Source organism: Zootoca vivipara, chromosome 11 (assembly GCF_963506605.1).
Source record: "Zootoca vivipara chromosome 11, rZooViv1.1, whole genome shotgun sequence".
Taxonomy (NCBI): domain Eukaryota; kingdom Metazoa; phylum Chordata; class Lepidosauria; order Squamata; family Lacertidae; genus Zootoca; species Zootoca vivipara.
Window position 1 is genome coordinate 64,042,679 of NC_083286.1, and position 104,507 is coordinate 64,147,185.

The window sequence follows — 104,507 nt, forward strand, 5'->3', positions numbered from 1 at the left end:
TCCACCTCCATCGTTCTGACCAGACACTGAGGTCCAGTGCCGAGGGTCTTCTGGCGGTTCCCTCGCTACGAGAAACCAAGTTACAGGGAACCAGGCAGAGGGCCTTCTCGGTAGTGGCACCCTCCCTGTGGAATTAGCCTTAGTGATTTTTTTTATATACTGTATAGAAAAAGGTGCCCGTACTCACCATGAAGTTGTTACAGTAAGTGTCACACTTTTAACATTTGAAAAAAGGTGCCGGTATTGTGTACCCATGAGCCCCTTCCCCCCCCCCAAGCAAGTCAAGATCCACTCTGTCCCCCGTGTTCCTAGATGGCGTCCCCAGTTTGCAAAGGGGGCAGGAGCGGGGGGGGGGCGCTCTCCCCACCGCAAGAGTTCGTGGAGCTGCAACTCCCAGCCCCCCAGGCGCCCACTCCGAGGGACCTTCGCCCTCCCATAAAATATTGGAGGGGGCCAGCCCCACCCCTCCCCGCAGTTGATGGGCATTGCCAGTCACAGGGGCTCTGGAGAGGCGGGGCTCACCTGCTCCCCCCCCCCGCCCAGCCTGCAGTTCCAGGAGCAAAGAGCAAAGCCAAGCGCTCGCAACGGACGAGGCGCCCGCCAGCCCCGCTCGGGAACGGCACTGGGGGTCACCCTCCTCCCGCCTCGCCCTGAGCTGCCCCCTGAGCTGCCCCCTGCGACGCCGCCCCTCGCCAGGCCCCGAGGAGGCGGAGGAGGAGGAGGAGCCTCCGAGTCCGCCCTCGTCGCCGGGCCGGGATGTGACGTCAGGAGGGCGGAAGCGGCGGGGCGGAGGAGGCCCGGCTGGGCGGCCGAGGGAGCGGAGGGATCGGAAGCGGGTCTTCCTCGGGGCTCCCTGCGCGGCCGGAGCGCGGCGATGACTCTGGCCGTCTTCTTCGGCTGCGCCTTCATCGCCTTCGGGCCGGCGCTGGCGCTCTTCCTGCTGACGGTGGTGGCCGAGCCGCTGCGCATCATCATCCTCATCGCAGGGTCAGCGACCGGGGGGGGGGAGAGGGAGAGGGGGAGGGGGACCGGGAAGCCACCCCCCTGCCCACCCCCCACCCTCCACCGGAGAGCCGCTCGCCCCCGCAGACCAACCGCGCCCCCTCCCCGCGAGGGCCCGGCTTCTCTCCGGGGTGCGGTGGGTGCGGCTTGGCCCAGGTGGCATCACTGCGGGGTGAAATCGCTCTCCCCGGGTGCCCGGCAGTTGTGCCGCTTCGGGTGCTGGAGCAGCTAGGTCGGCCTCTGGCTGCCGGATCCTCAAGCGCCGGTGGGCTTGGGGGGCAGTGCCCTGGCCTGGGCCCTGGGGCTCCTGGGCTGGCCTGGGGGGTACCTGGCTGGGGGGGCGCCGGTGACCTTGGCCCTCCTCTCCTCCGGCTGCAGGGCCTTCTTCTGGCTGGCCTCGCTGCTCTTCTCCTCGCTCGTCTGGTTCATTGCGGCCAAGGCCAGCGATCCATCCAACGAGGCGCTCCAGAGGGGCCTCCTCATCTTTGGCGTCATCTTCTCCGTGCTGCTGCAGGAGGCCTTCCGCTTTCTCTACTACAAGCTGCTCAGGTAGGGGCGCTGGGGAGGCCAGGATAAGTCCCTTTAAAGCCAAGCCCTGCGCTGCCAAGGGGACCCTCCTGGCAACCCAGCAGCAGCAGCGGTGGAAGCTGCAGGTGGCAAGCGAGGCCACCCGGGAGTCACCACCCAACCAGCCTGCTGCCAGTCCTGGGCAAAATGATGCTGCCCATGACCCATTACGCCAGTTGATACCACAGATTGTCCAGGCGCCCATATTTGACCCCCAGGAAAGAAGGCCTGGCAGCACTGAGAGAAGCCCCTGCCTGAATGCTTGGACTGCTGTGGCTACTGCCGGTCAGGGCAGGCAGTGCAGGGCTGGGTGGGTGGGTGGAGGGGTGTGGCGGGGCACCAGGCAGCTCCCCCTGTTCCCATCCGTGGTAGGTTGAGCAGCCACAGACAAGGTGGCCTGATTAGGGGGTCAACCTGGAGGGAGGCCGGGGTGGGGGGCACAGGGCTCTCCCTGGCCTCTTCATACTTCCTGGGACCTACAGCAAAATGATATATGTCAGTGATCTGAAGGAAACAAAGCCATGAGAAAATACAGATTAAACTGGTATATGAAGAGGCTTGGACCCAGGTGGCGCTTTGGACCCAGGTGGCACTGTGGGTTAAACCACTGAGCCTAGGGCTTGCTGATCAGAAGGTTGGCGGTTCGAATCCCTGTGACGGGGTGAGCTCCCGTTGCTTGGTCCCAGCTCCTGCCAACCTAGCAGTTCGAAAGCACGTCAAAATGCAAGTAGATAAATAGGAACCGCTACAGCGGGAAGGTAAACGGCGTTTCCATGTGCTGCTCTGGTTTGCCAGAAGCGGCTTTGTCATGAGTCACATGACCTGGAAGCTATACGCCGGCTCCCTCGGCCAATAATGCGAGATGAGCGCGCAACCCCAGAGTCGGTCACGACTGGACCTAATGGTCAGGGGTCCCTTTACCTTTACCTTATGAAGAGGCTTATCAGAGCAGATTCTTAGGCTGATTGAAGATTGGGCCTCCCTGTATCTTCCCTGAGCCTGTGCTTGTGCAGCAGAATGTCTTCCCTTCCCCTGGCATTTTGGACTGATGCTCAGGGATTCGCACTCAGGCCTGAGGGTCACGATCCCACAGCCTCCAGCTGGGCAAAAGCATGGGAAGCAGAGCAGAGAGGCAGCAAGCAGAGGGAACAAGACTGTTCTTTGCTCTGCTCTTAAACTGCACCTTGGACCCTCGGATCTCTTGGGTCTCCAACACATCTCATCCTGCGGAATAATCTTACCTTCCAAGGTTGCACGTTGCTGTCAGCACAATGATCCTTCCTGTTTCTAGCACTAACTTGTTTCACTTGCCCCACCCCCATGAGGACTTTGGGGTGGAGGAGACTCCCGGGCAAAGTGAGATCCCTGGGGCAGAGAGGGTGTGGATTGCTTCACAGTCCACCACAGGGGCTTGGCAGACACAGCAATGGCTGCTGTGGGGGCAGAGGAGATACTGGTCAGCCTGTAGCAAGGGGGCTTTCCTGGGCCTTTGGTCCCATTGAGGCCAATGGGCCTGGCTGGCTGGAGTGGGAGTGCTGGGCCAAAGGGCCGCCTGTCCTGTCTGCAAGACACGCCCCCCCATCCACCTCTGGAGCACAGAGATTCCCCTCAAAGGCTGATCCTGATGAGTTGTTTGCAACCACCGGGAGCTCATGGGGAGAGACTGTGGGCTGCCCCACGGCTGTGGTGGCCAACAGGGTATCTTAGGCAGGCAGAGGGGGGCTTGCCTTGTGTGGACTCGAGTTGAACCATCAGCTTGGCTGGGGTATACTTTATTCTCCTGAAAAAAAATTGAAAATAGAGGCAGAAGAAAGGAAGGTTGTCGCCTCACATTGCACCAAGACTGCAGGCTCTAGTTGTGAAATTGTGATTCCTGCATTGCTGAGGGTGCGGCTAGATGTCCCTTGGGGGTCCCTTCCAACTCTACAATTCTCTGGTTCTAAGATAGGCCAAAGTGCTTAAGATGAGATATGCTGAAGATTTCCAGTACAAAACTCAGGATTCATTCTCTCCCCTCACCAGGAAGGCGATTGAGGGGCTGTTGGCCCTGAGTGAAGATGGCTGCTCTCCCATCTCCATCCAGCAGATGGCGTACGGTGCGTTTCTAGAGGGTGGGGAGAGAAATGGGCAAAGACCCTTTGGTCAAGACCAGGGGCCAGCAACCTTTTTCAGCCATGGGCCTGTCCACCGTCTCTCAGACCATGCGGTGGGCTGGACTATTTTTTGGGGGGGTGGGGGACTAATTCCTATGCCCCACAAATAACCCAGACATGCATTTTAAATAAAAGGACACATTCTACTCATGTAAAAACATGCTGATTCCTGGACAGTCCACGGGCCGGATTGAGAAGGCGATTGGGCCGCATCCGGCCCTCGGGCCTTAGGTTGCCTCCCTCTGGTCAAGACACGGGCGCTCTCAGCCCAGGCTCCCTTGGGGATTGGGAGGGAGGGAGAAAGGAGGACCAGAAGCGGGTGGTGGGGTCCCCATACAAACGTTTTTTCAGAGGGGCCTGAATGTTAGAGCCATGGGAGGGGCTGCTTTAGCATTCCCACCCCTCTGGTCCAGACAAGCTGGGCAGCCTCTCTTCTGGGGCTGAGCCATCTCCCTTCTGGGTCTGCAGAGGTGCTTGTGAGGGAGAAGAGCAGTGCCCCCCCCCCTTGTCCAGGAAGGGGTGGAGAACATGGGGGAGGCTCTGGGAGCATTCCTGGCGAAATGTCTGAGTCAGCCTGGAGGGGGTGGGAGGGATCCATGGTCTGACTCTGCGCACAATGGCTTCTTCATGGCTTTGCATCCCCGCAGTGGCCGGCCTGGGCTTTGGGCTCATGAGTGGGGCCTTCTCCATGATCAACCTGCTGGCGGACGCTCTGGGGCCAGGCACGGTGGGGATCCACGGGGACTCCCAGCTCTACTTCCTGACGTCAGGTAAGCGTCTCTCAAGGCTCCCCCTGACCCCTCTGCTCTGGCCTGCCTCCTCCCTGCCTAACAGACACTCTCTCCCGCCATAGCCTTCATGACGCTGGTCCTGGTCCTTCTGCACACCTTCTGGGGGATCATCTTCTTCCACGGTTGTGAGACCAAGCAGTGGTGGGAAGTGGGGGCTGTGGTGCTCACCCACCTGATCGTCTCTGGCCTGGTGAGTAGCTGGAGGGCAGAGAGGGGCTCACTTCTCATGTGGCTGCTTCGGAAAACAGGATGTATTTATTTATTTATTTGCTATAAAGCTGTAGCATAAAACAAACAGTATATTGCGTAATGAACAAATCAGGTGTAACATTTATTCCTTTGTGATAAAGGAAGGATAAAAGGGAAGGATAAAAGAATAAATGGAATATAAAAATGATGGCATCAATGAAGTCATGCTACCAAAAACAAATCCTGGGTGATAAATCCTGGCTGTCATTGGGGGGGGGGGCTTGGGGTCGAGTGGTGCACTGCACCTGCTCTGTGCTGAGCTCCCTGCCGCCCACCCCCTTCCCCTGCCGGTGACTGGCAGTGATGTGGGGCTGGGAAGGGGAGAGGGAAAGCCCTGCCACCCCCTCCGGCCGCCCCACAGGCTGCTATGGGGTGTCTCTTCCACACTCTCCATTCCAGCTCCCTTAAGAAGGAAAAGCAGAGAAAATGCATGAACCTAAATCATAAAGGAATAAGTGAAATAATACTGACTTCCGTCCTCCAAATTCCCAACTGTTCTTTACTTGCTAGTATTTGGTATTTTAATAGTTTTTTATATTTTAAAATGAATCTCCAGAGAAATTGAGAATTTGCTGTTATTTAGCTACATTTAATTGCCAGCATAAAACAGACGGCATCTGCCTCTCAAATACTTGTCCCAGGTAAAAAGAAGAGAAGTCCCCAAAGTGTTTGCAGTCTTTATGCAAAAGTTAGGAGAACTTCTGGTATAAAATTAGTATTACCAAACAGGAGAAGCAAGTTTGACAGGGGGAGGGAGACGTGTGATGGAGAAGCTGCTCCATGGAGGGATTCAGTCCATGTCCACAGAAATGGAAATGCTTCGGGGGGGGGGGGGAATGGAAACGGCATGAAAGGATGGGGAAGACCATACTAGTCTCCTCATGTTCAGAGTTAGCGGCACACCAAGGTCAAAGGAGCAGGCAGAGAAGTCTGGTGGGTGGGAGAGTGGGGAAGCCAGCTGAGGAGAAGCAGCTCTCCAAAAGCTCCCTGAGGAACAGATCATTTAAAGTCCCTGAAAGCAGGACAAACAGAGCCATTTTTACCTTGTACCCAAATGCTTCTCATGCGGGGGCCAGTTGAAAATCGCCTTGGAGGGAGTTGCGTCAAGGGGGCACCACCACCACCGAGAAGGCCCTGCTTCTTGCTGCTGGGCTGCCACCGCAAGTCAGCCCCCCCCCCCCCGCAGGAGCTCTTGTCCCAAGCGCTGGGGTCCCAAGTCGCTCCGAGCTCTGGGTGCAACCAGCCAGGCCCAGTTTCCCACTGGCAGCCAGTGTATCGTCTTAGGGATCGGGGTGGATGGTGAGACACCTCCCCCCATGATGTTCCTCTAGGATCTGGGCTGCCGCAGGCGCAGCTCCCTTCCCATGCTGAGCCAGAGAGGTGCCTCTTGCCACTGTTCTGCTATGGTGCCGAGTCCTGGAACGCCCTCACGCTCCTTAAGGCCCAATGTTTATGGCGTAGGCCAAGATCCCAGACGGCCTTCCCTCTTCTTCCTCCTTCATTTGGGGCTGTTCAGCTTCCTCATCAGAGCTGAGGGCCGTAACCCTTGGACAGGCCGGGAACAGAAACCAGTTCAGGAAGCAGCAGCCAGCTCCCAGGTGCACTTTGGGGGGAGAAAGGGCTGGCCCCAGACTTGGACCGCCCTCCCCCCAGCTGAGGGGCTCCGTGTTCTGTTCTTCCGCCCTTCCCTGCCTCTCCTGCCCTGTCTTCCCAAGACCCAACATAGGTGCTCCTGGGCACCTTCTGCCCTCACCTGCGCAGAGAGAGCTTTGAGGTGGTTTCCTGAACCTGGCATTTTAGTCATGGGGAGCTCAGGCGTCATGGGCCAAGCACTGGCTGTATTGGGGTGTGGGTGTGTGTGACATGCCCACTTTGACCTGGGCCAGCACACTTGAATGGAGTCTCTGGGTTACCATGAAAGGGGGGCTTTGATGGTCCTCCGAGGGTGCCCCCCCCAACACACTGCTGGCAGCCAAAGAGTGAGGCAGGTTTGAGATACTCTTCCATTCAGTTGTCAGACCAGCAGAAATCTGAACGGGTGGGAGCAAGTTTTGGGCCCAGTCTTGTTCAACATCTTTATCAATGACTTGGATGATGGGCTTGAGGGCATCCTGAGCAAGTTTGCAGATGACACCAAATTGGGAGGGGTGGCTAACACCCCAGAGGACAGGATCACACTTCAGAATGACCTTAACAGATTAGACAACTGGGCCAAAGCAAACAAGATGAATTTTAACAAGGAGAAATGTAAAGTACTACACTTGGGCAAAAAAAATGAAAGGCACAAATACAGGATGGGAGACACCTGGCTTGAGAGCAGTACATGTGAAAAGGATCTAGGAGTCTTGGTAGACCACAAACTTGTGGTAGACCACAAACTTGACATGAGTCAGCAGTGTGATGCAGCAGCTAAAAAAGCCAATGCAATTCTGGGCTGCATCAATAGGAGTATAGCATCTAGATCAAGGGAAGTAATAGTACCACTGTATTCTGCTCTGGTCAGACCTCACCTGGAGTACTGTGTCCAGTTCTGGGCACCACAGTTCAAGAAGGATACTGATAAGCTGGAACGTGTCCAGAAGAGGGCAACCAAAATGGTCAAAGGCCTGGAAACGATGCCTTATGAGGAACGGCTTAGGGAGCTGGGTATGTTTAGCCTGGAGAAGAGAAGGTTAAGGGGTGATATGATAACCATGTTCAAATATATAAAAGGATGTCATATAGAGGAGGGAGAAAGGTTGTTTTCTGCTGCTCCAGAGAAGCGGACACGGAGCAATGGATTCAAACTTCAAGAAAGAAGATTCCACCTAAACATTAGGAAGAACTTCATGACAGTAAGAGCTGTTCGGCAGTGGAATTTGCTGCCAAGGAGTGTGGTGGAGTCTCCTTCTTTGGAGGTCTTTAAGCAGAGGCTTGACAGCCATCTGTCAGGAATGCTTTGATGGTGTTTCCTGCTTGGCAGGGGGTTGGACTGGATGGCCCTTGTGGTCTCTTCCAACTCTATGATTCTATGATTCTAAGTTATCAAGGACATGCTAAAAATCCTAAAAAGACAAGAAACGCAGCAGCACATTTGAGAGCTGTATCCTACAAAGGAGAGAATGGGAAAGTTTCATTCAGAATTAAACTCAATTTCTGCCCTTCTTTACCTTACATTTAGCATAAGGTGGTCTAAAGCAGGCACCCCCAAACTTCGGCACTCCAGATGTTTTGGACTACAATTCCCATCTTCCCCGACCACTGGTCCTGTTAGCTAGGGATCATGAGAGTTGTAGGCCAAAACATCTGGAGGGCCGCAGTTTGGGGGTGCCTGGTCTAAAGTGATTCAAAATCCTAAGTTATAGAGTTGTTGCTGAAAGGGGACCCCAAAGGCCATCTAGCCCAGAAGTCAGCAAACTTTTTCAGCAAGAGGCCGGTCCACTGTCCTTCAGACCTTGTGGGGGGCTGGGCTATATTTTGGGGAAAAAAATATGAACGAATTCCTATGCCCCACAAATAACCCAAAGATGCATTTTAAATAAAAGGACACATTCTACTCATGTAAAAATATGTTGATTCCCGGACCGTCTGCGGGCCGGATTGAGAAGGCGATTGGGCTGCATCCGGCCCCCAAACCTTAGTTTGGGGACCCCTGATCTAGCCCATGGTTAAAGCATGGTTAAAGAATCCCTCACAGATAACCACCCAATCTCTATTGAAAACCTTCCAAGGAAGGAGAGTCCACCCCCCCCCCCCGGGAGCCTTTCGACTACTTCTGTTGATGCAGCTTAGAATAGCATTAGTCCTTTTTGCTGCTGCATCACACGGTGGACTCATGTTAAAACCCCTGGATCCTTTTCCCATGCTCTGCTGGCAAGCCAGGTGTCCCTCATCTTATATTTGTGCACTTGGTTCTTCCCGTCTAATTGCAAAACCTGACAGTTGTCCCTATGGAAATGCCTTTTGTTAGTTAGTTCTTCCTCCAGATTCTGCCTCCTGCAGCATTAGCTTCCCCTCCCGGTTTGTCTACTGCAATGTGATGCTGTCTCCCTTCCTGCAGACGTTCTGGAACCCGATCTACCTGGGGAGCCTCCTCCCTGCCTACCTGCTCATGGCAGGTGCTGCTGTCTGGGCCTTCCTCGTCTCTGGCGGCTCCAAAGAGAACCTGCGCCACTTCCTCCTGTGTAAGTATGGCCAGAGGTCACCCAGCAGCTGCATGTGGTACGAGTCTACCGCTCTTAACCACTACACCACACTGCTTCTCGGCTAGATGAGGCCTACAGTGTGTGCGCACCTCCCGGAGGCTTTTGGCTCCCCCTGGAATTGGCCCCTCCATCCCTCTTTGCCTCTGACCCCCTCTTGTCTGTTTCCACAGGCCTGCGGAGTGGGACAGCGCCGCCACCCGGATCCTGAGGCCCCGCTGGGCTCCCCCGCCCTGTCCTTTGGAGCCATTTGCTGGGGCAAGGAGGACGCAGCTGCTGTGCCTTTGGGAGTGCTTCTGGGCCCGAGTCGGGGGCCGCTGGACTTGCCCCTAGAAGCCCCTCTTGGGGCGAGTTGCCGTAGAAGGTCTGGGCCTGTCCTCCAGCCACAAGGGGCGCTGCAGCAGAGCTCCTGGACCCTGTGAATCTGCAGCAAGAGCCCCTTCCCTCCAGAGAGTGGTTCCTGGCTCTGGCCAGCTGGCTTTGTTTAAATAGGGGTGGGCTTTGGGGGTGCTGGGGCGAATGACAGATGCCGGCATAGGGTGTCCGGGGGGGGGGGGCGCTGAGCATCTGTCTCTCTGGGGTGGGGGTTCAGAGGGAGAGCCAGCTGTGTGGTCTACTTAGAGGAGAGAGGGGATCAGGGTGGGGGTTACTGGGGAAGGGGGAGTGCCCCACCTGGCCTATTTCTTTTATGGGGGGGGCACATCTCTGCACATTTGTACTAATAAAAAGGCTAGATGAGGCCCACAGTGTGTGCGCACCTGTCTGCGAGCAGCGGTGGGGTTGATGGTGCTACGTTGAGGGAGGGGGGCTTCAGAGGTGGGGCTGCATCCTCTGAGAGCTGGGAGATGGCAGAGAGAAATAGGGCTGGGTTGGCTGCTGGTTGCTTCAGGGGCCCCTCCTGTTTGGATTGTGTTGGGGGGGGGCGGCAATATCTCCTTTGGTGTCCTTCCAGTTTGATGAGAAATGGTTGAGGGGGCTGGTTTTGTTGAGCCTGGAAAAGAGGAGACTGTGAGGAGATATGAGAGCCATCCTCAAATATCTCAAGGACTGTCACATGGAAGAGGGAACAAGCTTGTCTTCTCTTGCTCTGGAGGGTAAGCTTCCAACCAATGGCTTCAAGTTACAAGAAAGGAGATTCCAACTAAACCTTAGGAACAACTTTCTGGTGTCAAGAGATGTTTGGCAGTGGAACGGTCTCCCTCTGGAGCAGTGTTTTCCAACCTTTGGCCTCCAGCTGTTTTGGACTACAATTCCCATCATCCATGGCCACTGGTCTTGCTAACTAGGGATGATGGGAGTTGTAGTCCAAAAGCAGCTCAAGACCCAAGGTTGGGAAACACTGCTCTGGAGGATGTGGATTTGCCTTCTTTGGAGGTTTTTCAGCACAGCTTGGATGGCAGCTGCCATTGATGCTTTAGTTGAAATTCCTTCATTGCAGAGGGTTGGGCTAGATGCCTCTCAGGGTCCCTTCCAACTCTACAATTCTATTAAATGAATAAATACGTTCGGGTAATTGGACCCCAAGCCAGGGTTTTCAACACAAGTACTAATTGGGCCCCAAAATACCTCCTGTTTTGTTGTATATTCTGGGACAGTTTTTCAATGTGAAGAGCACCCAAATAGAAAGAGCCAGCTTCTTTGATAAATTACACAGGTAAAGCCACATGAACCACCTCCTCCAACCGTCCCCAAACTTTTTCTTTATGGAAAAAGTTACTATAGCTCCAAATAACTGCCATGAAGATTCATCCTGAGAGCATTAAGCTTGAGCTCTTTCACTGCCTCTCACTTTGCTTATCCTGCTTCTGACATCATTGTTTGTTTGCGTTTTATACCCCCTTCATTGATACCCTAAGGATATACCTACATTCAACCTCAGCCAAATCCACAAAAACCCCCCTGGCCAGTAAACCTCTGCAATTAGCTTCCCATCAGCCTGACACGCCAACATGTTGGCCATAAAGAGAACAGAAATAAATATAAGAAAAGAGGGGCATTGCTGGTTAAGGGGTCTTCACCTGGTCCATCTCTGTCCTGCTGATCGTTGTCCATTCTTGGGGATTGAGAAGTCTGGCCTTTAAATCCATGCCCAGAAGAGGATTGTGGCGCCTTCACATCAAGCCAGTGTGAAGAGAGCAATCCTGGCAGTACCAGGCTGAGTCCAGTGCCAGGAGGGCCCTTGCCAGCCCCTGCCAGCTGGCGTGATGGGAGGCCAATCCTGCTTGGCTGACTCCTTCCTTGTTTCTCCTTCCCATGTCAAGTGGTGAGGAGGACAAAACAGTAACCTAAGTGAAGCCTGGTTGCTGGATCAGGCCAAGGGCCATAGAGTTCTGCATCCTGTTCTCACGGTGGCCAACCAGATGCCCATTATGGGAACCCTGCAAGCAGAACAGGCAGAAAGCAACCTTTTGCAGGCAAAGCCAAAAAGTCCTGCTTGCAGCTGCCACCACTTTGCAGCCACCACTTTGCCACCACACCAGGAACCCCAGCCAAGAGAGCTTGACAGGTGGCAAGGACACCTCACCTGTCAATCAGGTGACAGCATGAGGTCATGTGATTCACAGTCGGCCAGCTTCACCCACCTGCCAGCTTTAGTAAAGGCTGGTCTGTGGAGCCAAAAATGTGCCCTGGCCCTGATTTACAGAAACGGCCTGTTGGGCCCCTCCCCCCTTCCTGTGGCTCAGCCTCAGGGCCATGCCAGTAGGCAGCTGCCCCTAGGCTACAGGGACCTCTCTTGCCACAGGCCCTCCCTCCCTCCCCCCTGCTAAAAAGGTGCCCACCACCACTGCCATTGGGCCTGGCATTGCAGCAGAGTCCAGAAAGCACTGGGTCTTGTGAGTCCCACACTTTCTCCACAGACAGCGGCTCTCCAAGGTTCAGGCCAGGACTCTTTCCCAACTCTTGAAATGCTGGGGATTCACCTGGAGTACTACTACCTGCAAAGCAGGTGCTCTACAGCCCTTCCCATCTCCCACCTCAGCTGGTTTTTTGGCCATGGCAATTCAGTCACCAAACTTGTCTATGTGCTCTTGGGCTTCTGATTTCTCTTGAACGACTGACATGGCAGCGCCACTGGCAAAGTGGTCTTGATCCATTCACGCATTGCATCCTGACATTTCCCTCTCCTGTACAATCCTAGAATTGTGGAGTTGGAAGGGACCCAAAGAGTCACCTAGTCCAACCCCCCTGCAATCCGCAGTTTCCAGGAAGGCCTCCTTGCTTGGATGTGGACAACATGGTTTAGGTGTGCTATGCTGCCTAGGGCCTTTTTGCCCATCTCTGCCTTGTGTCGTGGGGCATCACCTTCACACCTGGATCCAGTGCCACACTTCATTTCCGCTGTGCCTGGCCGAAGGACACCCCACAGCCAAGTGGGCATCAGAAGCAGCAGGGCTAGAGCCTTTGGGGGCAGAAGCAGGCCACGCTGGCTCTGAGGCCTGCCTTCCCCTCTCCCCATCCTCAGGGCCCTTTGGGGTCTCCCTGAAGCCCTGCTCTTTCGGATAGGGTGGGGAGGGGACTCCCTGGGAAGAGGGTGGTCTGTCCCTCACTGGAGGCTGGATGGCCATCTATCAGGGATGCTTTAGCTTTGATTCCTTCCAACCCAACACATCTGTGACTCTTTTAAAAAGTGGGCAGAGATGGGAGCATGTGCTTCAAACCTTTTTGTAATGCAAAAAAGAAGACACAATAAAGGCCTGTTTCCATTGTGGGTTCTTGTAAAAAGGGGGTGGGGTGCGAGAAGGTCTCAGTTCACAACAAATGCTCTGCGTGTGGCCTTTGCGACCCAACAGCTGCCGCAGTGAAGTCCACACCCAGCCAGGCTTCCATCCCATCCATGCAGTCCAGAGTGCTGCTGGTGGGCAAGGAAACCACAGGAAGGGAATAGAAATAGGAAACAAAATAAACCACGCCACATACAAAGAGGAAGAGGAAGAGACAAAAGGAAAATGCGGAAATGCTACGTTTCTCTTCCATCTCCTCCCTGTATGTATTTCTCCTGGTTGTAACATTGCCAGCATAACCCGGTAAAAACGTTTTCAGGATGAAAAAAGAAAGCAGCAGAATCTTGAGCGCATGCCTCCTCCTGGTGCCTGTCTCTGCGCTGCTCATCTCCCAGGCTGGGCATCCCTTCATCAGCCAAGATGCCCACCTGGCACTGCTTTGCAATGGCTCAGAGCAGCCGGCCCAAGTTGTCTCCCTAGCAAGGTGGGAATGGAGAGATGGGCTTCATCTGGTGCTCAGTCTCAGACTTACTTCCATTCAGAACCAACCAGAACAAAGACAGTTGTTGACATATTCAGGATGGACAGCAGGAAGGGCTCCTTCTCCAAGGCTAGACATCGCTCCCACTAGACGCAGTGTCAGCAAGCCACCTGGGAGCCTTGAAAGGCGGACTGGACCAAGGCAGGGAGGAGGAGGAGGAGGAGGAGGCCCTCTGTGGCCACAGGGCATGCTGGCTGTAGAAGGAGAGGCACCTGGACTCTTGAGAGCAGCCGCAGGGAGGGTCTCCCATCCCAGGGAAGTCCTGCACAAGGCACTTGGGTAGCCACAGGGGACAACAGGAGGCTGGGCTCAAGAGGCCTTGGGCCTGACCCAGCAGAGCAGAGCCCCCTCCAGTGGGCCAGATCCAGCCGCTGCTGCCCAGGACTGGGGGTAAAGGGAGAGAGAGCTTGCCACTGCTTCACCCAGGAGCCCTTGGCCCTTGCCGAGGTCCCTGTGCTGGTCTCCGAGGCTCCTTCCTGCACACTTCTGCTCAGTCAAGGGGGCAAGGGCCAGGGCCAAGGCTGTGGGGACACCGTGGGGATGGGTGCCTGCGTGTCTCTTCCTTGTGGGGTGGGGGCAGGGAGGTGTTCAGACGGGGCAGAGGGAGTCGAAGCTGCTGGGGCTTCCTTCTAGGCTGCATTCTCCTCCGTAGTGGCTGCTGTGTAGATGATGCTGGACTTGGTGGGCTGACAATCCCGTCTGCGGGGGGGTGGGGAGTGGGAGGCAAGTCAAGACACAAGAGAGGCACATTTAGGACAGCCTTCTTCCCCCTCTCCCCAGCAGCAGTCTCCACTGGACTCCTTTGTGCCTCAGACAGGTCAGAGACAGGGGCAGGAAAGGGAGCAGCTCTTGGGGCCCTTCCTGAGAAGCGGGAGAGGGGAGAGAGGCCAAGAAGGAGCACCGGGGAGGCACATGGGCTCCCTCCTCAGCCACGTGAGCTCTCATGGCACCCCTCCCAGAAAGGGGGCCTAGGCAGAAGCCCCAGATCCAGGAGCTGCCCTGAAGGAGCCTCTGCTGGGCTTTGTGCCTTCAGCTCCAGGGGCTTGCAATGCCCCCTCCCCTCTTACCTGCGCTTCTGGGCCTGCTGCTTCCGGACATAGAGGAAGAAGGCGAGAGCAGTGATGCCAAAGAGAGCTGCAAACACGGCGGCCAACACGTCCCCTGTGGAAAGAGAGCAACCTGTTGGTTCTGTCCTGGGGAAGGTGGCCGAGGGGAGGCCTTGAGTGGTGTGGGGGGAGTGAGGGAGGTCCTGCCCTGTCTGGCTGGAGAAACTGGGCTGGTGGGGGGGGGAACCCCCTTGATGCACCTTCCAGGCTTGCAAGGAGGGCAGCTGTGACCCGCACATAAAGGGTGGCAGTGTGAACCACAAAGCCTGCAGGGAAACTGGTGGAGGGGAGCTCTTGCCCCAGCGAGAAGGCAGTGAGGTCACAAGCTATAGTGCCCAGGTGGAGCAAGGGGTGGGGCACATACCTGTCTGAAGGGAGGAGCCCACCTGCTGGTCAGCACCTGGAAGCAAAGCAGAAAAATGGGAGTCAGAAGCTAGGGAGGGGCAGCTGGGGGGGGCTCCTCTTTCCAGCTACTAACCAGTGATCAATGCCTCAGGTTGCGGGGGGTGTGTGTTGAAGATGGAAGAGGGGAGGCACAAGCCCCTAGTTCTGCTCTTACCTGCACTTGTCGCTGGAGTCTGACCTAAAACACACAAGACAGTGAATTGTAGGAGGAGCTGCTGTTGTTTTCTTTTACAGTGATACCTCGGTTTACAACCACAATTGGTTCCAGAAGTCTGTTCATAAACTGAAGCGTTCATAAACCGAAGCGAACTTTCCCATTGAAAGTAATGGAAAGTGGATTAATCCGTTCCAGACAATAAAAAACACCCCCTAAAGCAGCAATTTAACACAAATTTTACTGTCTACCAAGACCATTGAAACATAAAATGAAGGCAATAATCAATGTGCTGTACTATAAAATAATTAAGACAAAATGAAAATGTGATTTTTTTCTTACCGGGAGCCGAGCGAAAGAAAACACTCGGTGGTGGGCAGCGAGAGAGTCAGTGAGTGCACCTGCTTGCTGCACACGGAGGCGTACCGCCGTGCAAGCGTCACCAAACCCCTCCAAGGGCACGCCTGACCTCTCCAAAGTGTGCAGGAAGGACGACTAAGAGGTCGCCTCTTGCTCGCCACATGTGCCGCTGCCCCTTGTCCCATGGCCCTCCCAGGCCGCCGGCTCACTTCCCTTCCCGGCCCAAGGTGAGCCAGCCAGAGAGGGCCCTCCATGCCAGCGCGCCAGAAGCAGGAGGCGAAGAAGAAGAAAGGCACCGTCGGCGGTCGCGTGGAAGTGGCGGTGCTGCTGCGGGAGCACATGGCAGCCGGAGCAGCCACGGACTCCCTGGGCCAGCCGCCTCCCACCGCCACCACCCTGCCGAGGATGTTCAGCTGTGTGGGCTGCTTCTGGGTCCTCCTGCCTCGTGGCCGCCTGCAGCTTCAGCTTCCTCTCGCCGGCTTGGATCGTGAAGGAGCGTGACGGCGGTGTGCAGCGTTTAGTGGCGGCCATGGCTGCCACCCTGGAAGGCAGCGAAGGCGGCGGCGGCGGCGGAGAGGTCAACAGCCATGCTGCGTCCCAGTCGCAGTCCCTGGACCGCAGCCGTGGCAGAAGGAGGTGGCGGCGGGCCGAGCCGAGGAGGCAGCCTGAGGCGGGCCGGCTTTCTCGGCTATCGCGAGAGGCGGCTAAGGGAGGGGAAAGCGGAGCCGAGCGGTGCAGGCCTACGACCCGGCCACGCTGTGCAGCCTGGTGTGGACGGCCAACTTCGTGGCCTACCGGTGCCGGACATGCAGCATCTGAGCCTGTGCGCTGAGTGCTTCCACCAAGGCGAGCATGCCGGCCACGAATAAAACATGTTCCGCAGCCAGGCTGGCGGAGCCTGCGACTGCGGGGACGGCAACGTCATGCGGGAGGCCGGGTGAGTGCGCCGGGGGGGGGGGACTGGCTGGGTTGGGGGGGTGAGAGGAGACATTTGTCTAGGGTGGAGGGAGGGGGAGCGCGAAGGCATCGGAGCGCTTCCGTGGCTGCGGCCCAGTCGCGGACACTCCGATGCCTCCGCGGGGGCCTCGGAAACCTCAGAAACCTCGGGTTACTTACTTCCGGGTTAAGATTGTTCGTAAACCGAAAGTTCGTAACCTGAGGTGTTCGTAAACCGAGGTCCCACTGTATATTTATTAGGTGCTTTGCTCACAAGTGTCTCAAAGAAGCTTACAGGAGAGTCTAGACCAGTGATGGGCAACCTTTTGAGCTCGGTGTGTCAAAATTCGCCAAAAAAACCGAGCATAGCTTGGGTGGTGTGTCACTTCCGAGAAAAAAACCATAATTTCGCGATATTTATAGTTTAAATAACAAAAATGTATAATTGTTTCCCCTTTTAAAAAAGGAAAAAGGGGAGGGGGAAATTATTAAAGTTTTTTGTAATTTTTTAAAAAATATATATATATTGAAAGGGGAAAAAATAAGGCAAAACCCAGAGGTCTTTTCCAGTGGGACTCTGGGCTCAGGCCTTCCTCCAACGGGACTGCCGCTGGGGAGGTGGGCTTGGGTTGGGCCTGTGCCTCCTTGTGGCCCTCTTCAGCCCACCTCTCCCCTCACTCGGCTATGCTTGCGCGGTGGCGGGGCAACAGGGAAGGGGTTTCAGCTTACTTGGGTGTCTCTTCTCTCTTCCCAGGATGGCGGCGAGGTGGCGGCGGTGGCAGCAGCAAGGTTGGGGTTGAGGTTGGGGTTCTTCTCCCTCCTCCAAGGGCCCCCTTCTCTCCCTTGAGGCGGGGGCGACAGGGACGGCAACGGAGCGAGCGAACTCCTGTTCTCCTTTGCCTTGTTTATCCTTCCTTTCTTTCTGCTTCATGCGGCGGCGGCGGCAGCAATGGGGCCGGGGCTTCCTTTTTCCGCCTCGAGGTCGTCCGTCAGGTTTGCGGGGTGGGGGTGGGGTCCGGCAGCTCCCCGGTTGCTGCAGTGGTGGCCCCCAGTGTCTGGGTGGTGGCAGCGGTTTCGGTGGCTCAGAAGCCCGTCCTGCAGCTCCTGCAGCGCTGGTCACTTTCAGGAGCTTCGCGGCTCCGTGCCGACCGCCATCTTGCCTTGCCGCAAGTCCACAAGGCCCCCAGAGATGCATCGCCTGCAGCATTCCGCTGCCGGCCAGAAGTGAGGTCTTGGCATGCGGCCGCGTGTCACCAAAATGGCTATGCGTGTCAGTGCTGACACGCGTGTCATAGGTTCACCACCACTGGTCTAGACACTAAAAGCAACAAGAACAAGCCTGCAGAGCAGTATAAACCCCAAAAGCACCAGGGAAAGGCGTCACCTGCCACACGAAAAGGCGTAACAGCACTTAAAACCCTCAAGATTAATTGCCAAATACCCAGGTAAAAAGGGAAGGAGGAGCCTGGTGCCAAAAAAATAGGTAGAGCTTGATTGATTGATTGATGGGTGGATGGGGGGAAGAGAGAAGATGTGAATTCCTCCCCTCCCAATTTTCACATGTGCCCACCAAGGCAGTGGCGTAGTAATGGGGGGGGCGTGCCGCCCCGGGCGGCAGGCTGGGTGGGGGGCAGCAGGCTGGATGGGGGTGACCACCTCCGACGGCCACCGCTGCCGCTGTGAGCACCCCTTGCCACCCACATGCAGGCGAGCCCAGGGTGCGCTGCGAAAAGAGCTCCAGCGGCTTCCGAGCCCGGCTCCTCCACAGCGTATCCTCCCTGCCGGAGGAGCCGCCCTCCGCCAGCAGTGCAGCCCTTGCCCGCCTCCACAATGGCCCTGAAGAAAGCCAGACGGTGGGTGAGCAGGACCGGCCCCTGCGGAGCCAGTACATATTGGCTGTGAGGAGAACCACCTTGAGCGCGGTAAGGACAGGCAGAGGGAGGCCAGAGGAGGAGGGGGAGGCCTGCTGGACACTGCCCGCAGCTGCCTGCTGTGTTGCTGCGTCGCCACGTCCTATCCCTCCTGTGTGCGCATGCGCGTGACGGACACCCTTCCCCCTTGGAGGGTGCCTTCGTGTTCTCCACTCCTGGGTGGCCAGCCAGCCAGCTATGCTGCTGCACCAAGGAAGATTTCACAGCAGCAACCACACAAAAGCCACAGCAACTGTGTAGCCACAGAGGGAGCTTCACAAGGACCCCACTCCCCCCAAAAACTCTGGGGGGTGCTGAGGCAGTGGCAGAACCTTTGAGGGCTTCATTCATTTCTTCTTTGGCAGGAAGAGGAATGATTTGACTGTTCCCCAAAGAATAGGAGCAAGGGAAAGAAGGGAGGCAGCAGGTTAGGGAGCAGGGGAGGGGGGTTATGTAACACACCACCCAGCCCCACATCAGGCCCACAGCCTATAGGGTGCAGCTCAGCCCAGATTTTAGCTCCCTGGGCACCACAGCCAAAGGAGAGCCCAGACAAGCACCAGGGAGGCAGCGGCAGTGGCCAACCCAGCATGAAGAGCAGGGTTTTGGGGAGGGAGCAGAGGAGGAAAGGAGCCTGGGGGGAGAGGAGGGGCAGCATAGCCACCAGCCAGAGAGCCATACCTTCTCCAGAGGCTGGTTCAGAGTCTCTCCCTGAGGCACCATCTGGGGTGAGGGGCTGCCCTCCGCCTGCAAGGAGACCAAGAAGCATCAGACCTGCCCCTCCAGGGGAAGCTCCTGGGGCTGCCCCTCCTCACCCACAGCTGCTTCTGCCCGAAGAGGCAGCCCAAGGGGAAGTGCCTGCTGAGCCTACCAACTGGAGTATCGAGGCTGGGGGGGGGCAGGGGTATGTCTCCCCCTCTAGCCTCCGCCCCAGAGGAAGCCCGAAAGCAGAGCTGCCAGCCAGACCTCCCCGCCAGCCCCCCTCGCTTTGGGGGCAGCCCAAGGCCTTACCTGCTGCAGATCCTGCACTGTTGCCCCCGCCTTCCTCTGCAGGACCATAAGGATCTGGGACCCTTGTCGATGCCCCCTCACCTGAAGGATCGAGCACAAGGATCTGGTCAGTGTTTGATTTGCGCTTTTGGTCCTTGTGTTCACTCAAAGCAGCAGGCAAAGACTGAGCCCCGTAGCGAGACCCCTTGGGGCCAGGGGAGGGCCATGGCCCAGTGGTGGAGCTGCTGCCTTGCAGGCAGAAGCTCCTGGGTTCAATCTCTAATGGTGGCATTTACAGAAAGGGCTGGGAGAGTCATTCCTGAAACCTGGAGAGCCACTGCTGCTCTCTGAGCATGATGTTCCAGGGGTCTGATTCTGTTCAAGGCAGTTCCCTGTGACCCTCTGCTTCCTATGTCCCTGGGGCAACCACCTCATCCCAGGAAATTGGCAGCCCTGTGGCCCAACTTCACAGCCTCCGAGAGGAGTGCAAGGGAGTTGCCACAGCTGCACCTCCAGGGAGTGTGGCTGGATTTGTCATTTGGTGGGAAAAGTAAGGGGAGGATACTGCTCTCCCTGAGCAGGACTTGCAACAACGCCCATCCCATGACTTTGGTTTCCCCATAACTGCCTGAATCATATATATATATATATATATATATATATATATATATATATATATGTAAAAATGGTGAAAGTGTGGGCTCCACTTTTCTCCGTAACCGCTTGACCAATCGTCCTGAAATTTGGACACAATGATCCATGCCACTCACCAAGTGTTTGCAGGGGGGTAAACCCTCAAATATCACACCTGCGCAGGTGGAAACCTGCTTTTTCCCCAAGTAAAACAGCGCCCTCAAGTGGAATTCCTCCCACAGTACACCCCCTCCCTTCCTGTGAAATCTACACCACACCCACAAACCAAATAATGACATCATCAACCAAGCAACTGAAACCACCAAGGCGGCCATTACCAGACCCCTAGGCCCTGCCAGGCTGCTAGGCCCCCACTAGGCCCGGGGGGGGAGAAGGTGAGCGCCCGGATCGCAGGTCGCAGCATGGCCTTTGTTTTATGTAGGCCCCTGCTAGGCCCGGGGGGAGGGGATAACCCACAGCAACGCACTTGGGGGCACGGCAAAGGGTTTTTACTTTAAAATTTAGCGGCCGTTGTGTCACATACGAGGCTCTGGCGGCCATTTTAAGTAAGGGCACTCATGCCCCTTTTAATCTATGCTTTATACTACTGTATGACTGATTGCAAGCCTCTGCGTCTTTAAAAAACAACAACCATGCACTTTCTCTCCCCAGTTTAAGTCCTCGGATATTTGCAGTGGCCAACCCCCCCCCCCCATTTACAATCTCCTACCTTCCCCTTGCCACTTTCTGGGTTTTTAATGGAACCAAACAGCTCGGGTGCTTCAGAACTCGCCTTCTGTTGCTACGGGGCGGTAGGTCTTCGCTATTTGATTCCCCCCCCCCCCAGGTCGGGATTATTAAAGTAGTTCTCTAGGTTCTCTGGGTCACCTACTCCAAAATTAGAAAATCCAAATAACAAAACAAACAAACACACACACACACACAACCAAAACACACAACAACGCCCAAATCATACAATACCCACCAAAATAAATGACAACCCCAAAAATAAAAGTAAACAATAATAACTTCTGCTTCTCATGTTCTTATTTCAAAAATTTAAAATTTAAATATATAAAAATGTTCACGATGCGTGCGCAGGGGCCAATGTATGGCGATACAGGGGGGAGGGGACAACACTCCCCGGGGAAAACAGAGAGAAGGGTGTCCTACCAAAACACAGGGATGAGCCAGGGGGTTGGAGGGAGGAGGGGTGGGATACATCATGGATCGGGCAGGGTGGGGGGGAATCACAGGGATGACCCACAGCAACGCGTGGCCGGGCGAGGTAGTAGATGCATAGAATTGTAGAGTTGGATGGGACCATGAGGGTCATCTAGTCTAACCCTCTGCAAGGCAGGAATCAAAGAACCTGCAACCTTGGTTTTACTAGCGCCAGGCTCTAACCAACTGAGCTAACCATCAGCCAACCATCCAGGTTGCCTGAAACTGCCCCCCATAGGTACCAAGTGTCATGCATATCAACGGTTGTCTTTGGGAAGGGGCTGTCGTTCTGCACAGCTGTCCTGGGATTGACGGCTTTGCTCAGCTTCATCAAAGGCTTCTTACCCAAGCTTGGTGCTGCTGTCTAATATTAAGAGCCCTTTCACCTGTTCAGTAGCAGTAAGGTCCTCCCTGGCACCAAAGATTCAGGCTCCGTCTGGTATCTCCCCAGCAAAGCCACAGATGCCCTCAAGTGACGTCCATGCCAGGTGGAGACGGTGGAGCCCGAAACCCTCCTGTGGCTGCTGAGCCTGGCAAACAATCCTATCTCTTCCTTCAAAGGGCTCCACCTGCCTCCCCGCCCAGGCCAGGGCTAGCCACCAGGTGAGGCACACCTTGCCTTGGGAGGGGAAACCTTCCTGTGACGCAGCAGCCCATTCAGGGAGACCAGGAAGGAGGGCAAGTGGCAGCCCTGGGAGGGAGGCCAGATCAACAGCCTTGACTGATAACAAGATTGTCCCACAGCCCAAGGAATCAGGGTCAGACTGCTTGTGTTTTTGTGGGTGGGACGGAGGAGACTAGGAAGTAGCCAGGAACCAAGGGAGGGAGAAGAGAGGAGAAGAAAGGGCTGTGTCAGTCTGTCCCAGAGTCATGGACCTCAGTACACAAGAGACAAGGCTGCTCAAGATCACGTTTAATGGAGGGACTGATCCTCTGATCCAGAACAAGGCCAAGACAGAAATCAGTGGGCGAGTGGAGCTGCTCTAGACTCTGAGAATCACAGAACGTTAGAGTTGGAAGGAACCCCAAGGGTCAATTAGTCCAACCCCCTGCAAAACAGCTGCTCCCAGTACAGGGAAGACAAAGTACCAAAACAAGGAGGAGAAGGAAAGGGGTCAGGGCAGGGGGCTACTAGAAACAAAGACTAAAGGCTCATCCGTGAAAGCCTGTGAGAGAGATATAAATACTGGTGAGCGTCAGGGGATGAAACATCCAAAGAGAGAAGTGGCTGGACTCTGCGGTGGCGGAGGAGGTGTCTCTGGGAAGGCTCTCCACCTGCTCTGATCCCTGGCCCTCCTTAAGAGGGGATGGAGAACCAGTGGCAGTGGCGGGGGCGGGGCTGGTGCCCGTTCTGGGGGTGGGGGCGCCTCCCGGAGGGGTGTGACATGCGTTCCAGGGGTGGGGCATGCGTTTTGGGGGTGGGCCGGCCGGCCGCGATGGCGCCCCTTGGAGCCCGCCACTCAGGGTGGCCCGCCCCCACCGCCCCTATGCCCCTGACCAGTGGCCATCCAGATGTTGCTGGACTCCAGCCCATGAATCATGAGTTGCGCCCCAAAACCATCTAGGGAGCCACAGGCTGCCTTGTTGCTGCTCTACAGGGTTGGAGGTGTGACCTTCCTGAGGCAGAACTCTCAGCTAAGCCCAGTGACTGGCTCCCTTACCAGGCGGTTGAGCCCTTTCTGGGCTGTGGAGCATCGGGAAGCTGGCCAGGACACGCCGGCCCTGCAGACTCTGAGGCAAGCGGAAGTTGTCCTGGATCAGCTCGTCCTCATCTGCATGAAGGGTGTCCTCCAGCACGGAGATCTGAAATGAGAAGGCACAGGTCATCAAGATGGGCCAACGGACAGAAAACAACACTCCCAAGGATCCAAAGACAGAACTACTGTAGAGGGAATGCAGAGCCCCCGAGGAGTCCAGCAAATCACAGAATCATAGAATTGTAGGGCTGGAAGCACTCCCCAGGGTCATCTAGTCCAACTTCCTGCAATGCAGGAATCACAGCTGGATCACCAGACCACACACTGTGATGGAGAAGCAAGGCAATATGCAGGGAACCGTCTCCCTACAAGACAACCCCTCTGGATGTTCCTCCACCCACCCAGACAGACCTGATCTGGGGACAGTCGAATTGTCTGGTTAAAGATCGTCCAGTTCACCGTCTGGTAACAAGGTGGAGTGGTCAGTGAGCCATTGTAGCGGAAGTAGCGACTGAGGTCGTCAGGAAGGAGTTTGGCTACATCAAAGGCAGGAATCCAGGTTTCTTCTCCTGAGAAAGGAAAGGACGGGAGGGTGGTCCATAGCGAAGGGACCCAGAACATCTGCTTTGTTAGACGGCCTCAGAAAATTCCAGTAATGACTGTGTGAGAGAGAAAACTCTCTGGCCATTTTCTATACACAATGCACAATCTTACACACCTCACTGGCCTTTCTTCTAAATCGACAAGCCCTAAACATTGTGGCCTCTCCTCCTAGGGGAGTTGCTCCAGCCCCAAAATATCTCAGGTCCCAAAACATCACGAGGTGCACCCCCCCCCAAAAAAGTGCAAATGCAAAGCTGTGTTGCAGAACCCCTGCCCAAAGGGGCTGGAGCCCAGGGAGAGGCAGCCCAGACTCCCCATAGCCCAGCACCCACTCTGCACCCACAGAGTTTTGCAGGAATCTTGATTTCCCTAGACAAGGCAAAGCAAAAGGAGCCCAGCAAGAGCTGACCAGCTGGATGGGCATCTTCTGCCTGTGGGCTCCTTGCAGCACCCCTTGCTCTTACCTTCCTCATGGACTTCATTCAGATGTTCAAGGATGTGCTGATATGGCTTGTTTTCCTCCGACCCAACCTGGAATGGCAGTGGAAAGGGCTCATGAGAGCTCTGAGTGGGGGTGTTTGCACCTCTCATGAGCTGGTGCTGGTGGGTGTCTCCAAAGCAGCTCCCTCCCACTGCCTCAAAGCACAGGAGGAGCTGCTCAGCCCCCTCACACTGCTTCATTTGCCCTCTCTTCCTACCACCGTCACCTGCAGAAATGCAGCCAGCACAGCCAGGCCTCCAGGCTCGACTTGTGCCTCCTGGATGGTGTCAAAGCGGGAGCTGTAATAAACCACGTGAATCTGGAAGCAGAAAGAGAGAACAGCCATGAGTTCCTCAAAAGTCCCATCTGGACCTTCAAAAGCAGCTCAAGAAGTCAGGCAGCCAAAACGGTAGAGTACTCCAAGTGCTTCACATCGTACAGTATGTTTGTAGAATGGCATTTTGATATTGGTAGCTTATTTTCCTCTGTTCCTCCAGGGATGGCCATCCCACCTTCAGTAATTCCTCCTGAGGTGCAGAGGCATCCAGCTGGCAGCTATGGGGCAAAGAATGCTGCACTCAATGGACCATTAGCTGAATTCAGCAAGTTTTCAGCTGGAAAGTCTATGCAAAATAATCTATAATTTCAAAAGGTGAAATTACTGGCTGCTATTTAAAAAAATTAAATACCTGTGCTTACCTGATATTAATATTTTGTACTGTCATCATGGTCATTATTATATGACATCATACAATATTTTTTTACTATTCTATTGTGATACTGCCCTCGTTGTTATGGATTAGACTGGACTGGTGAGCTTCCCGTTGAGGCATTTTTTCTAAGGGGGGGACTGTAAATGTCATAAATCCAGCTTGCTGCCCCACCACCAAGCTCTTCCCTGCTGCTGCTGCAATCTTTGGGCCCCCAGATGAGCCAAGGGCCAGCCAAGATCAGCATCCCCTTCTGTCAGGTCTGTGGATCTGGAGGATTGGGGATTCGGGGGGGGGCAGGGAGGGACCCCTGAAAGGGTTTGGTTTTGCCAGCAGGGCTGTCAGAGTTTTTCTTTATTCGAACTACTCATAAGCTACCTTTCTACATGTGACTCTCTCAAGGCAGGCGATCCTGCCAAGCAAGAGGCCAGAACCAGGTGGGAGCCAGGCAAGGGGCAGTGGGACTTACCTCTCCAGCATAGCGATGCCCATCCACTGTGTGCTCGGAGCCAGGCTTCAGGTCAGACCCCCAGTGCAAGTGCAGCTGGGCAGCCTGGTATGGCTGTGGGAATCCCCCGCCGGTGACGGTCAAATTCCTGGGCATTTCGAGGACCACTGGGGGGGGGTAAAGGGGAGAGACACTCAAGATGAGAGGCTGCTGCTTCCCTCTCCTTTGCATGCTGGAGACAGAGCTTCCCTCCTTGGCATTCTTTGCAGTCAAGGGCACCTCTCAGGCAAAACTCACAAGGCGCCTGAAGGCAAGTTGTAGGGAACTGCAGGAGGGCAGAGGGCTCTGGGGCTCAGCTCCTGCTTCTGGGTTGGTGAAGGGGAGAGCAGGATGCTGGAATGGATGGGTCCTATTTGGCCTAATCTGGCAGGCCTCTTCTTATGTTCTTAAGTGCCTACAGGGAACCTAATCCCCATCATCTTCTCCCTGTGTCCACCAGCTGTCCCAAAGGGAAGCCCAGAAACAAGCAGGACCTGAGTGCAAGTTCAGCCCTCTCTCCCCATCTGCAACCCCAGCAATTGACATTCAGAGGCACCGACTCCTCTGGCAGCGCAGGCACAGCACAGCCCTCATGTCTAGTAGACATCAGGAGGTTTCTCCTCCATGAATCCCACCCCCCTTGGGTGGGTGGCCATTATTCTGGGTAAGGGAAATGGGTGGGGGGCACACACTGAGTTCAGTCAGCTTTTCTCTGCAGGCCGCTGCTTGCACTGCACAGGGAAGTCAGTCAACTGAAGCCCAGCTGAAGGGAGGAGAAGATCAAGAGCAGGCATCCCCAAACTCGGCCTTCCAGATGTTTTGGGACTACAATTCCCATCATCCCTGACCACTGGTCCTGTTAGCTAGGGATCATGGGAGTTGTAGTCCCAAAACATCTGGAGGGCTGAGTTTGGGGATGCCTGATCAAGAGGCTTCTCAGAATAGAAATAAGTGAAGGAGGGCCTGAGGGCAAAGGCACAGCTTCAGCAAAGGCATTGCTCCAGCAATGGAAGGAAATTCGACTACTGGCAAAGAGCAAGACGGAGCAAGATCTGTCCAGGCCAAGTGCAAGAAGATGTGTGCCCTTTTCATTTGCCTGAAAAATCATGGCTCATCCTTCCTTCCTTCCTTCCTTCCTTCCTTCCTTCCTTCCTTCCTTCCTTCCTTCCTTCCTTCCTTCCTTCCTTCCTTCTTTCTTTCTTTCTTTCCTATGGAGCCCTGCTCAGTCTGCAGCCCACAGGAGTTTCCAGGTTCGCCTCTATTTCCTGCCCATGCAATCGCTTTGCAAGGGCACCTGTTTATTCACTCAGCTTTGCTCAACTTTCTATTCTTTTCCACTTCTGTCACCAACAATGTTTGCAATCTGCCTCATATTTGCATCAGTCAAACCTGTTGAAGGCAAAAACTTTGCATTCCTCCATCCAAACCAAACTGACCCAAAGTAGACTTTTTCAGACTTTGCTGGACTCTAATCCACTCAAGAAATAGGCAGAGAGGAAACCTGCTTTGCTGCACAGCAAATTGTGAAAGGAGATTGTGAGGATAAAGATGGCATAACTCAGCAGTAGAGCCACAGTGGTACCTCGAGTTACAAACGCCTCAGGTTACAAATGCTTCAGGTTAGAAACTCTGCTAACCTGGAAGTGTTACCTCGAGTTGAGAACTTTGCCCCAGGATGAGAACGGAAATCGTGTGCCGGCAGGCAGCTCAGCAGCAGCAAGAGGCCCCACTGGCGAAAGCACGCCTCTAGTTAAGAACAGTTTCAGGTTAAGAACGGACCTCTGGAACGAATAAAGTTCATAACTAGAGATACCACTGTACTGTGGATCTGCCCCCTCCCGCCCCCCGTTATAACTCAGAGAGTCTCCCCTCAGAAGGAGCCTCTGTCTCCAGTGACTTCATGTGGCAGTGACCCTGGTCCCATCCCTAGAGATGGCTGAGAGCAAATGCCAGGGAGAGTGGGTAGGGTTTTCTGAGCAAGATGGGCCAAGATCATTGCAACCTAGCACTGGAAAACTTGTCCAATTTGTCCAGGGATCAAATTGCCTTGGCTGCCACATCTGCTGGGGAGAGTCCCAGCTCCTTATCAGTTTGTTCCCCACCCCCCACCCCCTGCCAGGAAAGGAGATGCCCACATCTTCCCAAACACAAGAGTAGCCAACAAGCAGGGAGCTCAGCTGGCAGCAGGTGCTTGTCCTTAGCAGATCCCACCCAGAAGGGCAGGGATCCACTGGCTTCAAGGAGCCAGAGTGAAAAGGTTTGGCAAAGAAAAGAGGCTGCTCTTCCCTGCCCCTCCCCCAACAACCAGCACAATAGGCTTGAAGGGACTTTGCTTTGGAAGAAGCAAAGATCTTCAACATCAACTTTGTTGGACTGCTCATGTTGTTCGGATGCCTGATGATCGTCTTCCAAAGCAACTACTCTATTCCGAACTTAAAAATGGAAAGCGTAATGCTGGTGGTCAACAAAAGTGGACTCTCTCAAGGCAAATCTAAACAAAAAAGTGGTATAAACACAGACAATTGGGAAACACTGGAATGTGAGTGCTCCAATTGGAGAATAGCCTTTACCAAAGATGCTGTGGACTTTGAAGATGCTCAAACTCAGGACAAAAGGGAGAAACATGCTAAGAGGAAGGCATGTTTGGCAAACCCTCACCATGATCAACTCCTGCCTGGAAATCTATGTCCCCACTGTGGAAGAGGTGTGGATCCAGAATTGGCCTCCACAGTCACTTACGGATACACTATTAAGACTGTCAGGGCCGTCCTAAGCACATCCAGCGTCGTGGCACAAAGATCCCTCTGGCGCCCCCTCCCTTTCCCAGAATTTAGAACTCAGGGCCCAGCCCCAGGAGCCACTGCCCACATAAGACACCGCCGATGTGGTGGCTGTGGTGCGGCTGGCCAGATGGCCGGAACCCCCCACTCGCTTGCGAGGCTCCGGGGCGCTTTCTCCTCCTCCACTGCCTGACAACAGCTCGCTGCCGGCACTCTCGCTGCTGCCCAGTGGCCCGAGGAGCAGGAGGTGGTTGCCATGCCACCCGCCTGGGCCCTGGGGAGTGGTGGTGATGGGGTGGCAGGCACTGGTGACACAGAGGAGGCCCCTCGGGAGCTGCTCCCGCCACCGCTGCTCCCTCAGAAGACAGCGGCTTGGCAGCTGGCGGCTGAGGGGATTCCCACGGCCAAGGGAGAGGCGGCCGTGGTGGAGCTGCCATAGGGCTTAGTGGCTCGTTGCACCCCGCCAAACATCTGGTGGCGTGCAGGGAAGGGGGAAGGCAAAGCCGTACAGCTTCGTCACTTGCTGGGGCGCCCCTGGGAGGCCGGCGCCCTGGCGCAACAGGCTCTAAGCCCTATGGGAAACACGCCTCTGAAGATTGTGTTCATGGAAGACAATCTTACTCAGTTAGGAGTGATCACCCAAAAAGAGAGGAAGACAGGGGTATGTGACACTCCCTGACTCTCTCTTAATAATTGAACCAATGGCCATGACAATGGAGAGGAGGAGGCCAGGGTGCCCATCCATCACCCAGCTTCTTCTGTTTGCCATTTGTTGGGTCCCTCACACTGCCCCGTGAATAGAGTCAGGCTAACTTAGGTGTGATGGGCCTTCCCTGCTTGGCTGTAGGACTGGCAGAACCCTTGCTTCACATAGAAGAGGAAGAGGAGGAGGTCTGCAGCTCAGCCCCCACCATCTCCAGTGTGTACGATCTCAGGCTCCAAGGGCTGGCCAAGAGCTCCCTCTGGCCAAGATCCTTTGCCTTGGCTCTGGACCTCCTCTCATATGAGGCATCAGAGGGAGGGGGCAGGCAGATCAAATGTATACAGGAGTTCCCCAGATTCAACTCTATTGATGCCTCCCAAATATTCTGTGGCTTTTTAAAGAGCTGGACTCCAGTTCTAGTCAACAAGTGCCAGGGGGAGGATGCAGAACAGGGTTCCCAGCAATGCCAGAAGATGTCTTCTGCTATGGGGAACTGGGGCACTGCCTCCCCCCAGCCCACACCTCGAGCCTAGTTTTCCTTACCAATCCCCCCAACCATAACAACTGACTTTCTGCTCTCTCTCATGTCTTTCTTGGGGTCTGCACTGCCGTGCCCAGACTCCATTCCAAGTGTGTCTCTGTGTGTGTATATAATAGAGCAAAGCAAGCCCCATCACCTGCCTGGGCTAAGATCAGGGGATGATCCCTATGCGAGGTGGAAGACGTGGTGCGAGGGCCCTCGAAAGGGCCTTTCCGGTGGTGGCTCCTTGTGTGCAACTCTCTCCCTACTGAGGTGGATCTGGCCTCATCTCTTTACAGGCATCCCCAAACTCCATCCCTCCAGATGTTTTGGACTACAATTCCCATCATCCCTGACCACTGGTCCTGTTAGCTAGGGATCATGGGAGTTGTAGGCCAAAACATCTGGAGGGCCGCAGTTTGGGGATGCCTGCTTTATAACTTCAGGAAGCTGGTCAAGGTGCATCTTTTGGGGAGGGAAATTGGGCAACAATGGGCAGGAGTTTCAGGATCACTGCTGCTCCTGGCAAGAATTGTGAACCAGTGACTTGTTGCTGTGTGTCTTAAAATGTTTTGTGTGGCCTTATTTAGTTGCTTCATTGTAAATGACACTATGGTCTGTGCAAGAGGGTCTAAAGGCTGCCTAAATACAGGAGTGAGACACCAGTCCCACTGAGCTCAATGGCACTTCCTCCTGCCATGTAAAGGATTGCAGCTCCGTGGTCTTCACGAGGGTGGTGGAGGAGGAGGAGACCAGACTAGCAGTCGGCTCTGCCTCTGCCCACTGGAACCTTCAGCTCCACCCCCCAATGTTGCCCTTCCTGGCACCCCACCAGGACCCACAGACAGGGTTTCTGCCTGGGTTCCAGCAGATGCCCCCTCGTGATCTGACAAAACAGACTTACTCCACGCCCCCTCCACCAGCTTGCAGAAACACTTTCACTCACTCTTCCTGAGGCATTTCTCTCTCCCCCCTCCCCCCCCCGCTTGCTGCACATGCTCAGTCCTGCTTTCTCTCACAATGCCCCTTGAGTCGTCAAAAGGCCCTTTGTGTGGTTGCTGCATCCACCATAATCATTTTGCCTCTCTTTATTTTCCGTGACCTTTTTGGGTGTGGAAAAGCAGCCACCGCCCCCTGACTAGCTTTACACCTGCAGCCGATTTCCTTCACTGAGCTTCCTTTACACTTTCATATTATAAAAGAAGAGAAATGATTCATAAAGGAACACAAGCAAACAACAGAGAACCTGCACAAGCGACGCTGACAAAACCCCCACATATATTAAGTAAAATAGAAACATCATCACCCCAAACCACCCCATCCCCCTTTCCCCCATCTACCTCTTCCCCCCCCTTTCCCTCCCAATGTCTCAATAAATGAAACTGATCTGTCAAAATGTTACGAGAGACATTGCACATATTTCTGTAAACCAAGAAAATCCTTAATAAATATTCTTCTAAAAAAAGAGAGAGAGAGAGAAATGATTCATGAGCTCAGGTATCCTGCCCTCTCTACTTCCTGGAGCATGGGCTGTTTATGTTTCTCCTCAAATGGCAGCTATTCCAGCCCTACAGTCATCCTACATCCGATAAGCGCCTTGCACAAAGTGCCCGGCCGGCCCTCTCTTCCACGTCTTCACAACAGCCTGGTGAGGCAGGATAGTCTACATTCAGGCAGTGGCATCACAACGGGGGGGGGGGAGTGCGCTCCCGGTGGCATGTCTCCGGGGGTGACAAGGCGGTGCCCTGCCACGGCGGTGCAAGAAGCCATTGCGCCACTGCAGCCGCATGTAGAGGATTCTCCATTCACAACTGGAGCCGTGAGCAGAGGATCCCGCCCCTCCCAGCCTCCCTCCCACCCTGGCTCCTGCTTTGCCGTTTTGCAGCGAGCAAGGGAGGGAAGGAGTGAGGGGGATGGACGGGAGCCATGGCTCCCAAGAGGGTGCAGCTTTGCCAGCGCCCCAGAAAGCGGCGTGGGGGGGGGGTTGACAAAAAAATTCCACACTGGGTACCACCTGGGCTTGCTATGCCTCTGCATTCAGGGCCTGGCCAGAGTGCTGGGGGGAAGCCTTTGGGGCAATTTGGCCCCAGTGAGACCTGCCTGCCCCCTCCTTGGGCTCACTTTCTCTATTGCCTACGGGATGAGCATTAAAGACACTTTGCTGGCACTGAGTCTTTAGGCTCCTCAGATACACAACAGAAGAAGCTTTTGAAGGTTGGAGTCCATCAGGTGTAGCTAGAGGCTTTATTCCACAAAAAATGTATTTCTGCTTCTGTGCATTCACTAGTTTCTTGGGAGCCTCAACCTCCCCCCCCCCCATTGCTGCTTTTGCTGCAAAACAGACTAAGACGGCAAAAAGGTAGTATCAGTCATCTGAGTATCTGCAGGAAAACACGAGAGCCCCATTTGAAGCTGGGTTTGTGCTTGAGATATTAATCATGCAGAGGAGGAAGGTGGGGATGAACCTGCTTGCCCAACACCCTCCCTCGCCTTCCTGGTTGTCCTCCAAGAGGCAGAGGGTCAAGCCACTCTGAGTAGAGAGACTCCATGGAGCTGTTGGCTCTTCACACATTTTAGAGCTCAGGAAAGAAAACCAGGGCTCCAGAGTACACAGGCAGCCCCCGGGAGTTCAAGAGGCTCCCTGCTGCCTATGAGAGAGTAATGGGGCGGGGGCCTCATCCTCCCTCCCCCAAATGACTAACTTTGCACAGAGGAAGACTTTTCAAATGGATGGAGATGATCCTTGGGAAGCTCCAAAAGTCCTTTCTTCTGTGCGGAGGTTAGAAGAATAATTCTGTTTAGCCCAGCAAAAGTGAGGAGGAGGAGAGGGTTGGAGGAAGGTGGGTAGAAGGGCAAAAGCACAAGAGAGCCAGGTGGATTTCCCTGCATTGGGAGCAAAGTACTGCTCACATCACCTGCTGCCTGTTGACCAGTCAGCCAGACACCCTTGAAACTAGCAGCACAAGAAGGGGCAAGATGGCAGGAGATACCAAGGCCACTTAGCCTCTGGGATGCTGTTGAATCCAGGAATCCCACCAAGCTGCAAGCCTGTTCCTTTCCCGTCTAGGGCAGGATGCCTCCCTACCTCTCAGTTGTGAGAACCCAGGACACACAACACCGGTCATTTCAGGATTCAGCTTCAGTTTATTAGCCCTTCTCTGCCTGCAGGCACTGCTCTAAAACCTCAGCTGCCTCTCCTGTTTCAGATGGAGCAGAGAGATAGAGCTGGGTGTCATCTCCCTAAGGCACTTCACTCTGAATCTCCTAGAAGCTTTATATAGATGTTAAAGTGCACAGGGAACACCACAGGGCAACTCACATGGCATGGCGCTGAACTGTCGCCTCCCATGACTACCATGGAAACAGACCGGGAGTAAGAGTGGACTCACTGAAGCAGTGTCCTCAATCCCACCTCCCTGAGATGCACCAGAAGTATCAAAAGCCACCATCTGCTCTCAAATGTGTCATTTCGGTGCAAGGGGCTGAAGGTCTCTCACTTCCAGGTGGCCTCACATGATGCTGATTATTTGGATCCATTCCAGCTCAGGCCTCCTTATGGCAAAGGATGAAGAGAGGACAGGGGGCACTCCTGTTGTCTCTCTCCTTCACCTCTTAGTGGTTTCAATGCCCTCCATCACAGCAACTTTCTGGTCATCTGTCTGGATTGGGCTTAGGCTTCACAAGGTCCCAGTCCTTCCAGGATGAGCCTTTTCAGAATGATGGAGCCTGGGGAGAGGGCATTTGCTTTGCCCCATACCCCCTAGCTTAGGGGTCCACGCCACCACCCCCCATGCTTTTCAACCTCTCCATGAACTGCTGGGAGGCTGTTATCCCAAGGTTTGTGGTGCAGCACCCTCAGTATGACATTTGGCTCTGTCTCTTTCCCCCACCTCCTTATCCCAGGAAGGCTGTTGATATCCTTAGCTGGTGCAGGGGAACGGCTCTGGGCTAGATCCTGCCTTTTCTATATCCCACATGCAGCTTGGCTGACAGGTGAAGAAGCACTGTACATCAGCTTCAGCCCACCTGGAAAGGTCTGACCTAGAAACTGTGACCTACACTGGAGTCACATCCAGGCTTAACTACTGCAATGTGCTCTGCATGGGGTTGCTCTGAAAGGCAGCTGGTCCCAAATGTGGCCACTAGAGCAGAGGTGGTTTTAGGGCAGTGTCACCAATTTTCCCGCACTGGGTGCCGAACTAAGGGGGTGTAACAGCTATGACACAGTGAATTAAGCAGAATGGCATGTGAAAGATGGGGGGGTCCCCAAATGTTGGCCTTTCATTGGGTCTGAAATTTGAAAGACTAAAGTCCACCTCTGACTAGATCTTTGACAAGGGAAAGAAGTGGTCAGCTACTGTAACCCCTTCTGCTGCTGTCCTGACTCTGTCCTGTCTTCTGGTGCATTTCTGAGCCCAATTTAAAGTGATGGCTTCAGCCTTTAAACCCGTAAACCGTTTGGGCCCAAGTTCTCCAATGGACTGCCTGCAGTGCACACTATCAGGCTGCCCATGGGCTGAAGCCCTCTGCATGCGCCCAGCTCCTAGCTCAGTGCTGTTGGTGTCCATGAGAGAGGGCCTTCCCTGTGGTGGCTCCCATGCCTTTGGAACTCCCTGCTGATGGATCTGAAGCAGACTTGGCCTCCCGTTCACCTTTGGGGAGGCGTTGAAGTTTCTCTTACGACCAGCCTGTCCTTGAGAAATGCCCTCTGGCTCAGACTGTGGGTTGCTGAGCTGTGGAAAAAATGTTAATTGCTTGGCTGAATATCTTTATTGGTTTTTTTATCTTGGGAAAGTGGGGGATGGGGAGGAAAGGGAAGTTTTCTTTTCTTTTTGTGCGCGTTGTTGATCCTTTTGTAAATGTTGACTGTTGCAAGCCCCCTAGGACAGGTGCCTTTCGGAAAGGGCTGAGAAACATTTTAAGTGAATAAACAAATGAATAATAAGAAGGGTCGGAGTGCAGCATGACAGCCCCAGGCTTGAAACGAGGTTCAGATATGAAGTCCCCTGGGGGGAGGGGAACCATAATAATGTAGAACTGGAGCGTCATCAGAGGAGCAGCTCCACCTGCCAAAGGCTGCCTGGGCCTCCAACCTGTGGGGGTGCCCCTTGCCAGCCTCATGAAAATCCCAAACGGTTGATGTGCCAACCCCTCCCTGCCCTGGGCATTGGCAGGTAGGGGGTCTCACCTGTGTGTCCATTGTTCTGGAGGCGGAGCATCTCCCTGGGAGGCAGGCTGTAGTCAGGCAGCAGGATGGGCTCCAGCTGGGGACTGAAGAGGGCAGCCCTCGTCTCAATGTTGATGGGGGACTGCATGTGGCCCCCGCAGTGGGGGAAATCGGAGGCCCACTCTGCCTTGTCTGAAAGAGGAGAGCAGGCATCAGGGGAGGGGCTTTCCTTCTAGCCCCTTGTGGCCCATCTTGGGGGTTGAACAAGCCCTTCACTCTCATCCTGATGCTGTTGAGGGATAAACTAAGAGGCCCTCAAGGACCCCAGAGATGAGAGGCAAGCAGCTCAACTTCTCTTGCCCTTGTTGCAAAGTGGTGTCTGCTTCCCTGCTATCCCTCCCCCCCCCAGCTGGGCCCCACACACGGCCACGCTGAGCCAGGCCTTCAAGGGCACGTGCCAAGGTTGCTCTCCTCCCCAAGGCAAACCGGCTGAATCTCAGAAGCAGCTGGTTCCCACAGGGCAAAGTGCCAGCAGAGGCACCTGAGCTTCCTGCTAGGGGAGGAGGGGGCCAGGGAGTGCTGGATCCACGGAAGGGAAGGAGGCCCTGGGGGGCCCAGCTTCACAGGAGATGGTGGCACCTGTTCTGCAGCTGCAGAGAACTCCCGGTCCACCACTGTGCCCGACTGAGCCGGGGGACCAACAGGACTGATTGGCAAGAGGTCTTTGCCCCCACTCTCATTCAGCCAGACCCAGACCCGCCCAGGAAGAGCAGGGCTCTGGGTGAGAGAGGGAGGGAGGGAGCAGGGAGCTGGCTAATCATTAAGCCCCACAGCGTCTGTTTTCTGGCCAGAAGCCCAGAGGAGAGGGGGGGCAGCCTTCATCACCAGCCTTTACCTGCATAGCTCCAGTGACTGTTTCCATGGCCAGGAGGAGGACCTGGAAAGAGAAAGGGAAGCCAGGGATCAGGAAGTCTGAAGGTTCTCCAGCAAGGCTCAGCAGCTGCTTTACCCCCTCCCACCCTCCTGGTGAGCCTCTGGTGGAGGAAGGGGATATTACTGGGTCAGACATTATCCTGGGAAAGGGTCCCCTACTCCCATCCCATGCAGCCCCACTGGCATGCCAAAGGTGGGAGAGTGCCAGGAGCCTACCAGTCCCTACCTGGTAAGGCAGCTCGGCTACCAACCAAGCTACCTACCTAACTAGGCCAGGTATAATCCTGCTTGCCTCCAAAGGGAGGCCAGGTGGTCCAGAGAGGAGAGGTGAGTGGCTGCTCCTCCCTCCCTCCCCTTCCCCCTCCTCTGCTCAGGTGCACTCCACAGCTGGCTCCGTTTCTATGGTGATGGGGAGGCCAGGTCCTCATAGCCAACCAGGCAGGCTCATGAGGGTGGCAGAACTTGGCGACAATGTATTGCAGGACCAGGAGAGGCAAGTGGAAGAATATATGGGAGCCTTTCATTGCTTTTTTCTCATGCTGAAAGTTTTTCACACACGTCCTCTCAGTAACACTTACAACCCTGTAAAGTAGTCCAACAGGATTATTCTTGTCCTGCTGAAGGAACAATGGGAGGGAGAGATTATTGCGAAAATTCCCCTCTTGGGCCCACAACTGAGATTTCTCCTGGAGGGCTTCTGGGCAAGCACTCAGGCACTGCGGCCCCCTCCCATGAGGCTGTTCAGGGCACTTGCCCCAATAAGCACTTTCAGTTCTTAGTTCAGGGCCCTCTGTTTAGATCAGGGGTCAGCAACCTTTTTCAGCCATGGGCCGGTCCACCATCTCTCAGACCATGTGGTGGGCCGGACTTTTTTTGGGGGGGGGGGAATGAACGAATTCCTATGCCCCACAAATAACCCAGAGATGCATTTTAAATAAAATCACACATTCTACTCATGTAAAGATACCAGGCAGGCCCCACAAATAACCCAGAGATGCATTTTAAATAAAAGGACAGCCATCTGCCAGGAATGCTTTGATGGTGTTTCCTGCTTGGCAGGGGGTTGGACTGGATGGCCCTTGTAGTCTCTTCCAACTCTAGGATTCTATGACACATTTTACTCATGTAAAAACACGCTGATTCCCAAACCATCCATGAGCCGGATTGAGAAGGCAATTGGACCGCATCCAGCCTACAGGCCTTAGGTTGCCTATCCCTGGTTTAGATGGTACTGTAGTTCCTTTCTAGTCTCCTGCATGACTGCAAAGAAAACTCTGGGCTGTGCCCACTCCCAGGTCAAGCAAAGAAGACCCCACTCTTGGCTCCACACTATCTGCAACCCCATCTTTTGCCCTTTGGAAATCTGCTGCTCCTGGAGCTCCACATACACCCTACTCACCCTTGACCCACACGTTCCCCACATGCCAAACCCTTAGAAACCAAGAGGAAGGCCAGGCACAAGACTTGAACACAGTTGCCCAGTTTTGAGAGTCTGTTCTGGTCAACAGGTGTGCCCTCTGTTGCAGAGGAAACTGCCTTCTATTCCCTGCACCCCCCAGCTCAGCATTGCCTTCACTGACTGGCAGGTGACTCTTCCCCATTCCTACCTGGAGATTACATTGGGGACTGGACCTGGGAACAGAGGGTAGCCTCACCCTTATGCAGATGGAAGCAGCTACCCCTGGCAGCAAAACACCCTTGTCTGTCCCTCTTGAAACCTCCTGCACACAACACATGAGGCTGCCTTATACTGAGTCACATCCTTTGGTCCATCTAGGCCAGTGTTGTCCACATTGACTGGCAGCACTGGGTCACTGGGGTCTCAAGTAGAGAGTCCCTCCAAGCCCTCTTCATTGGACTCCTAACCACTGTACTCTGGCCTTTCCCCCACCTGCATTCAGACTTGGGGATGAAAGAAGGAACAATAACTCATCATCTGGGAGGTGGCATTGAAACTACCTGAGGCATTTCCTCTAGAAGGAGGGAGGATTAAGCAAACCTGAGCACTAGAATGTGCCAAGGACTCCAAAGCAGAAATGAAAATATTATTGCAAAAAAGATGATGGGGTTGGGGGATGGGTGGAGGCTCCAGTGGTAGAAGGGACTGAACCATTTTACTGTGAAAAGATGAAAGCTCTAATAAAATCTACACCTAAAAAGGACGGGTGGTCCAGGTGGGCCTTTAGCCACCCTCCTTGGGCAGCTACTTTGCTGGAGTGTTTCCTCTGCAACCTCCTGCTCAGAACAACTTTCCCCACCAAATCGTTGTTAATGAATTTCAAAACAGTAACCAATACAAAAAGGGAAAAGGAAAGTTTCTCGGGCATACAAAAGCTAAATAAATAAAAGTCATTAGGATCTAAGAGCTCACCCCCCCTCTCTCTGGGCAGCTCCCAACTCTGGGTAGCTTCCAACACATACAAAAATATAATAAAATATTATATTATATTTTATGTAATATAAATAAATATTTATTTATATTATATAAAATATAATAAAACATCATATATTAAAGACATCCAGATACAGGGCAGCCATAATACCGAATAAATTATAATACACTATATCATTAACTTCTTTACTTCCTTTGTTACAGGATATGACTGGTCTACAGGATACATCTCTGGTCTATACAAGCCAACTGCGCCCTGAACTGGAGGTTCTTCCCAGACCCTTGCTTCATTATTTGTATATACAATAAAATAATGGCAGATTTCATGGAAACTGTCAGGTGCTTTTTGTTTTGTCCACATGACACTTAATTTGTGTGATGGTGCTTCCCCAGTAAGGCTGTTTGGCAAACTATGTTATCTCACTGGTTCATATCTGGAGAATTTAAGTTTTCCAGTTTCTGGCTATGGCTGTATGTGCTGCTGTTAAAAGACATGTTACAAGTTATTTGCTTTTTAACTGTTCAGTTTCTTTCATATATAAATTAAGCATAGCTAATGCGGAAGAAAATGGAACACCCTGAGATGTACTTAATGAAATTTCCTGAATTTTCCTGCTCAGAACAACTTATGCCACACATAATAATCCCCTCCTGGCAACCTGGGCCAGGAGTTCATGTGCCTGATGGATAGAGCAGCGCCTGAGGGTTGGGAGTGGGCCAGATTCCTGCAAGGTCTCTCTCTCTCTCTCCCCACCTCTGTGCTGGTGGCACAGACTGTAATTTGCAGGACTAATGTGCTTCCTCCCTGCCCACCCATCCCAAGAGTGTGCACACATGCCAGGCCCCTCAGGTGGCCAATGTCTCTCTTCCCACAAACCCCACATGGATGTGGCTGAGCCTGCTAAGGAGGTGGGTGCTGGTGTCTTTCAGTGGTTCCAAAGAGTGGACTGCAGGTGCCTCTTTAAGCCTTGCTCAGCAGGCCTTAAGCCACCATGAGGCCCACCGCAGTTTCTAGGGTGAAGCTGCCAGTGCACTCCAAGGCCTTTTGGAACTGCCCCAAGAATGCCAGAGATACCTTGGTTGTGAGCAGTCTGCTTCATCTCATACCAACAAGAGAGGCCATTTACCATAAGTAGGTACAATATGGATTGTGGGAGGTCTGGGATATCTTGGGCTAAATGCAGCAAACAAAAGCAAAATGTTTGTGCAGAAGACGGAAGCATAATGTAGTTGTGTTCAGTTTCACTTTCTGGGGAGAATTTGCTGTTTTGGGCACTCCCCAAAAGCTCAGAGCAAGAGAGGCACTAAATCCCCTTCCTTATGCTCTGCCCAGAACATGGGCTCAGCCCTTCCCACCAGGTGACCAAGGAGAGGTGGAAGAGATAGAGGTGGCCTGCCCAGTGGGGGGACAGAAACTATTTGCAAGAGCCAGAGTGGTCTCTGGAGATTCTACCCCAAAGATAATCCCACCTCTCATTTCTCGTCCTTGCTCCCATTTCCTCTGCCTGGACCCCATCATTCCACCTCCTCCTTCTGCACTGATTAAGGCAATTCTCCCGATGCTTTGCTGCTTAGTTTAAAAAGATAATCCAGCGGGGAGAGCAGTGGCCCCACCCACCTGAAATGCAATGGCCTTTGAGCTAGGCAAGAGCAACAGCGTCAAGGATGCTCCTCAGCTCCTCACAAGACAAGCAGCTGAGGTCCGTGGGGCTGGAGCAGCCCCCTTAGCACCAGCATCCATTCCCACCATAAGGAGCAGGCTGGAGGGGAGGACAGAGGAACTCCCAGTATTGAGGCTTAGAAAAGGAGGTTGGGAGTATCATAATCGATTCAGACATCAAGTGACTGAAGCAGCAGGAGCTGGGGAGGGGCAGAAACAGCACTCCCAAGAGCCCCCCCCCCGCCTATCCAGTGTTTCACCTCCCAAGAGCTCTGCCTGAGAGGAAACCTATGAATTTCGTCCCATTTGTGGATCTCGAGCAGGAGCCCATCCAGGCTTCTTGAGCGCTTTCTCCTGACCACGTGTAGCAACACTTACTTAACCAAGCCCCACCAGCTCCGGTTGCTAGAAGAAAATGCCACTGCGGTTTTCCCCTGAAACCCACAGGATCAGGCTTCCCTGGGGTGGAAATGGGAAAGAAAAGCCGGCTTCAAGCCTCCCCCTCCCATCGAGGTTGACTCACTGTATGGCGGTGTGGACCCGTCAGTCGCTGCCGCGGAGAACATTTTAGTCGGCAAACCTTTAGCTGATTAACCAACTTAATACTGTAAATTGACTGAACCTGAAGCTCTCTTGTATTTTGCATTACCTGAAGGCTCTGCATGCCCCCCCCCATTCAGGGAACTTACATCGACCCACATTTTTATTTAAAAGCAACGGGAGGAGAGTATTGCAAGCGCATGCCTGCCATAAGTTGCGCCCCGCCACCCACCCACCAGGACTTTTAGGCGAGGAGGATCTTGAGCACAAACTGCTGCGGGAAGGCTGGGGAATGGCTGTGGGATCGGGCCCCGGACTGAGCCAGCCTGCTCCCCTCCCCGGCTCCCTGCACGCGGCTGGAGGTAGAACAACCAGACCAGGGCAGAGTATTCAAGTTCTGCGTTCAGATTTTCCTTCAAGGTCAATTCCTCATATAGGATTGCCCCAAAACGGCCATCAAAATGTAGCAACTATCCATAAAACACTTCTAGCCTCCACGGAAAAAAAAGTCGAGAACTTTTCAGTCGACCTCCTCTGGGATGGGAGCCTCGGCACAGCCCTGCTGCCTCTTGTCCGGGGCTCGAGAGATAAAGCCTCAGAGGCAGCAGCGCCGGGCGGGGAGGGGGCGCCGCCAAAGAGCCCCTCCCCCGTGGCCCGACTAACTTTGTTCCTTGATACAGGTAGGTAGCCGTGTTGGTCTGAGTCGAAGCAAAATAAAAAAATTCCTTCAGTAGCACCTTAAAGACCAACTAAGTTTTTATTTTGGTATGCACACGAAAGCTCATACCAAAATAAAAAGTTGGTCTTTAAGGTGCTACTGAAGGAATTTTTTTATTTTGTTCCTTGACTTGAGGATGGCACAAGCAGAAAGCCCAGAAGACCCCGCGGGAAAGGGAGGGGGCTGCCGGGGGGGGACGTTGCCTATACGGCTCCCCAAAACAAAAATAAGATATCTTTATTGTCATTGTCCCCTTGCGGGAACAACGAAATTACTAGGCCAGCATTTGCCTATCCGGCTCCCCAAACTAGACCACCTCCTCCCCTCTCCCCCAGCCATTGTTCACTGAGGCCTCAGGCCGGGGGCCCACCGGAGAAGGCGGGAATGGGAGGAGGTGCCTCTGAAGGGAGCGAGGCAAGGATGCTTCCCGGCGGAGAGGCGCGTCGGGGCGCCTCCACAGCTGGAGCGGGACTACCAGGACCCCAAGAGGGGCCACTAGGACCCCAAGGGGGGGGACTCCCACCGAGATTCTCTCCCGATCAGGATCCTCAAGCCAAGCCAGCTAAACAAACCGGCATCCGCGTCTCCCCTGTCGCCCCCTTTTGTTCACTCCTCGCCGGCCGCGTTGCTGCGCTGCTCTGGGTGCGGGCGTGGGGGCCGCTGGTACCTAGGTGATAAAGCCAGAGAAGGATGGAGTGCTGGGAGGCGCTTTCCTTTCCCGCTGAGAAGTCGAACCGGCTGGGAGGGAGCAGAGAGCGAAGGGGACTCTGAGCATGTTCAGAGGCACCCTCTTCCGCCGGCGCCTGGAGCTCGCGTCGGCATTCTAGGCCCCTCCAGGGGCGACCTCCGGCTCCTGCCCCGGGAGTAAAGGCGAGGTTGGAGGCGGAGGACGGTGCCAGAGCAGCAGCAGCACGCGTGGCGGTCCCTGGCGGAGCGGGTGTCCCTTCTCCAAGAGCCCTCCATCCCGGGGGGAGATGCACGTGCCCCCGTGGGCTGGGCCTCCCTTGTGGGACCCTCATTCGGAAACTGAAGTCCGCTAAAGTTGTGAAGATCGGCGGCTCTACCATGTCTACACGGGAGTGGGGAGCAGATCTGGGGGCTTCAGCCGCACTGTTGACCCACCTGCCTCAGAGTGGGGTCCATCCGCTTCCTCTTCGTGGGCATCGGCGGCGGCCCAGGCGAGCAGGGCGGCCAGCAGGAGGAGGCGGCCGCGGGGCAGCCCTCGCCAGTCCCGGGAGCTCATCGTCCTCGCTGCACGCGGCTCCCTCCACGCCTGGCCGAGTGAGACCGGCAGGCGCTCAGGACGACCGACGGGGCGGGCGCGCCCTTTTATAGCCAGGAGCGGTCGCTGCTGCCGCCGCCTCCTCCGGGAGCCCCGCGGGCTGAAAGCGCCCCCTCCTGGCTCGTGGCTCTCGGGGAACTATCTCCGGGCTGAGTCTGGGAGCTCTGCCCTGCCCTGGTGCGGTTCTTCCCAGCCCTCGCCAGGACACCCTCGGTCATGGTCGCCCCTGAGATGCGCCAGCCGGCTTAGCCCCCTCAGCTGCTCCTACAGATCCTCTTTTTGTGTTAAAGGCCCATTCGGAGCTTGGTAGCCACCAGTCTAAATTACCCACAATGACCCAGAGCCTCCAATAAAGCATTGCTCTGCTGCATTGTGGGGCACCAAAGAACCTTAGCTCAGTTGCAGAGCCTTTGCCTGCTTTGCATGCAGAAGGTTGCAGGTTCAATCCCTGGCTGGCACCATCTCCAGTAGGGCAAAGGAAAGGGTCCCTGTCTGAAACTCTGGGGAACTGCAGCTGTCAGTCAGAGTAGACAGTAGTGAGCTAGGTGGACCCAGGGGTCTTACTTGTTATAAGGCAGCAGCCTCCAATGTTCTTACACCAGTGGGGTCATTCAGGGGTGAGGCCCCAGCACCTGCTGAGGATGCTCAGGTGCACTGATCCTGTGGGGCAGAGACTCAGCTCCCAGACTGATCTCAGAAGGAGCTGAAACAGCAGGTCTCCTTTCAAGCCTTGGACATGGTGTAAGAGGGAAGGAGGCCACATCCCAATGCAAGAGGGTAGGTGAGAATGTTCACCTGTGAATGCTGCCACACCTCCATATTTTGGAGTGCAAAGCATGCAGGATCTCCACCTCTTACTAACCAAACAGAGAGTCTTGTTGTGGCATAAGACCCTTTGTTGTGTTCTCTTGCAAAGATTACCAAAGAAGGGTAGTGCCAAAGAATGCTCCAACTACCGCACAATTGCGCTCATTTCACACGCTAGCAAGGTTATACTTAAAATTCTACAAGGCAGGCTTAGGCAGTATGTGGACCGAGAACTCCCAGAAGTGCAAGCTGGATTTCGAAGGGGCAGAGGAACCAGAGACCAAATAGCAAACATGCGCTGGATTATGGAGAAAGCTAGAGAGTTCCAGAAAAACGTCTACTTCTGCTTCATTGACTATGCAAAAGCCTTTGACTGTGTCGACCACAGCAAACTATGGCAAGTTCTTAAAGAAATGGGAGTGCCTGAACACCTCATCTGTCTCCTGAGAAATCTCTATGTGGGACAAGAAGCTACAGTTAGAACTGGATATGGAACAACTGATTGGTTCAAAATTGGGAAAGGAGTACGACAAGGTTGTATATTGTCTCCCTGCTTATTTAACTTATATGCAGAATTCATCATGCGAAAGGCTGGACTAGATGAATCCCAAGCCGGAATTAAGATTGCCGGAAGAAATATCAACAACCTCAGATATGCAGATGACACAACCTTGATGGCAGAATGTGAGGAGGAATTAAAGAACCTTTTAATCAAGGTGAAAGAGGAGAGCGCAAAATATGGTCTGAAGCTCAACATCAAAAAAACCAAGATCATGGCCACTGGTCCCATCACCTCCTGGCAAATAGAAGGGGAAGAAATGGAGGCAGTGAGAGATTTTACTTTCTTGGGCTCCTTGATCACTGCAGATGGTGACAGCAGTCACAAAATTAAAAGACGCCTGTTTCTTGGGAGAAAAGCAATGACAAACCTAGACAGCATCTTAAAAAGCAGAGACATCACCTTGCCTATAAAGGTCCGTATAGTTAAAGCTATGGTTTTCCCAGTAGTGATGTATGGAAGTGAGAGCTGGACCATCAAGAAGGCTGATCACCGAAGAATTGATGCTTTTGAATTATGGTGCTGGAGGAGACTCTTGAGAGTCCCATGGACTGCAAGAAGATCAAACCTATCCATTCTGAGGGAAATCAGCCCTGAGTGCTCACTGGAAGGACAGATCGTGAAGCTGAGGCTCCAATACTTTGGCCACCTCATGAGAAGAGAAGAATCCTTGGAAAAGACCCTGATGTTGGGAAAGATTGAGGGCACTAGGAGAAGGGGACGACAGAGGATGAGATGGTTGGACAGTGTTCTCGAAGCTACGAACATGAGTTTGACCAAACTGCGGGAGGCAGTGTAAGACAGGAGTGCCTGGCGTGCTATGGTCCATGGGGTCACGAAGAGTCGGACACGACTAAACGACTAAACAACAACAACATGATTCACTGCAGAAAGTTCATTCTCGTGTTGCCACCTTCCAGAGCTTGCATAGAGGAGGCACATCTGGCTGGATTGCCCCAACCACTCTGGCCAGCTTTCAACACATATAAATAATTATAAAATGTCAAACATTAAGAACTTCATGATACAGGGATGCCTTCTGATGTCTTCTAAAAGTTGTGTAGTTCTTTTTTTCCTTGACATCTGATGGGAGGCCATTCCACAGGAAAGATGTCATTGCTGAGAAGGTCCTCTGCCTGGTTCCTTGTAACTTCACTTCTCTCAGTGAGAGAACTGCCAGAAGATCTTCAGAGCTGGACCTCAGTGTCCGGGCTGGATAATGGGGGTAGAGACGCTCGTTCAAGTATACAAGGCTGAGGCCATTTAGGGATTTAAAGGTCAGCACCAACACTTTGAACTGTGCTCAGAAACGTACTGTGAGGCAGTGAAGATCCTTTAGGACCAGTGTTATATGTTCCTGGCAGCCACTTCCAGTCACCAGTCTAGCTGCCACATTCTGGATTAATTGTAGTTTCTGGATCACCTTCAAAGGGAGCCCAATGTAGAGCACATTGCAATAGTCCAAGCGGGAAATAACCAGAGCATGCACCAGCACCACTCTGGCGAGACAGTCTGTGGGGAGGTGGGGTCTCAGCCAGCGTACCTGATGGAGCTGGTAGACAGCTGCCCTGGACACAGAATTGACCTGCGCCTCCATGGACAGCTGTGAGTCCAAAATGACCCCCAGGCTGCACACCTGGTACTTCAAGGACACAGTTATCCCATTCAGGACCAGGGAGTCCCCTGCCCCCCAGAAACAGTCTTCTGTCTTGCTGGGATTCAACTTCAATCCATTAGGCGCCATCCATCCTCCAATCACCTCCGGACACTCACACAGGACTTTCACCGCCTTCACTGGTTCTGATTTAAACGAGAGGTAGATTAACCTGCCTCCGTGAGCAGCCTGGCCACTTACTTCTGCCCCACCTGGCAGATGATCATCCAACATGTGCTTAAAAACCTCCAAGAAAGGAGACTCCACAATCTCCTGAGGGAGTCTGTTCCACTGTTGAACAGCTACGGTATTACCATCAGAAAGTTTTTCCTGATGTTTAGTTGGAATCTCCTTTATTGTACCTTGAATCCATTGGTTTGAGTCATACCCTCCAGAACAGCAGAAAACAAACTCATTCCAACTTCCATGTGACAGCCCTTCAGATATTTGAAGATGGCTGTCATGTCTCCTCTCAGTCTCCTCTTTTCAAGGCTAAACATACCCAACTCTTTAAATTGCTCCTTATAATGCTTGGTTTCCAGACACTTTATCATCTTGGTTGCCCTCCTCTGCACACGTTCCAGTTTGTCAATATCCTTCTTAAAATGTGCTGCTCAGAATTGGACATACAACTCCAGTACTGTTACTTCCCTTGATATGAAAAATATACTTTGGAGCTCTTCACAATCTTTTGTTTTAACAACGCTCACTGCTCACTCCTGACTCTAGATCATTTATGAACAAGTAAAAAAGCACACGGCCCGTTTCCATGCGCTCTGTCACTCATCACAGTCCTCCGTGCGCCAGTAGCAATTTACTCATGCTGGTCACATGACCTGGAAAGCTGTCTGTGGACAAACGCCAGCCTGAAAAGCGAGATGAGCACTGCACCCTATAGTTGCATTTGACTGGACTGTCCAGGGGTCTGTTATCTTTCCCTTTTCCCTTTGGGGACTCCACTGTTTGCTTCTCTCCACTTGCAGTACTGTCCATTTATTCTTACTCACTGGCAGAGGAACGGGGGGCGGGGAGCGCACCGCCCCCGGCACCATCAGGGAGGGGGTACCATTCCTTCTTCAAAGGAAGAAAGCAGAGGAGGAAGAGACCCAACACATGCTTCTGCCTCTGATCCCACAGGGACAAATAGCAAAATGATCCTGAATGCCTTAAGTGACTTTGATGATTTCTTGTAAACCACTTAGAGATTTTGTTACAATCAAACAGCATACTGTATACATTTTGTAAAACAGATAAAAAATAAATCAAAGGTTACTCCATATTTTATTGGATCCATATGTCTGTATTATGCAATGCTTGTTTGCCACTTGTCCCCCCACCCCTTAATGACATTTCATTATCTGTTCATTACCTGTATCAGCCATAGGTATATGTGGGTGAGGGCCAATAATTGGTGACTGAATCCTAACAAGGCAGAGGTGTTGTGGACTGACTGGCGGCTCTCAGGCCCTGGAACTGGGTGCAAAGCATGTCCTGGAAAGGGCTGTGCGCCCTTTGAAGGAGCAGGTGGGGAGCCTGGGGCTTCTCTTTGACCCACATTTGTCGCTGGAGGCCTGGGTGGCATCAGTGGTGCATGGCTCTGCCAGCTGCAACCATCCCTGGGCAGAGAGAAATTGGAATGCTAAATAAATAAATCTGCATTGCCAATATATTTATTTTAAATCATGTTTTTCTTCTTCCAAAAAACAAATCTTATTTGGATGCAACCTTGATCCTATGAGAAGGGAAGGGCTGGCCAATAAGGCAGGATGAAGATCAATACGAAGCAAAGGTGAGATGGGCTGGAAACCAGGAAGGAGGGCAGGAAAGACCTGCTTCTGCTCCTTGGGAAGGTCAGGAAGGAGAGGCAGCTGACTTGGCAGCAGCTTCCTTGAATCCAGGCCTTTCCAGAGAAGGACCTCAGCAATGCCTGGAGGGTCTCAAGCTACTGAATGCCAGAATCCCACCGGTGGGGAGGGGGAGGGGGCTCCACTGCTCAGGTCCTGCTTGTGAGTTTCCTAGGCCTGTTGTTGTTTAACATCTTTATACATGACTTGGATGAAGGAATTGAGGGGGTGCTCATCCAATTTGCAAATGACACTAAACTGGGAAGGGTAGCCAATGCCACAGAAGATAGAATCAGGATTCAAAATCACCTTTACAGATTGGAGAAATGGGTGCAAACTAACAGTGAGTTTCAATAGAGACAAATGTTCCTGCACTAAGGCAGAAAGAACCAGATGCACCAGGGGTACCAACTTGAATAAAATATTGTGGGGGCCCAAGTAAGGCCCGCCCTGCATAATCAATCACATGATGCAGTGCACACATTCCATTTGAATGGGAATGTCCATCAAATTTGTGGGGACCCAGCCCCCTCAAACATTTTATTGTGGGGGCCAAAGCCCTCACAGCCCATAGGAGTTGGCTCCTATGAGATGCACAAATATAGGATGGGGGACACCAGGCTTACTAGTAGTGAGGATCTAGGAGTCTTGGTAGATCACAAGCTGAAGAAGAGTCAGCAGTGTGATACAGCAGCAAATAAAGTGAATGCTCTTCTAGGCTACATCCACAGAAGTCTAGTATTCTGTTCAAGAGAAGTCATAGGACCACTCCATTCTGCTTTGGTCAGACCACATTCTGAGTCTTGTGTCCTGTTCTGGGAGCCACAATATTAAGGAGGATATTGACAAGCTGGAACATGTACAGAGGAGGGTCTGAAAACCAACCCTTATGAGGAGCGGATGAGGGAGCTGAGTATGTTTAGATCAGCTAGAGCCAGATGAAACATCAGGAAGAACTTTCTGACAGAAAGAGCTATCAGTCAACCTAGCAGTTCGACAGCACACCAGGTGTCCCATTGTGCCAGAAGCATAGCTGCCAAGTTTTCCCTTTTCTCGCGAGGAAGCCTATTCAGCATAAGGGAAAATCCCTTTAAAAAAGGGATAACTTGGCAGCTATGCAGAAGCAGTTTAGTCCTGCTGGCCACATGACCCAGAAAGCTGCCTGTGGACAAGCGCCGGCTCCCTCGGCCTGAAAAGTGAGATGATCGTCTCAACTCCAGTCTCCTTAGACTGGACTTAACTGTCTAAGGGTCCTTTACTTTTAACCTATTAGACAGTGGAACAGTCTCCCTCAGGAGGTGATGGAATCTCCTTCACTGGAGGTTTTTTTAAGCAGAGATTGGATGGCCATCTGAAAGAAATTCTTCAGCTGAGATTCCTGCATTGCAGGCTGTTAGACTAGGTGACCCTCGGGTCCCCTCAAACTCTACAGTTCTATGATTCTATGAATGCATTTATGATTAAGAAAGAAAGAAGAACAATTGCTGGGGTGGAGAAGGGGAAGAATCTACTGTGTAGAGAAGCGGAGACGCCACCCAAGGGTGCGGAGGGGGAGCCGCCCGCAATCCCAGAGTCTGCGGCGAGGGGCGCCCAGGCGCTTACCGCCCCCCCCAGCATAGCTGCCAAGTTTTCCCTTTTCTCGCGAGGAAGCCTATTCAGCATAAGGGAAAATCCCTTAAAAAAAGGGATAACTTGGCAGCTATGCCCCCGAGTTCAGCCCCGCCCGCCCGTCTGAGGCGGCACCAGGGGCCGGTCCGGGGCGGGGCAGGCCAGCCCGCCCGGAAGGGGCCGGACCAGCTGGCCGTTTGAACGCTTGGCGGGCGCCGCTGGACGGAGCAAGGTAGTGGAGCGGCGACGCAGGCGGGGGGGGGGCTTCCTCGGATCCCCTTGGTTCCGCTGAGCGTGGCTGGGCTTGGGGGACCCCGAGCCCTCCTTGGCTCTCCCGCCCCCCCGGTTGCTCCCCCCCGGCAGAACTGCACCCCCACCCACCCGCCACGCGCGCCATGCGAACTCCGCTTATAGTCGGACTTGCTTCCGAGGAGACCTAAGTCGGCTGGCGCTGGACTCTCGGGGAGCCTCTGCCCCCCCGGGGTACTCGGAAGGGGGCTCAGGCAGGAGCGAAGCGCCCCACATTTCCGAAGGGCTGCCGAGCAAGGGCTGCGGGGGGGGGGGGCGTCCGCCTCTTTTCCTCGGGGCGGCTGCTCTTCTGGGCCCTGGGGAAGCCTGCCTAGCCCGGGCAAGAGCGGGGTTCGCTCGCGTTTGCACCCCACCTTTCCTCCAATGAGCTCAAGGTCCTGTCCTTGCCCTGCCCCCCCCCGCCTCCCCATTTTATCAGCGAGATTCGTGGCTGACTGGATTGGGAACAAGGCCCTCCCGGTTGCACGTTGCCTAAACCTCCAGAGGAAGGCTTTCTGGGCTGGTTCGTGCATTCTGACCTGGTGGGGCCTCGTGCAAGGCTAGTGTGCTTCGTCTGAACTCAAGGCAGGGACCCTCCCACCCCCTGCATTTCTCCCAAGCCAAACTTCTTCCCATGTTATTCTGTATTATGCTATGTTCATTGGTAGCAGCACTATGAATAATAATGGGCTGTGATTCCATTTGCTGCGTCTGATCTGTGTGCCAAAGGGCTTGTGTTGATTCTGGATAGTGCCTGGTGAAGAACCAAAGATCAGGCACTTGCACTGCTCAGGCACCACCTAAGAGTCCTGCTGAACTAAGCTAAAGGCCCCTCTTGTTCTCCCAGGTGCCTCACAAGAAGCCTGCCTGCAAGCAGGACCAAAGCAAGCCAGCAACTGTGCCCTCTGACTATGGAGGTGCAACACAGTCATCAAGGATAGTATCCACAGAAAGTCTAACTCTGCTCCAGGAATATGTCTAACCCTCTTTTAAATCTATTAAAGGTGTTGGCCATCACTGCCTCCTGTGAGAGCCAGTTCCATAGTTTAACTATGTGCCATGGGATGAAGTTCTTTTGGTGTGTCCTGAGGCTTCCAGCAGTCTGCTTCAATAGATGGCCCCAAATTACAATACGGGAGCTTTGTCTCCGACTTCTACTCTGGATCTTGTGCAGGCTTAAGGGCAGGGAAGGAGGAAGAGCTGGGGAGCAAGCTGGAAGGCTTTCCCTCCATGGCTGCAGGTGGTAGGGCTCTGACAATACCAGGTGCTGAGAATCGCAGGTGAGGAGAGTACTGCGGCTGTGCTCATGTCCTGCTTGTGGGTTTTGCAGAAGAAGCATTTGCTTGCCCACTGTGAGAGCTGGATGCTGGACTGGAGGGCCCCCCTTTGGCCTGATCCAGCTGGCTCTTCTTATGTCTGCCTGTTCATGTTCTCCATCCCTTGCATAATCTTTTAACTTCTGCCATGCCCCACCCACTTTTACTTACCTTTTCTCTAAACTAGAAAGTCCCTAATGTTGCAGCATTTCCTCTTAGAAGAGTTACTCCATCCACTAGTTCATATACAGATTTGCATAACATCGTTATCATATCTGAAGTTTTATTCCTAATGATCCTCAGTATGGGCTGGCTGGAGCCACTTTCTTTTCAAGGCATTTCTCCTTTCCCCCCCAAGAAAAACACACAATGACCAGCACCCTTGAGAGCAGCTGCCACCCGGTGGAGGAGCAGAGAGCCCGGTGGGAGAGGAAGCGCTGTCGGACGGCTAAGGAACTGGTGGAAACAGAGCAGCAGTATCTGGAGCAGCTGGGCTTGGTAGCCACGGTGAGAAGCTGGGCTGCAGGGCCCTGGGCCTTTCTCTGAGCTCAGATACTGTGCAGGACTAAGTGTGCCATTCTGCTCCCAGCTCTTTCTTGAAAGAGCAAGCTGACCCGGCTTCCTGGCTCATTTTTTCCAGTGATGTGCTGATTTTTCTTTGCTGCTGTTAGCAGCCAAATGGTGCAGGGAGAGAGACCAGAGGAAGGAGGAGCAGAAAGGAGAAGGCGGCTTCTCACTACCCTCAAGCCCTGAGCACTGCAGCTTTCTCTTGGTGCTGGCAGGGCTCCTAAGAACATAAGCAAGTGGCATAAGAGTGGCAGGGGAAGCCCAGCCAGATGTCCAGCCCCTTCTCATAGTGACCAACCAGATGTCCCAAATGGGAAATCCGTTAGCAGGATCAGAGTGCAACAGCCATGCTCTCCCAACTTAGGAGTCCTAGCAACTGATCTTTTTCAGAGACAAACTGCCCACGACAGTGGAGGTGGAACATAGCCATTGCAGTTAGTCACCATCAATGTGGCTGGATGATATATATTATCCAAAACAAGTTTAATGTCCATATCATGATAATGGTTTCATAATTTTTGACTTGGCAATATATTGTGAACCATCCTTATTTCAGACATGGGGATACTGTATATCAGTATATCACTTTGTTTAGCTGGTGATAAATCACAATGTTGAAAACCAGATATCTCCCAACCCTACTGTTCACCTCTACATAGTTCCATCCTTATTTCAGACATTGTGATATATCAGTATGAAGAAGGGTTTCCTTTTTTTCCCTAGCTTTGAGTCTTCCAATACTCAGCTTCATTGGTTGGCCTTGCAATAATGTATTGAAATGGTTTTGTGGGCCTTTGTTTCTAGCAATGGGCTCTTCAAATTCTCTTTCTTTCATATCCCCCCCCCTTGCATCCCTGATTGTCTGCTTGCATTTCTTTGGCCCAAGTTGACATTCCTTTTTGTTGTCTTTGTTGGGACAGGCCTTCCATTTTCTGAAGGAGGCCTTTCTGCCCTCTGTTGCATTCTAATTGAACTGCTATTGCTGTGGCTTTGAATGACCCACAAGCATTCTGGGAAAATCTGACCACCATCATTTTCTTGTTCAACTTCTTTCTTACCAGACCCCTCGCTTTTGGGTAGTTATCTCTTTTGAAGTCCAATGTAAAGGTGCCATACTTTCTTGACAATTGCCCACTTAACATTGGGCAGCACTGTGGCTGTCACTGGTTGGTTCAACAGCACATCTCACACCAAGCTGTGGGCCCCACTTTAAGATGAAGTCCAGCATGGTCCCCCCTCTGGTCAGTCACATCACCAACTGCTGTAGGATGCCATCATTTACAGTATGTAGCAATGTCCCCCCTTGATTGTGACCTGAACAAGCATATATCAAGTCAAGGGTTAGGTTAGTTAGGAAAGTCTTTGTATCTGGGGAGGAGTAACTGCTTTGCATGTCTCTTGTTAGTACTTTGTGGCCATCCTGAAGGCCAAAGGGACTTTGAAGCCAGCTGACCAGGAAGCTATCTTCGGGTGCCTGGAGTCCATCTGCTCTGCCAGCCGGTAAGGGACCCACCAGGGGAGCCTTTGTCGATGGGTGGGGTAGCATGGGTCTGTTGGGTGGTGGCGGTGGGCTCTGCGAGTTTTCCTCTAACTTCCTGCTCTGTATCCTGTCTGGTTCTGTAGCCCACATTTTCCAAACCTACAGGACCTCAGCACAATGAGACACCTCCTGACTGTTTAATATGGGTGGGGGTAAATGTGAGCTGGGTTAGGGGTTAGCTTTATGATTGAGGGGATTGCACCCTCCTCAATTTTTAGATGATTGCGTTTCAATCAGACTAAACAGACACTTGGAAGTCCTCTTTGCAAGAAGAACCACAATGCTGCCTCTCAACCTGATAGGTGTGGACTAGAGTAGGCTCTCAAATGACAGACATGGATCTGTAAAGGAAACTGGGGGAGTCAACTGTCTCCTCAGATATTTGGGGCAACAGCTGCCCCAGGCTGGATTTTGGCCTTTGGGACAACATCTTAGCTAGGCCTGTGTGATGTACCAATACATAGTTCAAATCCGGTTTGAAGCCCACATTGCAATTTTGACCCAGCAATTCACTGTGAACAGCCTTCAAAATTCCAGGGGGCAATATAATTGTGAAAAATTTGAGAAGTCAGCCTCACCATCTCCCCTTAACTGCAGTGTTGGTGCCTTAAGAAACAGCACTGCCTGCTTGCTTTCCTTCCTTCCTTCCTTCCTTCCTTCCTTCCTTCCTTCCTTCCTTCCTTCCTTCCTTCCTTCCTTCCTTCCTTCCTTCCTTCCTTCCTTCCTTCCTTCCCCTGGTCATTCCTTCTGCTCCCTCCCACTCCAGCCAAGGCACCACAGTTGTGCAGGGAAGGACAGCCAAGTGCTGCCAGCCCAGCATCCTCAGCCTAGGTGATGTGATCCTGCATGTGGCCGGGAAGGATGGCAAAGAACTGCCAGCCCAGGGGGTGCGATCCTTCCTTCTCCTGGTCATTTCTTCTGCTCCCTCCCATCCTCCCAAGCCCAGGCACCTCGATTGTGCACATTGTTGGGAAGGACAACCTGGTGCTCTAAGAAAGAGCATGAAGATACGCAGCAAAAAGCTTCCCTCCCTCCCCAGCCCAGCCACCCCTCCTTATTTCAGACATCATGATATACTGGTATATCACAATGGTTAGCTGCTGATATATCCTGATGTTGAAAACCAGATATCGCCCAGCCCTAATTTTAGCACTGTGCAAAACCCACATGTGAACAATGTGCTGAAAATATTCCATATGAACCTACCCAGATCCTGAGATCATCCACTGACTGTACCGCCTTGTGTGTCTCCTCCACGAGAGGTCCAGAGGGTGGCAACATGAAAACGGGTCTTTTCTGCAGTGGAATGGTCTCCCCAGGGAGGTTCACCTGGGACCTTCATTATACACCTTTAGGCGCCAGGTGAAAACGTTCCTCTTCCACCAGGCCTTTGACTGATTGACACCTGATGCTCTTTTAAATATGGAAACAGGGATTGTTGGTTTGGATTTGCTCATATTTTTATTATGTATTTGTGCTTTTATGTTGTATTTTTATGTTGTGAATCACCCTGACATCTACAGCTGAATAGTATTCCTTTGGGCAGGAGGAAGGTTGTCCTGTGTTAAGAGATATCAAACCCGACCCCCCCCCCCTTGGTGCAGAACACAGCCTAACTCTGAATCCCTGTGAGCTCCCCTCCAGGGCAGGGTATCTCCTTCAAGGCCACTAACCACAGTTGTCGTGGATAGTCCCACACCCATCTCTCACAAAGCCCCTTATGGAAGCTGGGGAGAAGGGAGCAAGGGGGAGCGCCAGTGTGAGGCAATACTGGTAAAGTTGCATTGCACCCCACAAACTTCTTGATTCAAGAAGCCCTCTCCCGCTTTGCACCCAGGACTCTGCTTTTCCATCTGGAGGGAGGTCGCTTGGGGCTTGGCCTGGAGGGTTTCTGCCACCAGCTGGTTCTCTACGTCTGCTATGCTGAAAACCTGGAAAAGGCCCAGAGCACCTTGGAGGTACCTGTTTCCCTTTTTTGTCCATCTTGCAGGGAGCTGCTCTGGGCACATAGCTCCCCTCCCCAGGCCTGGAGCCTTTTCCTGCCCTTTGCTGATCAAGCCATGTCAGTGATGTTTTAGCTGTGATTCCTGCCTTGCAGTCCCTCCCATCTCTACAATTCTGGGATGACCTGGGGTGGGGAGTGGGTGGCAGGTCAGCTAGTGACTCCTGCTTCTCCTCTCTTGCACTTCTAGAGGCAGGTGCGGAAGAACAAACCCTTTTCCCGCTTCAAGAAGCTCCAGGAGTCCCGGCCAGAGTTTGGGGGCCTTTGCCTGGAACAGCTGCTCCCGCTGCCCCTCCAGAGGCTCTCTCAGTAGGTGGCAGCCTCTGCAGGAGGATGCTGTGCTCATTGAATCTGGGAGGGGCTGCTCAGCTGGCCCCCTTGGGGCTCCAGCAGCCTGGCTGCATCCCCTCAGCCCCAGGGAAGAGGCTGCTGGAGGGCTGAGCCAGAAGGAATGCACCTGCCCCTCCTTCCCCACCCCGTCCGACAGTGCCCCCTCTCTTTGGCAGGTACAGGCACTTGCTGAAGGATTTGGTAGGAAATACCCACCCAGAAAGCTCTGACTTTAAGCAGCTGACAGGTAGGATAATAACTTTTCTTCTGTGAGCAGCCTGGGGGACTTGCTGGAGGGAGGGTGGGGGGAATCAAGTAAATAATATTAACCCGCTTGAGCCACAGAGGCTCCAAACTACTTCCCCCGGGTCTGGGTGTGTGCCTTGTCTCAGAGGATGTTGTGGTCCTTGCAGGAGTTCTGAAGTCTGTCTCTGAGGCATATCACCGAGTCCAGGAAATATCTCGTTGCCGTGAGAACACCAATCAGATGCGCCGGGTTCAGAAGCTGCTTAAGGGACAGAAGACCCAAATTCTGGCTCCAGGTGGGTCCTCTGCTTTGGTAACAGGAGACAAAGAGGCAGGGCAGGCAGCAAAGAAGCCACCCTTCAACAGGGTAAACCACCCACCTTTGCTCCTCAAACGTGGCCCTACAGGACTCTTTGGATTAATGCTTGCGATGCTCTGGGATGCAGCTGAAGGGCAGCTCCTGGGGCTGGACATTTCTGGCAATTGGAGCAGAGATCATTTGCTAGAGCCAGAGTGGTCTCTGGCGATTCTACCCCAAAGATAATCCCGTCTCCCATTTCTCATCCTTGCTCAGCCCCCATTTCCTCTGCCTGGACCCCATCATTCCTCCTCCTGCACTGATTAAGGCAATTCTCCCAACGCTTTGCTGCTTAGTTTAAAAAGATAATTCAGCAGGGAGAGCTGTGGCCTCACCTGAAATGTAATGGCCATAGAGCTACCGTGTTTCCCCTTTTTTAAGACGTAGCCATAAAGTAAGCCATGGCAGGATTTTTAAACATTTGTGAAATATAAGACATACCCTGAAAATAAGACATACCTCCATGCCGTGTGGAGCGAGACCGCCGAGGGCCCCAGCCAGCCAGCGGGACTCAGAACGCCGGCTGCAGCAGCAGGAGGCCTGCCGGCTTGGTGCCTGGAGCCAGCTGCTGCTGCAGCGGCGAGCGCGCAGAGCGCCCGAGCCAGCGGTCTTGCCTCCGCCCGGCCGAGGAGGCCTGCCGCCCAGAACCGGTGGCTGCAGCGTGGAGCGTGCCAAGCGCTCCGCAGCATTGAGCGCTTAGAGCGCTCTGTCGGGCCGGGCGGAGCGCTTGAGCCAGCGGCGTCCGCTTGGCCCGGCCGAGGAGACCTGCCTCCCTGCCGCCCAGAAGTGGCGGCTGCAGCATGGAGCACTTGGAGCGCTCTGCAGGACTGAGCGCTTGGAGCGCTCTGTCGGGCCGGGCGGAGCGCCTGAGCCAGCGGCCTCCGCCTGGCCCGGCTGAGGAGACCTGCCTCCCCGCCGCCCAGATCCGGCTGCTGCAGTGTGGAGCGCGCCGAGCGCTCTGCAGGACTGAGCGCTTGGAGCGCTCTGTCGGGCCGGGCGGAGCGCCTGAGCCAGCGGCCTCCGCTTGGCCCGGCCAAGGAGACCTGCCTCCCCGCCGCCCAGAACCGGCAGCTGCAGCGTGGAGCACGCCAAACGCTCCGCAGCGCCAAGCACTTGGAGCGCCCTGCCGGGCCGAGCGGACCACGTAAGCCAGTGGCCTCTGGATCGGCAGAAATCAGGGGCCTGGGTGGGAGGGCGACTGGGGTGTGCCTTTTGGATACTTGCATTTTCTTTCTTGTTTTCTTCCCTTTTTGCAATGTACAGAAATGCAAACTATATCTTATCATCATCACTATTATTACAATTTCACCCCTCCGTTTCTTTTCTCTGTGTGTGTGTGTGTAATTGTGGAACCCTCCCAGCCAATTGAGAAATGCACAGACGTCTTTCTTTAGTTCTTTACAACCATTGAACTCTGTTGTCTGTTTAAATTTCACATTTAAAAAGGAAGATAACTGGGTAGTTTCCTTTTCCTTTTAAAAATATTATCTGCAGCAAAGCAGAAATGGGCACAAGAAACAGGAGGTGTGGACCTTTTGGGTTTGCTTTTCTCAGGGTTCAATCCAACCCCACCTTCCCCAGCTGCCGCCTCCCCACCTTTCCTCCCCAGATCGGCTCTGCCCCATCGTCACGTTGCTCTTAGGCATTTTGCTCAAAGCGTAGCGTATGGGGAGGGCTAAGGAGAAGATGTTCATCCAAGCCAGGCTTTCAGGTGCTGCTGGACTCCAACTCCCAATAGCCAGCATGGCCAGTGGTTGGGGATAATGGGAACTGCAGCCCCACAGCATCCGGAGGGCTGGGGGGTTGCTCTGGAACTTCTCTCCCTCCCTCCTTTTCCGTCTCTTTCCCCTCTCTTCAGACACTCATGTGCTGCATCTGCTTTGGGGTAACTTGATGGTAGAATTTGGGCTAGATGACAGGTAATTAAAAAAATAAGACACCCCACTGAAAATAAGACACCCTGTGTTTTTTTGAGAAAAAGAAGTTATAAGACGGTGTCTTAAAAAAGGGGAAACACGGTAGGTAAGAGAGCAACAGCATCAAGGATGCTGCTCAGCTCCTCACAAGACAAGCAGTCGTGGAGCAGCCCTTAGCAACAGAGTCCCACCATCAGCACAAGGAGGGGGGCATTGCATTGGGTGTAGACCGCAGGTTGCATTGGGTGGACCACAGGGTGTCATGGGGGGTGTGTGCTGAAGGGCAGCATTGGAGCTGCAGGGTGGCACAGGAGTTGGTTCCTGGTACTGGCGCTGCAAGGCAGCACAGCCAATGTCCAGTTGCTACGTGCTGAGGACAGAGGAGCTCCCCGTGGATTTGCAGGTTTGGGATGCTCCTCAATCCAGCATTGCTTTGGAAGCTTCAGGCAGCATTGCTGACATTGGAAGCTTCTAGCAGCTATGACTCCTGCATTCCAGGGGCTGGACTAGATGACTCTCTGGGCACCTTCCAACTCTACAGTCCTATGATTCCATGTTAGGGATGCTGGTAAATCCTACTCTATGGGTGACTCACATGCCAGCCTCGGAACAGATTATTCTGGGCGTTTATTTGTTGTGACTTACAAACCTTCACTTTGGTTCTGTTACCATGAAAGAGCCTTCCAGGCTGGCAGTGAGGCATCTGTGGTCACATCCTGCATGCACAGCGCTGCTCTGCACCCTTGTTGCTTCCACCTCCAGGCTTTATCCACCCCAGTGCAAGGGCCTCTACTCATCTCCCATAGGGGTGGGTGGGCTTGCCCCTTTCCCTTGTCCTTCCTCTCCCTGTTCTCTGTGGCTCAAGGACCTCCTAGCCAGTTTTGTCACAGATGAATGGAGGGAATAATAATAATAATAATAATAATAATAATAATAATAATAATAATAACAACCACCCACCCATCTGGCTGGGTTTGCCCAGCCACTCTGGGTGGCTTCCAACAGAAATATTAGAATACACTAATTTCTTAAAGATTAAAAGCTTCCCTATAATAAGAGGGTAAGATACTCAGGCGAAGGGTCACAAGCAAGGGCCAGTCGGGAGTGAGAACCCATTTGCAGAGAGGCCTCCTTATGCTGCCCTGGATGGGCTGGTGTGCAAGACAACCTGTGCTCTGGCTAATGTTGGTTTTGCATTTGTGTTCCACCTTTTCTCCGAGGAATACAATGTGACATACGTGGTTCTCCCTGTCCCCCTTTTATCCTCACAACCACGCTGTGAAGTAGGGGAGTCTGGTAATCTCAGCAGATTCCTCCGGTATGACAGTAGCAGAACCTCCTCCATGCTGGGGAGAAAGAGGGCAGAGTCTCATCGAGACAGAGCCATGCATTGATGGCTGAAATGAGAGCCGTTTACAGGCCCAGCAGGGTCCCGGCCTGTCAGGGAGCCTTTTGTCTGATGGATGCTACTGCCCTCTGTGGGTCTGGGGAGGTTGCCTGACTCCAGCAGTCCCAACACCCCAATTGGCCTCTGTGGCCCCATATTTTGTCACAGGGCGCTGGTTTCTCCGGGAAGGCTGGCTAACGGTGGTGCCCCCCAAGGGGGAGGAGCTGCAGCGCTGTATGTTCTTCCTCTTCTCCGACATCTTGCTGGTGACCAAGCCCTGCCACCCGCTCCACCCCTGGAATGCACACAAGTTTGCCTGCCAGGCCGTTCTCCCACTCAGGCAGGGCACGGTGCAGAAAGTCTTCGGTCACACGCAGAGCCAAGGGGGGCTGCTCAGTGTAAGTTCTTCCCAAACCCAGCAAATTTTGCCTTGGTGTAGGAAGCCCTTGTCCCGACCACCTCACTTGGGGGGTCCACACCTGGCCTGCTGGGTAAATCCTGTGGCAGCACACAGGAACAAACACCCAAAGGTCCAAGAAATGGGTGGGGATAGGGGGCTGCTGCTCTGCCACAAAGCGCCAGGCAGTGCTTTTCTGGGCTTCTGGCAGGCCTCCAAGCACCCCCTGTCATGGGCTGCCTTGAGAAGGAAGTCCTGGACCACCTTTTCCTGGGCCATTTCTGTGGCCCAACCTCCTGCCTTAGCCCAAGAGCTTGCTGTCTCCCAGCAATGCTTCCCTTCTTCCAGGTCTCCTTCCCCCACACAACATTGCTGCTGATGTCGTGTAATCAGGAGGACTTCCATGAATGGCACCAGACCCTGTCGACTGCTGTCAGGTAGGCTACACCCCTTCTCCCTCTGCTGACTGTGGAGACATTGCTGGGCTTGTGTTTTGTGAGGTCCAGATCTCATCTCCTTCCCTTGCCACCTACAGGCAGCTGCAGATGGACTCCCGTCCAGCCTGCTGAATGGAGGACCTGCACAGGGCTCCCTCCTGCTGGGGCCAGACAAGCCAGGACCAGGCCAGTGGGTGCCAATGGCTAGGTGGACTACATAGAAACCACAAAATCCCTTGAAGACTGATGTACACTGTGGTCTCCAGCAAGCACAGTGATGTCTTAAGCCAAGGGTGAGGAACTTGTGTCCCTCAGCAAGGCAGAAAAGGAGACAGACCCCAAGAAAGAGGTTCTTCAGCTTGGCCTTCAGCTACTTTAATAAGTTCCTGTTCTTGCCACTAGAACCCTGGCCGCTGTCATTGCATACAGCAGTAAATATTTTGTTTCTTTTTTAATTTCTGAAGGTAGCATGTTTAACAAAAACATTTACTGCCTTTTTTAAATTGGTTGTTTAAGTAGTGTTTAAATTTCTTAGATGTTATCCCAATATTTTCTAATATCCTGGCAGGTCCACCACATGTGGTAGTATGACCTTATATCTTTTTTGCATCGCCAGCATTGAGGACTTAACCCTCCATACATCTTTGCCAATGTTTTTGGGGGGTGAGATGCCACCTGTAGAACATTTTCATGTTATTTTCCTGCAGACTATAACAAGCTGTGAACTTCACATTCTCTGCCCAGAACTTCTCCCATTGCTCCATCTGAATGTTGTAACCAAAGTCCTGGGCCCATTTAATCATTACCACTTTAGTCTGCTCTTCTTTCGTTTCCCACTCCAGGAGGTAATCATATATCAAGGAAATATTCTTCTTTTTAATCCCAATTAAATTCATTTCAAATTTAGATGTTTCTGTTGCCAATCCTTGCTTTATATCTGTTCCAAATTTTTGATTTAATTGAAAATATTGTAGCCAATCTGTTAGGCATTTTTTAATTTCCTCATATTTTTTCAACATTGGTTTCCCTTCTTTAATTTCTAATACTTCTCTATACGTAGGCCAACCATTTCTCACATTTTTTCTTTTCACCGCTATAGCTTCCACCGGTGATGTCCAAAGTGGAATTTTGGGCTCTAATATGTCTTTATATTTTATCCAAATTTTAAACAAGGATTTCCTTATTATATGATTTAAAAAAACCCTGTGTGCCTTGATTTTCCCGTATATTAGATAGGAGTGCCACCCAAATCTTGGGTTAGGGTTAGTGGCAAGAAAGTGGAAGAGTGAGATCTTACCCACAATAACAGAGTGGCAAATGCTAATGCTTGAATATCTACAGCTGGCAAAACTAACTGACTCACTAAGGGGATCAGCAACACAAAAAGTATCGAAAGAATGGAGTGTTTACAAAAAATATCTAAAAATGTAGTACCCAAATAATTCCTTATTAGCAGATATAGAATAACGTTTAAAAAAGGCAAAGATGAGAATAGGTAAACTTAGGAAAAGAAAGTGGAAAATCTGCAATGCTGGCCCGTGGCACAGAAAGAACCTGATATTGTACAATAAGGAGGACGCGAAGTACCTAAGAGGAAAGGGAAAAGGAAGAAATGTAGGGATGGTATACTGTTCACATTGTGAATAAGAATTTGTGTTTGATTATGTATTCTTTGTATATTTTCTGTATATGTTCTATGGAAAAGGAAGTCTTATGTTATGTTTACGTTATATCTATGTTACGTTTAGTAATTTTTTAAACAATAAAGTCTATAAATTAAACAAAAGAATAAAAATAAGTTCCTGTTCTTAAGGATGCCCTCCGCTTCTCTGCCAAGGGTTGGCTCTCTGTGTGGACCTGGGATGGGACACAATGCAGCCCAAGGTTTCTTAGGAGATGGGAAGCTGCCCCTCCTCTCTCGACTTGCCTTCTGTGTGGCCACCCAAATAAAATGCATCTGGGGGCACTGTCATGCAGTGGTTCCGCTCCTTCCTCCTGGGCCGTGTTCAGAAAGTGGTGGTGGGGGATGAGTGTTCAGACCCCTGGGCTCTCACTTGTGGGGTGCCTCAGGGTTCTGTCCTCTCCCCCATGCTTTTTAACATCTATATGCAGCCGCTGGGAGAGATCATCAGGGGGTTTGGGCTGGGTGTCCATCAGTATGCTGATGATACCCAGCTCTACCTCTCTTTTAAATCAGAACCAGTGAAGGCGGTGAAGGTCCTGTGTGAGTGCTTGGAGGCGGTTGGAGGATGGATGGCGGCTAACAGATTGAGATTGAATCCTGACAAGACAGAAGTACTGTTTGTGGGGGACAGGAGGCGGGCGGGTGTGGAGGACTCCCTGGTCCTGAATGGGGTAACTGTGCCCCTGAAAGACCAGGTGCGCAGCCTGGGAGTCATTTTAGACTCACAGCTGTCCATGGAGGCACAGGTCAACTCCGTGTCCAGGGCAGCTGTTTATCAGCTCCATCTGGTACGCAGGCTGAGTCCCTACCTGCCCAGTGACTGTCTCTCCAGAGTGGTGCATGCTCTAGTTATCTCTCGCTTGGACTACTGCAATGCGCTCTACGTGGGGCTACCTTTGAAGGTGACCCGGAAACTACAACTAATCCAGAATGCGGCAGCTAGACTGGTGACTGGGAGCGGCCGCCGAGATCACATAACACCGGTCCTAAAAGACCTACATTGGCTCCCAGTACGTTTCCGAGCACAATTCAAAGTGTTGGTGTTGACCTTTAATGCCCTAAACGGCCTCGGTCCAGTATACCTGAAGGAGCGTCTCCACCTCCATCATTCTGCCCGGACACTGAGGTCCAGCTCCGAGGGCCTTCTGGCGGTTCCCTCATTACGAGAAGCCAAGTTACAGGGAACCAGGCAGAGGGCCTTCTCGGTAGTGGCACCCACCCTGTGGAATGCCCTCCCACTAGAGGTCAAAGAGAACAATTACCAGACCTTTAGAAGGCATCTCAAGGCAGCCCTGTTTAGGGAAGCTTTTAATGTTTGATGGATTTCTGTATTTTAGAATTTCTGTTTTTTGGAAGCCGCCCAGAGTGGCTGGGGGAACCCGGCCAGATGGGCGGGGTATAAATAATAAATTATTATTATTATTATTATTATTATTATTATTATTATTATTATTATTATTATCATCTCCATAAGGCAACAGCTTCCGCAAAGAATTTGCCTGTCAGGTTTAACTGAAGTATGTTCTATTCACTCCCATTTTTACATTGCCATCACAAAATATATTTTGAGATTATAGTTTTTGTGTTACCAGTGTTCAAGTTTTGTGTAGCTTTAATATACTTTCTTTGAGATTTTGGTGTATTAAAACCTATCTTTTAACCTCAACTGGAAATGTAGCAATGTGAGTTGTTTAAATTAAAATGTCATAGAATCATATAACTGTAGAGTTGGAAGAGACCTCAAGAGTCATCTAGTTCAATCAGAGTTACCAAGTCCCTGGAAGGTGGTCCCTCAATCTCTGCTTTAAAACCTCCAAGGAAGGAGATCTCTGTGCCACTATCAAACAGCAAGCTCTTTCTGATGTTGGGGCAAAATAAATGAAAAAGCAAAGCGATGTACCTACTAGTACTTTTAATAAAAGACTTGACAATGAGAGGGGAGATCTGGGACTTACAGAAATGATTGAGTTACAGGTAGGTAGCTGTGTTGGTCTGACGTAGTCGAAACAAAATAAATTCCTTCCAGCAGCACCTTAGTTGGTCTCTAAGGTGCTGCTGGAAGGATTTTTTTTAAAGAAATGATCGAGTGGAAGTTACTAATTAAATGCAAAGGATGGTTTTCAAACAGTGGCTCCAGTTGCTAGGCGGCGCTTTTGTGTTCCTAAAGCAGCCTTTCTCAACCTTGTGTCCCCAGATGTTGCACCATAACTCCCATCATCACTGACCACTGCTCCTGCTAAATAGTGATTATGGCAGTTGTGGTTCAACAAAACCTGGGGACACAAGTTTGAGAATGGCTGTCTTAAATTGTGAGAACACTCCAGCTTAAGGTCCCCCCCCCAGCTTAGCCACCTAGTCCTAGTAAGTCACCTGCTTCTGGCTCCGCTGGTGCCACTGCATGCCAGATGTGTCACCAAGCACCATCGCTTGTCTGCAAGCAGCACAAAGAGAGTTCAGAGAAACCAAGGCATTTGCCCCATGGCTGCTGTCGTTTATTTCTGTGTGCATGAAGGTAAGAGAGCAGCTATTTTTTCAAGTTTCCAGTCCCAAGAGAGAACTAGTACCCTGCATAGCAAAGCAGATGAAAGCAGGGAGGTGGTCTCAAAAAACCCAAAGAAATACAGCTCCTCTCCCCAATATCAAGGTGAGGTCGCAGGCAGGCTTCCAACTGACAGGAGAAGGGGAGGAAGTGGTGTCTGTGCTTCTTTCTACACTGCCGTGCCCTCAGATGGGCTTCCCTGGAGTGGAGCTTCCCCTGCCCTCAGTGCATCCTCCCGGAAGCCCTTCAGCAGCTGATTCACCAGCGTCTTCTCGCTGTCGCGCTTTGGGCGCAGGAGGGGTGGGAATGGGTTCCCCTTGTACTCAATGACGGCCATCTCAGCACGGTCCAGGTTCTCCCGGTTGGGGATCCGCAGCAGGCGTGTGTAGTTGCTGGAATGTGCCTGGAAGCGAGGAGCCAGCACCTTGAAGAGCTTGTGCAGGAGGTCCTTCTCCTGGGGAGGGGGAGGCAAATAGAGGGGGGCTCAGTTGGGGCAGAGCTGGCAGGAGGCCCTCCCACCCAGAAGGGATGTAGCCTCACCGTCAGCCAGAAGTCGGCCATGCGCATTGCTTGGGGGTCTGTGTCGCCACGCTTGGCATAGTTGATCAGCTGCAGGGAGGGGAGAGAGGAGAGGAGGTCAACGTAAGAACAGCCTGCTGGATCAGGCCAAAGGGGGTTCATGTATGCCCCCAATGGGAAACCTGCAAGCAGGATTCCAGCACAACAGCAATGCTCCCCCACACGTGGTTTCCAGCAACTGTTATTCACAAGCATTGCTGCCTCCAGCTGTGAAGGAAGAGCAGAGCCATCCCGGGTAGGAGCTATCGAGAACTTTGTCCAGTCCTTTTAAAGCCATTCAGGTCATCACTGTCTCCTGTGGAAGGGAGTTCCAAGGTTGAACGATGTTAATCTGCCCTGAATCTCCCAACATTTAGCTTCACTGGAGGCCCACAAGTTGGACTGTTATGAAAACGGAAAAGTACCAAACGCTGCCTACTTTCTTCATAGGGAAGTCCCTCCACCCCCTTGATCCTTGAGCTTTCCCTAACTCTGCAATATCTATTTTGAGGATGCGGCCGCGCCAGATGTTTGCATCATGGCAGTTTCATTTTGCTAATGATACCCAGCAAGTGCTTTGCTTTTTCACGGCCGCGCGCACGCGGAGGGCATTTCACGGGCATTTCTCAGCTGCGCGCCCGCCCGGCCGCCTCGACGCGTGTCTATAGGGCGCTCGCGTTCCGACGTGCCCCGCTCCCGCCCGCCCCGCCCCCTCTCACGTGTTCGGCGTAGAAGCGCATTTCGTCGGCGCGCCCGCGAGGGGCCTCGATCCGCTCGTGGCGCACCAGGGCCGTGACGAGGTTCCGCAGCAGGTCGAGGCGCGAGCGGGGCCCGAGGCCGAGGCGCCGGTGGACGCGGCCATGAGCGATCCACGCCGACGCCGAGAGACGCATCGCGGAGGCACCGAGCAGGCCCACGCCGGAAGCGCCCTTGGTCACGTGGCCCTCGGGGCGAGAGGGAGGCGGACCCCGCCCGGGCCTCGCTTTCATTGGCCTGTGTTCCCGGTGGCGGATATCCCGCCCCGTGACGTCCCGATGGCGGCAGGGCTTGATGCGGCCTGTCCAGGAGGCTCAGTAAGGAGCGCGGTGGGGATGGGGAAAGGATCCGGGGTGGAGGGCCGGGGCGCCGCCGAGATGGCCGGGGCCGCTGTTCGCCTCCTTCGCCCGGGCTGGGGGCCCTGGCGGCCTCCGGGGGGAGCCGGTCCCGCAGCTTGACGCCGCGCGGAGGGAAGCGGGGAAAGGGCGCCGTCGGTTTCCAGGCTGCTTTGATGATTCTGCTGGTCAAGCAGGCGGGCAAATAAATGAGAATACCTGACCAGTTGCGTTGCAGGAACTCGGTTCTAAACCCCCCGATGTAATGCCTGTTCCCCTTCAAAATAAATCCTGGCTATGCCTATTCCAGCGGCACACATTTCTGCTGTGGTTTTGGACAATTACCAAAATATTTTTCAGAGATTTGACTCTTTTCACTTATGCTGCCTACCAATCCTGTTTTGACTTTTAATTCCTTTGAGGATTTTAAGCAGAGGTCAGACCATAGCTGCCAAGTTATCCCTTTTTTTAAGGGAAATTCCATTATGCTGAATAGGCTTCCTCGCGAGAAAAGGGAAAACTTGGCAGCTATGGGTCAGACAGCCACCTGTCAGGGATGCTTTACTTGTGATTCCTGCATTGCAGGGGGCTGGACTAGGTGATCCTGGGGGTCCCTTCCAACTCTATGATTCAGTGTTTCTGTGAATGTGTGAGAGAGACTATAGACGTCTTATAAGAAAGGAAAAAAAAAAATCTCATTTCTGGGGTCCCGTATAGAGCCCCTTGGGAAGGTCTCTATCGGTCGGAGAGAAGAAGCAGAGGCCAACCAGAGTACAGTACAGTATATGGAAGCAAAGCTATATAGAATGTATAGACTTAAATTCCTTGTGTAAATAATAACCTTTATTGTTTTACCTGTACCAGGTTCTTTGACTTATTTACGTACTATGTAAATCACGGAAGGGCATCATGCAATGTGTGGGGGGAAAACACCATTTGACAGCTTTTATGAATGAGCCCTCATTCACTGAATGGAGTGGATTGACATTGTGAATTGGTGTTATTCATTATAGATACAGTAGATGGCGCTGTGTAGCTATCAGAGCTCTTTCACTGCTGGGAAAGGATAAAGTAACTTTATACGTAAGTATCTTCTTATACCTATTTTCATTCGGTTTAAGATAATTTCTTATAACGGACACTCAGCTCCTGCAGGAAACACCGTCCTGGGGAATGAGGAGGTTCTGGAACGTTGCCTTGGTTGAAGGGTTCTAGGTTGGCTGTGCTCACAATAGGTTACCAAGGGTGCTGGGTAGAGGAAAGATGCACCTGGAACCTGGGCAGTACAGAGGGGTGGACGCCTGCTGGCACTGACCATGGCTGGTGGGTACCAGCTCTGGGCACCCTGGTCTCCTCTTGATGAGTCCCTGCAATGGCTGAGGGGTGCCAGGTCTGTTGGCACCAAGCACCCCTTCCGAAGTGGGCAGAGCCCAGCAGCAGCTGACCTGGAAGTGCAGCTTTGCTTCCAGGGACTTAGCCTGGTGTTAGAGCCTGGTGCAAAGATGGGGGCAGGGCAGCCGCAACCTCCTGGAGCAGCTGGAGAGACAAGGGGACGCTCCAGCAGTGTGCACAGGCCACAGGTTGTGCGCCTCTCAGGGCTTGACTCTGTCTTTGGACACCTCGTGACAGCACAGCGCCCACGCTGGACTGGCTCTCTCAGGGTCTCTGAGCCCTCGGCCTTCAATCAAGTCATAAGTCCCCGCCGGCGCTGGCCCCGTGCACTCCAGGAGCCACAAGTGCGCGTGGCTATGGCCATGTGCCGACAGATGCTGCGAGCCATCCTTCTCCTCTATGCTGTCTACAAGAAATGTGCCTTTGCCCTGCAACATTCCCACTGAGAAACTTTCCTGACTAAGAAGGGTCATGGCTACGTGGCACCTTAGCGGATCCCTGTACATGTGCCCCAGCAGGCTGGCCTATTTCCTTGCTCCCTAAAGAACCAGCAGCCTCTATTTCCCAGTCACGTTCCTCCCACTGAGAGACAAAACTTAGTTACCAGTGTCAGACTAAGGTGTCAGTCCATGGAGGGACACACTTCTCAGTTTGCAGAGTCCACCATATATGGCCTTTGATCCCCCGCAAAGAAGAACGGACAAAGGGTCCTGTAGAAACTCTGAAGCTATCACCCTTGCAATATGACAGGCTCTTCAGTGGAAGGAATAGATCAGATACCAAAAGACTATAAAAATAAATAGTTCAAGAGCAGTGGAACTTGGATCTAACTTGAATTTTCCCTCTTCCTTATTGATTTATGATATTCAGAGACATGTAGACAGTTACCTGTAAATATAATTTGTACATCCTTAAGATGGAAAAGTAGTGGGCATGAAAGGCAGTACCGGTAGCAGAAAGTGACATTTGATCTACAAATAATCTGTGACTCAAGTAGAGTGGTTTGGAGCCTGATGATTTCCCCCAAAGCTGCCAACCTCTTGTTTTCAACATGCTAAATGGAGCCTGTAGGGAAAATATTTTTAAAATGGAAGCGGAAACCTATTTGTGAAGCAGAGAGACTTTAAATTTTCAGCACTGGAGAAACATTCTGCTCTACTGAATGAAACTGAAAAACAATTGTAAAATTAGTTCAAATATTCATTACCCAACAAAGGATAATATGTGGAGCTGAAGACCACACAGACATGTTTGTGGATTGCCAGGCGGAGGAGTTTTTAGAGCATATATAGGTATAGATATAGATATATATAACCTTTGGCTACGAAAACTCATCTGCCAATCTTCCTCACCTAACCAAGTGCAGAAATATTTTGGTGGTGAATTATCCCCCGTGTCATCTGCCAGTTTTGCCAACTCAGTCTTCCTCTAGATAATTTATGTATAACTAGAAGCACTAGACCGTCCCCCAGTCACCCCGCATAACACAGCAAGGACGGAATAACAAAAGCCCCACAAATGGATTTCTAAGGTTGGGGCTCAGGTGGGCCTTGATTGACCAGTGGCACTTAACCCACTACTCACAAGCCCCTCCAATCGGTCAGGGAGAGGTGCTCGAGCCCTTTTGAAAGTTGGCAGGGGGCTACCACCTGGAGCTATTCCCCCCCCCCCCCCGGAGTTAGAGTACTCAGGGGATAGCTTGGTGCTGGTTTATTCAGGACAATCGTTTGGACTGTGTTGGGTTCTTGTTTCAGCATCTGGGGCTACGTTAGCCCCCTTCAATTCCTAAAGCTGCTTGTCCAAATTCAGTGATTCCCCCTACCAGATCGACACTTTGGACTTGGAACTCTTTAAGCGCTCAGAGTGGGTGACTGAGATGCAGTTAGAGGAATGAGCTATTCTGGGGTTGGTTGCTATCTGGCAGCGAGAGCCCCTCTTTGGAGGGTGGGGACAGGTGGGCCTTAATCCTCCCTCCCTGCCATAGGCCAGCCTGCTACCTAAGACTGCCCAAGACCCCCAGGCCTCCATCCTGGGTAAGCAGGATACCATTATGGATATGCCACGATGCTTGCCCATTTGGAATGTCTAATGGGAATGGGGCTTTTGAATTCCGAATTACAGCTAATGTAGTTATTGTTCAGTTTTGTAGGATTCCAATCCATGTGGGAATTGCAATGATTTGGTGGCTGAGGAGAAAGCCTTTGGCTCTGTGTGCTTGGAAGTTAAAAGTTGAGTTATGCTGGGAAACTGGTGGGTGAATGTCCAATCTTGCAGGGGAGGGAGAGTAGAAAGCTCCATTGCACAAGGGGAAATCTTTGCACAGGGCTTCCACTGGCAGGACTCGTCAGTTGAATCACACCCTATACGTCCAGATAGTACAACACTAGAGAATCTGATATTGCAGAACACACCCTTACAGTCACCTCCGCCATGGAGGTCCACTGGGGTTAGAAGTGAGGGACAATGTAGGTATGTGCCTTGCTTCATGCTTTTTTGAACCAGGGCAATTATGATTGACAGCTAGAGGATAACTTACCAAGGAGGATGGCAGAGGACTGTTGGTTGGAGGTGGTTTCTGGACAGTGCTGTGGCTGGTTTGGTGCCTGATGCGCTGGGCATCCTACAGTGGAGTCTGCTGTTTGAGCCAGCTCTTTTAGATGATTTAAAATGTGCAGCTCTGTCCTTTGAGGAATTAGTCTTGCCTCAAGGGGCTAGTGACAGTGTTAGAGGGGTCCAGAGAGCCCTTGGCCTCTTCATGAAGGTCGGTTTAGAGGTGGCTTCTATAAAAGTGGGGACAACGGGGATCCTGGAGAGAGAAGCACATATTCCCTTTACTGGATGCACCTGAGATCAAAATACAGGGAACCAGCAAGTGCTCTAAGTCAGCACCCTAAATACTCCTGACTGAACTTGAAAATCTCCTGTGTATTTCTTGCCTTTGCATCTAGATCACCATGCAAAGGAGTTTTTCTGTGAAGAGAAGGAAGGGGGAGGTACCTGGTGGTGTTCACTGACCAACGCTGCCACCAGCCTTTCAGACGCAGCTTTTGTGTGAGTGTTTTGGGGGAGTCTTATCAAGGAATTTCTTGACTGCAAGTTCTCAGTCATCAGATTTCATTGAGCTGGAGACCTTACAGGGAAACATGTACCATACATCACTTGTGATAAGGTTGTTATGCAGTCCGTCCTGTGTCATCTGCACATCCATTTTCACAACACACTCACTTTAGCAACTGGCATACTAGGTGGGGATCAAGTGAGGAGTTGTGGGGGAGAAGAGGAGCTTCCTACTGAAGACTGGGAAACTTAAAATGCCTATTGAAACCACAGTGCTTAAAGGGAAAAGCTGTTGATGATGTGCAGCTTACAGGCATTGCATGAATAAAACAAACTCATCCACCCTTGGGAGCAAACTGTGATCTAGACTTTTGCATTATGGATACGCATGTCAAATTCTGTCTTTTTCAGTGATTTGTAATATACCCTTTTTGACTGGAAACCTTTTGCATGACACATTCCAATAAATGGTTTGCATTTTTGCTTGGTGTCTTTGTAGTCAACTCTCCCATGAGGCAAAGGTTTTACTGACACAGGTTGAGACCTAAGGGAAGCTGAGGCTCAGAGAGAGGGACTCACTCACAACCACAGTAGGAATATCCCTGGCCAGCATGAGGAGCTCTGCATGCAAACTTCTGTGTGCACCGTTCTTCAGCCTGCTCCATGACAAGGGGAGCACATGAGCCAGCAGTCTGGAAGTATGAGTGCAGCTGAATGATGGCAACGGGAAGCAGAAAGAACCACAGGGGGAGTAAAAATGGGTTGTATTTGGTCCAGTACCAAGTAATGCTGTCAGTACAGGGATTTAAGCTTGTGCAAGCTCAACCCCATGCTCCTTAGAAATAGATTTTGGGGTTTCCCCTACCCTCATGAACAGAATTGGGAGGAGGGGAAAACTTTTATTGCTGCAGCAACATATTTTTCACTAATGGAAGAATTGTTATTCCTGGAGCATTAGCTTTTTTTGCTGCTGCATCACACTGTTGACTCATGTTAAACTTGTGGTCCACCAGGACCCTTATATCCTTTTCACATGTACTGCAAGTATGCCGGGTGTTCCCCATTGTATATTTGTGCATTTGGTTCCTCCTACTTAAGTGCGGAAACTGACATTTGTCCCTATTGAAATTCATTTTGTTAGCTTGTGCCAAATTCTCTAAACTGTTATGGTCATTTTGAATTCTGATTCTTTATTCTTCAGCATTAGCTCCCCCTCCCAGTTTGGTGTCATCTGCAAATTCGATGAGCATCCTCTCAATTGCTCATCCAAGTTTGAGTCCCAACTGATATCGGGGAAGTTGAAGGCCCCATGATTAAAATATCTCTTCCTTTTGAATGTTTGGTAATCTGTAATTCCTCCATTGCTTCACTGACAATTTCATTTCCCAGAAGGTGGAAGCAGCAACAAGGGGATCATCTATAGCAATGGATTCAAACTACAAGAAAGAAAATTCCACCTAAACATTAGGAAGAACTTCCTGACAGTAAGAGCTGTTCGACAGTGGAATTTGCTGCCAAGGAGTGTGGTGGAGTCTCCTTCTTTGGAGGTCTTTAAGCAGAGGCTTGGCAGCCATCTGCCAGGAATGCTTTGATGGTGTTTCCTGCTTGGCAGGGGGTTGGACTGGATGGCCCTTGTGGCCTCTTCCAACTCTATGATTCTATATTGGACCTGGTCCTCACCAACAAAGAGGAACTGATTGATGAAATGGAAGTACTGGGAACCTTGGGAGAAGCGATCATGTCCTCTGGGGGGACTCTATACGGCCTCGGTCCAGTATACCTGAAGGAGCGTCTCCACCCCCATCGTTCTGCCCAGACACTGAGATCTAGCGCCGAGGGCCTTCTGGCGGTCCCCTCGCTACGAGAAGCCAAGTTACAGGGAACCAGGCAGAGGGCCTTCTCGGTAGTGGCGCCCACCCTGTGGAATGCCCTCCCACCAGAGGTCAAAGAGAACAACAATTACCAGACCTTTAGAAGACATCTCAAGGCAGCCCTGTTTAGGGAAGCTTTTAATGTTTGATGGATTTCTGTATTTTAATATTTTGTCGGAAGCAAAATTATTATTATTATTATATTATAATTGGCTGTATTGTTTTTTGTTTTTGAATGTGGTAAGATTTGGCTTGGTTTGTTATTAATATGAATGTTTTTTCCTCTTTATTGGAAAATGAATATTATTTATTTATTTATTTATTTATTTGCAAAAAGAAGGAAATAGGGCCAGATGGACCTTGGGTTGAGCTTTGTGTTTATATATATATAACTGGATTTTCGCAAGAAATACAGAAAAAAAGAAAAAGCATACAAAACCACTTTGCCCATTCTTATTCCCCCAAATTCTTCACATTTCAAAAACGATTAAGAATAGAAAAAAACAGCTAAAAAAAAGAAAATACAACAGTTAAAAAGAAAAGTAAAAAAAAAATACATTAACATCATTCTAAAACTTCTGAACTAATCCTTTCTGACTTCCTCACCCCCTTCTTGAGTTCTTGTTATTAAAATAATTCTCGCAGTTCCCAAATCTAACTTCACATTCTTTTTTCTAAATTTTAACTTCTTCATTGCTATTAACCATTCTTTTTATACTTCTACTTCTTTATTACTAACACCCTCTCTCCAAAATTGCTATTATCTAATCACTAATCTCTATCCCTTACCCAAAAATATTTAAACTTAATATCCAAATCTTTAACCCTCACAACGAGTTCCCACCCCCCTTTCCCTGAAATCGGCGTCTCCAGATGCATCAGCCAGGTCCTTAATACAATCCTTAATACATTCCGAGGTCAGACCATATTATATCAAACAATACCAAATAATCCAAAACTCCCTCAACCCACCCCTAGTCTGTCCCAATCCAACTTTTGCTGAACTCTTGCCCTCCTCTTCTGTAATCCCATCACTTTATGTCCTTGCTCATTATCATCCTTTTTCTGCACCCCACCTGTTTGCTTCATCCCCTCTCCCACCGGGGTACTGATTTTTCTATTCTCTTTTTTGGGGTGCTTTTGTATTCCCATCCTACCCTGTTTCACCTCTCTCACCAGTGAAACAGTGTTTTCTCCTAGTTTTCCTCCCTGTTCCACCCCTCCCACCGGTGGAACAGTATTATTCTCACAAATTAAGTCTATTGGTTCAGCATATTGTCCTTCAATGTTGCCTTTCTCCTTTTCTGGTTTTTTTGCATAAGACACACCAACACAGTCCTGCTCCTCCAATCTTTTTTCTTCTCTCTTCTCTTGTTTTTCAATTTCAGTTAGTTCCTCTGTTTTAAAGTCTGAAACAAATACTTCCACAGTCTCATCTCTCAAGAGGCATACATCAAGTTTGGAGATACTCACTTCCTTTGTAAGTTCCAGAATTGTTGACAATATTAAATCCCACTGTGTGTCTTCCTCTCTGCTCTCTAGAACCTTCTCTCCCAGTCCTTTGCCAAAAACCTCCTCCATCTTTATTGCAGGCAGGCAGTGGAATTGTTATTTTTATCCAATATAGATGAAAAGTCAAAAGATCTAGTCCCACTTGGTCAGAATCTCTCCTTTCACTCCTTCTCCCCCCCCCCAAAGTCAGAACTGAGCAGTCTTAAAGCAAAACAAATCCTCATTATCTGTTCACAACTCAAAGTTACAATATACAGCTCTCAGTCTCTCACACTCAGCCAGACGCATTCCTTTGTATTGTGACGTCACTCAGCAGACTGACTGAGCCTTCCTTTGACCCGATTCCAGGTTTACAGGGGTTTTTCCCCATGTTAAATCTCAGTCTTTTGCAGAGATGAATACACCGCTTACTTTTCCCTTTACTCTGCATCAGGAAAAAGTTCTTTTGCAGTATTTCTGGGTTTTCCAAGCTTACTGCGTTATTTGATACTCAGTTGGGGGGGGGGATGACTTCCTTTTTTCTCCGCCTCCCAATGCCGAATTCTTATTCCAAATTAGTTAATTTCAACTTACTTCGTCCAAATCGTGACTTTTTCAGGAAGAATCCACCGCTTGCAGGCTGCAGGCTCAGGGCTTCGCTTCTTGGAGGTAACGATGGTGCCCAAAATGGCTCCTGCGACTGCCACTCAGCTAGCTCTTAGGGGCTCTTGCGGGCTTCCCAGGCAGCTGAGGAGTCGCTTCTGGAGCTCTGCCAGGCAAAATTTGCCCCCTGGACGCTCAACCAGGGGTATTTATGGGGATCCGCGTGCCCCCGCGGATTTCCCCCCCCCCTCCGCAATGCCAGAAACCTCAGAGATGAGGTTTCTGCGCCTTCATGCCAGCGCGGCAGACCGGAAGTGAGCTTTGTTGGCTTTGGTTGCTGTTGTGGCCCCAACTGCTTAGCAGGCACCCCCAAACTGCGGCCCTCCAGATGTTTTGGCCTACAACTCCAATGATCTCTAGCTAACAGGGCCAGTGGTTGGGGAATATGGCAATTGTAGTCCAAAACATCTGGAGGGCCGAAGTTTGGGGATGCCTGGCTTAGAGTGTTTTAAATGGCCTTTAGCATTATAATAATTTTAAATTGTTTTCAACTGTTGTCAACCTGTTTTATAAAGGCTCTTTGGGGGATGTGCCCCAGAGGAGAGGAGCAGGGCCGCCCCAATCACAGTGGTTTAGGGTAGGGAGAGGTATGGAGGGGGGGCAGGCCAGGTAAGTCGCACTCGTGCCAGCCCCTCCTCCAACCTGGGGAATTGTGCTGGTCCTATCATCCAGCCCTCAGTCTGTGACTACTATTGTTGAACGCCAGGGCAGCTCAGATTTAAATAATTTTTATTTAAGAAGGGTAAATAGACATAAATCTGACATCAGGAACCACAAGACAGAGAAACCAGTAGGAGAACACTTCAATCTCCCAGGACATTCTATACAAGATCTCAAAGCAGCTGTTTTATTACAGAAAAATTTCAGAAACAGACTGGAAAGAGAAGTTGCTGAATTGGAACTCATTACCAAGCTTAAAACCATGGAGCCACCTGGGATGAACAAAGACATCGGATTCTTATCTCATTATGCATGATCAAGCTTTCTTTAGCACCTCAGCCCTTGCTTTTCCCCCGCAGGACCTATTGCAGTCATCAGCAGCCGTTAACAGCCATCCACAGGTTTACCACTCCCATCAGCCCATCACCCATTCCCTCCCACCCCACCCTCTTTATATACATAAGGGTCTGGCTCTTCTGTTTCAAGTGTATCTGAAGAAGTGTGCATGCACACGAAAGCTCATACAAAAATAAAAACTTAGTTGGTCTTTAAGGTGCTACTGAAGGAATTTTTTTTGTTTTATTTAAGATTTATTTAAGATTTAAATAATAATAATAAGGTATACCACCCTATACCTGCAAGTCTTGGGCGCTTCACAGGATAAAATCATAATATTAAAACAGGAAATGCATAAGATAAGATACAAGATAAGATAAATACTTTATTGTCATTGTACAGTACATAGTACAACAAAATTGAGTGCTATCCCATAAAAGCAAAACAAAACCACAATTACAGCCACACAAACACACACACACACACACACACACATCACAACTCCCCAAGATCATATTATTTAGTTACAGCATTTAAGATGGATATAGCTCTTGGATAGAAACAATTTTTTAATCTATTTGTTTTTGATTTAATTGTTCTGTATCTCTTGCCCGAAGTCAACGGTGCAAAAAAAAAAAAACTACAGTGTATCCAGGATGAGATGAATCCTGTAAAATATCATTTGCTTTTTTAAGGCAACGGGATCTATATAGTTCTTCCAGAGATGGGAGAGGATGGCCAATAATCTTTCGGGCTGTGGTTATGACCTTCTGGAGCACTTTCCTATCCATGATCTGATTATAGATGAGAATGTTGATCTGGCCTGTGTCACTGAGACCTGGGTGGCTGAGCAGGGTGGAGTTGGTCTCGCTCAACTTGCCCACCTGGGTACTTCGTGCAGCATCAGGGCAGACTTGGGGTTCAGGGAGGGGGAGTTGCTGTGGTCTATAGAGATTCTCTAGAGATGAATTTTAACAAGGAGAAATGTAAAGTACTACACTTGGGCAAATAAAATGAAAGGCACAAATACAGGATGGGAGACACCTGGCTTGAGAGCAGTACATGTGAAAAGAATCTAGGAGTCTTGGTAGACCACAAACTTGACACGAGCATAGCTGCCAAGTTTTCCCTTTTCTCGCGAGGAAGCCTATTCAGCATAAGGGAAAATCCCTTTTAAAAAGGGATAACTTGGCAGCTATGGACATGAGTCAGCAGTGTGATGCAGCAGCTAAAAAAGCCAATGCAATTCTGGGCTGCATCAATAGGAGTATAGCATCTAGATCAAGGGAAGTAGTAGTGCCGCTGTATTCTGCTCTGGTCAGACCTTACCTGGAGTACTGTGTCCAGTTCTGGGCACCACAGTTCAAGAAGGATACTGACAAGCTGGAACGTGTCCAGAAGAGGGCAACCAAAATGGTCAAAGGCCTGGAAACGATGCCTTATGAGGAACGGCTTAGGGAGCTGGGTATGTTTAGCCTGGAGAAGAGAAGGTTAAGGGGTGATATGATAGCCATGTTCAAATATATAAAAGGATGTCATATAGAGGAGGGAGAAAGGTTGCTTTCTGCTGCTCCAGAGAAGCGGACACGGAGCAATGGATTCAAACTACAAGAAAGAAGATTCCACCTAAACATTAGGAAGAACTTCCTGACAGTAAGAGCTGTTTGGCAGTGGAATTTGCTACCAAGGAGTGTAGTGGAGTCTCCTTCTTGGGAGGTCTTTAAGCAGAGGCTTGACGGGCATATGTCAATAATGCTTTGATGGTGTTTCCTGCTTGGCAGGGGGTTGGACTGGATGGCCCTTGTGGTCTCTTCCAACTCTATGATTTATGATTTTCTCTCTCCAGGCTCTCTGTCCAGCTAAGGGGTAATACTGTGTTGTTGTTTTTTAAGTGTTTTACTGGAAGTTCCCTTAAGCTCTGACCAAAAAAAGAGAATAAATGTTCTGTATATTTTCTGGTCACCAGCAATGGGGAACTAATAAGATTGCTTAAACAAGGATTGCTTAAACAAGATTCGATTATGATGAGCAGTTGGGGAAATAAGGAATATTTCCAAAAACTGTTTGCAAAGCTGGCACTTCCCCATTCTTAAAGCTCAAGCACAGAGACATGGGATCAGAAGGGCCCTGGGCTCCTACTTACATCCTGATTTAGGTTTCACTTCTGATGTGTCATTCTCTGTCCAAGTACAGCAATTCTGCTCCTAGCCAGACTACTCTTTTGCTGCAGTACGTGGGCATTTATGACTGCAGTGGGAAATTGATGGCCTCATCCATCATGCACCTGATCCCCATTACCCAACCCTGCTTGAACCCAGCAGTGCCCTTTAACCTAAGAGGAGAGATGTGTGTTGTTTGATATAGCTATCTTGTGGTGCCATATCTGACGTTTGAGTTTTCCCCTCAGCTGACAGCTTCAGGAAGGCAGTTGCACCTGATGTAGGAAGAAAGGGTTAGGCACAGCCTCTTCCTCAGCACTGCAGATTGAGGTTGAATCCTGACAAGACAGAAGTACTGTTTGTGGGGGACAGGAGGCAGGCAGGTGTGGAGGACTCCCTGGTCCTGAATGGGGTAACTGTGTCCCTGAAGGACCAGGTGCGCAGCCTGGGAGTCATTCTGGACTCACAGCTGTCCATGGAGGCGCAGGTCAATTCTGTGTCCAGGGCAGCTGTCTATCAGCTCCACCTGGTACACAGGCTGAGACCCTACCTGCCTGCGGATTGTCTTGCCAGAGTGGTGCATGCTCTGGTTATCTCCCGCTTGGACTACTGCAATGCGCTCTACGTGGGGCTACCTTTGAAGGTGACCCGGAAACTACAACTAATCCAGAATGCGGCAGCTAGACTGGTGACTGGGAGCGGCCGCCGAGACCACATAACACCGGTCTTGAAAGATCTACATTGGCTTCCAGTACGTTTTCGAGCACAGTTCAAAGTGTTGGTGCTGACCTTTAAAGCCCTAAACGGCCTTGGTCCCGTATACCTGAAGGAGCGTCTCCACCCCCATCGTTCTGCCCGGACACTGAGGTCCAGCGCCGAGGGCCTTCTGGCGGTTCCCTCATTGTGAGAAGCCAAGTTGCAGGGAACCAGGCAGAGGGCCTTCTCGGTGGTGGCGCCTGCCCTGTGGAACGCCCTCCCATGAGATGTCAAAAAGGAAAACAGCTACCAGATTTTTAGAAGACATCTGAAGGCAGCCCTGTTTAGGGAGGCTTTTAATGTTTAAGAAATTAGTGTATTTTAATGTTTCTGTTGGAAGCCGCCCAGAGTGGCTGGGGAGACCCGGCCAGATGGGCGGGGTATAAATAAATAAATAATAATAATAATAATAATAATAATAATAATAATAATAATAATATGCAGACCCAGTCCAAATAAAGCCAGGCCTGGTCCTTTGGAGGGATAATAGAATCCCTGGAAAACTTCATAATAATAGGATGTACCAGAAGTTATAAGCAGGAGAAAGTCAGTCAGGAAGTAATGGGAATATTATAGTGTGTGTTCCAATTTTAAATTGACTGCAAACTTGGGGCCCATTTTCCAATCTATCTGACATTTGTAAGTCACCCCAGAAATCTATCACTAGTTATCTGTGTAAGGTCACTAGTTTAGACAAGAGCTAGAAGCTGAGTGGTGGGAGAGATGGCAAGGAAGCATGAAGGTAGACTGCGGGAGATTATGGAGTTTATGATGTGTATGTGTGTGGCAGTGCTTCGCTGCTGTCACAGCAAGATCACATGTGGGATAAGTGATCTTTTCTGGTGTGTGTGTGTGCCCATACAGCTCCTTGCCAGGGGTGCAAGGGACCTAGATACGCCTCTGCATCTCCCTGCAAATTATGATGAGATGATGATGCTCAACCTAATTCTGTTCTTTCTATTTACCCATCAAGCAAGAAAAGAGTTTGGTTTATGTTCAATTTATTGAAGATTTTCAAGCAGAGAAGCTCGCAATCCAGAGCAAGATGACTGACCACCCCAGACACACTTAAAAAGAATAATCACTTTCCCTCATTCATATAGAAAGAGGGCCATTTCCCTCCACCACGGGGTGGGGCACAACATGCAAATGCTGGCGCAGAAAGAAGCAGCTGGATTTTGATTATATGGCAGTAGCTAGCTGTTTCATCAAAGGGAATCTCAAGAGAAATGCAGGAATTCATTCAGGACCATGGAACTCAGAGTCTGCAACCTCTTGTCCACTTTGAGAGATCTTGTCCTTTGCAATATGTCCTCCAAGCAACCCTAAAAATCAGAATGAGAGCAAAAAATAAAGCAAGGGAAGCCACATGACTGTTGCTTGTATAATTACAGGTGTGGTGGATCTTCTTTAAAAGCTCCACAACATTTCCAAGTGAGGCATTTCTGCCAGCTGCAGGGTCATTCTTCCTGTTCATTGTCTCTGCTGATGATCAGTTTTGGTGGTCAACAGGAAGTCTACCTACTAACAGCCCATGATGCCCTTCTAGCAAAATTATGCTTCCCATCCCATCCCATGGAACTTTACTGCTCAGTCATGGATACAGCTGCCGAGCTGCTCAACTGCCTCATTCTGAGCGACTGAATTTGTATCCACCTCCCATGTCCCGGTTCATGACTAGGGGCTTCCAGATTTCACAGTCCTGCCACTGAGGACTTCTTGGATCATTCTTTGTCTAGCTCCTCCCCTTTGACCTTACCGCCTTGGGTGACCCTGCTGGGAGTACAAGACTCCCGATGGCTTCGCTCACAAGGGTCATAGGAACGTGCAAGCCCTCACACCACGACAAGGTGATGATCCAGTGAGTGAGAAGCACATTCAGAGGCACAATGTGCCTAACAATGAAGGTGAAACAGAGTCATTGTGGCTGCTACCGGTAAGCATTGATCGCCTTCTGTGAAAGACCTCCAAGCAACCTTGGGAAGTGAACCATCTGCCCCAGGACTTCACTCCAGCCCATGACAGAACTTAGACTGTCTCCTCCTTTCCTGAATTCCAATTTATTTATTACTACATTTATACCCCACCTTTTCTCCAAGGAGCTCAAGTGGCATACATGGTTCTTCCCCTTAGAAAAACACTGTGGTGTAGGCTGGGTTCTGAAACAGTGACTGACTCAATGTCAACCTGTGAATTTCCTGGCTGAGTCAGGATTTGATCTCTGGTCTCCCAGGTCCTCTCTTACCACTACTACACATTGGCTCAGTTGCCAAATCTTTTTCTTAAATCCCCACCAAGACTAAGAGCTCCTAGTACCCACCAGCCATCCAAGTGTTTGCTGCACACAGTAGTGGCTGGCTTTGTGATGCAGGTGGGGCTGTGGTCTTTTCCTAGCTTCCCAGCACCATGCGATGCTGCCAGTTACTCAGAGGAAGTGGGGGAAGACAGCAGGGTCCCAGAGCAGTGAGGGTACTACTGGCTGTACATTTAAGGAAGCGTCTTTAGCTCTTGTCAGCGCCTATTGGAGAAGGATCTTTAGCTGCCAGCTATACAACAGTCAAGTGAAACCATATTTTTCTACATAGTTATGTGAACTGAAAACTTGGCTAGTATTGAATGTTCCAAGCACTGAGATATTAGCACTTACCATGCATTCATCCCTTGGGGGTCACGGACAATTCTCTTGACACAGTTAATATCATTTGTGATGTCATCATTTAAGAACGCTGGCAAAGAAAAGGAAGTTACTGGGGATTCCTAAAATGCAAAACCCAGAATACAAACACCCCCAAGGTTGCAGGGGCTGCCGCTGAACTGTGGAAAACCTTTTCCTAGAGGTCCATCCAACTCCAAGCCTGAATACTTTTGGGGAGCACTTAAAGCATTTCCCCCTTGAGCTGGCATTCAATTATAGCACCAAGCAGGGGATCCCTTCTAGTCAGCTGAATTCTAGCCAGAGAAAGAAATCAGTTCTTTATAAATGGCCCATCTCATCCTCCATCCAGACAAGCAAGGTCACAGTTCCAGGACACATTGCACCCAGGTAAAAGCAGGAGGATACAGAGCAGAGGCGGTGGAACAGAGCATGGCCTAGTGAGAGGTCATGGCCTAGGGCAATATTTCCCAGTTTGTGGGTCATGACCTGCAAGTGAGCAGCCAAACCAGTTGAAGTGGGTCGATTGCTTCAGTGCTACCCCATTGGAATACTTTGGTAAGGAGTTCTAGGACCTTTGTTCACACAACTGCCTGCCTCCAGATTACTTGAAATGAAAGGTTGGGAAAGAAAGGAATGAGCTGTGGGGTTATCCCTGTGTGCTCAGGGTGCTGCTGCCTGCCAGCAAGCTGTGAGTGCCTTGTTTGTCCCATGGCAAGTAAGGCTAAATGGAATGGAGGGAGTGGGGAGGAACAGCAGGGATGTCCCGGCACATTCAGGATTCTGGTATCCACCAACTTTGTGCTAGGGACGTCTTGTTTAAAAGGGGTGGGAAAGTAAAGGAGAGGCTGAGGTCTCCTCCCAGGATCAGGGGAATGTTGCTGCCTGCAAGTGGGCACTGTTGGCAGATGGTTCTTTAGCCTTAGGAAGATGCTTTTTAGAAGTGGGATGTTAGTGCTCAAGTATGTGTGACTGCGAGAGAGATGTGCAAGTTGTGCGAGGAAGGTGGGAGAGATGTATTTGTGTGTGTATGATGGAAGAAGGGAGGGACAGATTTACATGATGTTTCATGCAAGTGAGAAAAAGGGGTTACATGTATGTGTGCTCAGAAGGGAAGATATGTACTTGAGCAGAGAGGGAGAGTAGTCTGTGTCTGTGTCTGAGGGGCTGAGATGTGGCGTGGGGGGGCCAGGGGGGCTATTGCCCTGGCACACATTTCTGAGGGTGTGCAATCGGGTATCCCCATGAGACCTAGAATCATAAAGTTGGAATAACAACAACAACAACAACAATTTATTATTTATACCACGCCCATCTGGCTGGGTTCCCCCAGCCACTCTGGGCGGCTTCCAACAAAACATTAAAATACAGAAATCCATCAAACATTAAAAGCTTCCCTAAAGAAACTACAAGGGCCATCCAGTCCAACCCTCTGCCAAGCAGGAAACGCCACCAAAGCATTCCTAACAGAATGGAAACTCCACCACACTCCTTGGCAGCAAATTCCTGGCAGCTGAGGCACAGCGGCAGGCAGGTTGGTCTGGTGGGCAGGTGGATGGAGGCGGCAGACAAAGAGCCTATTTGAGGCGGGCTCTATCCACCCTCTGCATGCCACCTCCTGGTGCCCGCCCCAACCGCCCAGTCCACCAGGAGAAGGGGACGACAACCCACAGTACGCTGCTGGTGACAGGGGGGGGGAGGGATGCACGCATGCACATGTGGTGCATGAGAGAGAGAGAGAGGAAGACAAGCACCTAAGCAGAGAGAGAGAGGCATATCTGAGTGTTTGTATATCTGTGCAGTATAAGGTGGAGCAAGATTAGAAGTGTGAGTTTTGAAGAATGTGCTGTGTCTTTTTCTGTGTATTATTTCAGAAAGCGTAAATTAGGTAGAATCACCTTCAAATGTGAACTGAATTAAAGAAGTGTCAGCTAGCATTCCCTGCAGTATCAAGTTGCTTACCATTGCAGGAGCTTCTACACCCATTGGCTGTTGGACGATGTCCATTGTCGCACCACCAGCGGCTGTTTATCTGAAAGATTCCATAGTCACGACTGCCGTCAGAGTTTGGTGGCCCCACGGCTCTGGTGTTAAATCTGCTTTCATGATAAGCGGCACAGAGCCCTGGAACAAAGTGAACAAGGACTACAATTTGGGTATACGCTCAGTGTGCAATCTTTTTTGTCAAAGTTTTGAAACAGAATAATTTAAAAACATTCTTTCAATGTTCACGATGGAAGCTGCCTGTAACATCTACTCCCCCCCCCCAATGGTCTTAAATAGAAATTTGCACAAACAACGAATGAAAGTTGGGACATTTTGATGGGCAGCAGGGTGTGTGAACCTTTTCCTGAAAAGAAGTCCCCATTTCAGCTTTGCCCTAAAAACACCAGCAATTGCAAAGATGAAGGGAAAGGAAGAGCAAACTCACAGTTGGCCAGGCTGACGCGATGGTATCCATCCATCCCACCCTGTTTCAAACGTGCAGCCAGTTCACATCTCTCATACACTTTGGCTTCATTCCCTGCAAGGAGGAGGCAGAAGAGAGTAAGGGCCAGAACCTTCATCTCTGCAGTTCCCTGGAGAATGATGTTTGGATTCCCTGGGATCCCCAGTGTCTTTTGTAGACCAAAGTTTTGGGCGGAGTCCAGATGGTGAGCAGAACACTGATGGGGGGAGGGGAATAAGTATTGATAGGAACCCCGCCCCCTGCAAAAAAAAACCAGACACATGGTGCAATTCTGGTTTGATATATGATAGCAGTGTGCAACTTAGGAAATATCTCAACATTCACTTAACACAGGGGTGTCAAACTCAAATTCATCGGGGGCCGCATCAGCAGTTTGGTCACCCTCAAAGGGCCGGATGTATCTGTAGGACTATGTGTCCACTCTTTATTAACATAAATTATTGTCACTGCATTCAATTATTACTGTTTTTGTAATAATGTAAGTAATAACTAGCTCTGAAAGCAGAAACATAGTCAGAATAATGGCAAGTAGATATTCAAATGTACAATTATTGTACAATTTATTGAAAAATGATTTTTGGTAACTGCACTGGGTGGTGGAGGCTCGCTAGGGTTTCATGCAGGACCTTTGCAGAGCTTGCAAGCAGCCCTGCAAAGGTCCTGCATGAAATGTTGGGGATCCTTCTGCATGCAGGACAGATGTTCTGCCAGTGAGCCACCACCCTTCACCAAAGGGACTGGCTGAGGTTGACTCACTGAAGCTGCTCTCCTGGTTCCAGGGTTTAAGGGCCAGAAGTATAAAGCAGCATCCTATGTTTCTGAGGAGAGGGAGAGGGAGGGGAGGAAGGAAGGAAGGAAGGAAGGAAGGAAGGAAGGAAGGAAAGAGGGAGTGGGAGGGAGAGGGAGAGGGAGAGGGAGAGGGGAAGGAAGGAAGGAAAGAGGGGAGAGAAAGAAGAGTAGGAAATAAGGAAGGGAATAAAGAAGGAAAGAAAAAGAAAGAGGGAGAAAAGACGGAAAGGGAGAAAGAAGGAAGGAAGTAGAGAGGGAAAGAAAGAATAAGAATGAGGGAGAGGAAGAAAGTTGGTAAGGACGGAAGGAAGGAAGAAAGGAAGAAAGAAAAGAGGGAGCAGGAGGGAGAGAGGAAGGAAAGAGGTGAGAGAAAGAAGAGTAGGAAAGAAGGAATAAAGAAGGAAAGAGAAAGAGGGAGAGAAGACAGAGATAAAGAAGGAAGGAAGGAGAGGGAAAGAAAGAATAAGAACGAGAGAGAGGAAGAAAGAAAGGGAAGGGGGGTGGGTCGCCGCCTTGATTCAGCGCCAGAAAAGAGCGCGAAGGGACCCAGGGGCAAAAAGCATTTCCCCGGCCCCAGCTGTTTGTCGGCGCTTTGTTGGCGCGGCGCTTCAGCAGCAAGGTCCCACTGCTGGGTCCCGCTGGCTGGGGCGCTCGGCGGGCCACATGATGAGGTCTGGCGGGCCGGATTTGGCCCCCGGGCCTTGTGTTTGACACCCGTGACTTAACATTTTCAACAGAATAGATTAAAGCAGGCAGCATGTATGTGCTCAAAGATTTAGCATCTGTGTAATATTAAATAATTACCTAATAGGAAAAAAGCAATTTGTTTGTGTTTTCCAGCAAAAACAATCAAGAGAGTCTTGTGGCATCTTAAAGATTAATAAATGAATAAGGCAGATATTAAAAGCACAACTTCAGGCAATACCAATGAAATGGAAACATGGAAGGTGCCTAAAGAAGCCAGGGTGGCTATCTAAAGAACTTTTAACTGAGTTAGGATTTAAAAGGGATATGTACAAAAAATGGAAAAGGGGGGAAATCTCCAGAGAGGAATTCAAACAAATAGCCAGCACAAAGTCAGAAAAGCTAAAGCACAGAATGAACTCAGACTTGCTAGAGAGGTTAAAAGCAACAAAAAGGGCTTTTATGGGTATGTCCATAGCAAAAGGAAGAACAAGGAAACAGTGGGGTCACTTAGAGGAGAAGATGGTGAAATGTGAACAGGGAACAGAGGAAGGGCAAAAGTCCTCAATACCTTCTTTGCCTCAGTCTTCTCCAAAAAAGAAAACAATGCCTGACCTGAAGAATATGGAGCAGATGATTCAGCAGGGGAAACACAGCCCAGAACAAGTAAGGAGGTATTACAAGAATACTTGGCTAGTTTAGATGTATTCAAGTCTCCAGGGCCAGATGAACTACATCCAAGAGTATTAAAAGAACTGGCAGATGTTATTTCAGAACCACTGGCAGTAATCTTTGGGAATTCCTGGAGAACAGGCGAAGTCCCAGCAGACTAGAGAAGGGCAAATGTTGTCCCTATTTTCAAAAAGGGGAAAAGAGAGGACCCAAACAATTACCGTCCAGTCAGCCTGACATCAATACCAGGAAAGATTCTAGAGCAGATCATTAAGCAAACGGTCTGTGAGCACCTAGAAAGAAACTATGTGATCACTAAAAGTCAGCATGGGTTTCTGAAAAATAGGTCATGTCAGACTAATCTGATCTCATTTTTTGACAGAATTACAAGCCTGGTAGATGAAGGGAACGCTGTGGATGTAGCCTATCTTGATTTCAGCAAGGCCTTTGACAAGGTGCCCCATGATATTCTTGTAAAGAAGCTGGTAAAATGCGGGCTAGACAATGCTACCATTCAGTGGATTTGTAACTGGCTGACTGACCGAACCCAAAGGGTGCTCATCAATGGCTCCTCTTCATTTTGGAGAGAAGTGACTGGTGGGGTGCCACAGGGCTGTGTCTTAGGCCCAGTCTTATTCAACATCTTTATCAATGACTTGGATGATGGGCTTGAGGGCATCCTGAGCAAGTTTGCAGATGACACCAAATTGGGAGGGGTGGCTAATACTGTACCCCAGAGGACAGGATCACACTTCAAAATGACCTTAACAGATTAGACAACTGGGCCAAAGCAAACAATATGAATTTTAACAGGGAGAAATATAAAGTACTACACTTGGGCAAAAAAATATGAAAGGCACAAATACAGGATGGGTGACACCTGGCTTGAGAGCAGTACATGTGAAAAGGATCTAGGAGTCTTGGTAGACCACAAACTTGACATGAGTCAACAGTGTGATGCAGCAGCTCAAAAAGCCAATGCAATACTGGGCTGCATCAATAGGAGTATAGCATCTAGATCAAGGGAAGTAATAGTACCACTGTATTCTGCTCTGGTCAGACTTCATCTGGAATACTGTGTCCAGTTCTGGGCACCACAGTTCAAGAAGGATACTGAGAAGCTGGAACGTGTCCAGAAGAGGGCAACCAAAATGGTCAAAGGCCTGGAAACGATGCCTTATGAAGAACGGCTTAGGGAGCTGGGTATGTTTAGCCTGGAGAAGAGAAGGTTAAGGGGTGATATGATAGCCATGTTCAAATATATAATATGATGTCATATAGAAGAGGGAGAAAGGTTGTTTTCTGCTGCTCACAGAGAAGTGGATTCAAGCTACAAGAAAGAAGATTCCACCTAAACATTAGGAAGAACTTCCTGACAGTAAGAGCTGTTTGGCAGTGGAATTTGCTGCCATGGAGTGTGGTGGAGTCTCCTTCTTTGGAGGTCTTTAAGCGGAAGCTTGACAGCCATCTATCAGGAATGCTTTGATGGTGTTTCCTGCTTGGCAGGGGGGTTGGTCTGGATGGCCCTTGTGGTCTCTTTCAACTCTATGATTCTGTGATTCTATGATTCTATCTGGGGCCCCTAGTTTAACCTCCAGTTTGCTAGTAAAACTGAATTGCTGTGTTATGAAATTATGGTGTGTCACCAACATGTAAAGTTTGGAAAGCTCTGCCCTAAGTGGTAAGGACAGAGAAGACAAGAGAAGTCTGAAGGTTAAGACTGCAATCATACGTCTTCTTCTTTGGCAATCCCTCATAGCCAAGTAAGTTTGTCTTCCATAAACATGGTTTTAACCGTGATTCCGTAAGTGATGTGGAGGCCAATTCTGGATCCACACGTCCTTCCACAGTGAGGATGGGAGCAGATCACGGTGAGGGTTTGCCAAGTGTGCCTTCCTCTTAGCACGTTTCTCCATTTTGTCCTGAGTTTGACCATCCTCAAAGCCCATGACACCTTCGGGAAAGGCTGTTCTCTAATCGGAGCGCTTGCAGGCCAGTGTTTCCCAGTTGTCGGTATTTATACTACATTTTTTTAGATTTACCTTGAGAGTCTTTAAACCTCTTTTGTTGACCACTAGCATTATGCTTTCCATTTTTAAGTTCGGAATAGAGTAGTTGCTTTGGAAGAAAATAATCAGGCATCCGCACAACATGACCAGTCCAACAAAGTTGATGTTGAAGAATAATTGTTTTGACACTGGTGATCTTTGCTTCTTCCAATACATTGGTACTAGTTCACCTTTCTTCCCAAGTGATATGAAAAAAATTTCGGAGACCCGGTTCATAGAATCTTTTGAGGAGTTGGAGTTGGCATTTATAAGAGGTCCATGTTTCACAATTGTATGTGCACGTACCCTGGGGGTAAGCACCATGCAAGTATACATGGCTAGTAGGGACGCGGGTGGCGCTGTGGTCTAAACCACTGAGCTTTTGCCGATTGGAAGGTTGGCGGTTCAAATCCCCATGACAGAGTGAGCTCCCATTGCTCTATCCCAGCTCCTGGCAGCCTAGCAGTTCAAAAGCATGCCAGTGCAAGTAGATAAATAGTTACAACTGCGGCAGGAAGGTAAATGGCATTTCTGTGCACTCTGGTTTCTGTCACAGTGTCCCGCTGCACCAGAAGTGGTTTAGTCATGCTGGCCACATGACATGGAAAGCTGTTTGTGGACGAATGCCGGCTCCCTCGGCACCAGGGGTCCTTTACCTTTACCTATACATGGCTAGGATTCAGCTAGAAGGCATCTTTTGAAATATCTGATTATTTACAGCTACTATTTCTGGGTATGAGGAAGCAGGGGGAAATCTTTAAAATAGTTTCTGAAAATAGTTTCAAAGCACTAAGTCATCTGCCCCACGGTTTTTCGTTAATAATCAGCAGCAAAACTCAGACAGCCTCATCCTTTCCTACAGTACAATCTATTTATTATTACACCAATATCCCACATTTCCTTCAATGTGCTCTGAGTGGCATATGTGGTTCTCCCCCCCCCTATCTTCTCAAGAACCCTGTGAGGTAGATTAGGCTGAGAGACCAAGTATCAGCCAGTGAACCAGCAGTGGCATAGCATGGGAGGGCACAGGGGTGGTTGCCGTGGATGCAAAGTTGTTAGTGGAGCAAAATTTCAACACCCAGTGCTGCCTCAATATAGCTGTGCCCTTCTGTTGCTGGGCTCTCTTGAAAATGGCTAAATGGTTTTTCCATGTGAACCAGGAAGTGACCTCTCCAGACAATGGAGCAACTCTTCTTTTCTAATCTCTGCAGCTGCGATCTCCTGCGTGTGAACTTCATCTGTTTCCCTCCCTCCCACTGACTCCTCTGCACAGCCAGGGTGCTGGCAACCCATGCTATACCACTGTAAGCCGGAATTTGAATTCAGGCCTCCCAGGTCCATCACTTCACTTTTAACCACTGCTGTACAGTGGCTCAGTTGTTAGACTGTTCCCTTAAACTCACACCTGGATATATTTACAGCTCCCAACAGGCAACAGCCACCAAAAGCCAAGGCTCGGCAGTGGAGTGCCCAGCAGCAGTAAGGAGTAATGGTGCCCTGCTACTTGCGATGACACAGTGTTGCTACAAGGAGCAGTGCCCAGAAAAATGTATGGCTGGCTGAGGGTGTGAGCTCCAGGGTGTGAGTTGCTCCATTTTGTAGTGTGTCTTGAGGGTTTCACAACTGCAGCCATCAGTACAAGAAGACAACAATAAATGCTTTGTGTAGGGCTATGCCCCAATCCTGGCATTGCAAATGCCATCTTCGTCGCTGAAGGGAACCTTCCTGCAAGACCCTGTGTAGTTTGATTGTATGATCAGCATGATCTCCCTCCCACGTCTCATCCCCATGAGAGGGCAGGGGAAAAGATTCTTTACATGGAGTAAAATCCCAAGTGCATGTTTGCTTTGGGGATTTGCTCTAATAAAAGTAGATCCTATGATTTTCTTCAATTAAAGGAGATCCTTGCAGATTGAATGGAAGATTAATCAGGTGTACAAGTGTTATTTTTCCACACACACAGTTGTGTGACGGTTGTCATGGCCCAACATCAGACATTTTTGCCACATATTACATGAGAGATGGCTTGGTAAATCAAACTTCTGTGCTAGATACAATCTCATATCTATATTCTCAGAGGCTGGAATCCCAGAATACTCCAGCTATAATTTTGCCTCCCTGCAACTACAGTTTAAGGGTTGAGCTGTTGTGGCTCCAGAGGTGATATATACAACCAACCAGCTTGGTTGGTTTCACACAAGGTTAGATTACTTATCTTAGAACATTTGAGTAATTCTTTTAAAAATAAATACATTACCAGAAACCCCCCCCCAATTGTCTCTATTTTCCAGTGACATCCCTGATTTAGAGAAGTTGTCCTGGTTTCTGATTTGATCCCAGAATGTCCCACTTTTCCTTAGGATGTCCCTATTTTCATTGGAGAAATGTTGGAGGGCATGAATTGCAAAACCTAGCATCTGAATATGGTTCTCTTGCAGCAGGGCCTTTTCTCTGTTGATTTTGTAGCTGGGCAATTTCTCATTTTCTGCACATATCGTATGTGCTATCTCCCAGGATACTTGGAGGTAAGGTCCAACAGCATGTATATTCTTCTGTCACTCTCCTCTGCCACCCAAAGTGCCTGAGCTGCACATTTAGGGGATTTGGGGTTCAGGGGCTGGCAGAAGGGAGTCTGGGGATGGAAATTATTGTGAGGCAACCAACAGACAGAGAAAAAAGAGAAGCTTTTGGAGATGGAAAAGGGGCCAGTACAGAACTTTAATATCACAGTCATGGTCAATGTCATTCTTGGCCAGCTGCCCTCTGCTTTTAGGGCTCTGTTCTGTTATTCTAGTGCAGGGGCTCTCAAAGGGTGTGGTGGGCAACACGGGCGTGGTGACAGAGGGTGGCAACTGGGGTGGGAAGATTCAAGGACCATATTATATTTGGGGAAGGATTAATGTTCTTATGTACAGTAGCTACATTGTTTTATACTTTCTGGATGTCCCATTATCATATTATGAAGTAGTTGTGTTCTATGTTGTAAATCAAGCACTGCTAGTTGTTTCTCTCCCCTGTCCCATGCAATTCTTATCAATAAAAAATTCAGTGTGGTGCAAGCAATTTTTTATTCTGAAAGTGTGCCCCAGAGGAAAAAAGTTTGAGATCCACTTTTCTAGTGATTGAAGAATAGGAGTAGAAGGACTTGTCCATTTTGATTCCCTCAGTTTCACATTTTTCCAATCTTGAATTCAGTTCATGACATTTCTGCTGCAATTTGCAAAAAATATAATAATAATAAATTCCTAATTTATTTTAGTGTGAATTTCTCATAAAAACACATTTTTGTATGCACTTTGAAATTATGTACACATTTTTAAAAGCAATTTCCTCTCTAATATAAGGCATTTTTGTATGTTAAAGGTAAAGGTAAAGGGACCCCTGACCATTAGGTCCAGTCGTGACCGACTCTGGGGTTGCGCGCTCATCTCGCATTATTGGCCGAGGGAGCCGGCGTATAGCTTCCAGTTCATGTGGCCAGCATGACAAAGCCGCTTCTGGCAAACCAGAGCAGCACATGGAAACGCTGTTTACCTTCCCGCTGTAGCGGTTCCTATTTATCTACTTGCACTTTGATGTGCTTTCGAATTGCTAGGTTGGCAGGAGCTGGGACCAAGCAACAGGAGCTCACCCCGTTGCAGGGATTAGAACCGCCGACCTTCTGATCAGCAAGCCCTAGGCCAGGGGTCCCCAAACTACGGCCCCCGGGCCGGATGCGGCCCAATCGGCCTTCCAATCCGGCCCGCGACGACTCCCGCCGCCCGCTGCCGCCGCCCGCTCTCACGGCGCGCGGCGCAGCGACGATCTAAAAAATCGGCAAAAAATCGCCGAAAATCCTTTGTGCGCATGCGTATGGGCCTCTCCCGACCCGGAAGAGGTCATTTCTGGTGCACTTCCGGGTCGGGGGAGGCCCATACGCATGCGCACAAGCGATTTTTGGCGATTTTTTCCCCGCCCGTGTGCGTGTGCGCATGCGCACGGGCGCGCACTCCCCCGCCCTCCGGCCCGCTGCGCGCGCACTCCCCTGCCCTCCGGCCCACCGCGCGGTTGGCGCGGCGGGCACCGGCCCGCCGCGCAGAAAGTCTGGGGACCCCTGCCCTAGGCTCAGTGGTTTAACCACAGCGCCACCTGGGTCCCTTTTGTATGTTATTTTCACTAATACATTCATCTTTATGCACACTTTCTTTAATGCAGGTATATGCATTTTTGCAAACATTGGTTGGAGAAGTGCACCACAACATTCAGGTAAGTGCAGATTTCAAAGGGTACCTGTGTTTCAATTTGTGTACTGTATCATAAAGTGTGAATTGATTTGTCTCTAAAATGCTAATGGAATTGACTACCTTCCACCATTCCTACTGGAGACCAGTAACATCAAACTCTTCAAGTGTCCCCCTATTTTCCAAGGAAGTCCCAGATTTACAAAAGCTGTCCCAGTTTCTTATTTGATCCCAGAATGTCCCGCTTTTCCTTAGGATGTCCCTATTTTATCAGAGAAATCTTGGAGGGTATGGAGTTAAGCAACCCCCGAGCCATCTGAAGGCAGCCCTGTATAGGGACGTTTTTTAAAATGTTTTATATGTTGGAAGCTGCCTGGCAGTGGGACTCCCTACAGGGAGCCTCCCCCCCCATCATTCTGACCAGCACTTCGCCCAGCGAGAGCAGTAGCAGTGGGTCAGGCAGGGGGAATGAGGAGGGGAGCGGAACGGAGGAGGGAAGGCTCAGCGAGGTATTAGAGCCCCTGCGCTGCCTTAGTCAACAAGTGGAAGAGGGAGCACAGCCACTTCTTGCGCCCGAATTGAGGCACGCACCCAAACGCAGGGTTAGAGGGTGGCGTTTCGGGGTGCCCAAGCTATTATGCTGGCCCCGGAGCAGAAGGGCACCATTGCCGGATTCTGCGAGTGACTAGGAGGTTATGTTTTCTGCTATCTGCACTGTAAATAGTATGCACAATAAAACCCTTAAAAACAGAACGGACTGGAGCATATTTACTCGGGAGTAGCCGCAATAATCCCCTGACACTGCCCAAAGTGGCAACCGAGTCAGTTGGGTGGGGTATAAATAGTAAAATTCTTCTTACTATTATTGAAAAGGACATCCCTATTTTCATCAGAGAAATGCTGAAGGGTGTGTAACATTTCCCCGAAAAAAGCAAGGCATTTCAAAAAAGGAACCATTTCAAAAGAGGAACCATTTCAAAAGAGGAACCATTTCTTCCTCTTTTGCACACCATTTCAAAAGAGGAACCATTTCAAAAGAGGAACTCTGTAATATACTACAATAAACTCTATATTGCAGTACATACTTGGCTGTGCTATTACTTTAATACACAACACCCCCCCACACACACACTTAGTGAGAATTACACACAAAGTCTTTCAGGGACTGTGGCTTCCTGCGACTTCTACTATATCGTCTCACTTCAGGTGTTGTGACACTAGGGGTTTGAGGCTGAGGGGTCTCCTTACTCCAAATTGCAATCGGTTCACCTTAAATGCCCCTTTGTGGGTTACAATAGTTTGAGCTTCTGGTGTTTGTGGCGTTACAGGTAGCTGCTGGTACACCTGAGCGAGATCGATCTTTGCAAATACCTTGCCCCCAGCCAATTTCGCCAGCAGTTGAGACACCACTGGAATGGGGTAGGAATTTTCCCAAATTGCCTTATTTATTGTGCATTTATAATCTGCGCAGATGCGCACTTCCCCATTTGCTTTTAGCAGGGTCACTATTGGGGTTTCCCATCTTGCTGAGTCAACTGGTGACAACACCCCTTGCCGGACTAGCTTGTCAAGTTCTGCCTCTATCTTGGGCTGCAAAGCGAATGGCACGCCTCTTGGCTTGAGGCGAACTGGAGCCACCCCTTGGTCCAACTCAAAGTTAATGGGAGGCCCTTTATAGCACCCTAGACTGCCATCAAATAATGATGCAAACTCCCCATAAAGTTTATCAAATGATCCTGGGGCTATTGTTATTGCGTTCAGCCAGAGATGCCCAGCCCTAAAGCAGGAAACCAGTCTGTTCCCAAGAGGCTGGTGTGCTTCCCTTTGGCGATCACCAGCTTAAGTACGGCCCTTTTGTCTTTAAAGTTAACGTTGACTGAACACATTCCAAGGATGTGTATTCGGCCGGCAGAGTAAGATTGTAATGTGGCGGGGAAAGGCTCCAATGGAGGAAACTTACCCCCTGAGAAAAATAACCTCGCTGTCTTGTCCGAGACGATCGTAAACCCCGAACCAGAATCTACCTCCATCTGGCAAGGGTGGCCCTCGATGCTGACCTGGACTGATGCTTTCCCCTGAGCAGGGAACTGGACGGTCTTGCCCTCTATCTCGGTGAGGTAGTTGCAGTCGTCCGACACGTGCGTTGATGAACTTGCCTGTCGCCGGAATGGTCGCGGGGATTCCGATGTTCCTCCGGTAGCCGACCTGCATACCCGAGCGATGTGGCCTGTTTTATTGCATGCATGGCATGTGGCGTTCCAGAATCGGCAGTTCCGACGTTCATGCGCCCCACCGCAACCAGGGCATTCTAGCTTTTCCCCTTTTGTCCCAGTTGAACTAAGCCTCAAGGATCCAACTCCGCAGGATGGACTCTGGGACGGGCTGGACTACTGACTGCTCAAAGCATGAGCTGCCTCTGCTGCTGGCCTGGCACTTTGTTGCGGGGTTTTTTGTTTCTCCCCCTCTGTGGTCTCAGTGGCTATAGCCTCGCGCACAGCTGTTGCTAGATCCACCTCTTCCCTTGTGGCGATCTGACGTCGGGCTTTACTGCTGCTCAGCAGGGCAGTCTCAAGCAGGTCGGGCGCCCTGGCGCTGAGGGGAGGAGATCGCTCCGGCGCCCCCGCCCTTGCAGGGCGCAGCATGGTTTCCGTGTGCCTTTGCCGCGCAGCGCCCCACCTACTGACCCGGCGCCCTGACACACCGTGCCACCGGGAATCTACCTAGAGCTCAGGCCTCCAATGAACTGGTCAAGCAGCGCTTCCTCGAGAGCCACGAAATGACAGTGCCTCGCCAGGACCTTCAGCTCTGCAAGGAATATGGAGACCGATTCACCATCCTTCTGCCTCCTTTTATGGAACTCGATGTGGCGTGTTGCCGTGGTTGCTGCTGGGGCAAGCTGCCTTGTGAGCTGGTCCATGATCTGCTTCAGTGTCGCTGTTTCTAGTATGATAGGAGCCACCAAGCCTCGGGCCAACTCGAAAACCTCAGCCCCACAGCAACTCAGGAAGACTGCCTTTTTCCTGGTTACAGGTAGGTAGCCGTGTTGGTCTGAGTCGAAGCAAAATAAAAAAATTCCTTCAGTAGCACCTTAAAGACCAACTAAGTTTTTATTTTGGTATGAGCTTTCGTGTGCATGCTTCCTGCCTGTTCCTTCGCAAGTGCCTTTCTAGACTTCTTTTATAACAAACTAGATGGCCCTGCCACGCATTGCTGTGGCTCATCCCTGTAACTCCCTCCACCCTGTGCCGATCTATAACGTATCCCACCCCCTCCTTCCCCCCACCCCGGCTTATCCCTGTGATTCCCCCCCATCCTGTCCCGACCCATGACGTATAGCGCCCCCTCTTCCCCCACCCCCAGCTCATCCCTGTGACTGGCCCCACCATGTCCTGACCTATCCGGTTCCCTCCTCTCCCCACCCAGGCGAGTTAGTACCTCCATTCGGCCTAGTCTGTAAAGGCTTCGGCCAAGTATGTAAACTGGAGCCGAGGTGCTGTTGAGAGGGAAGTTTTTATAGGTGCAGTACCAGTGTAGCTGCCGCTAGAGGGCGCTGGTTTGCAACCTGGTTCTTTTCCCAGCATGCATTTTCGTCTGAGTGGTGTGTTTTGAAACACGGGGTTTTAGGAGCTTTGCCTGGCACAGGTGTGTCATGTCTTAGCAAACTTTCCTATAGCCTTCAGACATTCACATGTGATGTTGTGTCAAAATTTCACCTCAATCGGTCAAGCAGTTTTGGTGAAAAGTGGAAACACACCCACATGCCCAGTATATGTGTGTGTGTGTGTGTGTAGACTAGCTGGCCCTGCCATGCGTTGCTGTGGCTGAGTCAGTGAAACTGAGAAGAAGGGAAAGTGAAACTTTAAGTTCCCCCAACCGACGCCATGTTTCCCTGCCTTTCCCCCTTGTCCTCCTACCGTGGCATTTTCCCTGAATCTCCAGGAACATGCTGGCTGTTCCTTTGACGTCCACTGGAGGGCCCCATGTTTCCCTGCCCTTCCGCCTTCTCCTTCTACCGTGGCGTTTTCCCTGAGTCTCCAGGAACATGCCGGCTGTTCCTTTGATGTCCACTGGAGGGCCCGAGTTTTTTTCACCTAAGATGACGTTTTTAGGTGTGATGGGTATCATATTTGTATAATGTAAGTTTATACAAACCACCGCACAGTGGCATGGAACGTTGTGTCCAAATTTGAACGCAATCGGTCAAGCGGTTTCTGAGAACCGTTTGGTGTCACACACATGCACCCTTTACATTTATATATATATAGATGTATGCATTTTATCATGCAGTGCACATTTGAAAATGCCTTCTTGAGTGGAGACCTGCATTGCAACATTTGGAGAAGTGAGAAATCAGAAGGATCTGCATATTAGCCCAGGAGCTGCAGGTTGGGTCAGAGTAGGTCATCTGTCCTGAACTAAACAGAGGAGAAACTGGGGGGTGTTATGCAGATAAAGGGTCAGATTCATAAATGCATTCACTTTGGAATTTTTCATCTTTTTTGACACTGTGGAGCAGCAGTAACTTTTTTGTAGTCTTCTTCACTGATGCATCTTCAACTATATTGATATTGTCTGCTTTGGAATATAACACTATGAGGGCAGAAATTCCTTCTGTAGCTACCATCCAGCTTTGGCAAGGGAAAAAATGCCTTCACCACTTTTCAAATGGTGGTTCTTATGGCCTTTCATAGTAAAAGAAGAAAGAGGAAGTCTGTGACATTACTTGGTTAAGAAGGAGCAGGAGGGAACAACTTTCACTTAGATGGATTGAACTGAAGTACAGTGGTACCTCAAGTTACAAACGCTTGAGGTTACAAACACTTCAGGTTACAGACTCTGCTAACCCAGAAATAGTACCTCGGGTTAAGAACTTTGCTTCAGGATGACAACAAAAATTGTGCTCCGGCGGCGCGGCAGCAGCAGGAGGCCCTACAGTGGAACCTCGGTTTACGAACACAATTGGTTCCAGAAGTCTGTTCATAAACCGAAGTGTTCGTAAACCGAAGTGAACTTTCCCATTGAAAGTAATGGGAAGTTGATTAATCCGTTCTAGACGAGGAAAAACACCCCCTAGAACGGATTAACCGCTTTGCTCCGATGCCTTCGCGGAGGCCGGGGAGCGTTTCCGCGACTGGGCTGCAGCCGCGAAAGCGGTCCCCGGCCTCCGCAAAGGCATCAGAGCAAAGCCCCAGCCTCCGGAAGGCATCGGAGCCAGGACTTCGCTCCGATGCCTTTGCGGAGTCTGGGGAGCGTCGCGAAAGTGCTCCCCGGCCTCCGCAAAGGCATCGGAGCGAAGCCGCTCCGATGCCTTTCGGAGGCCGGGGAGCGTTTCCGCGACTGGGCTGTCCCATTGTTTCCGTGAGAATTAAGCAATGGGTTGGCATGCCCACCCATCAAGCTTTAAAAGAAGAGCCAGAGTGAGCTTACTTGCAAGACTTGTGGCTTGCAAGACTGCTAAGCGTGTACGAAACAAAATAATTTTTTTTCTTTCAGTAGCACCTTAGAGACCAACTAAGTTTGTCATTGTTATGAGCTTTCGTGTGCATGCACACTTCTTCAGATACACTGAAACAGAAGTCTCCAGACCCTTATATATAGTGTGAGGGTGGGGAGGGGTATTCCTCTTTCTCTCTCTCTTTTTAATTAATTTTTATTAATTTTCGCATACCACATATTCCATTATCAAACATTTGGGCTCATTTCATTCATTATCTTTACAAATTCTCCATAATTCTCAAATAAAAATTCAACTTAGTATAGTAATAATAACAACTCTTAAAGTTCAAACCTAAAGTTACAAAAATTCCCGATGATCGACTTCCACACTACTTTCTTCTGCTATTTTTATATTCATGTGTTTGGTTGCGCGGTATAACATTCCTTATCGTTTCAGTCTATTTTCAACATTCTTCATATCGTTTTTAAACCTTCATCCTCTTTCTTTTGTACTTATATTTTCTTGTTTAATCCTCTTTTTGTATATATATATATATATGCGTATTTAATTTTTATTTTATTTTTTACTATACATTGTACTTGTATTTTCTATCTGTATGTCCAATAAAGATTTCTAATTTGTTGTTGTGGGTTTGTTTCCTTCTGTGAGTAATTTCTTATTTAAGGTGTTATTTTGTTTCAACTATCTTATCTATATATGCTATAAATTTTCCCCATTCTTTCATGTACACCCCGCTGCCTTGCTGTCTTATTCTCGATGTTAGTTTTGCAATTTCCATATATTCCACAGTTTTCCTTCTCCAGTCTTCTACTGATGGAATTAACTCTTGTTTCCAGACCTGAGCTAGAATTCCCCTCGCTCCTGTAGTCGCATATACCCTGTTTCCCCTTTTTTAATACGTAGTCAGAAAGTAAGCCATGGCAGGGTTTTTAAGCATTTGAGAAATATAAGACATACCCCCAAAATAAGCCATACTTCCACTCCGCGGAAACCAACCCCCACAGGCACCTCCACTCACAGAGTCACTCCATGCAGCTGGCACTGCAAGAGCGCGTTCAGCTCTGAAGTGGCGCTCCAAGAGCTCCGCTTAACAGCTGATCACGCTCCCGCCTTGCTGGCTGCATCCCCGCGCTCCGCCTTCTCGTCCATCGCCGCCCTGCCGCTTCTGTGCTTGTCGCCACCGCTGGGCTCATTGCTTCTTCCTTGCCTGGCCTGGCCAAGGAGCTTGGAGCGCCCTGCAGCAGCAGGCTGAGCGCCTGAGCCAGCGGCCTCTGCCTGGCCCGGCCTAGGATGCCTGCTGCCCCGCCACCCGGAACCAGTGGCTGCTGCAGCGCCGAGCACTCAAGAGAACCGAGCAGCGTCCTGAGCCAGCGCCCTGAGCTGTAAAAACTGTACCGGTAATAAAAAAAATAAGACATCCCACCGAAAGTAAGCCACCCTGTGTTTTTTTGAGGAAAAAAAGTTATAAGACGGTGTCTTAAAAAAGGGGAAAGACGGTAGGAACCATTTCACATCATCCTTCGCAACATCTTTCCCCACCATTCCCAACAGGAATGCCTCCAGCTTCTTTTTTATTGTATATTTAAGAATCTTTTTGATCTCATTATATATATCCTCCCAATATTTCTTGACTCTTTCACAGGACCACCACATGTGTATGAGGTTGCTTTCCTTAGATTTACATTTCCAACATTTCGTATCTCCTGACTTGTACATTTTGTATAGCTTAGTTGGTGTAAGGTACCACCTGTATATCATTTTGTAAATATTTTCTTTTAAGATTGTGCAGGCCATAAATTTCATTCCTACATTCCATAGTTTAAACCACTCTGCATATTCTATATTATGTCCCAGATCCATCGCCCATTTAATCATCACACTCTTTATTTCTTCATCTTTAGTGTTCCATTCCAGTAGGAAATCATAAATTTTTGATATGTTTTTCTCCTCACTTGATAATACTGTTTTTTTCAAATATTGTCTTAGAATGCTCAAATCCTTTTGATTTCCTATCCTTTGTGAACACACTATATATTTGTTGGTATTCCCACCACCCCTGTAGATGTTCTTTAAGTTCTTCATATGGTTTCATCTTTAGCTCATTGTCTTGCTCTGTCAGGATATCTGTATACTGTGGCAAACCACATGGAAATAAAGAAAGAAGGGAAAACACAGGTTCATCCAGCAAACTCTGAGTCGTAAGTGCCGTCCGGCATCTCCCGCTCAGATCTTTTTTATTAGCATTAGAAAACATCATAAAAATTCAAACCAGCCAATAACAATTCATTCTACACTCCCCAAACCCCTCCCCAGATTTATTTCCCACAGGAACACGATACTCTGAGGAGATTGCGAGGTCTGGCAAAAGGCAATCTAAATAATAAAGGAAAACATGTATACACAAGGGGGAGAGAGGAAATTCCAGGGAGGATTAACAAAGCAGGAGACTTCAAGGAAACAGGATTTATCACCTCTAAAAGATTTGCCAGGAAGGAGAGAACTGCAAATGCCCCTTTTGGTCAAATAAACACAAATGTTTTCTGTCAGCCAGGAAGACAAATGGCAACAGATGCTTTGTCTTTTGAACCCAGACTGAAACGTGATTTAGAGGCAGAGAGAAATGGAGTCTAAGGAATTTATATCTGAAATCAAGCATTTCATAACCCAGGTGGAAAAAGTTTGTCCAAGGGAGCCAGAAGCTCCGAACATCCTTCTCAACCACACACTTGATTACAAATTCATGATTTCTTACAATAAATCCCTGGAATGATATCACTACACTATACGTTAACCATTTTGTTTTCATGTTTATTTTTTTCACTGACAGGGCCTCCTGGGGTGATAGCCAACCTGGCGTTTTCCTTTCAAACCATTCTTTATATTTGGACCAGACTTCAAATAATGATTTTTTTATACAGTGGTTTAAAAAATCCTTATGTACCCTCACCTTATTGTACCAGAGATACGCATGCCAGCCATACCGATTTTGAAATCCCTCTAAGTCCAGCACTTCTGCATTAACTTCTGTTAACGACTGCAATTTGTCTTACAGGAAAAAGCAAGGGGTGAGATGGCTAAATATAGCTTTATCATGTATAATGAGATAAGAATCCAATGTCTTTGTTCAGGCCAGGTCTCTCCATGGTTCCAAGTTTGCTAATGAGCTGCAGTTCAGCAACTTCTCTTTCCAGTCTACAGTGGTGCCTCGCAAGACGAATTTAATTCGTTCTGTGAGTCAATTCGTTTTGTGAAAAATTCGTCTTTTTGCCCATAGGAATGCATTAATTGAATTTCAATGCATTCCTATGGGAAACCGCGATTCGCTAGACAAATTTTCCACAAAATGAATTCGTCTTGCGAAGCAACCTACGATCGCAAAACCCATTCAGCTAGTGAAAAATTCGTCTAGCAGGGCATTCGTCTAGCGAGGTAAGACTGTATTTCTGAAATTCTTTTGTAATAAGACAGCTACTTTTGAGATCTTGTATAGAATGTCCTGGGAGATTGAAGTGTTCTCCTACTGGTTTCTCTGTCTTGTGATTGCTGATGTCAGATTTATGTCCATTTATCCTTTGGCATTGGGTTTGGCCTGTTTGTCCAATATAGAGAGCTGAAGGGCATTGCTGGCATTTGATGGCATACACAATGTTAGAAGATGAGCAATTAAATAGTCCTGAGATGGTATGTTTGATGTTGTTGGGGCCAGTAATGGAGTTGTCCGAGTGTATGTGGCAGCAAAGTTGGCATCTGGGTTTATTGCGGGCTCTGGTACCAGTGTCCATGTTAAGTCTGGTGGTTGTATTATTGTGGGTGATGAGTTGTTTAAGATTGGGTGGCTGTCTGTAGGCAATGAAAGGTCTTCCTCCCAGAGCTTGAGAAAGAGAACTGTCATTGTCTAGGAGAGGTTGTAGATCTCTGATGATGTGTTTTACTGTTTTAACTTGGGAGCTGTATGTGATGACTAGTGGTGTTCTGATATTTTCTTTTTTGGGTTTGTCTTTCAGCAAGTTCTCTCTGGGTATCAGTCTAGCCCAGGGGTCCCCAGACTTACCGTGCGGCGGGCCGGTGCCCGCCGCGCCGACCGCGCGGTGGGCCGGAGGGCAGGGGAGTGCGCGCGCAGCGGGCCGGAGGGCGGGGGAGTGCGCGCCCGTGCGCATGCGCACACGCGCGCATGCGCACACGCGCCCGTGCGGGGAAAAAATCGCCGAAAATCGCTTGTGCGCATGCGTATGGGCCTCCCCTGACCCGGAAGTGCACCAGAAATGACCTCTTCCGGGTCAGGAGAGGCCCATACGCATGCGCACAAAGGATTTTCGGCGATTTTTTGGCAATTTTTTAGATCGCCACTGCGCCGCGCGCCGTGAGAGCGGGCGGCGGCAGCGGGCGGCGGGGGTCGTCGCGGGCCGGATTGGAAGGCCGATTGGGCCGCATCCGGCCCGGGGGCCGTAGTTTGGGGACCCCTGGTCTAGCCCTTTGATCTGTTGTTAAACTTCATCGGGCGGATATTTTAGTTCTAAAAAGGTTTTCTGTAGATCTCTTAGGTGAGAGTCTCTGTCTGTAGAGTTGGAACAGATGCAGTTGTAACGTAGGGCATGGCTATATACAATTGATTGTTTGGAATGTTTGGGTTAGGGGTTAGGGTTAGGGTTTATGGTTTAGGGTTTAGGGTTTAGGGTTTAGGGTTAGGGTTATGTCAGAGGGCCTGGTATGGCTACTCTAGAGTAACGACTCCAGCATGGTCTTTTAAGGCTTTTATTAAGTGCTGATTATTTACAGTGTTCAGAGCAGTAAAAATACATCCTTAAGGTGAGGTGTCAGAACTCCCGAATGGCGATTGGCGCGTTTTCTTCCAGCACCACAACTTTGGCAGACCCAACCTCTTCCCCCTACGTTTGCGTCGCAATTCGGGAGTTGGGGGGATTGGCCTCCCCCCCCCGTGCGTCCAGCTTCCTGTCCCACCTGCGGCCTGGGCTCCACAACCTTGCTTGAGCCTCGGACACCACTTCCTGACTCTCCGCTGGAGGCAGAGCTCTCCTTACTCTCTCCAGCGCTTGGGGATGGGCTGGAACTTAAGATGGGAGGGACTTCCCTGTATCCCTTGTCCCTCACATCCACCCCCCTCGCAGGCTCCTCTCCCCCCTCCCTAGTGGCTCTCTGCTTGCTGGGGACGAGTGAAACCCCAAGAAGTCTGTGGCATCCGAGCCTGTGGGTGTAAAAATTTTCCCCCAATCCTGCGATCTTTCTCCTTCCCCCTGAGAAGACGGGAATCCCAAGAAGTCAGTGGCGTCAGAGCTGGTGGGAGTAAAAATGTTCTGCCAGTCCTCTCCTGCCTCTGACGTCGTCGACCTCGGTGAAACCCACACCTCTTCTTCCGTGTCCTCAAATTCCGCTTCCCATCTCCATGGAGAGCTGCTGCCTGCTATCCCTTCCTCCTGCCCCTCCCCCTCTCCCTCCCTTTCCATGTGCCAGGGCTTGGGCCTGTGGGGGAACAGGGCGTGGAACTCTTCCACTAAAAATTCCTCAGGTACTTCCGTGGCCGGTATCCACTCATTGTGGGACGGCGGAGTGTCCTCCCATGCTATCAGGTACTCCAGCCCTCTCACCCCTCTCCTTGAGTCTAAAATCTCAGTTGCCTCATTGAGCTGTCGGGCGTCTCCCGTCTCCCCCCCTCCCTCTGGAGGCTGATCACTGTCCCTGAACCTGGTACTTTCCCTGTACGGCGACAGCAGTGATCTATGAAACACTGGGTGCACTCTCATGTCCTCCGGCAGTGCTAGCCTGAAGGCTACCGGGTTGACCTGTTGCGTGACCGTGAAGGGGCCCAGCCTCCTGGGTGCTAACTTTTTGCATCGCCCCCTGGTGGGAAGACCTTCCGAGGATAACCAAACCTTGTCCCCCACCCTGATGACCTCTCCCGGTCGCCTGTGGCGATCTGCCCCCTTCTTGTACGCTTCCTTGGCCCTCTCCAAGTGTTCTCTGAGCTGCTGGTGCACCGTCTCCAGGTCCTCTGCCCAATCCTCTGCCTGTGGGCCCTCTTCTTCCTCCTCCCCCTCCCTCTCCGGGAAAGATCTGAGGTCGCGCCCGTAGTTGGCCTTAAAGGGCGACACCCCTGTGGAGACGTGCACCGCATTGTTGTAGGCAAATTCTGCCAGTGGCAGGCGATCCACCCAGTCCGTTTGCCTCTGGCTGACGTAACATCTCAGGTACTGCTGCAGAATGGCGTTGACCCGCTCCGCCTGTCCATTGGTCTGCGGGTGCCGAGCCGTAGACAAACTGACCTCCACCTGCAGGAGGTTCATTAGCCGCCTCCAGAAACTGGAAACAAATTGGCGGCCACGATCCGAAATAACTCTTAAAGGCAATCCATGCAGTCTGAATACGTGGTCAACAAACAGTTTGGCCGTCTCTTCTGCCGAGACCGCCCTGGCACACGGTATAAAGTGGCACATTTTGGACATGAGGTCCACCACCACCAACACTGCGGTCTTGCCCCTGGACGACGGCAGGTCTGTGATGAAGTCCATGGACACTACTTCCCACGGCCTGTGCGGTGTGGCTAATGGCTCCAGCAAACCTGCTGGTGGCGCTCTGACCACCTTTGCTCGCTGGCAGGTGTCACATCCCCTTACATAATCCCGAACATCCTCCCGCACCCCTGGCCACCAGAAGTGTCTCATGACTAGGTGAGTGGTTTTGTCCCTTCCGAAATGACCCGCCGTTGGGTTGTCGTGCATCTGCTTGAGGGCCTTACCTCTCAGCTGTTTGGTTGGCAGGTACAGGGCTCCCCTGTAAAAAAGCAAACCCCTCCTTTCCTCAAAGTCTTTAGCCTGCTCCCTCCCCCCTCTCAGTTCTCTGAAGATGCGGGTGGCAAATTCATCAGCTGCTGTCAGTGCTGTGAGTTCTGCCTCGCTCACCACTGCTGCTCCGCAGGACCATGCTGATGGGGGGAAAATGTGCCTGGGTGCTGGTGGCGACTCCTCCTCCATGTACTCAGGCTTGCGGGAGAGGGCATCCGCCCTGACATTCTGCTCCCCCGGGATGTAGTGGATGGAGAAGTTGAAGTTCGAGAAGAACTCTGCCCACCGTATCTGCCGCTGGTTGAGCACCCTGGCCGTTCTCCAGAACTCCAGGTTCTTGTGGTCTGTGCACACCTGGATGGGGTGCTTGGCGCCCACCAGGAAGTGTCGCCAGTGCTGGAACGCAGCGTGGATCGCGAGAAGTTCCCTATCAAACACTGTGTAGTTGCGTTCTGGCTGGGTTAGCTTCCTGGAGAAGAAGGCACAGGGTCTCCACTCTCTGTTGGCGTCCAGTTGCAACAGAATCGCTCCCAGAGCCTTGTCTGAAGCATCTGTCTCCAGGCGTAGGGGCGCATCCTGCACCACGTGGAACAGGTGCTGGTCTGAAGCGAATACCCTCTTGAGGCTTTCGAACGCTGCTTGCGCCTCTGGTGTCCACCGGAACTTCTGCTTGCCTCTCAGGCAGTCGGTGATAGGAGCCGTGACACGAGAGAAGTTCTTGATGAACTTCCTGTAGAAGTTAGCGAAGCCTAGTAGGCGTTGGGCATCTTTGCGCGTCCTGGGGCTGTGCCAGTCCAGGATGGCCTGCACCTTGTCCTTGTCCATCGCCAGCCCCTTGTCTGACAGCTTGTAGCCCAGGAAGTCCACCTCTTTGGTGTGAAACTTGCACTTCTCCAGCTTCACATACAGGTGGTTGTCCTTCAGGCGCTGCAACACCTCCCTGACATCCTTCACATGCTGCACTGGGTCATTGGAATAGATAAGGATGTCATCTAGGAAGACCAAGCAGTTCTTGAAGAGGAGGGACCCCAGGACGTGGTGCATGAAGGCCTGGAAGCATGCTGAGCCCCCTTGCAACCCGAAGGGCATCACCAGATATTCAAAAGAGCCCAGAGGCGTGAACATCGTGGTTTTCCATTCATCGCCTTCCCGGATCCTGATCAAGTTGTACGCCCCTCTTAGGTCTAGCTTGGTGAAAATCTTGCCCCTGCGTGCCGCTGTCAGGAGATCATCCACTCTGGGCATGGGGAAAGCCACTGGCTCTGCCACTGAATTCAGTCGTCTAAAATCCACCACAAGGCGGCGCTGTTGCGTGTCTTTCTTGTCCACCCAGAAGACCGGGCTGCCCCCTGCTGCCTTGCTTTCTCTGATGAACCCCCGCTTGAGGTTCTTGTCGATGAAAGCGCGCAGATCCTCCAGTTCCTGATCTGACATGGCGTACAGTTTGGCTGGGGGTATCGTTGCCCCTGGCACCAGGTTGATCTGGCAGTCAAAAGGCCTGTGTGGGGGTAGGTGGTCGGACTCTGCTTCGCTGAAGACCTCTTGCAGGTCCCAGTACGGCTTGGGTATCGCCTCACCCCCTTTGACATGCATGGTGGCCACC

At 50.9% G+C, this 104,507-nt stretch overlaps 6 protein-coding genes across 12 annotated transcripts; 3 read left to right on the plus strand and 3 right to left on the minus strand.

The window, feature by feature from the left end:
- Nucleotides 1-773: 773 nt before the first annotated feature.
- Nucleotides 774-13,752, plus strand: LOC118077287 (gamma-secretase subunit Aph-1b). Its single transcript, XM_035100867.2, has 7 exons — nucleotides 774-987; nucleotides 1,381-1,551; nucleotides 3,592-3,665; nucleotides 4,370-4,492; nucleotides 4,576-4,703; nucleotides 8,802-8,925; nucleotides 9,117-13,752. Exons 1-7 carry the CDS (start codon nucleotides 875-877, stop codon nucleotides 9,152-9,154), a joined length of 771 nt encoding a protein of 256 aa, XP_034956758.1. The 5' UTR covers nucleotides 774-874; the 3' UTR covers nucleotides 9,155-13,752.
- Nucleotides 13,711-41,609, minus strand: CA9 (carbonic anhydrase 9). Of its 3 annotated transcripts, XM_060280444.1 has the most exons (15): nucleotides 41,438-41,609; nucleotides 34,968-35,009; nucleotides 34,094-34,264; nucleotides 26,553-26,648; nucleotides 24,885-25,030; nucleotides 23,932-24,024; nucleotides 23,689-23,755; nucleotides 23,033-23,190; nucleotides 22,586-22,727; nucleotides 19,089-19,169; nucleotides 18,759-18,824; nucleotides 14,872-14,895; nucleotides 14,677-14,712; nucleotides 14,274-14,367; nucleotides 13,711-13,905 (listed from the first exon to the last, which is right to left on the minus strand). In XM_060280444.1, the coding sequence occupies exons 1-15, from the start codon at nucleotides 41,556-41,558 to the stop codon at nucleotides 13,836-13,838; spliced, it is 1,407 nt and encodes a 468-aa protein (XP_060136427.1). In that variant the 5' UTR covers nucleotides 41,559-41,609; the 3' UTR covers nucleotides 13,711-13,835. The 3 variants fall into 3 exon arrangements, with proteins under 3 accessions (XP_060136427.1, XP_060136428.1, XP_060136429.1); XM_060280445.1 differs by lacking the exon at nucleotides 26,553-26,648; XM_060280446.1 differs by lacking the exons at nucleotides 34,968-35,009; nucleotides 41,438-41,609 and adding an exon at nucleotides 34,712-34,919.
- Nucleotides 41,610-48,239: 6,630 nt separating this feature from the next.
- Nucleotides 48,240-60,786, plus strand: ARHGEF39 (Rho guanine nucleotide exchange factor 39). 2 transcript variants are annotated; one of them, XM_035100666.2, is made up of 10 exons: nucleotides 48,240-48,301; nucleotides 50,032-50,180; nucleotides 51,646-51,740; nucleotides 53,618-53,738; nucleotides 53,973-54,091; nucleotides 54,289-54,359; nucleotides 54,526-54,654; nucleotides 58,188-58,417; nucleotides 58,765-58,853; nucleotides 59,422-60,786. In XM_035100666.2, exons 2-10 carry the CDS (start codon nucleotides 50,043-50,045, stop codon nucleotides 59,741-59,743), a joined length of 1,314 nt encoding a protein of 437 aa, XP_034956557.1. In that variant the 5' UTR covers nucleotides 48,240-48,301; nucleotides 50,032-50,042; the 3' UTR covers nucleotides 59,744-60,786. The 2 variants fall into 2 exon arrangements, with proteins under 2 accessions (XP_034956557.1, XP_034956558.1); XM_035100667.2 differs by lacking the exon at nucleotides 48,240-48,301 and having other exon boundaries at nucleotides 49,347-50,180; nucleotides 58,952-59,551.
- A 2,122-nt stretch (nucleotides 60,787-62,908) lies between these two features.
- MRPL17 (mitochondrial ribosomal protein L17) lies at nucleotides 62,909-64,569 on the minus strand. The gene is made up of 3 exons (XM_035100668.2): nucleotides 64,354-64,569; nucleotides 63,617-63,685; nucleotides 62,909-63,530 (listed from the first exon to the last, which is right to left on the minus strand). Exons 1-3 carry the CDS (start codon nucleotides 64,525-64,527, stop codon nucleotides 63,246-63,248), a joined length of 528 nt encoding a protein of 175 aa, XP_034956559.1. The 5' UTR covers nucleotides 64,528-64,569; the 3' UTR covers nucleotides 62,909-63,245.
- A 66-nt stretch (nucleotides 64,570-64,635) lies between these two features.
- Nucleotides 64,636-75,771, plus strand: LOC118077196 (FANCD2 opposite strand protein-like). Of its 4 annotated transcripts, XR_009558348.1 has the most exons (3): nucleotides 64,636-64,707; nucleotides 65,739-65,808; nucleotides 69,066-75,771. XR_009558348.1 is itself a non-coding variant. In XM_060280447.1 (2 exons), exon 2 carries the CDS (start codon nucleotides 66,042-66,044, stop codon nucleotides 66,561-66,563), a length of 522 nt encoding a protein of 173 aa, XP_060136430.1. In that variant the 5' UTR covers nucleotides 64,636-64,707; nucleotides 65,739-66,041; the 3' UTR covers nucleotides 66,564-75,771. The 4 variants fall into 4 exon arrangements, 1 of the variants encoding a protein (XP_060136430.1); XM_060280447.1 differs by having other exon boundaries at nucleotides 65,739-75,771; XR_009558346.1 differs by lacking the exon at nucleotides 64,636-64,707 and having other exon boundaries at nucleotides 64,729-69,168; nucleotides 70,564-75,771.
- Nucleotides 75,772-78,094: 2,323 nt separating this feature from the next.
- LOC118077197 (lysozyme C-3) lies at nucleotides 78,095-82,368 on the minus strand. Its single transcript, XM_035100671.2, has 4 exons — nucleotides 82,195-82,368; nucleotides 81,726-81,887; nucleotides 79,758-79,836; nucleotides 78,095-78,435 (listed from the first exon to the last, which is right to left on the minus strand). The coding sequence occupies exons 1-4, from the start codon at nucleotides 82,328-82,330 to the stop codon at nucleotides 78,369-78,371; spliced, it is 444 nt and encodes a 147-aa protein (XP_034956562.1). The 5' UTR covers nucleotides 82,331-82,368; the 3' UTR covers nucleotides 78,095-78,368.
- Nucleotides 82,369-104,507: the final 22,139 nt, after the last annotated feature.

Excerpts from the sequence above, each read along its gene's own strand:
- LOC118077287 (XM_035100867.2), top strand. The coding sequence starts at position 875 with ATGACTCTGGCCGTCTTCTTCGGCTGCGCCTTCATCGCCTTCGGGCCG. Across the intron at positions 4,493-4,575 it reads GCTCTACTTCCTGACGTCAG|CCTTCATGACGCTGGTCCTG; the intron begins GTAAGCGTCTCT and ends CTCCCGCCATAG. Across the intron at positions 8,926-9,116 it reads CCTGCGCCACTTCCTCCTGT|GCCTGCGGAGTGGGACAGCG; the intron begins GTAAGTATGGCC and ends CTGTTTCCACAG.
- CA9 (XM_060280444.1), bottom strand. The coding sequence starts at position 41,558 with ATGAGCTCCCGGGACTGGCGAGGGCTGCCCCGCGGCCGCCTCCTCCTG. Across the intron at positions 22,728-23,032 it reads TTCGACTGTCCCCAGATCAG|ATCTCCGTGCTGGAGGACAC; the intron begins GTCTGTCTGGGT and ends TTCTCATTTCAG. Across the intron at positions 14,713-14,871 it reads GACTCCAGCGACAAGTGCAG|GTGCTGACCAGCAGGTGGGC; the intron begins GTAAGAGCAGAA and ends CTTTGCTTCCAG.
- ARHGEF39 (XM_035100666.2), top strand. The coding sequence starts at position 50,043 with ATGACCAGCACCCTTGAGAGCAGCTGCCACCCGGTGGAGGAGCAGAGA. Across the intron at positions 51,741-53,617 it reads TCCATCTGCTCTGCCAGCCG|GACTCTGCTTTTCCATCTGG; the intron begins GTAAGGGACCCA and ends CTTTGCACCCAG. Across the intron at positions 54,092-54,288 it reads CCCCTCCAGAGGCTCTCTCA|GTACAGGCACTTGCTGAAGG; the intron begins GTAGGTGGCAGC and ends TCTCTTTGGCAG.
- MRPL17 (XM_035100668.2), bottom strand. The coding sequence starts at position 64,527 with ATGCGTCTCTCGGCGTCGGCGTGGATCGCTCATGGCCGCGTCCACCGG. Across the intron at positions 63,686-64,353 it reads TGCGCTTCTACGCCGAACAC|CTGATCAACTATGCCAAGCG; the intron begins GTGAGAGGGGGC and ends CCCTCCCTGCAG. Across the intron at positions 63,531-63,616 it reads TGGCCGACTTCTGGCTGACG|GAGAAGGACCTCCTGCACAA; the intron begins GTGAGGCTACAT and ends CCCCCTCCCCAG.
- LOC118077196 (XM_060280447.1), top strand. The coding sequence starts at position 66,042 with ATGGCTGGTGGGTACCAGCTCTGGGCACCCTGGTCTCCTCTTGATGAG.
- LOC118077197 (XM_035100671.2), bottom strand. The coding sequence starts at position 82,330 with ATGAAGGTTCTGGCCCTTACTCTCTTCTGCCTCCTCCTTGCAGGGAAT. Across the intron at positions 81,888-82,194 it reads TCGCGTCAGCCTGGCCAACT|GGCTCTGTGCCGCTTATCAT; the intron begins GTGAGTTTGCTC and ends ACTTTGTTCCAG. Across the intron at positions 79,837-81,725 it reads GTGTAGAAGCTCCTGCAATG|CGTTCTTAAATGATGACATC; the intron begins GTAAGCAACTTG and ends TTTCTTTGCCAG.